We start from the raw sequence: 124194 nt of genomic DNA, 5'->3' as shown, positions 1-124194 counted from the left end.
AAAAGAGCTGATGGGGGAGTTAATGTGAGCTGCCTGGCGGCTGGAGCATGTTTGCTATGAGTCCACATGCAGGTGAGGATTTTACAGGATGCTTATCAAAACTTTGCAAAACACGGGGCAGGCATTACATAGGCAGATACTTAAGTGTCTGCTCTTTTCTACTGTGAAAGTCAAAATGGCCATACTGCACAGAGGGAAGTTATGAGCAACTGAAGAAGACAGTGCATCCTAACAACAGCGAAAAGTAGCCCCTGCCTTGTCATCACCATTACTGGGGTGCTTCAAGCTATGTGCTGAGAAAATATGCATAACAGTGGGGAAGTGGGTTCCCGTGTATGTTTGTCTGAATTGCCGAATGGTTCATTAGAAATCTGTGTTGTGTTACATTTCTGAATTGAGGAGTCATTTGTTTGGATGAAGGTTAAGTTACCATTTTCCTCTGGGTTTGCAATTCCGTTTATGTATGTTTGTTTCTTTAGCTTATTAGAAAACTGTCATGCCTCTCTTATCTCATCATTTTAAGTTCACAATTTAATACTACTTATGTCTTCTTAAAAGGAACCTGAGTCCATTGAGATTTAGTACTACCGTAGGAGGGTAGATAAAAGTTGTTTCATTTTTGTGATCTTGTCTTTTTCCCCTCCTCCCCACCAGAGGATAAGCGTGTCCATTCTTGGCACCTGTCAAACTCCCTGACCCATTTATCTCTTAAAGATTCTTCTAACAGAAAAATGAGTAGCCTCAAGTATAACATGTATGTCTCAACAAAGCACAGAAGCCTTCTTATAAAAGCAAATGGTGGGCAGCTACACCACCCAGCACTTCCCTTCTGGTCAATGGATATTTGGCGATGAAGATGGAAGATTTGCCATGGAAGATGTGATCGGTTTAGATCGCTCATAACATACCCTTAAAGTTCCAAATAGGCCATTGACCCAAAGCACTTGAAACCTGTGGTTAAAATAAAAAGCCAGTGTTTTGTAATGTCAGCAATGTAGAATGTATATAACCAATGTAAGATTTGGTGAGTTATCCCATTGTCCTACTTATCTTTCACATTTTTATTTTAAAAAATCTAATCTGTCAGGAATCAGTTTGGGCTTGGAGGCAAAGAAATACTTACATTCAATACAATACAGATTTTCAATAATGGTTGAAAATTGTATATATTCCTATATTATCACTTACATTTTAGCTGCATCATGTCCCTGGGATATGAAATCTTGTTTACCTAACTACATGACTTAATTCTGGTAACCTTACAGTTGCCACATGAAAATAAAAAAAACCCCTCCTTGTATTTCCTATTGGTTGATTCATGGATCTTTAACAACTTGCTTGGTAGCTCTATTGTTTAGTACAGTTGCAGCGTAAAAGATTTATTATTTCAAGCCTATGCACAAGAATCTATTCAACTAAAGTTCAAATCTGAATTGGCCAAATAAGAGTGAATGGAATTTAAGGGTGTCTGGACAGAAAACGTTTGTGGCAACATAAGGACTCTAAGCTGATGACACATTTAACTCCGTCCCTCAGCTCTGCCTGTTCTTCTTCTACAATTACACACATAAAGAAAATGGATTTTGCACCTAAGAGAGAAATATACATAAATGTTTACACAGGCCATAAATAAGGGACTAATACAGTTAGCTAATGATAACCAATAAAAAGATTTATCTGGGTATATTTTGTTTAGGTTTTGAGAAGAATGGAATAAATACAAAAAGGATGGAGTATTGTAAGATACTGAAAATTTCTGCATTTTTATGTTGCTCATTAGAGTAACAACTGTTTCTTCTGTAGTTTCATTTAACTGCACTTCATGTGGACCCTTAATTTAGGTCTCTTATAGCTTTCAGGACATGTCAGACTGCACTGGGTCTAACCCCACAACTGAGGGACCCAGATTGGTTTTAGAGGAAGTTGGGAGTCCAGGGTCATAGTTGTGTGCACCAGTAGGCTCTGGCTCATTCACATGCTTGTGCGGACAGCAGGCTGAAGACCACTATTTGTGGAGTGCTCCAAAGTCTCTTCAAAATGGATTAATAGATTTCAAAATAAAAAATATAATTCACTATTAAAATAAAAGGAACCGAGATAATAATAATAATAATAATAATAATAATAATAATAATAATAATAATAATAATAATAATTTTATTTATATACCGCCCTTCTCCCCAGTGGAGAAACACTGCACACAAAAATTAGACCTACTCAATAATGACAAACTAGGAAAAGGAATTATAGTGTATGATTTGATGGAAATGTGAATCTAGTGTGCAACTGCTATAAAAAAGCAAATTCCATGCTTGGAATAAGTAAGAAGGAAACAGAAAACAGAACACACTAATATACAAATATGGTAAGACCATTTGGAAGTTTATGTTGCCATTGCACCTTAGAAGAATATTACCAAATTGGAAAAGGTGAAAAACCAGGGGAACCAAAATTATTAAAAGCCTGGAGCAGGTCACATTTGAGGTGAAACTATAACTGGGGCTCTTCACATTAAAATGAAGGAGCATAAGGAAAAAATATGAGAGGTATGAAAATCAACATGAATACACATAATTTTTTAAAATCTCTCACAAATACTATGTTAAGACAGTCTACTCTGCTAAATAATCAAAGATTCAGAGCCAACAGAAGGGCATACATTTTCACATAGTGCAGTAACAATGGATATTTAATGTCATTTCAATCATAAGCAGCATGCCTGTTTATACATTGGTTGTTGGGAAGTGACAGTTGAAAGGTGCTTTTTCCATCCATCCAAGATCACAATGTTCCCAAATTCATCCAGTTGATCAAAGAATGCCAATATGGTGCAGTGATTAAAGCATTGGATTGGGAGACCACAGGTTCTAGTCGTCCATTAGACATGAACATTAGCTGGATGTTTTTGGACAGTCAGGCTCTCAGCTCAACCTACTTCACAGGGTTGTTGTTGTGGGAGAGAGAGGAAATGGGTGCACTGTACATGCCATCTTGAGAGGCACAAAATAAAAGCAGGATATAAATTTAATAATAATTTTAAAAACACTATGGGACTCAGAATGTTTCATTATATGGGAATATACCACGTCTAGCAGGGATCTTATTGTTGTCCCTTTTATCTCCACAGGATATCACAACTAACTTACCTTTTTTCTAGAGACGGATGTATGGACTGAAATGTTTGATCGTTTAAAAACATATCAATGGTGTCCATCATTTGTAAATAATGATGGTAATAATTATTGCTATATTTGTAATAATGGTACTAATAATGGCACTTTGCTTTGCAGCATGTTAGCTTATATTCAAGTGATGCAGAAAGCCTGGTCTTGCTGGTGTCTGCTGTCCATAGGCATCATGAATATTTCTCAACTTCTTTTGTTCCTTCATTTACCGTTTCTATCTTTTCCATATTACTAAAACTCTTGTTCCTGTAACCTTTAACCGGATGAAACAGTGCATCATATGACAACAGTCTTTGAACCAAGGTACGTCAAATGGGCTAACTTATAGAATGCATCCAAAATCCAAAATCCAAAATCCATGACTCCCATGGAATTGAAATTTGGCAAATGTATATAAAAATTGGCATAAAATTATCATAAAACATTTTATGACCTAATATAAAATGTCATAAAAACAATTCCTTTGGCCAACACCTGATGTTTGACTGTGCGACAGAGTTGAACATGGCTTATTTTCAAAGCAGATACATCCTGACTGTATCCCAACTTTTCCAGTGAAGACAGTACCTAAGAATCTCTGCCATTGTTAAAGGCATGGAAGGCATAGATAAATTGATCTGGTACAAACATGATTGAGGACTCTGGTAAGGAAATATCTCTGGCATGATGATCCAATGGGTCATAGGTTATCTAGTATATTTTCAACAATGGTACTCAAAGAAGCTAATAATAGTTAAACTGGAGACAGGGTACAAACATAATTATTTGTGATACTTAAAATTCTTATTAGTAAAGTATTTTTCAGTATGAATATAGGTACATCATTGTTTATTTCCCTTAGAAGATTAGGAGACAGATGATACCACAGACAATGCTGAAAAATAAAAATAAGGGTCAAAAACAGGACTCCTGGCACTACACAGTGAGTTCACATTTTTATCACATCTTCTTTAAAATCTGATGGGCTTGAATGCCAGTTGGCTAAAATGGTGGTATTGTTTATTTTGCAAACAAAACTGAGAATTCATCAAATTTTGCAGGGAGCAATAAAATCCCACACTCCAGCGTAGCATTTTCAAAGGTTGCTCAGGAAATTGTGCCTAGAAAAATAATGGACAAAAGTCAGTCTAAAAACAGTTATAGTTAGTCTCACTTGCCTGATGCAGGGTAGCCCTGCAGTATGAGGAAGTGCCACGAGACAGCTGATTTTACAAAAAAGCCAGATAGACATTTTAAAGTGCTGTTGCACACAGTTAAAGTCAGCTCCTTCCTCAGAAGAAGGAATCTTTATCAACCAAGAAATAATATTGTTTTCACAGCCTTCTGGGGAGTTAATAGAGGGAGGATTCTTGTGCACAGGGATGGTAAGATGTCTAAAAACTGATGGTTAAGGCAGAAAAAGTCCATCTTCAGGTTTATTATTACTCTTTTATCTCTCTTCAGGTTGGGAGTGGGTGGAGGGATTCAGTTTGAAGAAAACAGCTTCAAAAGTATCCAGAAGTCAAGCCATAAAGCAGACATGTCAAACACAAGGCCCGGGGGCTGGATCCGGCCCGCGAAGTGGTTTCATGTGGCCCGCGAAGCCATCCTGGAAACAGTGAGGGAATGGCCCCCACTGCCTTCGCCCTGGCCCAGAGACCCTCCTTCTGCCAGAGACCCTCAGATCTGTCCCACTCCTGCCCAGGCTCCCATAGGCACCCTTGATGCGAATGATGTAGAGCTGGCCACGCCCACCCAGTAGGCCATACCCACCTGGCCCCTTGAGGGCAACCGCCATGCTGATGCGGCCCTCAATGAAATTGAGTTTGACATCCCTGCCATAAAGTGTTTTACCACACTTTAAATTGGATTCAAAAACCTATTATCAGCCAATGCAGCAACTACAGTTCTATTGTATTGCTGTTAATATAGTTACACCGATCTGAATTACTGCATTTAGGACCAACTGTAATTCCTGTGTCATCTTCAAAGGCAGCCAACCAATACATTAGGACACATGTATGTCTACAGAGGTTCTCAATCATTCAGTTTGTCCCAAGTCCAGTTGCCTTTGGGACAATACATTAAGAGTAAAAAGAGTGTGTTGAGAGTGAGTCACGCTATCAGAGGCTTCTGTTCTAGAAAGGACTGCAACTGGCTTAAGAACCAAAACCTAGCAAGTGGTCTTTTGGCCAGGACCTTAAATCTGCTGCTAGAAACAGCTATGAGTTACAGCTACAGCAACTCACCTCCTGTAAAATTCAGTCATATCCAGAGCCAATACTGAAGGCAAAAAGAAAGTTGTTCCAGATACATCTATATGAATTGTAATCCATCCTGCTAAAATAATTTAAGCTTGTTGTGTCCCATCAGTTCCTTACAGCTTCCAGGAAAAGATAACAATCTTTGCTACATCTACTGCCAGGTCTAGGTAGGTGGCAATATACAACTGGATATCAGTGACAAACTGATACTTCACCTCACACTGTTGGATAACCTATTCCAGGGATTTCACATAGATGTTAAAACAACATAAGGAAGAGAACTGGGTGGTTAGACTGCTTTTCTCTCCTGCCAATGAACATGCTCGGGACAAGAAGAATAGCGCTTCACATTCCCACAGAGAGTTCAGCGCTCATACTACAGGAGCAATTTTTCCCCCGGACTCAACAAGGTAAAAAAATCATGGATAATGTCACAAGATCCTGCTGTAGTGTTCTTGCTAAGCTTTGAAAAGTGACATTCGATACTGGGCAAGCGTGAACAAGACAGGATTTCATGGTCGCATCTTAATGAACAGAAGGGAAGATCTCCCACTTATTCTTGCCCTATTTGCTGACCCACAAAAAGCAGACTTATGAATCATCACAGAAAGCTTACCAACTCACTCATTTCACGCTTACCAACTGGTCAGGTTGTAAGTTGCATAGCAGGGAACATACTGCTAATATTTACCATTACTGATTATGTAAAGCCAGAGATTTAACACAGAACCACTGGGAAGAAATAGTGTACAGCTTTCTATTACCTCTCAAAATACTTCTCAAGATCATCAGAAGGAAAAAAAGATTAAATTTTGCCCCATTTGATTGACCTTGCTTGAAATTATCAGTTTCATGCTCCTGAAAAACAATTATTTCAAGCAACATTGCTCTGAAGGAAGTCATTGCTTTTCTATCTCTCCCAATGTTTTGTTCAAGCTAAGCACATTTTATATAAATCTTTTTATTTGAGGGTATAATTTTGCTTTCCTAACAAATCAATGCAGAATCCTTCTAGAGTGTAGATTTATGCTTTGCTTGCACTGTTTACCACAAATCTATAGCACTTTTCCTAATCAGTTACTAGCAGCTCAGTTTTCATCTGTAAATATGAAAAATAATTAGTAATCACAGGTGTAAGGGCCTTTATAATTATCATGGGCCCTTGATGGAGGGGAAGAGTCTAATTCTTTCCTTCTGTGTTCATAGTGAAACCCTTTCTTGAAATCATTCCTTGTACTGGTAAAAAGTACACTTACACTAATAAAGGGTTTTAGTCTCATTGATTCTTTTTCAAATCCCATAATCATCAGCCTGTTCCTCTGTCCATTCCCTAAAACTTTACATTTTTGAAAGGTGTCTATTAAATACAAAATGCCATTCTTAGTTTGGCTATAGTAGAACAGGTGTAGACATTTATAAGTTTCCAAACATGGCACTGTTACCCCTACAATCACTAGGAAATAAAATTCCCATTGCCATCATCTGTCTTCATTTATTCCTCAGAATACTAGCCAGGTATGAGAAAGTATCTTCTCACTTCTTCCTATTTACCACTAAAATGGCTTGTTTTAGCTATATCTACTCCCTGCTGTGACTTAAATATTTTTTTTTTGCTGGAGAAAATTATTGCCAGTGCGTAGATGTATTTGTGTATATTGGTTAGGGGAGGCCACAATAAGGTTTACTTTTTCCCCTTGAAATGGTAGTAATTGATTCAGTTTAACAGCTTCTTCTTGAAATACTCAAAAAATTGTGAATGTTTGAAAACTTTTATTTTAAAATATACTAACATAAAACAGAGTTCACTAAAAGCATAATGAAAATGTAGAATCAAAGTTTCTATTTTGAAATCCAAGACTATCTTCCAGACAGAAGTCATAATACCACACTAATGTCCACATAGGAACATTTTTGTTCAGAATCACTTTCATGTGAGATGGGCAACTGTACAAATATAATAAATAAAACACTTTACAGGTAGTTCCTGACTTATGACTATTTATTCAGTGACCATTCAAAATTACAACAGTGTTGAATGAAGGGACTTATAACCTGTGCCTAAATTTACAGTTCTTGCAGTGTCCCGTCATGAGATGAAAATTTATGTGCTCAACCTGCTTGCACTCACAATTGAAGGGATATTGCAACTCTCCTCTAACGTATCTCCACCCTGACTATGCTCTTTTGATTATCCTGCAAAGTGGTACTTGTTAGCTGTGGTATAAAAAAGTTAATTAGGCAGATGGCAGTGGGCTCTAGACTGCAGTTCAGAAACCAGGAGCAGAGAATGCATTAAAAAAGGGTAATGCAGGTCCATGCTGTTTGATTTTGTACAGTCAGAAAAGGGGCGATGTAGTTAGGATCTAGGGACGCAGTGGCTCAGTGGGTTAGGACGCTGAGCTTGTCGATCAGAAGATCGGCAGTTTGGCAGGTCGAATCCTGAGTGCTGCATAGCAGTGAGCGCCTGTTACTCGTCCCAGCTTCTGCCAACCTAGCAGTTCGAAAGCACGTAAAAAATGCAAGTAGAAAAATAGGGACCACTACGGTGGGAAGGTAACAGCGTTCCGTGCGCCTTTGGCATCTAATCATGCTGGCCACATGACCATGGAGATGTCCTCAGACAAGCGCTGGCTCTTCGGCTTTGAAACGGAGATGAGCACCGGCCCCTAGAGTTGGAAACGACTAGCACGCATGTGCAGGGGAACCTTTACCTTTACCTAGTTATGATCAAATGAGAAACCTAATGGGTTCTATCAAAGTGAGGAACAAAAAAGTAACCCCTATAATTAATATAATCCAAAGTATTCAACACAGGCAGCAGTTATTCCCAATGGATTCCACACAAGAGAAACAAGCAGCGATAGGAATGAGATAATGACATAAGGTAATGCTAGGTATTACCTTCATTGCCTTTCGTGCCTGGAAGAAAGATGGGATGTAAATACAAATCTATAAATAAGACTAATTGTACTCTTTGTTGCTATATTACATTTTTACAGTTGCTTTATGAAAGCCCTGCAATGGCCTTTATTACACCTTATCAAGTTGTCCTATACCAGGGGTAGGCAACCTCGGCTCTTTTATGACTCATGGACTTCAACTCCCAGAATTCCTGAGTCAGCTATGCTGACTCAGGAATTCTGGGAGTTGAAGTCCATGAATCATAAAAGAGCTGAGGTTGCCTACCCCTGTCCTATACAGTAACATTTCTTTTCACCAGTCCTCCCTCCACACTCAGCCTCTTCCTCTGGAAAAAAAGGCCACTCTAGACACAGAAAAAGAGAATGGCCCAGAACTGAATACCTAACCCCCTACCTTCTATCCATTTCTCCCATCCTATCATCATTGCACAAAATTACCAATTTCATATCCATTTTTTTAAAGCAAACAGAACACCCTTCCTTAAAAAAAACACCATCTCGTTTAGTCCAAGAGGTTCCATCTTTGACTATAGGAGGAGAGATGTTACCTCCCATTGATAGAGCACGCAATCTGGGCATCCTCCTAGATTCACGACTCAGTTTTGAAGATCATATTGGAGTCGTGGCTAGGGGGGCATTTGCCCTGATTCGCCTAATATACCAATTGCGCCCCTTTCTGGACCGAGATGCCCTACGTACAGTCACCCACGCACTCGTTACCTCCCGTATAGACTACTGTAATGCTCTCTACATGGGGCTGCCCCTGAAGACCACCCGGAGGCTTCAGCTAATGCAGAGTGCAGCTGCGCGGGTAGTGATGGGAGCACCCCGATACTCCCATATTACACCCCTCCTGCGTGAGCTGCATTGGCTACCGGTTGCCCTCCGGGTGAGATTTAAGGTGCTGGTACTTACCTTTAAAGCCCTACATGGCTTAGGTCCGGGATACTTGCAGGACCATCTGCTGCCGGGAACAAATTCCCATCGCCCAATACGCTCACACAGAGAAGGCCTCCTCAGGGTACCGTCGGCTAGGCAATGTCGGCTGGCGACCCCCAGGGGAAGGGCCTTCTCTGTGGGAGCGCCAGTCCTATGGAATCAGCTCCCCCCTGAGCTTCGGATGGCCCAAAATCTCCAGTCCTTTCGCCGCGGCCTCAAAACACTCCTTTTCCACCAGGCTGACCTGGACTGACAGGCATTTTAATTAATTATATTTACAATTTTTAATTTATTTTTAGTTTTTAATTTTAATTTATTGCACAGATGATTTTAATTTTATTTTTATCTTAATTTCTGTACTTATTATATGTTTTGTTGTTAGCCGCCCTGAGTCCTTCGGGAGATAGGGCGGGATATAAATCCCATCAATAAATAAATAAATAATAGCTGGGACTTCTGGGAGAATCTTATGCACAAAAGTTAATTTATTTTGGCCAGTGAAAACTTAACTGTACTTAAGGTACAGCGTGCGGCACTTTTGAGATGGCACAAGATATTGTCTTTCCCCCCCCCACCCCGCCCTAGAAATAGCGTTTTAAAACTGCACTCAATATTTTTTTGTTTCCGACATGACGGGCGTCTTTATGCAGATACTTTCCGGAAGAGAGCCAGCATGGCTCTTTAGTTATTAAGCAAACGACCTTCCCTGCCCACTTCGCTTCTCCCACAGGAACACGGAGTAGGAAGAGAAGGGGTGGGAAGGGACGTGACACTGACTCAGCCAACAAGAGGGACTTACCCAAGAGCTGCGCTGGGACACGCTGCCGGTTTCTGTACACGCAGGAATGACTCCCTCTCCACGCTGCCGGGCAGCCGCTGATCACGCGTGACTCCCGCTCGCCGATTGGCCCGAGCTTCACACACCTTTGAAGGCGATTGGCCGGGTCCGCGCCCGCCTTCGTCGACGCTAAGCTGGGGAGAAGCTACCTGAATGGGGAGCTGCCCGCGAACAAAAAGAGAAAAATAAAGGCAAGCGCCAAGCAGAGCGCCTGAGGCGGGGAGGGGGGACGGGGCTTGTCAACAACGGCAGCCCGCTCTTTTAGCATCCGTCCACCGCCTAACGCTGCAGGCTTGCCATCACGAGTCATGCTAAATTTTGGAGAGTCTGCTTTCCAGCACACCGTAAGTACAGATCTGGACAGCTCTGGGGGAGGAAAAAAATCGCTTATCGAGGCGGGATAAATAAGCCCCGATGGGAAAAATCTTGTCCTGGGTGCGGAGAGATGGAAAAAGCTAAATCTGTTCAGGAAAGCAGTTCAGAAAAAAGGCTATGTATACTTCCGTGCGAGGCGCGTAAAAGGAAACGGGGTCTCGCGGGGGGGGTGGTGGAGAAGGGAGCGTGAGCTGCCCCTCGAAGGGGAGAGGGAGGCGGCATGCATGCCAGATCCCTGGGGGAGAGTCTTGCAGGGTCAAGAGCTCCCAGGATGAACGCTTGGCTATTAAAAAGTGATCGATTTTGGACGAAGGGCGAGCGGGCCGCAAAACGGGGTGCAAGGGAAAGGAGCACAAGCGTTGCTAGGTAACCTATTGGAATCGGCAACGGACTGACAAGCAAACTTTGCTAGAAATTGGAGGTTGGGGAAAAAAAGAGGGAGCCTCTAAGGGCTCCAATGAGGAGCCCTTGGAGAAGGCGTGAGGGAAAATGGGTATCTTGCGCTGGAGGGCAGTTAGGCTTCGGCGGGGCGGGACACTCTTGAGGGACGAGGATGGGGAGAAGGGGAAGGCCCTTAGCTGAGAGGTTAGCTAATTTAAGGAACTGGGCGGAGGGGGGGGGGCGGAAAAGACACGATGGTAGCTGGAAGGGCTACACCGGGGAAGCGAAGGCGGGCAGAGACGGCGCTGGGCAAGGGTGTGCAGTCGCTGGAAAGAGCCTCGCTGAAGGGGGAGGAAAGGGCCGTGAAGTCAGTGCGGGTGCCGAGTCCAAGCGGGAAACCGGAAAGCAAGAGGGGAAAGCCGGGGGCGGCTCTGGCTCTAGACGGGGAGGTCGAAACGGGTCAGGAAGCGCCACTCCTGGCGGGGGCGGCGTGATGGGGGGAGGGCGGGAGGCAGGGAACTCAACGCCTGGCCAGGAGCTTCCCCTCGCTCGCATTTCCGCCTCTTCTTCTGACCGGCCTTGGCGGGAATGTTCGCTCCCAGAGCGGCTCCTTTCCCCCCCCCCATCCCCAGTATTTATTTATTTATTTATTTAAATTCCATTTATATCCCGCCCTTCTCCGAAGACTCAGGGCGGCTTACAAGCTTAGCAGTAGCCTTCATTCTATGTATATGCCTGCTTATTAGGGCTTTTTCACACACACCCCAAGCGGCATTATTACAAAGTCAGCTTAATTGCCCCCAACCCTGGAGCCCTGCGCTCGTGCAGCGAGGCGAGCGGGCGGCTTCCACCGTCCGCGGCCTCTCGAAGCGCCTTCCCCGCGCTGTACGGGGGGGGACGGGACCCTGCGGCTGTGGAGCCAATCGGGCTGGCGCGGGAAGAAGGTGGGCGGCGGGGCCTCAAAGAGGCCAAGGTCTGCCCGTCGCGCCGCGCCCTGGTATTGGAGCCTTTCTCGGAAGGCGGGATGCCGCCCTGCTCCGGCGAGCCTGCCAACCCGCCCACCCGGCTTTGCCTCCAGGCGTGGGAGCGACCTGCGGATAGCAGGCGTGGGGGGGAGGGGGGAGGGGAAGAGGAGAGAAGAGGCCGCACAGAAGTGGGTGAAAGGTCGGCGCGCGGCAAAGCCCAGTTCACGTTCCCCGACGCCGAAGAGCAGCCCCCGATCACGCTTTCTTCACATGTCTCCACCCACTTTTTCGGGCGGGGCCAGCCAATCCCAGCCCGCGCGGTCTGCCCCGAGGAGCCAATGTGAGAAGGAGGGGGGCCGCCCTGGAAGGAGGGGGGCGAGCTGTTTGGAGGGACGGGTGAGTCACGTCGGAGGCGCTCTGAGGTGAACGTGGCTCGCTTCCAAGATCCGGCTGCCAGTGAGGAACTCCCTGGCCTCGATTTCTCCCACCCCACCCCACAAGCCTGACTTGCTCAGCGGCCTCTGCTGGCAAGCTGGTTCCCTCCGGAGTTTCCAATGTGAAAATAACTTTTCTGTCGCGTAGGCGCTGAAAAATTGCAGAAGCCGGGTGGTCAGAGTCGCTCAGTCTAGGTCAGGGCTAGGCAACCTCGGCTCTTTTATGACTCATGGACTTCAACTCCCAGAATTCCTGAGCCAGCTATGCTGAGCTATGCTGGCTATGCTATGCTATGCTATGCTATGCTGGCTATGCTATGCTGGCTCAGGAATTCTGGGAGTTGAAGTCCATGAGTCATAAAAGAGCCGAGGTTGCCTAGCCCTGGTCTAGGGCACAGGTCTGCAACCCGCGGCTCCAGAGCCGCATGCGGCTCTTTCAGCTGTCTCCTGCGGCTCCCGGTCCTCTGCCATGTGCAGTCCAAAAAAGTGGGCCTACAAAAGTTTAACCAATCAATTCAAATATGCAGGGTAGGTGCATATCTCGCCTTGGCTCCACACTTCAGTCAAACCCTGTTCTGCGCATGCGCGCATATTTTTTGTGGCTCCCAGTTTTTCCTTTTGTGAGGGAACCGGTTCCGAGTGGCTCTTTCACTGTTTCAGGTTGCTGACCCCTGGTCTAGGGGAAACAAAACCACTTTCGGAAGTATTCTGATGATGTACGTCTTTTCACTTTCTGGAAAGGAAAGCGTCGACAGATACTACGAATGAAATCCTGGTTGTGTTTATTTTTTATTTATTTATTTTAATTCCATTTATATCCCGCCCTTCTCCGAAGACTCAGGGCGGCTTACAAACTTAGCAGTAGCCTTCATTCTATGTATATGCCTGCTTATTAGGGCTTTTCACACACACCCCAAGCGGCATTATTGCAAAGTCAGCTTAATTGCCCCAACAATCTGGGTCCTCGTTTTACCTACCTCGGAAGGATGGAAGGCTGAGTCAACCTTGAGCCTGGTGGGATGCGAACCTGCACTAATTGCAGGCAGCTGGTGTTACTTAAGGAGGCATTAGCCCACTGCTCCACCAATAATAAACATTATTTATCAACTGCAGCAACTTTTAAGATGTGTGGACTTCAATTCCTAGATTTGCCAATGTTGAGATACACTGATTTAAGGCAAACCAAACACAAAACGTGGCCACTTTTGCACGTTAGAAAAATGTGAGGTGAATAAGCCACAATTGATATCCTACAGCATAAACAGTAGAAATACAGTGTGGGACTGCAAACATTTAAACCACCACTTGAGGGTAGCAAAAAATTGAACGTTGTTGCGTTTATTTAAGCAATTTGTATGGCTGCTTATCTGACAGCACTGCTTCTAGGTAGCACATAGAAAAATAAGACCAAATCACGATGGAATACAATTTGTTAAAGTAACTGAAAATGTTACAAATACCCAGGGTCTCAAAACATTCATATTCACACACAGTAACAAAACTAGAAACCATGATCAAACAAGTCAGCCAGTGTGGTTCACTTAGCATTGTGGTCCAAGGGTACAACCAAGTCTTCAATTGCTTGTGAAAAGTCTAGGGCTCTTCCATAGGGCAGGTGTTCACATGGAGAAGAAAGCAAGACTCTTAGGGACATACTAGGACCCGGAGCAAAAAACAACCAAGATGCGCCCTAAACAGTGCAGGATTCTCATAATAAGCTAAGCTGAAGCTAAATTAGCCATGTTCCATTTTGGCCAGGGCATATGAACTTAAACTAAGTTGCATATGTTGTAGAAATAGAATAACGTGGTTGGCTAAATTTGGCACTGTCACATGAATCTAATCGGTTAGTGACTAACCAATTAGTGGTTGTATGAGGTGCTTGTCCAATGGTTAACTAAATCATTTAGTAAATTAATTTGACTGCGAGGGTTGCCACTGTACACTGGCTGTATTTAGAGAATATACTGAATAACCAAAGTAATCAACCACTAAGATATTATGGAAAGCCAACCTGTGTGTTTAGTTTATGTTTTTATGTACAGTCTTTCTCATCTATGAATTGAACCTTGCTGAAGTATCTGGTAAAATGGAGAAGCATTCATATTTTGACATGTACATCATAGCTGAAAAACACAACAAAACCTGGGGCCAACACTGATGTGTTTAAACATAGGATTTTTGGTCTAGTAGCCTACATGGTTGAACTTTAACTTAACAGCCTTGCTAATTGAGCTTCTAAATATTTTGCAATCAAAGGGATTTATTTGAGTTCCTGATTGTGTTGGTTTTAAAGAAAGTAGAGACACAATTGTTACGTTGTGATTACTATGTTTGTACATCCTAAAATAAATCTTAAGGATAGAAAAAATAAATTTGGACTGGAACTTACTGTTGTTCTTTATATACTTCATTTTTGTGACTTTTTGGCAGGTTTTGCATTTTTAATCAGTTTAGTTGATCAATACCTTTGTGTTACTTAATAACTGAAAACTGTTCCATTCTCTCCCCCCCTTAGGAAGAAGGAATGGAGATGATAGCTAAAAAGCAGTGCCTCAGGAAGTGTTATTGGAACTATACCAATGAAAAGAGTGCTTTTGAAGCAGTGGAAGCTCTCATGTCCATGAGCTGCAGTTGGAAATCAGACTTCAAAAAGTATGCTGAATGTAGGCCAATGACACCAGCTTCAGATACATCTGAGGAATTTGAAGACAACTTGCTACCTCCTGCTGATTTTCGTACAATACCGGCTTTTGTAAGTTTTATTCTGTTATAAATTACTAATTTACAGCTTACTGCTGTGCTCTGCGTAGTTTATTGGCACTTATTCTAAGATAAGCATCTCTCAGTTAAAAGCTAAAATCTGCAGAAATCCAAGTCCTCATAAATAGCTCACTCACTACTCTTTGCTTTCTTTTGTTCAGTGTTTAACTCCACCCTACAGCCCTTCTGCTGACCTTGAAATGTCTCAGGCAGTTCATCCAGCAACATCAGCGCCACCTTGTGTACAGAACAAGCCATGTCCGGATCTTTCTGACCAAGTCTTTACAGCATCTCCTAAAGAGACCCAAAATGTTCCAGTGCCAAGAATATTGAGAGCTCAGGCAACCAGTGTCATTCGCCATACAGCAGATGCTCAGCTTTGCAGTAGCATAACCTGTCCAGCAAGAACAGACCATGTTAGGAAGTATGATGATAACATGGGGGAAGCAAACCAGAATGGCAATACAAAATCACATTCAGAAGGCAATACAGAAGAAAAACAAAATTTATCTTGTAAAAGCATATTGCTGAATACTGCATTTTCTGAAGATAAGCCGTCAACCATACAAGAATCCAAAAGTCCATTACAGGCCATGAGCCCAGTGCCTTTCCAGCACACTGTACTTGATACCTCTCTTGTTCCTTTGTCTTCACAAGTAGCCCCTCCATCTTCTGTGCAAATAGGAGGTGTCTCTTCTATGCCATTGGTTTGCCAGATGGTTCCATTGTCTGCTAACAACTCGGTTGTGACAGCAATAGTATCTAACACTCCTTGTGGTCGGTTGCCATCAAACGTTTGTCATCCAATGGTCCTCATGGGAACTCAACTTCCCAAACCAGCAGTTATGTTTGTAGTGCCACAGACTGTTGTGCAGAATGCCAAGGCTCCGGTGACCAGTCCTCACAGCACCAGACTATCCCCTATTGCTCCTGCTCCAGGTTTGGCCCCTCCTGCCACAAAGATCACTCCGTCTGTTGACTCTCTCAGAACAAGAAGCCATGTTTGTAATTACCTGGGCTGTGGAAAAACATATTTCAAAAGCTCCCATTTAAAGGCACATGTTAGAACACATACAGGTAAGCTATGGAGTTGTGTGAAAAAAATTAAATTAACATGATGGGGAGATTTGCTGTTATTCACCTATGCAACTGTTTCCAAATGTTTTGGTTTATATGTTTTTATGAGAAACTGGTAACAAGGAAGGAAAGTATCACTTGAAGATAAGGAACGTGTCAGATTTATAATTTGAAAGTTAGATTTCTTCTGCTCAGAATAAAATCGCTAATGTCAACCTTTACAGTTACTAAAATATGATTTAACTTAAAAGAAGATCTGCAAGGTCTAACTTGGAAACATGAATTATAATTTATATTTTGATTATATGGAACTATAAGAATACAGTAGATGGCACATAATATTTTGCTTGGGTTGTGATATGACTACCATTATTACTTTTCAAATGTTTTTTCTATTTTACTTGTTCTCTGGTATTAATAAAAGTTTGTTAATGCTAATAATAAAAAACCCACGTGTGCCATTAATTCTTCGTTTTGTATTTTAGGAGAAAAGCCATTCAGCTGCAGTTGGAAAGGCTGTGAGAGGAGATTTGCCCGTTCTGACGAATTATCTCGCCATCGCAGAACACATACAGGAGAGAAAAAATTTGCCTGCCCGATGTGCAGTCGACGATTCATGAGGAGTGACCATTTAACAAAACATGCACGTCGCCATTTGTCAGCCAAAAAATTACCAAACTGGCAGATGGAAGTGAGCAAACTAAATGATATTGTTACACCACATACTTCTGGGGCTGATCAATGAAATAACTTTGTCTAAAGAGGCTGTTCAGCTTTTTTTTCCCCACTGTACAACTAGGTACCAATGGTAATGTGAAAAAATATTGCAGAATAAGTTGGTGTTTCTACAATATCAGATTGGCATAGCATTGAAACAGAGGCAGTGGCTACCTGTATACCTTGGGTGTAGTGTATAGGATAGCAGGCATTTTTGTGCTTGGAGTGCTTGGAGAAAGATGACACGGAAATGTCAATGCCAGTTCTGCAAAGAGTTATTCTTGTGTCCTCTGCAGCTGGGTATGAACTAGAGAGAGATGCAGACATTAGGATGTGGGAATGTTTTCAACACTGTTGCAAACAAAATATAGAATCTCAGTTTATGGTACAGAATCAGGGATAAATTTCAGTAATACTAGAATGCTGAAACTTTTAAGTAGATATACTTGCTCTTTTCTCAGTTATGAATGATGATGGAAATATGGTTATCAACTTCCTGAGATTAAGTGTATGTATTTCATTTCCTGGTATATAAAGTGTGGCTAATTTAGCTATTCTGTATAAGTTAAGTATATCATTGAGAAAAGTATCTTATGGCTGGATTATTCTAAAGGCAAATTTTTACTACTTTGAAAGCATCACAGTTAGTACTGTTAGCTGTACTTCAGCATATTTTGTTACTTGTGTGTTTAAATTGTGTGTTTCTTTTATACATTTAAATTTCTATATCATTAAAACCTTGATACAGTGCACTTTGTTTAAAGGATAATTTAAGAGTTACAAAAGCTTTATTCTCCAGGAAGAACAAAAGCAGTGTGCTATGTTACTTCCTGAAATTTCTCTACAATAGGTTACAATAGAAGTATGATTGACCTTTATATGTTATAGATATAATTTAAAATGACATAAAATTGGAAAATGATGGATTGCTTATGAAGCAAAGTCAAGTCATCAGTCCTAGATGTGTATACAATGATTTTGCCATCATTTTTTCAATTATCTTACTATACTGAATAAATATAAAATTATAGAGAGTATTGTAATATCTATTTTGTGACTAAAGATTTTGCACAAGATTTCTTATGTACTTTATACTTGTTTACAATAAATGTAATTTTCTTTAATATACCATGTGCTCTGTTTTTTATATTTTATTTAAAAATTGATATTGAAATTCAGTGTGACACTATTTGAAGTGTTCTGAACTTATTGAACTTTTGTAAATTGCTAAGAAGATATTATATATAAAGATTTTTTGCATGATTGCTTCTAACAATGACCTTTAAATTTTCCTTTGAGTCTTGAGCACTTAAAATAATGATATAAATAAGCTATAAATAAGTTATAATAAGCTGCCCATGGTTACCTTGAGGTAAGATGGGTGTCCTATAAATTTTATAAATAAATAATAAAAATATCTAGCAACAAATAACATGGTGTAAGATGATAGAATGACAAAAATAGTGGTATGGTGCAAGCTCCTCTTTTGTACCCATGACATATGTCCCAAAAGGGCAAGGTTGTGATCTCCCAAAGAAGTGGGGTCACCTAGGTTTATCAGGACAAACCCATTAATGTCCTGGTTGCCATGTTTTATAGTAGTTGTAGCTTCCAAATATTGTTCAAGGGCAGCTCCATGTATTGTATGTTTAGGTAGTCAAAATGAGAAGTAGTTTGGGCATAAGTGGCTATAAGCGTGGCTTCCCAAACCACAAATGGTCACAATTGGCATACAAGATTTAACAGTACTGTCCTAGCCACAGCTGTCCCCTGCTCCTCAAATAAGAGCTGTAAGTCTAGAAAAAGTCCCAGACTGTGGACCACCTGTCAGAAGAGTCAGAGATGGAATTTCCCTGGAATTGGTGGGCCCAGAAACCCAACACCACTTTGTCTTGGAGTGATCCAGTCACAGTCTTTCCCTCCCCCATCCAGATCCTGATAGCTCTAAGAACCTTATTGCCTGTTCAGCCTGGGGAATGAGATGTAGAACTGGGATCAGCATATAGGTTATGCTGAATCCTGTGCTGACCAGATGATTTCCCCCAGTGGTTTCATGTAGATGTTAAAAACGAGAGAAAAGCAATCGACTGAGTAGAAGTCTCTGGTTAGATTTCTCCCACCATCACTTCCTGGAACCATTTCTTCAGAAAGGAGAACCATAAATCAACAGCAAATGTTTTTTGCTTTGGGTCAAAAGCTCTTGAACAGGACCATTGTGATGCTTCTGAATCAGAAATCACATATTTTAAATATTCTAAATACTTGAACTTTGGAAATCTGAGTCATATATCAAATGCATCCTTAGCAAGCTTGTAGGGTTATTTTTAAAATGTTCAGACATGTTGACACATGACAAATATAAATATCTTACAAGGGCAGTCCTGCATTTGGTGTCCCATGAGGCTTATAAGTAACAGGGAATTGGCAAGCATCACAGTTGACCCAGCCAATTACAAATTCTTCTGAAACTTTTTATTTTCCAAAATGAATCCTTGGCTTTCATAGCCAAATATTTAGCTTGTGGGTGATATCTGTCCTTTTCATCCTGCAATATATGATTTTGAAAATATTTTCAGTTCTCTATTAATTATAGTGTAATTAAAGCAGAAATGATAGGTTTCCATATACGCTACCAAATTCCATGTATTCACAATTTGTTCTAAGTCATGGCTTATGACTGGTGTATAAACATATAATTGTTCAATAAATCATAGGTCAGTGCAATTCTATCTTATGCAAATCCATCAGTGCAATTCTATCTTGTGCAAGTCACAGTTTGTCAACAAAGCTTAGTGAAATAGTCTGTTATATCACCCCTCCCCAAATTGTGGCTTATATAATTCAATAAAACTGCCAGGAAATAATATTTGTTATCTAGGTGATTTTTCTTTGTTGTTTTGCTGATTAATGAAGACTAGTATATTGTTCAGTTCATTATCACTTTCTGGCTAGATTTCTATTAACATATAATAGAGAAAATTATTGTGACATTAAGTAGAAAAACGTAGCATGCCATCTAAATCCATTTTAATATAGCTATTCAAGTCTAAACTATAACAACTATTTTTAATAAAAATGCCAATAATCACAATGCTCATATTATTCTCAGTAATGGCATTACAATACATTATAAATGGAGAAATGAAAGTTGAGTCTAGCTAAAGAATATTCTTAAATGATCGTAAGCAATTTATAAACATTATCAACAATGCTTCAATTGCTCTGATATTGGCCAACGTAGAAAGTTTTGCTAGTATAGGAAAATTGAGAATTTAACAAGAAATCAAGAGAACAATTAACTGCAAATTCACTAAGGATATAGGCTTAATTTACCTTTACATTTTTAATGTCTAACATTTTCGGGTTATAATTATTTCTCCTACCTAATTCCAGTTAACAATCTTATTGAATCTGGCAATCTCAAACAATTAGTGTTCCAACTTTCAGTTTTGATTCAGGTTATAATTTTTTTCCAATCTTACCATTTGTTTATGATACATTTACTCTGCAAGTTAAAAAGGTGCGGACAATATGCATTTTTTTCACTTTTTTCTCCATTCTGGACTAGTCTGTTTCACTAAATTAAGTTCTTACCATTGTTAATTGCAAATATACATTAGAAGAATAAGCATACTTTCTGGCACACTGTTCGTCCTTTTAGGTATGTCATATCAGGAAGCAGACACAAGAGGGGTTCCAGGAATGGTACTTTTTTCTTGTAGGGTATATTATCAGAGTTTTGAAAATCTGACAAAGTTTCCTTCTACCCTGTATATTACACCAAAGATGATCAAGGAGGGATATCTTGTGTTTCTTTCTAATCCTCTCTTCCTTCCCAGAGCAGAGCCAATTTTTAACGAGTGTTCTTGCATTCCTTTTTCAAGATTAGCTCTGTACTTTTCTGCACATATCCATTATACTTAATATATTCCTCATTTTGGAATAATCTACATTGCCAAAGTGATGTCGTATTTAATGAATTTCTCTCTTAGCTCTCATGTTTGCTTTGAGTTCCTCTCCCCTTTCTAAAACCTCTCTGTCTCTTTGGCATTGGCCTCTTCACTAAGGCGGTATTTTTCTTTGTAAGCCAAGACTATGGAACAGGTTTTTGACATGTGTCCAGCGGTGCATCATTATAATATTGCTAGACAAATATTAAAGAATAAAAACATTGCTTAATTGTCCATAGAGTGGAGGAAGTTGTGGTGCATAAAAGGTAGAAAAGAATGCAAGGCAGCTGGAGAGTTCCTCACATTTATATTTACTGAAAGATGAATGTAATACTTGTAGTTTTTGTCTGCTCTGTTGTGAGGTTATTGTTTCTTTAAATTATTACACATCAATAGTAATAGTCAAAACAATGTAATGAACTGCAACTGGATCAAAACAAGTTTTTTTCTTGGATCAAAAACAAGTTTTTTTAAAAGAAAGAATCTAATTACTAGCTCCCTGTAGGTGGAAAGGACATTTATCTGCAAAACAGAGGTGTTAATCTGAGAGATCACTGGCAAGACAAAATCTATGGAGCTATAAGCTATAAGTCTGGGGGGAAAACTAAGATGGAAGTAATAATACAAAGAGGTTCATAAACTTTAACTAGTTTCTTAGATTACAAATATCAGAACTGATTTGGATAGATGTTAATAGCCAATGAAGTGGTTACCCAATGTATGTTATTGCTGAACCTGACATTAAGTTCAAATCAAATTCAAACAATTCTTGTCTATGAATAACTGCCCAAAGTCCTCAAAGGGCATCAGAGTATTGATTGGAACCACAGGACACTGGGTCATCTACCAGCCACTCTGTCATGTTCTTTCTTGTTCCATGCCTCAACGAGGTCATTGACAGAGTGGTCAGCCTTTCTCTCAACTATCCCCTAGAATAGACTTTGTTAGAACCAAATAGGATCCACCAACCTAAGCCAGCACTACTTCCTCAAAAGGCAATCCAGATCTACTACCTCAAAAGCAAGTTTAAATAAGATGGCAGCAAAATGATTAAATTTCAGATGACTCACTGTCCATAGTTGCATCTAGACTCTTACTCCAATTCCTGTCTCCATTCTACTATTTCCCACTCAGGATCTTCTTTCTTAGAATATTTCATACTTTCTTCCCTAGACTCCAACCCCTACTGCACTTGTTAGGTTTGTCTGAGTCTGAGAAGACTCAACACTCATCAAGCTGTTTGGAAATCCCCTTTTCATTTTTCAATCCTGTGTTTATCCCTGGAGAATCCTGTTGCAACATCTTCCATTTTGTTTGGATGGTGCTGTTTTGGTTACGAAAGGTTCCAAAAAATCTCTATTTGCCATGAGTGCACATTTTATTTATTTTTTGCAGCTCTATGCTGCCCTTTCTCCAAGACTCGAGTAGGTCTAACATTGGCATTTCCCCCTCATTTTTGTCTGTCCTCACTTTGCCCAAAAAAAGAGCCCATTAAAGCAGCCACACAGTAGTTGGATTGGAATGGGAGAACATCCACACAATTGCAACTATACATACATGCAAACCTATGTATATGGTTTGGAGGGGGGGATGTTTGTACATGGCTCAATCTCAATAAGTCCCTGCTGTTTTCTTCAGAAGATTTTTCAGAAGTGACTTGCTTTCTTAGGACTAAGAGAGAGTGAAAGCTTAAGGTCACCCAGTAGGATCAGAACTGATGCTTTCTTGATTCTCGTTTAATGCTTTAACCAGTACACCAAAATGACTCATGTATATGAAGGTAAAATTTTCACATGTCTGAAAATATAGAGTGGTGCTTAATCTATCCAGGGGTAGGCAACCTGGGCTCTTTTATGACTCATGGACTTCAACTCCCAGAATTCCTGAGTCAGCTGACTCAGGAATTCTGGGAGTTGAAGTCCATGAGTCATAAAAGAGCCCAGGTTGCCTACCCGATTATACAAATACATGCCACCTAGTGGTAATGTTATCAAATATCCCTCAAAGTCTTTTATTTTTGTGAAAACTGGAAGATCAGCTGAAGTTTGATGAGGGTATCTATAAACCACAATTATCTATGCTGAAACATTTGCTAGTACTGAACAAAGCATCTGTGCACCTTAAGATACTGAAGCTGATTTAGGATAGTTCACAATGAATTACCACCTGTGTACATAAAAATAGTGTAAACATCTCTCACGACATAGGGCAGGGATCATCAAACTTGGCCCTTTTATGACATGTGGACTTCAACTCCCAGAATTCCTCAGCCAGTGTGCTGGCTCAGGAATTCTGAGAATTGAAGTCCACGAGTCATAAAAGAGCCAAGGTTGCCTACCCCTGCTCTAGTCTCAGCTTTTATCTATTTAACATTCATCCCTAGAACAACCACATACCACCCACTACCTTTTGACCAGCATTTGGCACAGGCTTTAAGTTGCTCAATCAATTTCCCATTTTCATCTATTTGGCCTGTGTTTGTTACCATTTATGTATGTGATTTCATCTATTTGATCTGTTTGTTACCATTTATGTATTGTTTGCAGCTGATCTACTTCCCTTGTCAGACACAATTATATTAATTTCTGTTGTAAACAAGAATAACAATTTGGCAAAAAAATTTAGAGGCCCCTAAGGGTCACTTAAGGCTTTGGTCTAGCTCTGAGTCTTCAGGATGTATATTTCTGATCTCCGTGATAAGAGGTGACAAGATTGGAGAAATCAGAAGTGTGGGATACTATATAGAGGGGAAAAAATACACCACTAAAAACATATGATGAAAATATCAGAAAATCAATACCATGGACGAGTGATGGAAATTGGGCAGGTTTTTTTTTTAAAAAAACCTAAATTTATCTTGTATAAAATTGCAGAACAAGGCTGCCTTGTTATTATATTTAGCAAACTATGTGATACACTGTATATGGACATCCTATAAGTTAAATATTATCTGGAAATAAGATAAATTATTTCTATAGAAGTGCTCTTTGCATAAGCAGTGATTCTGCCAGATAGATCAATCCTATTTTATGTGGATTGCAGGGGGGGGTGTATTTTAGCACCAAATTTAAACATGCTTCAAGTGAGATTTTTTTAAAAAACATAAAATGTTACTATAAAATACTTTACTGGAATTCTGCATTCTAATTCCATGGCAATGTGTGTAGGCCCCAATTCTCATTCTCCAACTGGTAATGATGGCTGGGGAATTTTTTTTTAATTCCATTTATATCCCGCCCTTCTCCAAAGACTCAGGGCGGCTTACAAGCTTAGCAGTAGCCTTCATTCTATGTATATGCCTGCTTATTAGGGCTTTTACACACACCCCAAGCGGCATTATTACAAAGTCAGCTTAATTGCCCCCAACAATCTGGGTCCTCATTTTACCTACCTCGGAAGGATGGAAGGCTGAGTCAACCTTGAGCCTGGTGGGATGCGAACCTGCACTAATTGCAGGCAGCTGGTGTTACTTAAGGAGGCATTAGCCCACTGCTCCACCAAGGCTTTTTAATTTTGGGAATTAAACTCTAATTTATATGGACTATGACAGCTGCTGGAGTAAGATTCCCTCCAATGTATGCTCTTCATTTGTTGTCATTCAACAATGTGCTAATTTTGGATTCAAAAGTGTGTTTTTTTCTTTTGCTGTCCTGCCTTTTCCCCTGGCTATAAGGCAAAACAGCCTGGAATCTGAACTACTTACCTGAATTCTTCCATTGATCTCAATGGGATTGACTTCTATATGTAGAACTGTGCTACATGCGATACTTTACCAGAAGGCCACATACCCCTGGAATGAGGCAAAGGACTCTAAGAAGATTGAGACCAAATCAAATGCAGAAGGGCAAAGTCAGCCCAGGCATTTTGTGACTTGAGACAAAAGACATGATGCTGGGGGAAGTTTTAGTGGGAAGCCCATAGAGGAACTGCAGATCAGCTGCTAAATTTTACTTTCACACTAGAGATAGATTATCCCTTCTACCACTTTTAAAACAGCAGGATACCTTGTGGAGGGTACAAGGCAAGTCAGGGGATGTACAGAGCTTCCTCCCTCACCATCATGTCAACCATCAGTGTGCACTTTCTGAGGTTGTTTCACTCTGTCTGGCCCTGCATGGGAGGTAGCCAGAGGACTAGAACCCCAAATTTCTTTTCAAACCTAATAAATGTCGAAAGGCATATCATCATGAAAGGCTGTAAGGTTCTAATACTAGGTTGGAATACCTAGTATCCATATTTCATTGAAAGCTGCTTTGGCACCAGTTTCTTTGTATTATACTACAAGTTTAAAAATTAAGAAGTTAAGTTGCCTTCAGTCAGACTATTTGCCATTAAGTCCAGTTCCTTCTGTTCTAACCAGCAGCAACTGTCCAGCGGCTTTGGCATACAGTCTTATCTGCCCCATTATTTAATCCCTTTCTAAATGGAAGTGCCAAAGTATGTGTCTGGTTATTGAGTTACTTCCCTTCTCTAAAGCTTTCTTAAGAGAAATAAAAAAATACTATTTTCTATCCCTGTTTCAACTGCCAACTAAGCATACATTCTTCAAGGAACAAATAACATACCCCCCTAAAAAAATGTAGTCAAACCAATTGATGTGCAACACAGTCATTGTTGGAAGAAGTTTACACATTTCCTAACACACGATCAAAGGGCAATGCTGAAAAAATGCCGTTTCCATGAGGTCCCAGTGTGTCCCATCCTTACACTGTACAGCTACCAGAGCTGGTTAGCCAGTGTTTAAAGAAGACCAAGGAGACAACAAGGAGGCGGACAGCAAGGTGATTCTATCCTCACAAGACTGGTCGGTCCTATGGTGTATGTTACTTCATTCTCACAAATTCCAGGTGGTAAACAGATCTCCTTGGTGACAGTTGAATAGTTGTATTCCTTCCCCCTACAAGTCTTAACTTCTTCTTCATGTTCAGCACAAACTTTAACCTTCCCATCTTGCACTTTCACTGTAATATCTTCTGGGTCAAAACCTTTAACATCCATTAAAGCTAAAAGCTTTGGGCGACTACATGCTGCCATCATCTTACAAACCCTTCTTCGAATCCTGCAATTATAACAAAGAAGAGGATAAGAGTGCAACATACCAATTTAAATATTAGAATATCCTATTCAAATCTGATGATATACATAGTTCACTACTTAGCAGCAGAAGTTAATACATCTTAAATGTTGCTGGAAACTAAGCTGTAGAGATTAAAATAAATGTTTCAGAGTTGAACTCATCTATATTCTGCTTAGGTTAGTAATGACAGATTAGTGAAATTTCTATTAGTGTTGGCATTACTGACATGATTATACACAAGAAACATCCACACAAATTTTGTTAGGGGGAAAATTGGGACGCACTAGCTTAGGAAATGCTGAAAGATTATCAAAGGATGCTAAAAAAGAATTGGAAAAATGTATGATGCAAATCATGTTTCAGAATACTCTTTTGCTAAGCTGTTATTTGCACAATGCTAAGTGTGATGTGAACCTATCTACTGGCGTTTGTTAATGCTAAAGAAATAGTATTATAAGGTAAAAAACAAACAATATATGTAGCTCAGGTTGACCTCCTTAGTATTCCCTAGCTTGGTTGTTTGTCAGTTAATGAAACATCAGCAACCAAACAATCAAGTTTAGAAAGCACCAAGGACTCCACAGAGTTAGTATGATTTGTGGAACAGGATAAACTGGCCCTTAATTCAGATAAGGTGAGACCTTGTTCAGAAGTATCAGAACAATTTAGGCTAAGAGGTAAAACATTTTTTAAAAAGCACCCTATCAATAACTATATACATATCTTGGAAAAGGCACTAATAAACTATTTTGGAATTTTGTCAAGATAATTGCATGGAACTGTCCATGAAGTTTCCAGGAGATGAAGAAAACTTGAAGACTTTTAAAATATTTATTCAATCACGTTTCTCATTTTTCAAATGAGTATTACACATGTCACAATGAAACTTTTATATCTATATCTATTTTCCATTGGGCTTTCCAATTATATAGTCATGTATGACCTCAAACTAACAATTTCCATCTGGTTGGTATGTGGATGTCAAGTGCCTAATTGGAATGGCTTGTTAAATATACAATTGTCCGGGCTCACTGGGCCATACTCACTACAACACTCTTGCCATACCAGTTGGCTTAATGCAATATGTAAATTTGGACAAAATGGTGGTATCAGAATAGAAGGATCTACCTTTAAAATGTACCAGTAAATTCTGCCTTTTTTTCCCATGGACTCAGAATGTAAATCTATTTTGAATCAAACAGCAAGCAAATCTTTGTAATAAATAAAATATAGTCATAAATATAAGAAAAGAACTTTGGCTATTGAAGACTGCTCAGCCAAAATGTATTCAGTATGAGTCTGCCTTTAAACAAATCAGATTTCAGCTGCTAGAAGGCAGCCACTGGAATCCTTGTTGTAGACAAATGGTTGCATCGTGTTACACCGTTTAACCAGGAGCCATATTTGCCATGGTTTTCCCAAGCTGATTCAACTTTCTGCAACCTGATGCTCTTCGCAATGGTTGGAAAATCACTCTTGTCCTTCAGCAGGTATTCTTGAAGAATTTTTCTTCATACTAGCTCAAAATCCCATAAAATACATAAAATACTCACCATGAATTCAGAGATTAGGAAAAGTGTGCACCGAACCTCAATTATCCACAATATTATTTAAAGGCGTTCATATTAGGACAAGCTATTTTTTATTATGATGTAGAGGTTGTAGAAGCATTTATAAGATTCTATTAGGCCTTAGCAGGGCTTTTTTTTCTCATAGAACGCTCAGAATGGAGTTCCGGCACCTTTTTTGGATGGAACCTTGTAGGGTAGGCAAGGCAGGTTGTGTGACATGTGGGAGTTCCGGCACCTTTTTCTTTTACAAAAAAAGCACTGGGCCTTAGTATGGATCAGAACTACATAATCTTATACCTCCACTCTGTGGTTCTGATCAACATTTCTCTTCATCTGAAGGCACCATTTCCCTCCCCACTGGTGACAAATTTCCCATTGATAAGCACTGTAGGGCCTCTTTCTAGTAGAATCACCTTATCCTGAACTGTAGCTAACTATATTTTAGTTAGTTGTACAAATCCAGTCATATGGCTAATTTATAGTTCAGTGTCTCTTGCATAATATGGGTTAAAAGGCACCTAGCAGTGCACTAAAGATAGAAACATGAATATCAAGGAATACATCAATTGAGAAATGCAAAGACCTTGAGAAGGAAAACAAAGAAATATATTCCTCATCATTAAATCTCTAGTAACATCTCTATTTGTGAAATTGGGAAAGCTAACAGTTATACATAGTTGGGTAGTTTACATTAACTTGCAACATGACATGCAATAGTTCTTTGCTACCTTGGTCAAATAGTTGTGAGAAACTTTGAAAACCCAATGACCTATTATGTCTAGAGAGTCATGGCATGATGAAGTCAACTGACCCTTTGGGACTCAATGTGATGTCATGACACATACAAAGAGAGGGCAGGGCTTGTGTTGTGATGCCATGATGCTATGCCATTCTGACCCTCCTCGCCCCCACCAACAGCCACTGCCACTTTCACTGAACTGGCAGCCTTTTTCTTGAGAACAGGCTATACCTCATCCCAAATAAAAATATGAGGCACGTAGAACAAATATGAGGCATGTAGGACAAATGCCTAGCCCGTTTCAATGACCAATGGAACTAGTACCATTAATTCTCATTTCATTCCCCACTGGTTCTTGATCTAGTAAATGAAGAAAGAAAAAACAGACTTACCTGGCCAGTTCTTGCTCAGCTTCTATTTTAGCTCTAATAGCTTTCCGCTCCAAGGTTGAGAGACAGAGCGGCCGACAGGGACGGCAACAAAGTATGTCACACAGGCAATGGGGATAAGGATGGAGAAGGCAGCAGCAGTGAGGATGGAGATTTATATCACAGAGGCAGTGGGTCTGCACATCGCAGACCTTAGGGCAGCAACTCATGTCTAAAAGTCTTAAACGCCTTTTTATTTCTCTATCACTTCGTCTTAAATCTCGCCTCACAGTTTCCAAAGCGTGACAGAGAGTTGCCATTAGTAAGCATTAAACCATATTCACTTACGAGTACAGCCTTTGAAAAAGGGCACCCGTCAGGAAAAAAAATTGGTCTTGCAAGCCCTGGCCAGAAGATTGCATTAAGGAGCCAGCTCCTGATGCTTTAGTTGTACTTCAGCATGCCGTTTATGACATCATTCCTGTGTAAGGATGTCACAATCTCACCATTTCCATGGAAATGGCAAACAGTATATCCCAGAGTACCAAATACAAACTCATTAACAGAAAGTGTCAAGTGTGTGGTTTTTATTGAATGCTATGGTTTAGTAGCCTACATTACACACAATTTTTATGCCGAGTCTCTCTTAATAAGGACTGCACTTTGTGTTTGTGTTAATAGTTGGGATATGATAATTCAAAGCTTTTTAAGGCACAACAAGGCATCATCTAGCCTCAGGAAAAAAATATTTATAGAAAGGAAGCAAGTGTATCCCGAAAACTGAAATGGATTGACAATATACGGTCATAAAGTTAATAGTCTGGGACTAAAAATAATGTTGCATTATTGATAACCTTCAGTTTCAAATTAGCCCTTATACCTTTTGATCAAAATCACATAACAAAAAGCTTTTTCAAAAGAAGAATCATTTATTTGAAAGCATTTGGGGTTCAAAGATTGCTGTTAAGGAGGGGTCCCTGTGGGTTTTACTCCACTTGTCACTGCTGACTATAGGGGGAGGTGCTCATCTCTGTTTCAAGGCCATTAAGCCGCTGCTGTCTGAAAGATATTTCTGTGATTGCTATTTAGCCCAGTCGTTTTTACTGTCTATAACTTTCTTGCTAAGGTCAGAGGGACCTTGAGTTATAAGCCTGGATGAGAAAGAAGAGTCAAAAGAAGAGTCAGATAAAGGGGAACAGAGTTCAGGGCAGGGATGTTGCTTGAGTAAGCATCTTAGACAAGACCTTCCTGAGTTCTCATGAATGATAAAAGGAAACATAAAAAATAAAATCTTCCATTTAGACTTGGAAGATTCTTTTACTATAGCTTTACAATAAAAGTAGTATTGGCCTTTATGACATTGGATTCGTAGTCTGATCTACCTTGCAGGGCTAACAAAAGATTGAGTTTTCACTCTTTCGCAGTGGTCAGGAGGCTGAGAGCTACTGAAGTATCAAATTCTGATGAGGTAAAGGTTTTGGTGATTGAAGCTATGATAGAATTGTAGGCATAATAATATTGCATAATAAAATAGTTATAAAGCATTAGCCAAGATTGCCCAGTTATCTCTTCATTATCAATATAATACTGAGCTATTATTAGTAAATGGTTAGAACACTAATATCATTAACTGAAGTACATATTCAAAAAACTAGAGTTCCTAATTTGGTGACTACATACAGCATATCCAACAACTGATAGAATTTTACATGCCACCACAATTATTAATGAAATGTTAATTTCTGTTACGGCCAGTTTGGTTTGGTAAAGACATAAGGCTAGAAATAGGGAGGGTATGAGTTCTAGTCCTGTCTTGAACATGAAGCCAAGTGAGTGATCTTAGATCAGTCACCCTCTCTCAGCCCCTAGCAAGGAGGCAATGACAATCCACTTCTGAAAAACTTTGCCAAAAAACAAGTCTAGGCAGTCTCTGAGAACTGGACATGATTGAATGGAATAAACAAAATATTCTGTTAAATGCCTGTCTGTAAGCAGCATCTACTTACAGATGGAACTGATTTTATTGGAGTATAAATAAAACTAATACTTTTAAATGTGCAAGTAGAGTCTACTTTGCATTATTTTAACATCCTCCTATTTCCCAAAGGGAAAGCAATCCATTATGGACAGTTCCAGAATGTCTTATAATTTACTCTGTAAAACTATTAAAATCAGTAATATTGTTTTACTGATAACTTATAAAATGTATATTATCAGTGAATAAGCATCATGCCGATGCAATTGACTGATCCGTGTTGATTTAGCTACTTTTGCTAGAAGCAATTTATCAATACCCGTTTAGTGTTTTCCAACGAATAAAGGCTTAGTGTTTTTCAACAAATTTAGAAAAATCTGAAGGAAAAAAAAAGGTTGTTGAAATGGGAATTCAAAAAGAGGACTATGCCAGGATTCCTGATTTGCAGGTAATAAATAACAAAGCTTTACAGTCTGCATCTGATTTAAAACTGGCTCGCGGTGACTTTTTACAGTAGTGGCTGATTTCTATGTGTGAATCTCGCCATTAACTATATTATTCCCTCTATTTTTCAATTTGAGACACAGCAATAGGTGGTTTTCTTTCGCTGCATCCTGATGCATGATACTCAAATAAACCAAGTTATTTTATAGCAAAACTAATAGCAAGACAATAGTCACCCTAATCATTATTGTCAACAGAATTTTTTTCTACTTAGACATACGTAGGGTTGTATTGTTAAATACAGATAGTCCTCTACTTATGACCACAACTGAGCCCAAAATTTCCACTGCTAAGCAAGGCAGTTGTTAAGTGAGTCGCACCCCATTTTATGACCTTTTGTGCCATAGTTGTTAAGTGAATCTGACTTCACCCATTGACTTTGCTTGTTGGAAGCCAGCTATGATCACATGACACTGGAACAGACCAACTGTCAGAAATACAAGCCATTTGCCAAGCCCCTAAATTTTAATCATATGACTATGAGAATGCTGTTTGAGGTTTTAAGTGTGAAAACCAGCCATAAGTCACTTTTTTCAGTGCCGTTTGAACTTTGAAGGGTCACTAAAATAAATGGTTATAAGTCAAGGATTACCTGTGTGGATAAGGACCACACTGATAAGGAAAGCTAAAAATTAGTACTGGAAATTGTTGCCAAAACCCAAAATATTACCAGTACTGTTGTGCAGCAAGAAATACATAAAATCTAAAAAATAGTGAAAAGAACTAGTTCTTCCTAATACATGAAATTAAATTAAATGATACATCCTGAATATGCTTGGAGATGTTATAGGACTGTAATAACAAATCTTATATGCATGCTCATATTCTTTTTTTGGCTGCAGACAAGTATCAATCGACAGCATGCAGTAGTGTCTTTCCAATGTAGGAATGTCGTTTTTCACAAGTGGCTGCTCAGAATCCCTCTTCATGGATTTTTTAAAAATCCTCTGTATTTTCTTGTTTGGAAACTATGATGGTAAACTGAAGAATTATATTTTGCCATTGTTTAATATCTAAGAGAGTAAGCATGTGTCCAAGAAGCAAAAACAATACTGTGGGCCATATTGTTTTTATCAGAAAATTGTATTAATTTGCTCCCTACTATAACGCCAGGCTCAGCTATAAAACATTTAGACACAAGAATGCAGATTAGCACACTAAAAGTTGGCAATAACATTGGGAAGCAAAACTGCTCAATAACAACTAAAGAAAATAGCTTTCGGACAGTATCTCCTCCTCAAAAAAGGAAGCCTTCAATCAGCCACTGTTTTGTAATATCACTAAACTTACCTCATCTCCAATGCGCTTACTGTCTGTCTATCCATCCATCCACACACACACATTGTAATTAGCATAAACCTATTGAATAGCGTTGCAGACTTGGCCTAAATCAGACTAGGAAATCAAGTCCACAGGAAGACAAGACTATCATTATTGAAATTGGCAATAAGAATAGAATCTTTCAAGTCTGATTGGTCAAACTGGTAGGATGACCTGGCAGCCCTCACCCACGTTTTGGCAACTTGACTTTGGAATGTTTATTAATTGACCAAAAGATGGCAGCAGAGACACAATTTGAATTACCGGTATGCACATTTTGCCTAAGTTTCCAAGTTAACAACTGAAGTGTGCATTTTTAAAAATGGAGGGATCTGCCATTATGTTTATTCTAACAGGTTTAGTTGCCACTTGAAAACAACATGGCACCTCAACCTAGTTTATTCATGTTTCTGCTACCTCTTTTATTTAATCATTTCTTGATTTGGTCCATGAATAAGTCCATGTTCTTTAAAATCCTTTCTGCTCCATTTTTTTGCTTTAAATAATATTGCTGGAAGAAAGGTCTTCATCGTGGTTCATCCAAGCTGGGAATAAACATGGCAACTGCTTTGGGAAGAAGGTTGTAGTTTATTGGAGAGGAGAACCAGACAGGAAGATGGCTGGCAGAAAAGAAGGAACCGACCACATGTAGGGAGTAGGTTTTTATACCCTCTGGATCCTTTTGTTTGGAGTTGCTTCCTGTTCCTGTTTGAGGCTATTTCCTGTGTCATGAACTTTTGACCTCAGTCTGAGTGTGCCTTTTCTGGTATTTTGATGAGTTAAACCTATTGTGTCCTGTCTTTGGGTGGGGTATGTAGATTTTAGATCTTTGTCTTCCTAAGCTTCTAGCTCCAACCTTCCTGATGGTTTACATTTGCAGGTCTGTAGAACTGGTTTTCTGCTTGGGGGAAGGAGACCTGGGACTAGTAAGAAAACTGGGCAGGCTTTCCTGGTTCTTCAGTATCTTTTTAGGAAATACATTTTTCTGCCCTTATAATATTTCCTTCTCTGGGGAGCTGACTTCCCACAGTATGTTGTCTGATGAAAATTCCAGTACTTGGAAAGTGTGCCTCAGGTTTTTTGCGTTTGGGCTGATCCTTTATATAAGATCATTATATAGAACTGCAATACCTTTTAAGATATGTATTTATAATAAGACTGTAGCCTGATTATTTTAAAAATAGTTTTGATGATTACTTTGAGATTCCTGTTAGAAATACAGAGATGGGATATCAACTGAAATGAGGATGCCACCTCAGAGGCCTTTTATAGTACAAGTTTTCCTGGTGGATGAGCTGCTTTGTTTCTCCTTGGAAAGGGATTCTTACTCTTCCACATGCCTTTCTTGCTGATAAGAGCTGCCTCTTTTCCAATGTTAGTTGGGACTATGTTTTTTTTAGTTTTACCAAAAGAGTTTGGTTCAGAGCTAACTGGGGTAGTATGTCAATACTACCGGTAGGAATTTTAGCACAGCAGCATAATTCATAGCACCAAAACCAAGTACTGTAGTTGGATTCTCAAATGCAGTATGAAAATCAAGAATTTTAGGCTTTTATAGCACTGTCCCTCCTAGCCTGATGCATTTTAGATACATTGGATTTCAGTTCTCATAATCTGGACCATCATAGCAATTTGAGGATTATCATGGGTGAGGAAAGTCAGCTCCCCAGAAAAGGAAATATTAAAAGGGCAGGGAAATATTTTAAACATTTTAAAGAAAAATTTACACAATGACTGAAGGAGTCCCAACTGAATTTTAGGATAATTTGACAACATATGAAGAACCAGGTTGGGAACACATCTTCCTGGATTAAATCTATGAGATCATTAAGAGCCAATACCAACTTGATGGCATATAGTCAGTCAATTTTAACATATGAAAAGGAACTGAATTGCTGCTTAAGAGAAGCATAGATGGCTCATTTAAAAGCTGCTTTAAAGGAAGAAAACATTCTTATAGAAGCAGAAAGGATTTAAGGTAAGTTGACCCTCTCAGAACATCAGGCAATAAGTTTCATTCTATTCCATTAAGGAACTTCTAAACCTGACAGATGAAGTATACAATATCATTCATATATTTGTGGTAAAAAATAATTACTGCTTCTTATGTGTTCTTCCAAATCACAAAATGTTGTTTTCCAAATATAAACCAGAGTCTGTATTTGGTATTCTTTTCAACACAAAAATAAATTAGCTATTTTAAATTTTCAAATACTTTTTGCAAATTTCTTAAGACTTTTAAGCTTAAGGCTCCTTCTTGTGATCTAACCATAGCATAAAACATGCTACATATTTTTAAAGAGTTTCTATTTAAAGTTAGTATTCCATCTTTTGCCTTGATACAAATCTTGCAGAATGGATTAAGATGCCAAAAATGCCACAGGAGACATCAATTCCTGGCAGTTTTCTACAGATATTCTGCCTTGGCAGTGAGGTAGCTTTTTTTTCAAAATGGGTCGTCCCCCCCCCCCCCCGCAAGCATCTCAATGTATTTAAATGCCATAGGCCATCTAATTGTTTGCCACATCTCCAATTGTATAGATTTGATCCATGGGATTGGAGACCAAGTGGGAAACTCCCCTCTGCCCAAACAGCTGAAATGATAGCTGACAGGGCTAGGCAAGGTAGTAGGAGAAACAGTGGCAAGCCTCTTTAAATGCAAGGTGTCCAATCTCATGGATCAGCTTTGTACAATTAGATTTAGCAGTTATCTCTAAATCTGCACTCCTCCCACTTTTCCTCTCACCTCATCCAACCCTGGTAACTGAGCCTTAGGCTGTTAACGTTGCAAAAGAACTGGAAGGATTTTTAATTCAAGTTCACCCTCAAGCACAGACCCCAGAATAACATCTGGGGTGGCACATTGCTGAGCCAGACCCCACTTTACCAATATAATCTCCCAGCACTTGCCATTTTTGTTGATCCTAATTGACATGCGTTCAATGTAATTTAAGTGATTTTCTTCAGCAAAGTATCAGATTTTGCTACCATGAACTCGATCAACCTCTCAATAAATCTGGTCAGAATTCTGTCCATCACATTCAAAAACAAAAATTTCACGTTTACTTGTGCTTTTTTTCATCATTTCAGGTTAGGCCTCTTGAGTTTGGGAAGGACTGGACTGCAACCAGATCCTTACAGCATCCATTACCTTCAAGTAGCACAGCTATTAATATTTGGGAGGATGGGAGCTGCTGTTGAACTTATCTACATACCACCAATATGAAGAAAGATAACTCAGCAGCAATTTGTTTTTTTTAATCCAGCCTTTATTATTTTTATAAATAACTCGAGGCAGCAAGTATATGTAATGCTCATTCCTATTTTCCCCACAACAGCAACAACAGAAAAATGGATTGCCCAAAGTCACTCAGCTGGCTTCAATGTCTATGGGGAGCCCTGGAACTCAGTCTCCGGATTTCTAAACCAGCACGTTAGCCACTCGCAAACAGGCTCCCTTGTATGGTCGCATATCTGGATGCTCCCCATTCCTGAAATACACCGCAAACTCCACAGAGAAAGCAACTAAGCGAAGCCCTTTTTTTCAGACGAAAGACTTTCCTGCATGCAGCTACCAAGTGCAGTCTTCTTCTCCCCCCTCCGTCCCATCATGGAACTGCCCAGATAAGCCCTTCCTCTGGGTTTCACACAACAGACTTCAACACCATCGTCTCGGCGCGAAGATAGCGAAGAAGCAACCGCCTCTCCTCCCCTCCCCCCCTCCCTCCCTCCCCCACGCGGACTCCGAGCAGTCAAAGCTCCGCCCATCTCCGGAGGCTGCACGTACCCTCCCTAACGCCTCTTCTCTAGAAAGAAAGCAGCACTGCCCCCGCCTAGCCCTTCCTCCTCTTAAAGCTCTTACGTCTGACGTAAGCACGCCGATCCCACTCCCATCAGCCAATCTTTGCCGACTTTACAAGGATACTGCCGGTTCGCTAGTTAGCGAGGACTTTCTATTTGCTGTTGCTCAGGTGACGTCCCACCTTCCTCTCTGTTCCCGGCGCAGCGGAGGGAGGGAGGGAGGGAAGCGAGGGGCAGCTTGGAAGTTAAGATGGCGGCTCGTGTGAGAGCGGGGTGCTGACCGAACCTTTCCCTGCCGTTCTTGCGTCCCGCGCTGCCCGGTCCTTTCTCACTTCCCTCGTGCGGAGCGAAGGCTCCCGAGTGTGACCGCGACACGCTGAAGGAGACGCCAAGTTCCCCCTCGCCCGTCCTTCCTCCCGCCCCCCCTCCATTTCCTCCTTGTGCGCCTGGCCCCTGCCTGCCTCCCTCCAGGGAGGGGGAGCAAAACATGACATCGATCCACTTCGTGGTGCACCCGCTGCCGGGCACCGAGGACCAGCTCAATGACAGGTGAGGCGGGAGGGGACCCCGGTCAGTGCCCCCCCCCCGGGGGAGGAGGAGGAGGAGGAGAAGAAGAGGGAGGAGCCCCCCGTGCGTGAGGGGAGGAGCCCCGGTATTTGGGTAGCGAGCGCGGCGGGATGGAGTTGAAACGCCGGGAGGGGGCCTGGGAGAGGGAGCCCTTTTCCCCGCGGATTTTAACCCCGTCTCGTTTCGTCTCGCCCTCTGGAAGCGTTGAAAGTGAGGGCCGCGTGGATGGAGTAGCTGCCCGGTGCCGCCCTCCCGGGTACGTCGCTTCTTTACGGCGGCTGTTGAGCGAAAAGTTGCAGGGCCGGGCTTGCTGATTTGGGGCTGAATTCAGCACATCCAGTGGGTTGCGGTTTGGGATCCAAGCGGGAAACGCGGTCGACTAGTTTTGGTTTGGGGCAGGGGTAGGCAACCTTGGCTCTTTTATGACTCGTGGACTTCAACTCCCAGAATTCCTGAGCCAGCTATGCTGGCTCAGGAATTCTGGGAGTTGAAGTCTACGAGTCATAAAAGAGCCGAGGTTGCCGACCCCTGGTTTGGGGGGATCTGGAAAAGATGGGCTGGATTATAGGTCCTTCCAGATCCTCTCGGCAGTGCTTAAATGGGGCTCGGACAACTTCACATTTTGTATAGGTGTGATTGTGAGTACTCTCCTGTTGCCTTGGTTGTCGTGAACATATATGCATTTGCAGTCGGATCCCGTAGTGCTTTAGGATCATAATGGATCTTTTATTTCTTGCAGTGTTGCAGATAAGGATCAAAAATCTGTAGCGTCAGGATTTTCTTGACCTTGTTTAGAATGTTCTGGGATGTTTTTTGTCTCCGGTTTAATTTTTAATTTTCCATAATACAGTTTGCAAAGGGTTATATTTTGTATCATAATTTATAGTCAATCTCTGAATGTAATTCAAGTCTATGTTGGTATCATACAAATACATTTCTACACCTACTGATTTAGGATAGTATAAAAAAGGATACCTGCTATGAGTAACCTGAGATTATGACTGAAACAAATGACTGAAACAAAATGAAATGCTGAATGCTGAACGAGAAGCATAGATTAATGGGGGGGGATTGCATCTCATCCATACAGTATGATTGACCATAAACCAGAAAGAGGGTCTATAGTTTAATATGTCTTGATGGGTGTGGTTTCTTTTTGAATGACCTACTGACACATTTTGTACTGCAGTGCCATTTATTGAGAAGAAGGATGCTTCAGGGATTGGCTACAGCTTCAATATTATTTTGATTGGCATGTTGTTTCTAACATAGACTTGCTGAGTAGTAGAGATAAGAATTTGACAGTGTGAGACCTTTATGAAGCTATTTGATTCTAAAACTCTTCATACTTAAAAAGGACCCTTTGGGTTCTGTGAGAATTTCTGCATAGTTTTTCTTGATTGCCTTTCTAAGGTTCAATTTGTTTTCTAACAGGCTTTTTAATAAAATACAGAAAAATGTAAAGGTTTTTCTTCAGTATATTGTATATTATATCTTTGTAGCACATTCTCCATTTGAGATGAAGCCCGTCTTACAATAACTAATACAGTAGATAGGGAGGTAGAGAGAACCCATTCAAATACTAGTATTTCAAACATGGTGTCATTATTTTTTTTTCCATTTCTCCACATCTACAAATGTTTAAAAATAATTTAATTCTTAAGCAGATAATCTTCGCTTTTAAACCAAAGCAATTTTTGTATTTTGTCAGTAGGTAATAAGTAAATTACCTGTGATTTACATTGATGTAACTGACTAGATTGTATAAATGTAAAGAATATGTAATAAAAGTTACTTGCTATTGTAATATTAAAACTTTGTAAGATTGTTCTGTTTTTTCAGAGGTAATTGATAATGACATACAGCAGATGTAGTAAAATACATTGTCATGATGTCACAAGAAATGACAAGTGATACAACACTTCATGTATGGAGAGTATTCATTAGTATGGGATGCTTTGCAGCAATATCCTTGAGTTTTCTCTGATTTCTAATTCTAGCTATACTCTTAATAACTATTGACACTGCCTTAATTTGATGATACATGGAGCCCCAAATTAGTGGACTGCATTTTACTCTAAAATGTCATGTGAACTTGGTCTGGGTGATTTAGTTTATAGATCAGGGAATCATGAACCCAATAAATTGTAGAAACTATGATATGTGAACAAAACGTCTTGTGCTTGTTTGCAATATTCCATTGATATTTAGACACACTGGATTAAATCCAGATTAATTAAATTTAATTTCCACTGACATTAGTGAAAATCGAAGTCATATTTAGTGTTACATTGACTTTAATGAAATCTAATCTTGAGTTACTTTTACAAAACTTGAAATATAAAAATTTGAATGTCATAGACTTTTTTAAAAAAATACAACATATTAAATGAAAACAATATTTCCTGTCAATGGGCTTTAAGAATGGGAATTATAGGATTATAGAAAGGTTTTTTTTAGGTTTATGGAAAATGTATATTCTGAACATTAAAATACGTGTAACAAACAATCTAAAATATCAACTTTTTCTGTTTTGGTTTTCTGGTTTTTTATTTTTATATATAAAATTGGTTTTAAGATATACAGTATAGAAATGTTTAAAATAAACAAATAATGTCCATATTGAATGTTTATGTTACTATTTGCAATCTTTGCAGGATTGCTGCTGTAGTTCCCCTGAAATATATGGAGAATATATTATATTGTTATATGTCTTTTCCTCTCTCTTCAAAAAATAGATACATTGGTCCAGATTTAAATATAATTACCCCATTTACCTCAAGAAACTCTGAATTCAATATATAGACATAAATCACACTTTTAATAATAGTCATCTAACAAATATTATAACTTTGAAATTATCCAGTTTGACTGGTATGGCTCAGTTTATTATATCAGAATGTCCATTGTTTTTAAAATGTAATAAAAGTGCTGAAGATATAGTGAAAATCTTTTGTATAAAATTTTCTTCTGTGTCTATATTCTTAACTGATATTCATGTTTTTTAAGCAGTGTATGGATATGGCTTGAGAGTGTGCATTTAACTTGGCATAATGAGTAGATAAGTAAGTGAACGGGAATCACATTGACCTGGGAAATTTCTAGTCTTGTTTATTATATGATTAATCTTCAATCTTCATGTAGTTATCTTCGGAACTTTTATATTTTGCTGACATTTTTATTTCATTGTGACATCCAAAATTAAAAAACATAGACACATGGTTGAGTTAACACATAATGCTAAGTGATGATGTGGTTGGTTTATTTTATACCTTAGTGTGTTATGTGACCCTGCTCAGTATTTTAAAATAGGTCTTGTAGTATTGTATTATTGTTTTCAAAGCTTTATATATGACTATGATCCATTAATTTTCAATGGCCTTGTAGGCATTAAAATATACAATTTCTTTCCCCCAACTCAAAAATCAGGGAATCAGGATTTATTACTGCCCTCTGTATTACAGGCATCATTCTGTAATGCAATTCTCTATTTGGTAATAAAGGCTATACATTGTTATTTTGATGTATTTTGGAAAAGCATGGAATATTTCAGAAATGCAGTGAAAAAAGAATCTGGATTTCTACCCATGTGCAGGGTAGTTGGGAATTTTCTCCACAGACTAAATGTCATGAATATCCCTTCTGAATGGGAAGGAAATTAGAGCAAAATATTTAATATAGCATGACAAATTGTAAACTTGTATATAAGATATTTTGGTTAAAGCTGCGTATAACAACAACAGCAACAACAACAACAACAGAGTTGGAAGGGACCTTGGAGGTCATCTAGTCCAACCCCCTGCTCAGGCAGGCAAACTTACACCATTTCAGACAAATGGTTGTCCAGTCTCTTCTTAAAAACTTCCAATATTGGAGCATTCACAAATTCTGGAGGCAGGTTGTTCCATTGATTACTTGTTCTGTCAGGAAATTTCTCCTTAGTTAAAATAAAATAATAAAATAATTAGCTTTTGTAAGGAGTTTAATATGCATTATTGCTTAAAAATAGTGAATTCCTTAAAAAAATTATGAAGCGAGAAATCTTGGTTTCTTCTACTTGTCTTCTTAGGCTCTTAGGTGTGGCTAATATGAGTAAATGAAATTGTAATATTTTCCCCTAAATAGTGCTAATCCCATGATAACAGAAGGCAGGGTTGTTGTAGTTTCCTGACCCTCACCTTAGCTGTAGCCAGGATAACCATTGGTGGGGATTATGAGGGACATAATTGCTTACATTGCCCTAAAAGGTATTCTAAATAAAAACATAATTCCCATAAAAATAAAGAAAATGTAGCTGTTAAAGACAAGGATTTTAAAAAAAGATGTAACTCACATCTGACTTAGTAGTAAAACTGCTCAAAAACAAACAGCAAAAGTGGGTAATTAAAAGGTGTAAGAAAATAAAACTGGTTCTTGCACAGTGCTGAAAATAACCAGGTAAGCACCAAGTGGACTTTCTTAAAGGTGTTTCCAGTTGAAGCTACCCTGAATGGGTAACTTGCTGAACTTTGGAACAGATCTTGGGAATTGTTCAAGTTACCGGATTTATCAGGTTATTCATCAGCATGGCCTAAGTCAGTGATGGCGAACCTTTTAGAGACCGAGTGCTCAAACTGCAACCCACTTATGTGTTGTCGGGTGCCGGATGGGTGTGGCCAATTGTATGGGCATGGCGCATTGCATGGGCGTGGCTGCGGTGGTAATGGCAGACTGGGTGGGACTAAAAACTTCAATCATTTCTAACTTTGCGAGATCTTTTTTTTCCCCACAAGAAGTTGAAATTGATTGATTGAACCTTTTTTTTTTGGCACATGGCGGAGGCCTAAAGCGAAAAGGTTTTATAAAACCCAGCTGAAGGCCTAGGACTGGAGTGACACCGCCCGTGCCCACAGAGAAGGCTCTGCGTGCCATCTGTGGCACGCGTGCCATAGGTTTGCCACCACGGGCTTAAGTGCTTCTGGATTTGTGCTTAGCCTTCATACAGTAGGTTTCTAGAAGCTAGAGAAATTCTGAATCATTTTTGAAGCTCAGTACTGTTTCTCTTCTCCCCCCCATCCTTTTAAGTAGCTATGTGGTGATATTTGAATATTAAAAATAGGAGACTGTCTTGGTAACGTATTTATCATGTCAGAGTGTACTGGAAGCGAATAATAAAAGGAGCATTTCTGTTTGAATCTTCAGTACAGCAATAGACACACATATTTTGTTTCATCAAAGTCATATTCTTGTGAATTGGTTTTACTTATTTTAAGTCCAAGGAATTAAAATATCTTCAAAACAGGCATTTTCAAAACATATCCTTTTTTGTGACAAGTCTGAGTGGTTAAGTAATACTGAAAGAGTTACTTAACAGGAATCCTGAAATAATATTTTGTTCTGAGTAAATTTGCCCTAACATTTATATTTCTAATTTCTTTAGTCCTTTTTCTTTTAAAAACTATAGATGTTTATACAGGTAGCTCTCAGTTTATGACATCACTTATGACCGGAATTGCTATACATCGGTGATAGGTGTATGTTATACTCCAGGAGATGGTGTTAATTGATATCTTAGAGATAAATTTGGGAAAATGTGGTCAATGCTCAGAATGAATGCAATCTAGAGAAAAAAATTCTTGTAGTAAATGACATGATTGGTTGGGTGGAAAGAAGATAAGAGAGTCCGGAAAAGGGGATAGATCATTCACAAAGATTGGGAATTGTGGCTTGGAAAGTGTTTAGCAAAAGGTTTGTTTCTACTACATAGTTTAAGAATAAGTCAATTTACTTGTACTTAAGGCAAAAGAATCAGCATAACATCTAATAGCATGCTCCATATAATGTTAATGGTGAAATAATGACATTAGGGACGTGGTGGCTTAGTGGTTTAGGACACTGAGCTTGTCGATCAGATGGTCGGCAGTTTGGCGGGTCGAATCCTGAGTGCCGCGTAACAGTAAGTGCCTGTTACTCGTCCCAGCTTCTGCCCACCTAGCAGTTTGAAAGCACGTAAAAATGCAAGTAGAAAAATAGGGACCACTACGGTGGGAAGGTAACAGCATTCCGTGCGCCTTTGGCGTCTAGTCTAGTCCTTGGACAAGCGCTGGCTCTTCGGCTTTGAAACGGAGATGAGCACCGGCCCCTAGAGGTGGAAACGACTAGCACGCATGTGCGTGGGAACCTTTACCTTTACCTAATGAGACATTTGGTGAAGGATGCAAGAGGGATGATAGATTTTGTCTGGAATGGTATACTATATAGTAGGGGTCCCCAACCTGTGCGGTGCAGTCCACTACCGGGCCGTGGCCTGCTGACCACTAGGCCGCAGGCAGACTGGCCAGTGTGCGCACGTGTGCATACACACACCCCCAGTCACAATAGCGCTTCAGGGAGTGAAAACGGGACACCGCCGCACCCCGGGGCACAAAAATGGGACACTGCTGCATCTCAGGGCGTGAAAATGGGATTCTGCTGCGCCTCAGACTGTGAAAACAGGATGCTGCTGCACCTTGGGCAGTGAAAATGATGCCGCTGTGCCACGGGGCACAAAAATGGCACCACACTGGTGCAGGCTGGTGAGTATCACATGGGCGCTAGGACTGCCCCATTTGTATCACGTGCGTGCTCGTGGCCCCATTCACGCACCATGTAAAATGCTGCCCCCTTCCTTTCCCTCGGATCCGCCAACCGAGAAATGTTGATGACCTCTGCTATAGAGTCTTCTGTTTGAGCAGGGGTTTGGACTATAAGATCTCCACAGACCCTTCCAACTATGTTGTTCTGTATTTTGAAAGTGAGATGTACCATTTTTTGATAGCATCAAAATTGGCTCTTGGGTTGGAGAAAAGTTAGAACAAAGACTGAAAGTAGAAATATGGAAGAAAGAGGAAGAACAAATACTGAATGAAAGAGTTCATTTTCCATCAGAATAAATGGAAATGGAATGGAAAGGAAAATGGATAGGCAGTGAATATATGACCTTCTTCTTCATGCCCAGCCACCGTGGCTGAAGCAGAAAAGTGCCTGGCTCCCTTTGCTGTCTTCCTTTTCAGACCCAGCTTCAGTGGGGAATATTCTACATGTGGTCCCTGAGCCTTTTGTTAAGCAATGCTGCTTTCATAAAAGTTGTGCTAACTTCAGTACATCTTCGAAAGGGTGCTACAGCTTGCTGTGGAGAGCTTTGGAAAACTCTTGATGATGGCCTGTGATTTTCGGTTAACGACTGCAGTAGAGAGTGATGGAATTGTGGTTGCTTAAGTAAAGCAGTCACGTGATGTCTTGCTGTATAACCACACCACTTAGAGATTGAAATTCTGGTCTCAATTGTGGTCATCAGTTGAGGACTGCTTGTAAGGTTTCAGAAAGCACATAAAATGTGTTTTGATTAATATATGCTTACATTTGCTAAAATATGTATTGTTTCCTCTTACAGGTTAAGAGAAGTTTCAGAAAAGCTCAACAAGTACAACTTAAATAGGTGAGAAATCTTCACTGTTGCAATTCTGAATTTGTAAATTTGGTATCTTAAAGATCTTCCAACTTATTTTTCTACTCAGCTACCTAATTTGGGTGGGCACTGGGGGATGAAGGAGAAACAGGTGTGCGTACCCAAGTAGCTGTATGTTTGTGTTAAACTCTTCATTGGATTCTAGGCTGATTACAACTTGGAAAGCAAAGGTTTGCTTTGATTGGTTTCAGAAGATCTAAAAATGGACTGTCATAATATGATCTGTAGCCACTGTATCTCACAACCTTTTTCGTTCTGTATATGGATATATAGATATCTGTGATACATTGAATTCTGTTTTTTAAATGTAACAATTGGAAATAAATTTTGAGATAGCAATTCATGTCATATTACAAGCCACTTATCTTCTTTCATTTTTTAAAGCAAGAGGAGTGTCTTACTCATGGGATTTTTCTTTTTTCTTTTTCAGTCATCCTCCTTTGAATGTATTGGAACAGGCAACAATTAAACAGTGTGTAGTGGGACCAAATCATGCTGCATTTCTTCTTGAGGTAAATTGTACACATTAGGCTACAATTAAAATATTCTGGTTGTATAGTTAAATTTAGATGTCCTAGGTTAGACCAACTTAATAATTGCTAAAAATGTTAATAATGCAATTTAAGTATAATGTTTAATGGACAGTTTTTTTTTTCAATTTTAGGATGGTAGAGTTTGCAGAATTGGCTTTTTAGTTCAACCAGACAGATTAGAATTGGGTAAACCTGATAACAATGATGGGTAAGAGCTACTTTTGTTCTGATTTGTAACTAGTATCAAATACTTTAATCCACTTTGTTTTTAAATGTTACTCATTTGGATTGTTAACGGAATTGAAAATAAACCTAGGAAATGAGTGAAATTTTTTAAAAATATTTTTAAATGTACTTTTTTGATGATGTTTATAGATGCTAAAATTAGTTCTAACCTATTTGTATATAAATAATAAGAGATGAATCATAAATACTAAAAACAATTTAGATGTCCTACCCAACATTGACTGCTGAATTGAATAGTCTTAATAGAACTGAATTGGCATTATATTTTCATTTACGATGTTACCACTTGCCAGGATATGTTTTCTGGATCCACATTTTTATCTGACTTAATAGAGTTTTTAAAAGGATATAGGAGTATTATATTAATTCAAGTTTGGGTTTAAAAGCAGGGGTTTGAAATTTGATTGTATTAATTAACGCATAGTAATTCATTTGAACATATACACAATAGTTTCACCATGAGAGTTAATATTACTTTTGCAATAAAACAGTTTCTAATAAAAGAGCTGCATTGGCATGCTTTGCATGCTTTTCCTTTTCCCCTGTTAGATTGCCATATCCTTTAGCTAAGTTTGGAAGATTCCCCAAGGGTGTTGCTTAAGCTGGTGTGTTACCAGACTGAGTCCCTGAGAATTTAAACCTGGGATTCCAGGGCTTGTTTTTAACCCATTTGGGATTGTATTGTGACTGATCTACCATCTTTTACTTTCAGTTCAAAGTTGAGCAGTGGCTCAGGGGCAGGAAGGACATCCAGGCCAGGCAGGACTAGTGATTCCCCATGGTTTTTGTCTGGTTCTGAAACTCTGGGCAGATTGGCAGGCAACACCCTTGGGTAAGTTTTGATAGGATTGAGGCTGCAACCTGTTTGTATACTATACTTGGTTAACATCATCTCTATATGCATGAAGATCATTCGAATGCAGAGGTGGTTTAGGATATATTTTTTTAAAATGCCATTAAGCAAGTTTTTATATTTCATCAATTAAACTTAAATTTTGAAGAAATATTTAATCTACAGGTAATCCTTGACTTACATCCATTCCTTTAACCACCGTACAAAGTTATAACGATATGAAAACAGTGACTTACAATTGGTCCTTAAACGTATGAACATTGCAGGATCCCCATGGTCACATGATCAGAATTCCGGCTCTTGGCAACCAGCATGTATTTATGGGGATTTCAGAGTCCCAGGGTCATGTGATCACCATTTGCACCCTCCCTGCCAGCTTCAAAGACAAAGACAATGGGAGATAATGGATTTGTTTAACATCTGTGTTATTTGCTGCAGTAATTCACTTAACAACCGTGCTAAAAAAGCTTATAAAATGGAGCATGATTTATGTAACAGCCTTACTTAACAGCAGAAATTCTGCTCCCAATTATAGTCATAATTTGAGGACCATCTGTGCTTTAATCTTCAGACTAGATAATGCTATTACAGGTAGTTTAGATTTTCTTCTTCAATAGTGATAAGTATTTTAGGTGAATTTATATCCTGCATATTTTTCCATGCAAAACTACTGTTAAAAATACACTTAGAAAGCTTTTGGGGAGAAATATTTGAAGATACATGTTGTTTTGTGTTCTATTTCATTGTTGCTCTTTCTTGTTGAATAAAGCTAGCATGATTTATAAATGATCCATGATGGCATTTCTAGTTAACTATGAATTGTAACTGGAATCATTTGAAACACTTATTTTTAACTTCAGTTGTTGTGTTGCTCTAGAGAAGTTCACTCAGTTTTAAAGATAGTGGTTATGAACAGCTGCTAGAATAGATTTATCTTGCATGTGTTCTGCCAATAAAAACAATTTAAAATGAGTCTTGGCTAACATCAATGTTTTTTTTTACATTTTACTCATAAACATTTTAAAACAATCACTGATTTTCTAGAAGGAAAAGAATATTCCTGAGATAATGTGAGATTTCTTAATATCTTTGCCTAAAAAGATACTTAATGTGGTAACAGCATAAGCATATGTTATATATAAAGTAATTGTTTTTAAATTATTTGTAGATTGATATTCGGATTGTAAAAATCAGTGTCACATCTGCATGTGAAAGTTTAAGCATATTGTCCGATAGATGGATGATGAATTTTGTATAGTGTTGCTTTGAATAAATTATAGAACTGGTTGAAACAGGATATTCCCCACTAAAGGGAACCCATGATGCTCAGAGAAGATATAGGAGATAGAAAAGGAAAAAGATTCTATTCCAGTAGTAAATATTGTTCTGCAACCAGAATCATATGCAAAATGTACCTTTCTATTAACTATATTGGGGTGGTTAATAGTTTTGAAAAGTTAATATTTCTAAGTGCATAGCTTCCAATTTAGTAGGCTAGCTTCTAGAATATTGTCACACTATGCTTGGAATAGAAAATGGAACATTCCGGAATCCCCTGAAAAATATGTATTTTCAAGATCACCCAGCTCTAAAAAAGATCTGAGGGGCTTACAATTTAAAAGGACTATTGGTATTAATATATTTTGTTTCTGGCATGGTATGTTTTGTATAAGTCTTAACACAGACTGAAGTTTCAGAAGTGTTTCTAATCTTTTGCAGAATTAACACTAATTAACCGACAGTATCTCGTGGAACAGATCAGTTCAGATATATGATAACTTTAAAAATAATTCAGAAACATTGATCCTTTGTTTCTGATTTTTTCTCTCAGAAGTCGATGGAGCTCAGGTGTGGGAGGAAGTGGGGGAGGATCATCAGGTAGATCATCAGCTGGAGCTAGAGATTCACGAAGGCAAACACGAGTTATTCGAACTGGACGTGACAGAGGATCTGGTCTACTGGGTAGTCAACCACAACCGGTGATTCCAGCATCTGTTATCCCAGAAGAACTCATTTCACAGGTAAGAATCTCGCTTAGGATGAGTTTTTTAAAAAAAATTTCTATAACAAAGAGATTGGTTGTGTCAGTGAATAGATTTTAAACTTCTCCCATTATCTCTCTGTCTCTTTCTCTCTCTGTGTTTCTCTGTCTGTCTCTGTCTCTGTCTCTGTCTCTGTCTCTCTGTCTCTGTCTCTGTCTCTCTCTCTCTCTCTCTCTCTCTCTCTCTCTCTCACACACACACACACACACACACACAGACACACAGAGAGAGAGAGAGAGAGAGAGAGAGAGAGAGAGAAACAAACAGTTCAATCTCTTTTGCCTGCCTGCCATTTTCCTTTAGCTTGATAAGCAGCATATGCTTATCAGCTGTTCTCCCTCAGTCTGACATTTAATATTACTGGGTTTGTAAGTTCAAGAACTGATATCTAAGTATGAATTGAAATCAGTTTAGTTACTTGACAGACAACAAAACAGTACATTACCTGGAAGTCATTCTGTCTAAATAACTATGAGGTAAATTAAAACTGCAATAGATAATAATCTAAACTTAGATATCTGAACTTTAAACGTTTTTAAAGAACAAAATGTACACATTTGAAAAAAGGAAATTTCCATTGACAGAAATGGAAATGATTGAAAAATAGGCTAGTTGCTGAATATTTTTCAAGGAATGTCTACTAGTTTTACTTGACAATAACAGAATTTATCACTCAGGCTTTTGAAAATATCTTCTTACTGTATCTTACTGGATTCCCAGAAATCATTGCTATTGTAATCGTACACTATTGTCATAGAGAATATATGGCAAATCTTGTAGGACAAAGAGGTTTATCTCCAGGATTCAGAATGGGGCAAGCATTCACATGTTTCCCAACTACTTTTACCTCTGAGTCGGATGAATTATTTTTTAAATTTATGTTATTAACCATTATATATCCCCCATCTCACTGTATAAGTGACCCTGGGCTATTTACAGTAAAAGAGACCATAAAAACCATATATAACATACCAAGTTAAAAAGATGGAGAGACCATCCTTAAGGTCACAGGAATCCTATATGTGCATACCACTCTTGGATCCACATTTCAGTTGGCAGAACCTGGACTTAACCTTCTTCTGGAAAGTCAATAGAGTGGTGGTAGTGGTGGGCAGCCTCACATCTAATGATAAGATGTTCCAAGGGCAGGGACATGGCAGAGAAGGCTCCCCTCCAGTCAGGAAGGGCATGTTGCCAGTCGACCCTGCCAGTCGAAATTCTGATTCAACGGGCTCAGTAACATGCCCTTCTTGATGAACCAGGTAGGACATGTCAAACACAAGGCCCGGGGGCCAGATCCGGCCCGCGAAGTGGTTTTATGTGGCCCACGAAGCCATCCTGGAAACAGTGAGGGAATGGCCCCCACTGCCTTGGCCCTGGCCCAGAGACCCTCCTTCTGCCAGAGACTCTCAGTTCTGTCCCACTCCTGCCCAGGCCCCCATAGGCACCCTTGATGCGAATGATGTAGAGCTGGCCATGCCCACCCAGTAGGCCATACACACTCTAGCCACGCCCACCCAGTAGGCCACACCCACCCAGTCCATACCCACCCAGCCCCCTGAGGGCAACTGCAATGCTGATGCGGCCCTCAATGAAATTGAGTTTGACACCCCTGGATTAGGTGCTTAGGTATGAAAAAGAGGCAGGGTTTATGGTAGGTAACAGTTTTGAGCTAACTTTCAACATTTGATAAAGTTAATTGGCCCAAAAGGAAAATGTTTTCTTGAAATTTTGGTGTATTCCTGCTGTTGGAGATGATGTAGAGGTAATCTAACAATATTGCCTTATTGTTGTCAGTTCCTTGGATAGGAATCCTCAGCTCACATAATTGTCTATTTTGACTCCTCTTAATGAACTGGAACTTTATCTTTCCAAAAGCTGGTTGATTTTCAGCAGTCAGCATCCTTAACTTGCCGTTGTAATTCCTCTTGAGAAGAATAGTTGCCATAAAAATGAACTAATGGAAAAGTTGGCAATATTTTTATAAAATATATTATAAAATATATAAAATATTTTATAAAATAAAATACAGTAGAGAGTAGAAAAATAAATAGAAGTTGAATTGCAAATGATAATAGAAAAGGCAATTATAATTTTAATGCTATGTGTTTAAGATTAAAAGCTTAGATAGCTTTGTAAGGAATACTTTATTTCTTTTTAATGCTACTTTATGTAGTGTGTAGGTCTATATCTGCTCCCATTCTCTGACCACTTTATCTCTTTGTTTGCTGTATGCTTACAAGTTAATGATTTCTAGTTTTGATATGTAGATTTCATCCTATTGTCTTTTAGTGCAACTAAATATTTTCTGTTACTTTGATGCCTTTATTAAAATAAAAATTATTTTATTTGTTCCTCTAATATTGGGTTTATACTATCACCATACATTCCAAACTTGCTTGTTGGCAACTCAAATAAAACTGAAAGTTAAGTATGAGATTAAAAAAAAACCAACTGCAGCATTCCCTAGAATTAGACCAAGGAAGAGTGATTTTTTCCCCCCTGATGACTTGTCCAGATTCTATATGAAAAGGAGTAGGGGAATCTTCTCATCTGAATCTTCTCCATATCCATTCTGCTAGCAGCATAACTACGTGGTTGGGTAGAACTCATTCCTTTGGAGAATAACCACAACCAGCCATGTTGGAATTTAAATAGAGGGGGCAGGGACGGGTGGAACTCTCAGGAAGGGATCCGGCAGATTTAAGATCGTCTTTGCCACAGTTCACTTGCATTTTCTGCTGCACAATTTTAATTGCACTAACAACTTCTATCTACTTTTTAACCTATTTGTAGTAATCAGTTTAATTTCTCAGGAATGTTTTATTTTTGTAAATCAGAATTGTCTTTAGAATCATTATTCAGTTTAATGTGTGCATGCCTTCTGTTTTGCATAGGCACAAGTTGTTTTACAAGGAAAATCTAGAAGTGTAATTATCAGAGAACTTCAACGGACAAATCTTGATGTTAATCTTGCGGTGAACAACTTGTTGAGTCGTGATGATGAGGATGGTGATGATGGTGACGATACAGCAAGTGAATCCTACCTTCCTGGAGGTTTGTGTGGGAAATGTTTTCTTATTCCTTAAAAAAAATCATTTTAAGCTCTTACAGAGTTCAGTAGGTATTCATTCTGCAATATTTATAAATAATTAACATTCTCTTCTAAAAAAGTATTGGTGTTTTGGAAGAAAGAAAAAAAGAATAGGTAAGGCAAAATCAGGCCAGGTTTTTACTATTGGAGTGAATATGTAAAATATGAGGGTTGAAACCTTAGGAATCCTGTAGTCCCAACATACTGCCTAGTGCAGGAAGATGCCACACTGAATCATGAAACGTAAGGGACTCTGGAGGTCATCTGTATTATTGTTCAGTTTTCTGATTTGAAGTTCTGTATTATAAGAATGTACATATTTTGGGCATCTTAATTGATCCACTTACAGTATCCGTTGAAAGCTTTCTGTTAAACAATTCATACTTGAAACAAGTTTCTGATGTTTAAAAATAAAAGTCAAAGAGGGAGCCTGAGTAACCTGGTTCAGAAACATGTAACTATTGCAGAAAATAATGTTTGGGAGTCAGGCAGCATTGAGATGTAGTAAATAAACCCACAATTAGTGTTTTTTTGTGTGCCACAGATGATGTATGACTTAGAAATAAATAATTTAACAAGGCACACTGCATGCAAGAATGGATCTTTATATCCTGTTTATTTCTTCACAATTACTTTCTAAAGCAGACCCCTATTAAAATAGAAATTGTTGAAGAAAAAAAGATTATACTAAAAGAAGAAGCTGGAAGGCATTTGTATATTACTTAATGTTAATATTTTTAGAATAAATCTATTGCAGTTTAAATACTGTGTTTTTGGAAACACAGTGGAATAACAATGGGGAAGAAGTTAATGTGATTATAATTAGACAAAGGCTTATTTTCTGTGGTGAAATATTTAGCCACGTGAGGCTTGCTTTCAGATTCCCATTGATTAAATAAAATAAAAAATGCACACCTAAATGTACGAATTGCCATGTGAGGTTTAGAATGTTGCTATTCTACTACTGATTCTATTAAGTAGTGGTTTTCCAGTTGATTAATATATTACTTTTTGATCAGTCATTATGCAGGTAGTCCTTAACTTACAGCTGTTTACTGTAAGTAAGTTACAGCAGCACTGAAAAACGTAACTTATGACTGCTTTTCACACTTGTAACCTTTGCAGCATTCCCACGGACACGTGATCAAAATTCAAACGCTTGGCAACTGACTCATATTTATGATGGTTGCTGTGTCCTGGGGTCATGATCATCTTTTGCATCCGTCTGACAAGCAAAGTCGGTGGGGAAGCCAGATTCACTTAATAACCGTGTTACTAATTTAAGAACTGCAGTGATTCACTTAACAACTGTGTCAAGAAAAGTTGTAAAATGGAATAAAATTCATTTAACAACTGTCTTGCTTAGCAACAGAAATTTTGGGCTCAATTGTGGTCGTAAGTCAAGGACTACCTGTCATTCATTTCTTATGTTTCCAACTTTACGTTTGTTGAAATTCCCCTTTTCTTAGTTTATTAAAATCATAATAAGGAATTTAGCTTCCAGATTTATTTATTTATCACTCCAGGTAGCATATAGGATTAAAAAATCAACAATATAAAACCCCGAGAACCCTCCTCCCCATGGTGGTGACAAACACAATCATACAATCATCAATTCATTCTAGAGATGACTTATTGGTGCTGCTAATAATCTGTATTTTAAGACTAGTTAATTTGATTTGTGTGGTATCTTGCAGTTCGGCAAGTTGAATGGTAGAACAGATCTTAATTTAAGTCAGTTTATTGTTTCTCATGCTAGACATAATGCCTTGGTTGCACATAATTTATTTATGGAATTTTGTATAATGCTGGTTTTAAAAAGGAAGTATTAAAAAGCACTTCATAGTTTATATTTCTTTTTCAGTCTATTGTTCATTTTAATAAAAAAATCAAAGTGATTTACAATGTCACCTCACATATTCTTCTAAGCTGGGGTAGGCAACTATGGCCCCTTTATGACTTGTGGACTTCAAATCCCATAATTCCTGAGCCAATCATGCTGGCTCGGGAATCATGGGAGTTGAAGTCCACAGGTGGTAAAAGGGCCATAGTTGCTCACTCCTGTTCTAAGCTATAAGTGTGTAAAATTAGAAGATTGGAATAAAAATCTTTATAGAAATAAATATAGCTGCCGTAATGATAAACACTTCCTTGAGTACATGCTGATAACATCTGGAAAGATGTGGGGAAAGAATTATCTGTTAGTGATGACATTCTGGTTTTGGGAGAAGCCAGAGAATGAAGCTATTAACAAACTAATATCAGCCCATATTTTCTTTCTGTAATTTCTTCTTTGTAGATGAAAACATACATTTACATATCTCACTAAACTTGGCTAAGCAAGTCACAGAAATATTTTGGAGATGCTCATAGATGTATCTGCGGCTAAGTCAGCCTAACTGACAAGATGCTGTCAGTGAAAATGATGATGATTAAATTTATACCCTACCTTTCCGTTTAATATATGATACCTTATAGTATAAAACAAAATACGAAATTTAAAATGGAGCATTACAATCAGTATAATGAGAATGAGAAATTAAAATAACTTTTATAGTTAAGAGCTTTCCTGCTATAAGAGAATTGCCAAAGCTTTTGTCAATCTCAGGAAATATTTATGTGAAAAAAATATAAAGCTATATGAAATAAATTGCTCTTGTAAAAGCAAATGTTAAAAGCCTTGCTGGTTGACTGCTAAGGTTTTCCTGGTTCTTATAAGCATTTCCACAATTCTGCTTGATGGTTATGCCAGGTTGTAATTTTGTTTGGCTTATACAAAACTTTTGAATTCTGATTGCAGTATTCAGTAGCAAATGTGTATAGCATTTGTATAGGCAGAGGTAATTTAAGAAAAAACTTTGGAGTAGCTATTTTATTATCATTTAAAAATGCTTTTAAATTGTAAGGCAGTAGTTATTTCACTGTTGAATGCTTGTGTTTGACCCCCTCTCATGGGTCAAATTAATGGGCAATTTAAGTCTAATCTATCATTAGTCTTATATAGTATTATAATTCTGTTCCTGCTGAATTGACCAATTTTCCAGAACATTTTATATTTACAGTCAATATTACAGTAGCTCTATTTGGTTCCAATATGGCTTTCAAAATCATATCACTAACAATAATGGAGAGGTATTAATATGATTTTCATTTGAATAGTATATGTTAAATAATGCATAAGGCAGAGGTAATAGGCTTATCTACAGAACTTTTTTCTTTAGTTTTCTCTAAGTAGAATTCAGAAGAGATACCTCTCAGATAGGTCACTAGGAAATATTCATTTTCAGTTTGTTTTATTAGATTTAGAATAGCTCCTAGTTACAGATCTGGAAGAGAAAATTACTTGTCTGAGTTCCTTTGTCAGTGACACTCTCCTTCAATCTGAATGTAATAAAAACAACCCTTTTTGAAATCTTAAAAACACAGGGGTAGCTGAGCAGCTATGCTATCATACAGTTCTGTACATTGTAATTTTTTTTAATGGTAATGCCATATATAAATGAGGAATGAATGAACACACACACACACACACACACACACACACACACACACAGACGGAAATCATTTTGGAAGAAGAAAAATGGAGGGCAACAGTTATCCAGAGAATTCCAAGTAAAAGTATGAACTCATTCTAAGTTAGTTTATTGCATATTTCCTTCTTAACAGTGTCTTGGATTTCTGAACATGGACAGAATTTATTGTAAAAAAAGAAATCTTGGTCTCATTTTGATGTTGAAAGGAAGACTAATAATGTCTCACATTTTCATAGTGGTTGAGATCAGGGAAAACTAACCTTTTAAAGATTATTGTTGTTTTTTCCAATAGGACAATATTTTCATTTTTTGAGTTGTGAGAAAATTTAACAAAATTAATTAAGATTTTTTTTTAAAAAATAAAGAGATCAGAACACACCATCTCCTTCAGCAAGAACCTAGATTAACATCAAACAAACAAGCAGAAAGCAATATCCTGGTCAAGGAATTACCAAGGAGAAAACCATACCTCCACCAACATTGCTAGGAGTAACAACAACAACAACAACAACGATAACAATATAGCTGGAAAGGACCTTGGAGATCTTCTAGTCCAGAGGTCCCCAAACCTTTTGGGCACCAGGGACCAATTATGTGGAGAGAGGTTTTTCCATGGACCGGAGGGGATGTGGTTTTGTGTACTGCCTGCATCCCGCAGATGGGGTTCTGCTTGTTTGTGTGGCCCAGTTGCTGGCATGCTGCAGCCCGGTACTGGTCCACGGACCAGGGATTGAGGACCCCTGTTCTAGTCTAATCTCATGCTCAGGCAGGAAACCCTATACCATTTCAGACAAGTGGTTGTCCTGTCTCTGCTTAAAAAGTTCCAGTTTTGGAGCATTCACAACTTCTGGAGGCACGTTGTTCCACTGATTAATTGTTCTAACTGTCAGGAAATTTCTCCTTAGTTATAGGTTGCTTCTCTCCTTGATTGATTTCCATCCATTGCTTCTTGTCCTGCCTTCAGGTGTTCTGGAGAATAGCTTGACTCCCTCTTCTTTGTGGCAGCCCCTGAGATATTGGAACACTGCTATCATGTGCCCCCTCGTCCTCTTCATTAAACAAGACATACCCAATTCCAGCAACCGTTCTTTATATGTTTTAGCCTCCAGTCCTCTGATCATCTTTGTTGCTCTTTTCTGTATTCTTTCTAGAGAGTCTCAACATCTTATATACTGTACAGGTGAAACTCGAAAAATTAGAATATCATGCAAAAGTTCATTTATTTCAGTAATGCAACTTAAAAGGGGAAACTAATATATGAGATAGACTCATTACATGCAAAGCAAGATAGTTCAAGCCATGATTTGTCATAATTGTGATGATTATGGCGTACAGCTCATGAAAACCCCAAATCCACAATCTCAGATAATTAGAATATTACATGCAATCAATAAAACAAGGAGTGTACATAGAACAGTATCGGACCTCTGAAAAGTATAAGCATGCATATGTACTCAGTACTTGGTTTGGGCCCCTTTTGCAGCAATTACTGCCTCAATGCGGTGTGGCATGGAAACTATCAGCCTGTGGCACTGCTGAGGTGTAATGGAAGACCAGGATGCTTCAGTAGCGGCCTTCAGCTCTTCTGCATTGTTCGGTCTCATGTCTCTCATCTTTCTCTTGGCAATGCCCCATAGATTATGGGGTTCAGGTCAGGCGAGTTTGCTGGCCAATCAAGCACAGTAATCCCACAGTCATTGAACCAGGTTTTGGTGCTTTTGGCAGTGTGGGCAGGTGCCAAGTCCTGCTGGAAAATGAAGTCAGCATCCCCATACAGATCGTCTGCGGAAGGAAGCATGAAGTGCTCCAAAATCTGGTAGACGGCTGCGTTGACCCTGGATTTAATGAAGCACAGTGGACCAACACCAGCAGATGACATGGCTCCCCAAATCAACACAGACTGGAAACTTCACACTGGACTTCAAGCATCTTGCAGTGTGTGCCTCTCCATTCTTCCTCCAGGCTCTGGGTCCTTGGTTTCCAAATGAGATGCAAAAGTTGCTCTCATCAGAAAAGAGGACTTTGGACCACTGAGCAACAGACCAGGTCTGTTTTTCTTTAGCCCAGGTAAGACGCTTCTGACGTTGTTTGTTGTTCAGAAGCGGCTTGACAAGAGGAATACGACATTTGAAGCCCATGTCCAGGATCCGTCTGTGTGTGGTGGCTCTTGATGCACTGACTCCAGCCTTAGGCCACTCCTTGTGGAAGTCCCCAACACTTTTGAATGGCCTTTTCCTGACAATCCTCTCCAGGCTGTGGTCATCCCTGCTGCTTGTGCACCTTTTTCTTCCACACTTTTCCCTTCCACATAACTTTCTATTAATGTGCTTTGATACAGCACTTTGGGAACATCCAACTTCTTTTGCAATTACGTTTTGAGGCTTTCCCTCCTTATGGAGGGTGTCAATGATGGTTTTCTGCACAACTGTCAGGTCAGCAGTTTTCCCCATGATTGTGATTCCTACTGAACCAGACTGAGAGACCATTTAAAGGCTCAGGAACCCTTTGCAGGTGTTATGGCTTAATTAGCTGATTAGAGTGGGACACTTTGAGCCTAGAATATTGCACCTTTTCACAATATTCTAATTTTCTGAGATTGTGGATTTGGGGTTTTCATGAGCTGTACGCCATAATCATCACAATTATGACAAATCACGGCTTGAACTATCTTGCTTTTCATGTAATGAGTCTATCTCATATATTAGTTTCCCCTTTTAAGTTGCATTACTGAAATAAATGAACTTTTCCACGATATTCTAATTTTTCGAGTTTCACCTGTATATAAACAGTAGGGAGCAATCCCCATACTCACTAGCACTGAAGATGTTGCCTAGTCAGGAAATGAAATTTCTACAAATAATCAAGATCAGAGAACACCAAGGATTCCACAGCTACATATTTCTCTTCTATTGAAATGAGAAAATGATCTGGCAGCTGAAACTGCATTCTTAACAATCTTGTATTTGAATGGTAGATCTATATTTATAATGTGAAAAAGCTTAAAAATTGGATGAATGTAAAGAAAGAATACAGTATATGACTTATTCAGGTTCTTGGTGAGGATCCAGTTTGCCAGCTGTTCAAGGGAACTGTATAAAAATACATTTTTTAAAAAATTGTATAAGACTATAGCATCATAATTAGTTCTCAACATAAATTTGTACAACATATTTATAGAGTGAAATGTCTTGCCCAGATATGTAAGATTACAAAGGAAAGCAGTAAAAGGTTGAGTTTATTTGTTAAATTGTAATAAACCTGTTTAGATTACAGTGAATTAATATATATTATATGAATGATATAGTTTTCGATCAAAGTGAATAATATGAATTCCATTTGCTTATTTAAAAAACTTATATGCTACCAATTTCTTATTAGCTCTGGGCACAAACAGACAGTAAATACATACATTGCAACGATATTAAAAACATTAATATAGAGAGATGTCTAAGTACATTTTAAAAATCACCCTAAAATGTAATAATGTGACAGAATACCTAACAAATAGAGGAGGCAGCACGATGGTTAAGGGAGGAAACAAGGCCATTAGAGAAATGTTTATTGAATTCAGGGGAATGGGGAAGTATGAGAAAGAGACTAGTAGTAACTTTGCTTAATTACACTATGTATAAATTGTGTGAGAGAATCACTTTGTTTAGTTTTCAAATTTCTTTTATATTAGCCTACTAGCATTACATTTTTTTCAGAAATCCACATGCAACTTGTTTCCTGAACTTGTCAGTCTTGTGGAGCATGACATGACCAAAGAATGCACACATGACCCTGGGGTAATAGGCATTCTAAGTTATGTACCCCAAAGCAATTACTAAATAGTAAAGCAGTTTCAGTGGAATGTGGAATCATAAATAGGTAACCTTTAGCATATTTGATTCTATATTCCAGGCTAGCTGAAATTTTTGCAGCACCCCAAAAATTCTAGAATGTACTATTATCCTGCTTTAAGCTTATCATCCTGCAAATAACCAAAACTAGGTTTGCTTCTTCAAGATTTATCAGCTGAAATTAATGAAAAACCTAATTGCCACAATTGTTAAATGGCTGTCCAGCATCAGTGCTGGATTTAAAAGCACCCTACAGTATCAATGTTACACCATCTTGTTACCACCTTATTCTGTTGTACTATATCCAGTACTATATCCATCCTGGAGACCCACAACAGCTCTGAAGATATTTAGTACTCAGTTCATAAGAAAGTAGAATTATACATTATAATTATAACTCATAAATATTATTAACAATATTGAGAGCAGGCAACTTGTTGACATTTTGTGGGTTGCCTTTCGGTATGCATGTAAAAGTAAAAGGTCCAACTCACATTTGATTCCTGGTGACTGCATGGAAATGACCATATAAATTGTCTTGGCAACAATGCAAAATGGTTTGTTATTGCTGCCTTGTAGGATTTTTCTGCCCCAACCTCTTAGTCTAGCTTATAACTTGATATTTCCTGAATGCTCATTCATTCAGCAAATTAAATCTGATCCTGCTTAGCAGTTAAGATGATAGTTACTGTAATGCTGCAATATTTTGCTTTGCAGTTTCAAAATGGATAAATCAGACTCAGAGCATGAATGTATATGAAAACTAATAGCTGTGAAATACAATGCTCTTAAGTTGATTCACTGAGCATTTTAAATAGTTACTTGAAAGCAAGAACTAATGCTTCTTTAGAGGGTCAGTCTGAAGGGGGATTGATTATTATTCAGTACTCAGATTTTCTCAGACCAGAAGTTTAAATTAGGAAGAAAGGAACTAAGGTGCTGGAAATTATCCCATTTTTTCCCCATTTAGTTTATATGTGGGGAAAAAATTTGAATCAAATGCTAATGGTTGGAACTTCTTCTTTTGTGAAACTTCACACACCTCTAGCCTGTTTTAAAAAGTAACTGATTCTTTCATTAATAAGATGTGTAAAAGTAGCTAAGATGCATTTAAAAGCAAATCTTCCCACTCTTAGTTTTTAATTGTAGTTTGTAATTCAGAAACGTAATACATTTCTTATAGGATACCATAGGTGGAGAAGTGGAAAGTTATTGAGGTACTGCTCCATTGTAGTGTAATTCTTGGATGGACGCTGAAAGGATTGCATAAACCAGGGTTTTCTTAAAATAGGGCAATAGGACATGGATTCTGGGAAGAAATAACAGTAATGATGGACATGGGAAAATAGGGGATATAAATATTTATATTGTATATTGATCTGTAAAAATCAAGGTCAGGTTATTTGAATTGAATTATGATCTCACTAGGATTATTTGTAGCAGGAATCAGACAGATAGTACTTGATAGCTAAGAATTCAGTTATGTTAGAAAAGAAATGGGAAATAAAAGAATTGTACATGACATCATAGTGAGGTCATGGAATTAAAGCGACAGGTTTAATTAAGGATTAAATAGTGTCTGTTGTAGCTGGATTACATGCAGCACGTTGTTGGTTAGGAGTCTATTAAAATGCAAGGTGTTGAATTTATAAAGCTGAGATTTACTGGATAAACTTAACTGTATCTGCTGACAGTTTAGGCAGCATTTCTTATTCTGCTGGAAATTAAATTTAATAGAAAGTGATAGAAAAAAGCCAATACCAGAAGAGCATTTGTTTGTGCTATTAACAGCTGAGATTTTATGCCAAGATTGTGATTCAAAAGTGAGGCACTCTCCTGCCCTATCAACAGTTCAGTTAATTTGATACCATAAATGTAGTCTCATAAAATATTTTCTTCAGGAGATACGTGTATGTTTTTTTTGCATAGTTAAACTCCATTAAAATGACATTTTTCAGTTTAGGTAACAATTGTCTTAGTTTCAGATAAAATTAGAGGTTCTTTCTTTTTTCTTTTCTTTTGAAGGAAGCATTTTCACATGCTGTTTTGTGGAACGATTTAGTTTCTTTTTATATTGCTTAACTGTTCATAGCTTTGTCTAACATTTGAGTTCTTAGGATGAGATTAGACTTAATGGCTTGAAACAGCAAGCAGGCAGTTGATATACAGTAGATAACATTGGATTAGCATTCTAGGATATTTTGCTTGATTGAAATGTGAGCAGTAGGCAAAATATTTATATGTTAGGGAATTGGAAGAAAAGTTCAGTTTTGTTAGTGGATTTGTGTTGTTTGGTGATGGTCTTTCTAGATTATTTTCAAGTAGCTGATAATTTACCTCAGATCCTTGTCTCCTCTTATAGAGGATCTTATGTCTCTTCTGGATGCTGACATACATTCTGCTCACCCAAGTGTCATTATTGATGCTGATGCTATGTTTTCAGAAGATATTAGTTACTTTGGTTATCCATCCTTTCGGCGCTCATCACTTTCCAGGCTAAGCTCGTCCCGAGGTAATTTTGCACCTTTTTTTCTTTGTAAATAAGTAGTATTGCTGTGCAGTACTAGATATAGCACATGCTGCTGATTTCTGTCTTAGATTTGTGTGTGCAATTTCTATTCTAAATATAGACAATTAAAAACTTTCTGCTAAGTTGTAACATTTCAAAAAATATTCTAGTAAGTTACAGAATAATTACTAGTAGTATGTTTGAAATGTCTTGACAGCTGAAATGTGCATGAGGCTTTTAAAATTGTCTGCCCGAAGCCAGTGTTTTTTTAAAAAAAGATTTATGAAGATTGATCTAAAAACTTATTCTCTTCTGAAACATCCCAGAAGAGAGTTTGTTTACTTTAGAATAAGTTAAAATTGGTTGGTACATAGGGAATTTTCAGCCTTCTCTGATATGGATGCATAATTTTATAGCAAGTGTAGAAATCCTACCTGTGTTCAGATAGGTAGCAGTGAAAGTTCCTTCACAGCCCATAATGTATCATTTAGTTAATAATTCCTTTGCAAAATATGTCAGTGACACTTTAAAATATATTTAATCAGCTTTAAGCCTAGTCATTACTTTTTTTTGCATTTAGATTTAGAAATAGCAGCTAAAGAATATTTTGTATAAAAACAATTATAAGTAAGATTTGAAAATGTATGAAATCCAACACTGGATCTGGATCTTTCTTCAAAAAAACTAGTACTTTGTCCAGAGCATTTTATCAGTTGTTAATCCAACTACTGCTAACAAATTCTTCTTGAATTTCACTCTACTCATTTAATATTTCTCTTAGTATTCAGATACAGAATTCACTATTCTTAGTGCAGTATGTAAGTTAGTTAAAAGATTTTATTATACTTGCTATACATTGTGAATATAAAGTGATTTTCCAAATTATCATATATGGCTTCATTGTGCTATTTATGAAGCTTCTAAAATGGTAGACATCTTGAAGTCTGTTTACTTTGTTTTGAATTAATTCCCATGAAATCTAGCCAGTAGGGCTAATAGTAAAAAATTATGAAAATCACAATTGAAGGGGAATGGGTTGCTTACTCATGCTAGTGGAGATTAAAACCAAAGGCCTTATCTATCTATATGAAACTATGCATAGGTCTTGAGGACAAGCTTAGAATTATATACATGCCACTACCTCTTAATGTACATACTCCTAACCCCCCTCGTTATAGTCTCATTAGAAGTCAACTAAACTATGAGGTCTGAATAGGAGGAAAAATAAAAAATTGACAAAACATTGGTTTTAGAGGAGTTATCAGAAAGCTAGATGGATATTCATTTTTAAACTAATGGTTGAAGGAAGTGGAGAATAAGATGACAGTGACAGAAGACCAAGTAAAGAAAGCAAAAGAAAGCATGCTTGTTTTGATTAAGAATGTTATTAAATGAAGAATAATATAGTTTAAATGCATTATTCATCCTCTGATTTATATATATATATGTAGTCTTGGATATTTAGTTTGATTACCTGACTTAACATTTTAATTGTATGAGACAACTGGCGTACTGGCTTTAGACAATTTGTAGGCCAATTGAAGGGAAAGCATTTTGGTAAGGAACATTTTCCTTAAAAAAATCTTTCTAGAACTTTTCTGACTTAAAAATTTTCTTTTAAACAACTTTACTCTTAAACTTAAAAATAAATTACATCAAGTGCTAGATACTTTGTTTGAGGGGTTGGACTAGCAAATTTACAACACTGTAAGGTTGTGTGTTAACCTTTTCAAGTGGTGATGGGGGAACTGCTGAGACTCTCTAATAAACACTCCTTTTTTGCTAGATTAAAAGTCTCTTCAAATCCTTGTTAATTGAAACTAGGTTTTGTTTTGTTTATACCGTTTGATACATCACCCATAATATACTCTTTGCATATGGTACTACAAATTTTTAAAAACACTTTTTATCTTGTTCTATATATCTAGTGATATAACTTTAAAACACGAATTCATTTTAAGTAGCTTGAAGTTTCCTGGGTCTGAAATAGATTTTGAGTATCATTCTTATATTTTAAATGATTTTGGCAATAATAGTACATATGCTTGAAAGGGTTAATATTTTGAGTGCTGCATGCCATTTTGATGTTTATATTTTATAATAGTTTACAATTGCTGTTAGTTGCATCCTGAAGGGTCTTTACTAGAGAGTGGCTTACTTTTATCCCACTGGTGTGACCCAATTGCATACCAGTTCTCCTTCTTCCCTTAGAGAGAGACTCTGAGCTGTTGCGTGAACGTGAGTCCGTTTTACGTTTGCGTGAACGAAGGTGGCTTGATGGAGCCTCATTTGATAATGAAAGAGGCTCTACAAGCAAAGAAGGAGAGCCAAACCTTGACAAGAAGAATACACCTGTCCAAAGCCCTGTCTCATTAGGAGAAGATTTGCAGTGGTGGCCAGATAAGGTACTGATTATTTTTTTAAAAAAATTAATATATAAGATGTGTTAACTATATATTTATATTTCTTCTCTTTCTAACAGTCTGAAAATACATTATGTTATATGTATGTGGTTGGTATTGCTTAATCTTAAATTTATGGTACATACATACATACATACATACATACAAAGTTTAAATAATCATTGACCTTAATAACAGGACAATTTACATAGAGGTAGTCCTCAACTTATGATCAATTGTTTAACAGCTGTTTAAAGTTCCAGCTGCCATGGATAGGGTGCTTTATAGCCTATAAAGCACTTCCAACTGTTATAAAACATCCCTCCAGTAAGGTGACCACAATCTACTGCTTTGCAACCTGTTTGTGCTTACAGCCAGTTGCCAAGCACCCATGATCACGTATATAAACACATTTACAATCTTCTCTGTCACTTTCCCTAAACAATCAGTGCAGAAACCGGCAGGGAAGGTTGCAAACTGCCATGGAGCTGAGATTCTCTCCCCACTTTTTGAGAGTGAAAGGGCTGCTAGCTGGGAGAGAATCTCATTTATGTACTGACTATATCTTTGGCCATTGGGTAGTACTGGCTAGCTCTATCAGAATGGGGAAATTTAACAAAATGAGTTTCTAAAGTACAGTTGATGTTTGACAATTATCAGAATATTTTTTTTGGATGATCAATAGACTAGTGATACCACTTAATCACATCAGAACAAGGATGATAGAAAATATAGTAATTTATGTTTTCAAATGTACTCTTTGCTATCTTTCCTTTTCTATGTAATTATTTACTATTAGCACAAACCCTGCGTTTTTATATTATAAGTGCTACTTATAATCTAAACGCTGTGACTTTAGATCAGGCATGTCAAACTGCTGGCCCGTGGGCTGAAACCGCGCCCACTGCATTGCTGGCAATGGGGAAAACGTCCCAATACGTCATGTGACATCATGTGACGTCGCAAGTTTGATATGCCTGCTTTAGATTATAAAGCTGTGGTGGTGCAGTGGTTAGAATGCAGTATTGCAGGCTAATTCTGCTGACTGCCAACTGCCAGCATTGTGGCAGTTCAAGTCTCACTGACTCAAGGTTGACTCAACCTTCCATCCTTTCAAGGTCGGTAAAATGAGGACCCAGATTGTTGGGGGTAATACGTTAACTTGTAAATCGCTTAGGGCTGTAAGGCACTGTGAAGTGGTGTATAAGTCTAAGTGCTACTGCTATAAGCGCTACTACATTTTTTTGATGGTGCAGATGTTAGTGTAATTAATGTTCACGATAAGAAATGCTGGCTTCTTTAGCCATTAAGAAAATGAAAATACAAATAACCCAGGGCTTCTGCATCAGTCCCTCCCTTTTTTTTCTTTTCAATTTGCTAAAAGTTACATTATTTTTTTTAATTAAACACATTTGTTCAAAACCCAGAACCTATAGTTTGGAAGAAGTCAGTACCAGAAATAACAACTTGAAATTTCTATAATATCTGGGTTGTTTTGAATCCGGAAATAATAGATTCCTGGTTTGGATGAAATGCAAAGCTGCAATTAATTAAGGACTTCCTGGATTAATTATAAAAACTAAAAAATGGAAGACCAGTATCTTGTCATAGCAAAATGCCTATCTACTTTGTCATAAAGTTTCAACTGATGTTTTTTTAAAAAATGTATTAATTTTGAATGGAAATTCAGTTATGTTAGGAAGTAAAAATGTGAATGTAGTTCAGCTGCAGAGTACAGTGATTCAATAACTGAAGTCAGGTGATGTAAAATGTATAGTAATAAGTAATTTATTTTGTATAAATTTAGTGCATATTTTTGTTTTGTTGTTGTGCATATTAGCGGGATCATTAAAATGAGAACAGTTTTTTCTTGGTAAAGCCAGGGGTCCTCTTGTCTATCGATTAAGTCATTTTGAAGAATCACAAACAATTTTGGAGAATCAATTTTGTTTTAAAATGAACAGATAAGGGAAACCAAGTGAGAGCACAGTCAAAAGCTTCTGTCTTATTTTGCTAAGCCCATAGATAATCCTTGTAGTACCCCAAAGTATGAAAATCTCTATGGTAATGATTAAAACATAATCATTAAAAATAAACAGTGATTTTCTTCCTGCACAAATAATCCCAATGAAATTATTAGTTGTATTTATTGCGGAAAGGGTACGGCACAATTTCAGTTATCATTTTAGATGGTTGCAGTTCTGCAGTTTGAGAATCCATACTGTAAAAAAAAACAACCAATAGTACATTAAATATATAATTCTTACAGTGTTGAACATTTAAACTTATCTGATTTTGTAGGATGGAATGAAATTTATTTCTATTGGTGCTCTGTATTCTGAATTGGTGGCAGTGAGCAGTAAAGGGGAACTCTATCAATGGAAGTGGAGTGAATCTGAACCATACAGAAATACACAGGTAGATACAATTATATTTGTTTGTTTGATTGATTATTTGCCATCAAGTTAGTATTGACTTTTAGCGATCACATAGATTTTCTCTATGAAGATCTGTCTCAGGTTGATATTTCAGATGCTCCAGTGGTGTACCCATTGCCACTGTAATTCATTCCATCCATCTTCCTGTTGGTTGATCTCTTCTTTCATTCCTCTTACCAGTTCCAGCTTTATAGTCTCCAGAAAGTTAGATCCTGTTATAATGTGTCCCTAGCATAATAATATTAGTCTGGCCATTTGTGCCTTGAGTAATTTGTTCAGCGATCCATTTGTCTATTTTCTTGGCTAACAATTCTGTATAATGCTATACAATATATATTTAATAAAAACTAATGTGCTGTAATTACATCAGAGTGTGACCAAAATCTGGCTAGTGCTGTGCAATACGTGGAGTGATTTTGGCACCCAGCATAGATAGAAGGAGCAGTGATAGCAATGAATTTCTAACAAGAGCTATGTTGCTTGGCTTTTTCTGGCTTGTAATTCTCTGTCTTACTTGAATAAAAGAAAATCACTTTCATGGCAAAAAGTGTGCTGCTGTTCTTGAATATGAAATTGGGGTGGGACAAAATCTGCTTTTTAGTTGATCCTTGGCAGGAAAGTAATGGCAGGAAACACCCACCATTATAGTGGATGTTTCATTGATGATTTTATAACATACTATCTGATGATTTTGTTTCCAAAGAATCCATCAATACATCATCCACGTGCAGGATCATTGGGATTGACAAATGAGAAGATAATTCTTCTTTCTGCAAATAGCATTAGAGCAACTGTTGCTACTGAAAACAATAAGGTATGAAACATTTGAGAAAACATTTTCTAGTTTGTATTAGTATTTTATCATTCTAATAATAATTTTTTATAAAATTTAAAAAAATCAATTATATTAATTTTACCACTTTATTGCAAGATAAGTTTAATTGTTGTCAGCTACCCAAACTACAGAAATAGTTAAGTAAAAGAGAAACTATCTTAACAACAACAACAACAAAAAGAGGAAAACCAGCTATAGAAAGTTAATAAAAAACACATTGGGCTTTTTCTGCCTTGAATATGGCTCCCCAAACTCTGTTTTGATCTTGCTTCTTAAAATTATTCAGAAAAAAAAAAGAATTTGTTAAAATTTCATCTCAAACTTGATGGTAACTGATTGTTCATGTTGTGTAATAAAGAGTTGTCAGTAATGATTGACTAAATAAGATTCTGAAATGAAAATATCTGATCACTAAATATTTTTTTCCTTTTAGGTGGCTACCTGGGTAGATGAAACTTTGAGTTCTGTAGCTTCTAAATTAGAACATACTGCACAGACCTACTCAGAACTTCAAGGAGAACGGATAGTTTCACTGCATTGTTGTGCCCTTTATACCTGTGCTCAGTTGGAGAATAATTTATATTGGTGGTAAGTGTATATTTCTGTTCAAAGCTTTAAATATATATTTGCAAAGAACAAAAACCTCCCCTGACCAGGTTATGTATTTTATGTTTGAAGAGGTTTTTTGTTCGAAAATCAGTAGGTGAAAACATGATGAAAAAAGATGCCAAAAACCTTGTTCAGCTTTAATTTAATTTATAACATTTGAAAAGCTGCCCAATTCAAAATAACCTACTCCCCATTTATTTTAACCAAATAGAAGAAAATTATCTTCTATTCATATGGGCCATACAGCTTGAGAGCAAGGCTGTCTTGAGAAAGAGAGAGAAAAGATGCTTTTGTGATTAAGACACTTTAATTTGAATACATGATTTTTTTCCCAAGTATTTCTGGCTGAATGTTTAAAATGATATATGATACTACAACCTGTATTTTTGCTTGATTGAGTTTATATTATTCTGCCTTTTAGTCCTTCAATCTAAAAATGAAAAGTTTGTATTTATTAATGAAATAAAAATGTTTGTAACAAAGATTAAGAAAAGATCAGGGCTGCCTTCCGTTTAGGAGCCACATTTTTTTCCCCACAGCACATTTCCAATTCTTATTGGTCAAGAAGATGGAATGTTAGGAGTTATAGTCTCAGCGTATCTGAAAGACAGTAGATTTTGTGTGTGTGTGTGTGTGAGAGAGAGAGAGAGAGAGAGAGAGAGAGAGAGAGAGAGAGAGAGCTCACTGAAGATCAGACCATCTGCTGCTAACCATAGAAATTTCACATCAGTCTAAAAAAATTCTAGAAAAGATCCAGTGCCAATGAGATAAAATCTCAAAAACATTCCTGAAAACTATGAGGTCATAAACAGATTCAAAGACAGAGCCTTGGTGGAGCAGTGGGCTAATGCCTCCTTAAGTAACACCAGCTGCCTGCAATTAGTGCAGGTTCGCATCCCACCAGGCTCAAGGTTGACTCAGCCTTCCATCCTTCCGAGGTAGGTAAAATGAGGACCCAGATTGTTGGGGGCAATAAGCTGACTTTGTAATAATGCCGCTTGGTGTGTGTGTGAAAGCCCTAATAAGCAGGCATATACATAGAATGAAGGCTACTGCTAAGCTTGTGTAAGCCGCCCTGAGTCTTCGGAGAAGGGCGGGATATAAATGGAATTAAAATTAAAAAAAATAAAAATAAATTAACTTTGTGGAGAGAGAGCCTGAGAAAGGTAGAAATAAATAAAAATGATTGCAAAAGAGAAAGGCAGAAAGAAACGAAGGGCAGACTGGCTATTAAACCAAGCCATAGAAATAGTTAAGGGAAATAGACTATGAAAGCCAGAGAGGATCTTGGGAAAACTAAAGACCTTAATGGAAGCTTTCAGTGGTTAGGCAAGAAGATATATATATATATATATATGAACTGGGAGTATAGTCAGATAGAAAAAGACTGGAGAAAATAGAAAGCTATTTAAGCAATACTATTATGAGTACACACTACAGCAGAGGTGTCAAACTCAATTTCATTGAGGGCCGCATCAGCATTGCGGTTGCCCTCAAGGGGCCGGGTGGGTATGGCCAGGGTGGGCGTGGCCTACTGGGTGGGTGTGGCTAGAGTGCGTATGGCCTACTGGGTGGGCATGGCCAGCTCTACATTGTTCGCATCGAGGGTGCCTATGGGGACCTGGGCAGGAGTGGGACATATCTGAGGGTCTCTGGCAGAAAGAGGGTCTCTGGGCCAGAGCCAAGGCAGTGGGGGCCGTTCCCTCACTGTTTCCAGGATGGCTTCGTGGGCCACATGAAACCACTTCGCGGCCTTGTGCTTGACATGTCTGCACTACAGAGTGGTGGATGAAGCTGGCTGGGAAAACATTCTGTCTGCCTTCTTTTTTATATATGAAATGTCTAATTTTCTACTCTTGGCCTCCAACTGACATACTTTCCATAGATTTCAAAATACACATTCTTAACTCAGTGTGAACAGTTAACTATTAGAACCACAATTTTAGGAACTGCCTAATATAATCTTACCTTCTCAAATCTTAAAATTCTTTCATTGGCTAGATGCATTGTCATTAATTGTCTCTTGTTTTAAATTTCTGACTAGTTTATTACATCCATTTCATATTAACGTTAGTATTTTTCTTCCTAGGGGTGTCGTTCCTTTTAGTCAAAGGAAGAAAATGCTGGAAAAGGCTAGAGCCAAAAATAAAAAGCCCAAGTCTAGTGCTGGTATATCTTCAATGCCAAATATCACTGTTGGTACTCAGGTATGTACAAGCCTATTTTTTAAAAATGTTGGAACAAATTGAACTACAAATGAGTTGTAGAATGGCACAGTATCTGTATATGGAATTCTTAGGTTGAAGAACCTTGTTTTCTGAACTGACAGAATTTCAGGTATCCTAAATATGTGCTATGCCTGGTAAATATTATATTTGTCTCCCTACCTTTGTTTTCTACTTTATCACTGATTGAGCTGTAGTTTTAAGTATGCTGATGGTCTTACTGTTAGGAAACGGTGTCCTGAATATTTTGCATTTAAACATTTATGTGTATTTCAGTATCACATTTTTATCTACATAATACTGTTTTTCCTTCTGATCTTTTGAAGTTTAATTTACTATAATTAATTCATTATCTCTCTATTTCAGGTGTGTTTGAGGAATAATCCTCTCTATCATGCTGGTGCAGTGGCCTTTTCAATTAGTGCTGGAATTCCTAAAGTTGGTGTTTTAATGGAGTCTGTTTGGAATATGAATGATAGCTGTAGATTTCAGCTTCGGTCACCAGAAAGTTTAAAGAACATGGAGAAAGCTAATAAAACTACAGAGGCAAAGTAAGTGCTCTAAAATATTGTGAGGAACTTCTTTAATACACTTAGTCATGAATGAAAATCTTTGAGAAGCACTGAATTATGGATCTCAGTCTCTTTAACATTTTTGACTTTAATGGAATTCTGTTTGATTATAATACAGAACTGTAATTTTAAACTGTTAAATATTTCTCCGAGGGCTGCAGCAAATAATGGAGAGAAGCAATTAGCTAGGCAGCCTTGAGTAATGCATAAATTTCAGGGTTTTTGAGTTTTTATTTTAATTCCAATTTTCACTAAGGATAATCCTTTAATTTGTACATTTTAAACAGTTTTTTAAATGTTATATTAACATCGCTTGCTTACTTAAAGATACCGGAAAAATGAATAGGTATATGTGAAGCATTCACCAATCTTGAATTTGTGAGAAAGCAGACTTACTTATAACTTTTATGTGCTGTCCCAAAAGAGAGAGATTTCTTACAATAAATTAACTTGAAAGCAATTTAGATATAAATTATGTATAAATGGGATAAGAAACATTCCAGAATAAAAATATGAATTCTAAGCTTGACTGACTCAAAATATATGAATTACTTTTTGAAATCTTAGGCCTGAAAGTAAGCAGGAACCAGTGAAAACTGAAATGGGCCCACCACCTTCTCCAGCCTCTACCTGTAGTGATGCGTCTTCAATAGCAAGCAGTGCATCAATGCCATACAGTAAGTTATACGAAAAGAAATAGTTCATAATTGCATTGTCACTAATTTTGCTGTTGTAGTAATTTATCTGTAATTAACTTCTAAATATTTAATAACTTAATACAGTTATTTGGAAAATACCAATTTTTTGATCAATTTATATATTTTTATTCCGTTTAATCAGTGGTGTTTTCATATTTTCCTCATTATATTTACTATATTTGAATATAATATCAAGATGCAATTGCTCTGAATTCTGCCTGTTGCTTAGTAGCACATGGCCCAATTGCTCCTGTTGCATTCTCCAGCCAGTGGGAGTCACCAGTTAATTCCTCCCAGCAGTGTGAATTCCAGATCAGACATGTAGAATACATTATTAGGATAGTGTCAGATTGATTTAGTTCTACAGGAAACTTTCCTTCTTCAGCTGTTTCTGATTACATTAATTGTTGCCACTGGTGGGAAAATTTGAACAGCGGCAATTGAGTAACACATATACAAATAGCCTTGTTACTTGTTCTTCCATTACTAATGGCTTTGCAGATCTGTGGTTGGTTAAATATAGACAAGATCTCTTTATCTGCAATAAATGTTGTTGCCACACTGTTCGATTTAGAAGACATTGTGGAGGGGGAAGTATTTCACACTGCAGAATTGTGTGTGGGCTTTTACACATGTATAAAACACTTTTTTCATCTGTGGTTTCTTTATCTGTGGTTATTAACTTGAAGTGGAACTCCTGTAAATATTAAGATCCAGTTTATGCCGCTTTTAAAAAATAAGCTAGAATTCTCAGCAGTTCTGCTTTATTATTATGTCCAAATGTAGTCAACCTTTTCAGATTAGATTTGAAGATCAATAAAATATTAATTTAATAGATAAAAGTGTTTTAATGCGAAAGTTTATTTTTATTTATATTTCATATTTCTTAATCACCCATCTCACGGTTATAATATAATTATATTGTATATAAACAATATATACTGCTATATTGTAGCCATATGCAGACTTTCTATAATCAAACTTATTTTAATTTTTCCCCCCATTCTTTGTGCTTATCTAAGAACGCCGAAGATCTACCCCAGCTCCTAAAGAAGAAGAGAAGGTGAATGAGGAACAGTGGTCTCTTAGAGAAGTGGTATTTGTGGAAGATGTTAAAAATGTTCCTGTTGGGAAGGTTTGTATAAAACAAATCCCATTTTTGTTTACCTTTGGGTATTGATTTTCTACTTTTTAAAATTACCTCACAGGTGGCTCAGTGGGTTAGGACGCTGAGCTTGTCGATCAGAAGGTTGGCAGTTTGGCGGGTCGAATCCCGAGTGCCACGTAACAGAGTGAGCGCCTGTTACTCGTCCCAGCTTCTGCCAACCTAGCAGTTCGAAAGCACGTAAAAAGGTAACAGTGTTCCGTGCACCTTTGGCGTCTAGTCATGCCGGCCACATGACCACGGAGACGTCCTCGGACAAGCGCTGGCTCTTCGGCTTTGAAACGGAGATGAGCACTGGCCCCTAGAGTTGGAAACGACTAGCACGCATGTGCGGGGGAACCTTTACCTTTACCTAATTATTTTACTCTGAAATAGAGATTTCTACAAATGATTATGAACTTGATGCTGCTTATTTTGTATTGGCTTAATCAAAACAAGATACATTACAAGCTGTTTCTCTGTGGCAGATTGTCTTAAATAGAGTTTTTCCCCTCTAGTTACTCTGCTAAACTAGAACTGTTTGTTAGTTTTGAATAGATATAATTTCAGTCTGCATATAATAAGTGATTTAACTATCATAAGCCACTTAATTAGAATATATCACTTCAAAATTGCTGATGCATTTCGAGCATATAATATTTTCAACATGACAGTTTTAGTTAGGTAACTGCAGTTTTAATGTGCTGGGATTGGGGAATACCTTTCGGTTTTTACTTCTTTAAAGGCAGCATAAAAATAAAATACATTTAAAATAAAGCTTCTAGGCAATTATTTGTCAACTTTCAAAGCTCTTTAGTATTCTGTAAGTGATATATTGGATAACATGCTATGTTACAAATTAAGAAAGCTTCTTTGTGTGAAGTCAGATTTTTCATTCTGTTCTGATAAAATACAAAAATGGGGGCCGAGAGCAACCCTGGGAGCATAGAAGCTTTTAGTGAGGCTGGAAGATTTGTTTAAATTGAACATAGCCCGCTTCAGGAAAAATACCATATTTTTCCATGTATAAGACGCTTCCCCCCCGCAAACACCCTGTTCAAAAATCAGGTGCGTCTTATACAAGTGCAGTGTCTTATACACGGAAAAATAATGGTAACCTCCGCAGCCCAGGGCATGCCTGTGTGGGTTGCCATGCCGCCTGGTGCAGATGTCAAGCCCCTGTGGGCTTGCCACTAACGCGAGGGGGGACGCGAGGGGGGACGGGGCAAGATTGTCGTCTATCCGAACTTCCGGATTTGCTGGCTCAGCTGATCGGCGTGGAGAAACTCACATGCCAGAGCATCTTATGCAAGGGTGCATCTTATAGACAGAAAAATACGGTAGATTATGATACCACTGTGCTGTGTTGCTGTCTTGAGTGCATCCTCTTTAGCAAAGAAAATTATGTATTCTAATATTGTGGCATGCTTATGGTAAATTTAATAAATTTAATAAATCTAATCTAATGTAAAAGAACTGTGTCTCTAAAAAAGGTAGGCAGCAACTGTGATGTTGAAGATATTGAATTAGGTTTTATTTATATTTCTTAAAACATTAATATCTAGTATTTTTTGAAACTTAAGTCTTCAACTTCATTATGTCTTTCATTTAATTCTATATGTGTATTTTTGTTTTAGGTATTAAAAGTGGATGGTGCTTATGTTGCTGTAAAATTTCCAGGAACATCTACTACTGCAAATTGTGCAAGCAGCACTGGGTTAGATCCTGATCCCTCTTCTCTTCTTCAAGATTGCCGATTACTCCGAATAGATGAACTACAAGTATGTATAGTAAAGAGAAAATATGACAGTTTAAATGGTTAGCAGTTTGCTGCTGAGGGCTACAAGTTACCATTTATATACGAATCTATTAATCACCTTTAAAGCTATAGAACAGACATGTCAAACTCGCAATGTCACATGACGTTGCGCAACATATCGGAGCTTTTTCTCCATTGCCAGCAATGGGGTGGGCGCGGTTTTGGGATGATGCGTCCGGCCCATGGGCCGGCAGTTTGACACCCCTGCTATAGAAGATACAGAAATGAACAGATAATAGAAGAACTGGAGAACTGATAATGTAAAGCCTTATAGTTCATGAATCCTGATTATTTTGTTAAAAATCAGCTGAATATGATGTAAATGAGATTTTAGAATTACTCAAAATCTATCTGTTAAACGAAAACCTGGGACCATTTATAAAATTGCTGTAAATTCAGAATAAGCAAAAAAGTATAAGGTAAAGGTAAAGGTAAAGGTTCCCCCGCACATGTGTGCTAGTCATTTCCGACTGTAGGGGCCAGTGCTCATCTCTGCTTCAAAGCCGAAGAGCCAGCGTTTGTCCGAGGACGTCTCCGTGGTCATGTGGCCGGCATGACTAGACGCCAAAGGCGCACGGAGCACTGTTACCTTCCCACCGTAGTGGTCCCTATTTTTCTACTTGCATTTTTACATGCTTTCGAACTGCTAGGTGGGCAGAAGCTGGGACGAGTAACAGGCGCTCACTCTGTTATGCGGCACTCGGGATTCGGCCCGCCAAACTGCCAACCTTCTGATCGACAAGCTCAGCATCCTAACCCACTGAGCCACCACGTCCCTCATAAAAAAAAAAGTATAACTTGTTTTTAATTACTAAATATAGGATACAATTATGGACATTTTGTAAAATTAGATTAAAAAGAATATAACTAATGATGAATGATAAAAGTCATTATTTTTAGCCACAACAACTTCAAACAATCCCCATTTTGTTGAGTAAATGTCAGGGACAATGAATGGAGGAAAGGAATTGATCTTTAGCATCATGATGCCCTATTTGTCACCATGCAAGACAAATTAACTTGGCTGGGACTGCAGAAGAATCTCTAGTTCTTTCTAGTAAATTTTATGCTTTTAATAAGAGGAGTGATTAGATACAGCAAGGTAATTGTATTAAAGTTAAAAAAAATTATTTGTTCCAGGTGGTAAAAACTGGTGGGACACCAAAAGTTCCAGATTGTTTTCAGAGAACCCCTAAAAAACTATGTATTCCAGAAAAAACAGAAATTCTGGCGGTTAATGTAGATTCGAAAGGTAGGTGTGAACTTTTTTCTTCCTCACTGTATAGCACAGTCAAACATCAACACAGGAAATGCTTTATGACATTTTATATTATGTCATAAACTGTTTTATGATAGTTTTATGTTATAAAATTTGCCAAGTTTCAATTCCATAGGAGTTATGGATTCTTGATTTTGAATGCATTCTGTAAATTAGGCCATTTGAAGTACCTTGGTTAAAAAATTGTTGCCTATGATGGATTTTTTTGCCCAGGAACAAGACTTTTAGAAACATATTGACATCTTAAACTAGCAATCGTCTTTTTCACTTTTTAGGAGTCCATGCTGTCCTCAAAACTGGAAATTGGGTTAGATACTGCATTTTTGATCTAGCAACTGGAAAAGCAGAACAGGAAAATAATTTCCCCACTAGCAGCCTTGCTTTCCTTGGGCAGAATGAGAGAAGTGTTGCTATTTTCACTGCTGGACAGGTTTGTTATTCTAAATATTTAGAAAGGGGCTTTAATGCAAACTTGAATTATTTTGAACCTTATCTTTATAGGAAAGCTGTCAGTATTCTTGTTCCAAATACAGGGTGCATAATTTTTCTCCATATTTGGGGTGCAAGGAATGGGAAAAGAAAGAAAGTTACAAATATTTAATACTCTAGAGAGGGTTTATCTAAGCCTATGACACAGTTCAGTGGTTGAGGAGGGAAAATGTTGGGAAGGTCTCCTCCCTTTCTGTAACATTTGGAATGATTTCATTGGTGAATATATAATCCCTACACAAAATAGGAATGATCAGTTCCCATCATCCTTGACATAAAACTTGTGATATTGGAATAGATGTTGTGATATCTATGTTAAATGGTAAAATGTGCATATAATCTTTTATTTTTTTTAAATCCCATTTATATCCCGCCCTTCTCCGAAGACTCAGGGCGGCTTACAATTTAAGCACAAACCAATGTGCTTAGCAATAGCCTTCATTCTATGTACAGTATATGCCTGCTTATTAGGGCTTTCGCCCCCCCCCCCCCCAGCGGCATTATTACAAAGTCAGCTTATTGCCCCCAACAATCTGGGTGGGATGGGATTATTCGCAGATGGGATTATTCACATAAGTTGGAATGACATATTTCAAACTCAGTATTGCAAGCTCAAAACATTTTTAATTTGAAACATTTTGCATATTTATAACTATTGCCCTTAGTTTGTGATTGCTTTGAAGACGAGGTTATGTCTAAGATGAGTTGAGCTGAGTTGCTGCTGCTGGAAGCTACATTTGTCCTGTGGTTAAAATAGGCAAGATGGCAGAAAGAGTGTTTAACCAAGAAGAACAACAGCTGGTAGATGAGGAAAGTAAACTTTGTAAAGTATTAACTGAAACAGTGAGAAAAATAACTAGAATTTTGTATTGCATGACATTTTGCTTCCTACATAGGAATCACCAATCATTCTTAGAGATGGAAATGGTACCATATATCCAATGGCAAAAGATTGTATGGGTGGAATAAGAGATCCTGATTGGCTTGATCTTCCTCCTATTAGCAGTCTGGGAATGGGAGTACATTCCTTAACAAATATTCCTGCTAATTCAACCATTAAAAAGAAAGCTGCTATCATCATAATGGCTGTTGAGGTAATTAAATATATTGAACATGCCAAATGCTAAATAAATAATTAAATATATCAAACAAAAGTTAGAGGCATTGTATCTTTTACTCTCTTGGTCTGTATTTTAATCTTTTGTAGATATTCCTAAATAGTGATTTTAATCTGAGAGTTCTAGGCTTTATATAGATTTCTGATGTACTACAAATATTTCAATAAAACCAAAGCTCTTTTTCAAAGTTACATAGTTGATTTCTAAAGAGTTGTGCAATTTAAGTGACCATTACCTTATAAAGTTAGAGCTAGAATCTTCAAAAGTGTAATCCTATAATTGCAGATTGTTCTGCTATGGTGTTAAATGTACTGAAAATTAAAACAGACATTTTATTTCCTTGTCAGCAAGCATTTGGATACAGTCAGATTTTAAATGTATATTGCTTACCATTTTAGGCAGGTAGATTTTAAAGGGCAAATTTTTTCTAGTTTTCACATTACTTTATAGATCATGCACTTTTGACTGAAATCATTACTGGTAAAATTAGTTAATTTATAAACTGCAACATTAATTCTTTATTATCACAATTTTATTGATTGTATTTCTGGCTCACCCCTTTTCACGGAGTTCAGAGCAGTAAAATAGTTTTAAAAAATGAACTGTATACAGTGGCATACACTGGGTAATTGTGCCTGTTTAATTTTCTGGGTGCAGAAGCAGACTTTAATGCAACATATTCTGCGATGCGACTATGAGTCCTGCAGACAGTATCTTATGAACCTCGAACAAGCTGTTGTCTTGGATCAGAATCCACAAATGCTGCAGACATTCCTTGGCCATCGATGTGACGGAAATAGAAATATTCTGCATGCTTGTGTGTCTGTGTGCTTTCCAACCAGTAATAAAGAAACTAAAGAGGAAGAGGGTAAGCTTAACAATCTGATGCAAATTCTTTTGCACATTGTCGAAAGATAGGTCCACTGTTATTCAGAAATCAGTTTTGAAGTAGCTTTGTACATATATAGACAAATTAGCCACTTTGAGATTCTTTGAGATTCAAATGTTATACCCATGGCTAGCACGGCTACCTTGGGAAGTAAAACTGGACACAGATATAACAGTGATAATGCAGCACTTTAATTTTAAAGCCAAAAATATGTTTCAGATTAGCATGGACATACGTACCACAATTGTTGGTGCCTGCTTAAACTGCATTTTTTTTTCTTGACCAACAGAGTCCTTTAGAGGAGGCATGGGAATTCTGTCAGCACCTCCTTAATATAAGCATGTAATTTCCTGGAAATACAGAGGATAACTGTTGCTTAGAAAAAGACAGCTTTATTTTAGAGAGGTACCAGCTGGGCTAGATGAATCAAAAGTTGGAATTAAGATTGCCGGAAGAAACATCAACAACCTAAGATATGCAGATGATACCACTCTAATGGCAGAAAGTGAAGAGGAACTAAAGAGCCTCTTGTTGCGAGTGAAGAAGGAGAGTGCAAAACTTGGGTTGAAACTAAACATTAAGAAAACCAAGATCATGGCATCCGGCCCTCTCAATTCCTGGCAAATAGATGGGGAAGAAATGGAGGTAGTGACAGATTTTATTTTCCTGGGCTCCAAGATCACTGCAGATGGGGACTGTAGCCAAGAAATTAAAAGACTCTTGCTCCTTGGGAGGAAAGCCATGGCAAATCTAGACAGCACACTAAAAAGCAGAGACATCACCCTGTCAACAAAAGTGCGTATAGTCAAGGCTATGGTCTTCCCAGTTGCAATGTATGGCAGTGAAAGCTGGACCATAAGAAAGGCTGAGCGCCAAAGAATTGAAGCCTTTGAACTATGGTGCTGGAGAAGACTCCTGCGAGTTCCTTGGACTGCAAGGCGATCAAACCGGTCAGTCCTAGAGGAGATCAACCCTGACTGCTCTTTAGAAGGCCAGATCCTGAAGCTAAAACTCAAATACTTTGGCCACCTAATGAGAAGGAAGGACTCACTGGAGAAGAGCCTAATGCTGGGAAAGATTGAGGGCAATAGAAGAAGGGGACGACAGAGAATGAGGTGGCTGGATGGAGTCACTGAAGCAGTAGGCGTGAGCTTAAATGGACTCCAGAAGATGGTAGAGGACAGGAAGGCCTGGAGGAACATTGTCCATAGGGTCGCGATGGGTCGGACACGACTTCGCAACTAACAACAACAACAACAACAACCAGCTGATACATTCTGTGCACCCATATCCACTCTGAAGCACCTTCTCTGATTGGATCTAAAAATCTTTTAATAGTCCCAGAACACAGAATATACCTATTTACAGAGATTTTAGATTCTCTTTGAAATAAGACTGGACTTGGAAGAAGGCTGCTTCTTAATATTTGATTAAGTTGTACAGAAAATCCTTGTTGAATGGTGCTAATTGGGATTAGACACTTCATTATTAAGCAGTGCAGCTGTAAATAGAAAAACCACATGACCATGCTGCTTAGCGATGGCAGTTCAGCATGAGTGCTGTCATTAAATGAGGACTGAGTGGGTTGTTAAATGAGCACCTCTTGTGACTATGACTTCTGGCATTCTGCTGGCTTCTTTGTTGATTTTGTTTATGGGAAGCTGGAAATGAAGGTCACAAATTGCAATTACACGATTGCAGGATGGTGCGAAGACTATATATATGAACTCTGGTTGTAACTACCACTTGTTCAGTACTATTGTAAATTTGAACAGTCACTGAATGAGAGGTCATTAAACGAGGGACCCCTTGTACACTAAACCAAAACCAAAACAATATAAAAACTGGGTCACTGAGAATGAGCTCTTGTAGAAGATGACCAGGCTGAGCCCGAGGAAGGGGCCAACACATCATCAGTCATGAATCTCTTCGTGCCCACCTTGAATTCATTCTACTCTTATCTTCCGCTAATTTCCGGTGGCTATTAGTAGCTCAGATTCTTGTAGAGAGCTCAAGTTTATAATAAATCTTTATATCCATTTGAATTCTCTTAATCTCCTTATTTTCCTAGTGCTTGATAGCTGTAGAATAAAAGGGAAAGAAAGCTAATTTAGGTCCTCATTCTGTAAATCGTTATATCATCTGTGAGGTGTTTTTTTTTGTTGAAAAAACAAAATGGCTGCCTTAGGCTACTGGAAGATTATTTGCACTTTCATTCCTTAAACTTTCATGCAAAAATAGATATAAATATAGATACAAATATATTTGTTTCCATCCATTCTGGTAACATTACTTGAAGGCAAAATAATAATAATAAATTAAAAAGTCAGCTACTTGCTGTGAAAGTAACCCAGCACTACTTTAAATGCCCTGTAAGCTATTTTTGACCCTCTGAACATTATGTCCTCCAAATGCATTATTACATTGCTAAGAGATTGACATCCACATTTACTAAATGTTATAGTAAAGAGCTTAAATTGCCTTGCTGGCCATTAGTTGACTATCAATTATGTAGAGTAGAGTAGAGTAGAGTAGAGTAGAGTAGAATAGAATAGAATAGAATAGAATAGAATAGAATAGGAATCTTTATTGTTACTTTAAATGTAAACAAATCAGCATACATTAAAATGAAATTTTGTTGCCTTCAGCTCTCAAAAAAAATACCCACATATGCATATACCCACATACACACACATATATGACACAGAAACATCACAGTCTAGTTCGAATGTATACATATACATACGGGGTGGGGGGGGGAAGAATCCTGCGAATTTACAATACGGAAGGCATAAGGAACAAAGCTGTTACAGAATCCAGTGGTTCTGCTATACATACGTCAAAACTTCCTCCCTGAGCAGCAGAAACAGACCGTGAAGTGGGTGTGTGGGGTCATGCAGATACCTTCTGTGATTTAAATTACCCTAACCTTCTGATCCCTTGAAATTTTATTAAATAATTTTTTATTCCTGTCATTGTTTTGCATTCGAGTAAATATTTGATATATGCTATTGATTTCATACTAGGACATTTGTATAAAAATGACAAATGTATGTGAAAGAAATGTTTTAGCCATGATAGCAACAGTTTTGTCAAGGTTCTTATTTATGTTTCAGAAGCAGAGCGCTCGGAAAGGAATACGTTTGCTGAAAGGTTATCTGCCGTTGAAGCTATTGCAAATGCTATTTCAGTGGTATCAAGTAATGGACCAGGAAATCGTGCAGGTTCCTCCAGCAGTAGAAGGTAGGTTAGCAATGATGATGATGATGTTATCCATTCAGTCGAGTCTGATTTTTGGCAATTCTATTGGTCCGGTCTCTCCATATCTTCTAGTACTTATTTGAATTTTGCTGCTGTCCAGCCACCGTGTTCTTTGATGGCATAGTTTCCTTTTACCACTAATTCTTCCAAACATAATTGCTTTCTCCACTGAAGAAGCTTGTTGGATGAGAAGCGAAATGTTTTCAAAGAAGACACCAAGAAAGTCTGGTTGCCTTTTGGGAAAAACACATTTGGGACCTTTGAATTGTGGTGCTGGAGAAAAAATGTTGTTTTTAATAATTAACATTATTATCAAGTAATAGAATATGGATTACAAGAAAACCACATCATCTCCGATTAGGTGAAATCTGGTTTGATTGCTTACCAGAAGCCATAATGAAAATAACACTTACATATTCTGGACATGTAATATAAAGGGAGGTTTAACTGGGAAAAGCCTTTAATTTGGCAAAATCAAAAGCAATTGAAGGAGAGGCTAATGAAAGGCAAGATGGCTAGATACCTTTACTTGATGATAAAAGTGTGAATTTAACGAGTTTACCAGTTTAGCAGACCACTTTGGTAAAATTATTTTTTTTCTGAAAATGTATAATTATTTATGACTTTATTGTTAGTTTGCGACTGAGAGAAATGATGAGACGATCTTTGAGAGCAGCGGGATTGGGCAGACATGAAGCTGGAGCTTCATCAAGTGATCATCAGGATCCTGTTTCTCCTCCCATAGCTCCTCCAAGCTGGGTTCCTGATCCTCCAGCGATGGATCCCGGTAAGATCCTGAGATGTTCCTCTGCATAATTGCAGATTCCAAACAAATGTTAATGATATGTCAGATGAACCCTATAGCAAGAGTCATGTAAATATGAAAGACATGTATTCCTACCTCAAATACCTATAATAGGTACATAATATAAGCTATTTGATTGCATGCAGTATTTAATGAAGTGTTAAATTACCACATGGATTTTATTTTTAGCAATTGTTGCTCATTTTGCTAGTTACTCTTAGACTTATTGGTTAGAAGAAAATTTAAGCAATTTTTTTAGTTAATGGGTTTTTCCCCCATGTGAGGATGTATTTTATTTATTGATGTACATCCTGCTATTCTGTTTGCTAAAGATGGTGACATTGATTTTATCCTGGCTCCTGCTGTGGGATCTCTTACCACAGCAACAACTGGCACTGGCCAAGGACCAAGCACTTCTACCATACCAGGTGAGAGAACATTATTTGATATCCTTAAATTTATATCTTTGCAAACAGATTGTGTAGATGCATTTACCTAAAGAGCTCCACTGTTATACTAGCTACTCTTATTTGCCAGTATTTCTGTAAGTCTTACAAGTATAGTCCATAATAATTTGCATGCATTAAAATATGTTGTCAGTTAAAATGTTGCTCCAGGATATAAAATGCCCAGTCCTTCTATTTCCACTAATATTGATAATTTTTTCATATCACATTTCAAATATAGTTGCAATATCAGTCGTAATTGTCACAGAAACAAAGCAGCTTTTAAATTTTGTTTTTCATCCAAGTTTTCTGATTTGTAGGTCCTTCTACAGAACCTTCTGTAGTGGAATCAAAAGACAGGAAGGCCAATGCTCATTTCATACTGAAATTGTTGTGTGACAGTGTTGTTTTACAGCCATATCTCCGGGAACTGCTGTCAGCCAAGTAAGAATCCTCTTGTTAAATTTCACGCGTTGGCTTCATACTCCTGAGAAGTAGGTAGAATAACTTGCCACTTCCAGAGAATCAGTATTTGGTTTTATTCCTGCTTTTCAATCAAGCCGTTACCTGTCCTCATATTCTTACGGATTTTTGAAAATCAGAACTCAAGTAAAATATATGCTGTTTTTTAATTTCTTTACATTGATTTTTTTTAAAAAAAAATCTTTCCTGAAGGTATTTCAATTGGAAAATGATATGGATATATTTTTGCTTGTAGGGATGCAAGGGGCATGACACCATTTATGTCTGCAGTCAGTGGCAGAGCATATCCTGCTGCAATTACTATTTTAGAAACTGCACAGAAAGTTGCCAAAGGTATGGACATTTTTTTTTAAAAAAAATATTGCTAATGATTTAGGATTTTTTTCTTTGAGAGTTTGACACATTTTATAATATAGAATAAATAGAAAATTGCAGTTTCTTTGCTACTTGTCTGTATTATTTGGATTATTCCCTTATTGAGTTGGATTAATTCAGTTGAAGGAATTTTCTTAGAAAATTTATTTCTTTACCATCTCTATGTAGTGAATTGTATTTTCATTGAGACATGGGTTGTGGAGTAGTTAAGGCGTCAGGCTAGAAACTGGTAGACTGTGAGTTCTAGCCCTGCCTTGGGCAGGAAGTCAAGTAGGTGACCTTGTGCCAATCACTTTCTCTCAGCCCTAAGAAGAAAGTAATGACACACCATTTCCAAAAGAACTTGCCAAGAAAACTTCAGAGATTTGTCCAGACAGCCTCTGAGAACCGGACATAATTGAATAAAGAACAAAAAAACACCTCTTTTCATTACTTACATTTTATTTTGTTGACTTTTAAAAGAGTTTCAGATAGTTAATAAAGGAGGGTGCATAGCAGTTACTCTCAATAAAGACAAAATAGTCACAGGACAACCTGCGTTGTCCTGTATAAGTATAGCATAATATATAATTGAAGTAAAGCAGTGCTTCCTTTTCACTTTTGCAGAGCTTCTGAGGGTTTTTAAACTCCCTAGTTTTGATGTTTAATTTGGAACCTTCTCTCCTTCTTTTTAAAGCAGAGGCAATGTCAAGTGAAAAAGAGGAAGATGTCTTTATGGGAATGGTTTGTCCAACTGGCACAAATCCAGATGACTCTCCTTTGTATGTTTTGTGTTGCAACGATACTTGTAGTTTCACATGGACTGGTGCGGAACATATAAATCAGGTAAATTTAGGGAGTCTTGGCATTTTTGTCATTTGTTTATTTCCCCAACTTTACAGTTTATTTTTTTTAAAATCCACATTTGTTTTACTATTGCTATTTTTCTTTCAGCCTTTTTGATTTTCCATGCAGACTAAAATAGTTGAACTTGGTTCCTTTTGAAATCTCAGCGGTTAAATCCAGATGTAATTATTCTCGCAATAAACTCATTAACTTATTTTTAATTTTTTTTTGTTAAGTTAAAACTATGACTAATTCAGTATTCAGCTATTGATAAGCAGCAGTTGTGTACTTAGATGTTACCCTGCCTTAATGCTTGTATGCTAAATTAAAAATCTAATCTTGGGTAATATTGGGAAAGGAAACCAGTGCTCAGTTGATGTTTAATAATGAAAAGACACATACAGATAATAAACCAGAAGAGTGACTCGAGTAACATTCCTATATGGATTTACAAAAGAGAAACTATTAAGGTTTTGAAAAGATTTGAGAAGAGACAAAAAAAAGAAGAAAACCTAGTTCTAGGATATATTTAAACAGATTAAAGATCAAGGCTGTTAAAAGTAAAGGTGAGTTACTTTACTTCAAGGTTAAAATAGATAGGGCGCTATCTCTGGTAACTTTAATGGAATTTTGCTGACCAGAATGACAAGGCTTTAAAGTTTTATTTATCAATAATAAGACACGGGAAGAAGAATTCTTTTGTTCTATTTTATGTGCAATTTAAGTGATAAGTTACTAAAATTGTTTTATACTTGCTGCGATGAAGGGGGAAGTTACTTCTTTATGTTTTTCTTTTTCTTTGCTATATTATTTTTTCCTTGTTTTCTATTTTTCTGTTTTTTTTCTATTCTGTTTTTCTATTCTTTTCTATAGTTTTTTTATTTTTTAGATTGTATTAACTTTTACTCTTTTAATTCTAATGCTTAATAAAATTATTGAAAAGAAAAAGAAAGTGAACAGGGCTGAAAATTAGCACAATTTTAGAAGTGTCTGGAAGTCTTAATATCCTTAAGATAGTCACTGATGCAAATGCACTTTTTCCAGTGGTTGGCTATTCTACAGAATGAGAAAAGGAAGTCATAATTTTGTGCCAAACATCCAGTACACTTTCAATATCTATATGTAGAGATAGGGGAGGGAGAAGGGTGTTAATTTGACTTTTTCTAAAATGTGGTTTTCCTCCCATTTCAGGATATATTTGAATGCCGAACATGTGGTTTACTGGAATCTCTGTGCTGTTGCACAGAATGTGCGCGAGTGTGCCATAAAGGCCATGATTGCAAGTATGTTTATGTTTACTGCAATAAATAATCACAGATTCTTTTAACTATACCTATTTTACTGGGCTCTAAATGCAAAAGAGCCAACACGACACAGGTATTCATAAGCTATTACCTACCACTATTCCACTCTTCCCCATTGCCATTCCTACTCCTACTCCTGCTATTTCAACTGCTACTTCTAGTGAGTTTTGCTAGAGAAAATTACCTCTTTCTAGGTGCTTTAGGCCAGTGGTACACCCATTGTACCACTTTTAGGATAAGGCACTCTCCGAGTAGCACCAGTCGGCGAGCAAGGTGTCAAAAACATGACGACAAAAAAAGAAAAGAAAAACATGATAAAGTACAGATAGTCCTCGACTTACAACATTTCGCTTAATGACTGTTTGAAGTTACAACGGCACTGAAAAAAGTGACTTATGACCATTTTTCACACTTATGACTGTTGCAGCATCCCCAGGGTTATGTTATTTACATTCGGATGCTTGGCAACTAAATCATACTTATGACGGTCAGTGTCCCAGAGTCATGTGATCACCTTTTGCAACTTTTTGACAAGCGAAGTCAATGGCGGCGGGGGGGGGGGGGACAGCTCATCACTCAGGTTGCAGGGTGCCTGTGTGGGGGGAATCCATGGGTCTCTGGTGGAGGGGGGTAATTCCTCCCATTGTCTCTTCCTTTTTTCCTTCCTTTCTTACCTCCTTCTTTGTCCCTTCCTCCTTCCCTTCCTCCCTTCCATTGTCCCTCCCTCCCTCCCTCAGGTTACAGGGTGCCTGTGTGTGTGTGGGGGAATCCATGGGTCTGTGGTGGAGGGGGGTGGGACTGGGGTGGGTGCCCTCCTTCCCTCCCTCTCTCCCATTGTCCTTTCCTTCCTTCCTTACCTCCTTCTTTGTCCCTTCCTTCCTTCCCTCCCATCTCCCCCTCCCTCCTCCCCTTTCCTCCTCCCTCCCTCCCTTCTCTGGGAGCTTGACATTGCTAAGTGAGGCCAGTAAATACTTGCTGCAAGGAAAGTAATTGGGACGGCGTAGCACGTGCGGAGAAACGCTGGATCTCGAGTCTTCATCCCAACTACTTGCCTTGCTGCAAGGAAAGCAATTGGGACAGGGCAGTGTGCGCGGAGAAACTCCGGATCTCGAGTCCTCGTCCCAACTGCTTGCCTTGCTGCAAGGAAAGCAATTGGGACGCGCAGCAGAGGCAGTCTGGATTTCTGAGCAGTGCTGAGCAACACACAGAAAGCAAACTGAAACAAAAACACAGGGACTATCAGGAATGCAAGATCAGCGTGTGCTCAGAAACACTGAATCTCGAGTTCATCGTCCCAAATGCTTGCCTTGCTGCAAGGATAGAATTGGGACGCGCAGCAGAGGGAATCTGCGTTTCTGATCAGCTGATGACTCTGTACCCCCGGCCCCAACCTCCACTGATGGGCTTCAGTCGGTGGAGGTCGGGGCCAGCTGTACACAGTCGCCAACAGTGGGGGGGGGGAGGGAGTCAGGTCAGCACGTTTTTCCCTCCACATTCTGATGGCTTCACCTAGCTTGGCGCGGATCAGAAAAAAAACATGGGCCTTGATTCCCACCTGCTGCTGCGGGATGAGTCCTGGGGACTCATTGCCGCTTTGCTCTCCCCTCCATAAAGAACATCGGGAAGAGGAGAGGGAGGAGGAAAAGAAAATGGACAACCTACCTGTCGAGGCTGTCTCTGTCCCCTTCAGGCTCAGGCTTGCTTCTGGGTGAAGGTTGCTAACAAGGAGTCCAAGGGGAGGGGGGGCCTCACTCTGCGCCTACAGGCTGCCGGCAAGCAGCATGTTTTCTGGCAGCAAGTGAGCTGGTAAAGAGCGTGGGAGCGGTAGGCGGGGGGAGAGGCGGGGGAGCAAGGCAACACCGCGTACCACCAGCCATGTGCTCGCGTACCACCGGTGGTACGCGTACCACCAGTTGAAAAGCCCTGCTTTAGGCTACTTCAAGCTGCTTTATTTCCATATAGGAACACAGACCCTTCACAACCAGCTGTGTCTCAGCAAGCTTTTATAGCCAGTGATGTTGTGCTGGCTGGGCAGAGAGTTGAAAGAGACAGGACAATAGTACTACAAGTAATGGCCATTTTCAGGGCAGCCTGCTCTCTCACAATGAGGTTTAGTGATTTATTGTTCAAAATTGTTCTTATGTATTTTTATTGTTAACGTATGGAAACATACGGCACAAAAGTTGAAATCGAAGACGTGGATCCCATTTCTGTTGGGGTGAGAAGGTGAAGATTCACTCAAGTCAAGTTTAACTCTAAATGACTACATGGCCGTTGCCGTTTTCTTTCTTTGGCAACAGCTTCTGTCCAAATGTCAACCGATCCTGCTTTCTCTCTCTGTCTTGTCTGTCTCCTTTCTGTTTAGACACAGGGGTTTGAGTGTTCCTTCTCGGCAACATTTGCTATGCATTCACAAGTACATAGACAAGGGACAATTTACTCTTTTTCATAATTGTTATTCTTAAATTAGTGCATTGCTTTATACATGACCATAAAGCTCACATTTTTAGATCTGTATTTCATATTGATGTGGAAATTGATCATATGTAATTAAAATTTCCTCTCTTTCAGGCTTAAACGCACATCACCTACAGCATACTGTGATTGTTGGGAGAAATGCAAATGTAAAACATTAATTGCAGGACAGAAATCTGCCCGTCTTGATTTGCTTTTCCGGCTGCTTACTACTACAAATCTTGTCACCATGCCAAATAGTAGGCAAGTGTCTGTTTATTCCAAATGGGAGAAAGTAATCTGAGAAATTCAGAGCAGACTTTTTTTTACATCTCTCTCTATGTTCTAGGGGGGAACATCTTCTGTTGTTCTTAGTACAGACAGTTGCGCGACAAACAGTAGAGCACTGCCAATACCGGCCTCCAAGAATTAGAGAAGATCGTAATCGTAAAACTGCAAACCCTGAAGGTAGGCCATCTAGCAATTTAAAAAAATTCCTGTTAGTCTTCCCTTCAAAAATCTCCCAGGACACGTAAGAGGAGGAATAATATATAATATAAATACTATTATATTAGCTATCCCAGGCTTCTTTTTCCATTCTTTTCCTGCCTTACTTAGGATGAACTTAGCTATTTATATGTTGTATTTCCACATCTTCCTTTCTTATCTTAATATTTCCTTCTCCCATCATCTTGCTAGTTTAGGAATATACAACTTCTGTAAACTGAATCAATTTTTTTGAAGGTCCACTCCAAATTGATAAGATCACCCTCTGATTTGGAGAGATTGAAAAAAAATTTAAGATGTGAAATGGGAAGCCTAAGCATCTGCAATACTTAAGGCATCCAGCAACTGTGAGAGGGACCTTGGACGATCACTTGACTATGAGCCAGCAGTGTGCAGCAGCAACCAAAAAAGCTAATACAATCCTGGGTTGTATACACAGGCATGGAATCAATTATGCAAAGTACTAGTACCGCTTTATTAAACCCTAGTAAGACCACACCTGGAATATTGCAACCAATTTTGGTCACCATACTACAAAAAAGTTGAGACCTTGGTAAAAGTTCAGAGAAGAGCAACTAAAATGATCAAAGGCCTGGAGACTAAAACATATGAAGAATGGCTGCAGGACTTGAGTTTGGCTAGTCCAGGGGTAGGCAACCTCGGCTCTTTTATGACTCATGGACTTCAACTCCCAGAATTCATGAGTCAGCTAAGCTATGCTATGCTGACTCAGGAATTCTGGGAGTTGAAGTCCATGAGTCATAAAAGAGCCGAGGTTGCCTACCCCTGGGCTAGTCTAAAGAAAAGAAGAAACGGGTAACATGATAGCAGTCTTCCAGTATTTGAGGGGCTGCCACAGAGAAGAGGGCATCAAACTATCCTCCAAAGCACCAGAGGTCAAGACAATAAACAATGGTTGGAAACTGACCAAAGAGAGAAGCAACCTGGAATTGAGAAACTTCCTGATAGTGAGGACAATTCACCAGTGGAACAGCTTGCCCCCAGAAATCGTGGGCGCTCCATCACTGGAGATTTTTAAGAAGAGACTAAATAGTCACTTGTCTGAAATGGTATAGGTTCTCCTGCTTAAGCAGGGGACTGGACTGAAGACCTCCAAGGTCCCTTCCAGCTTTATTCTATTCTATTCTAAAAATGGAAGGGAAGTTTGTAGCAGCAGATTTAACCATGTAACTTTCCTGATCTCCTGAGCAGTTCAATTTCATACTTGCAAGCTTACCAAACTGGAAGGACTTTTATTTCTCACATTTATTTAGCTGACCATCTCACAAAGCGACTCTGGGTGGCTTAACGATAAAAAGTAAGCCATTTTTAAAAAGACATAATAAAAGTAGCAATATTTAACAGTGTAGCCATCTCAACAAGTTTCCATTTCCCTAAGATCCGCAAACCTGTTGACATAGCCATATCTGATTATGGCAAAGAATATTCCATTTTGGAAAAACTATTGAAATGTTCTTTTATTTGTATTTTAGATTCAGATATGCCTGATCATGATTTAGAACCTCCGCGATTTGCACAGCTTGCCTTGGAACGGGTTTTACAAGACTGGAATGCATTGAAATCTATGATCATGTTTGGCTCACAGGAGAACAAAGACCCGTGTGTATAGATAGCATGTTTCAGTTTATTTGAAAATTTGCTTTGTATCAAAGACATGCAACTACATTTTATTCTCTTTTTCCTCTTTTTCCTTTTTTCCAAGTCTTAGTGCAAGCAGTAGAATTGGTCACCTTTTGCCTGAAGAACAAGTTTATCTTAATCAGCAAAGTGGTACTATTCGGCTGGATTGTTTTACGCATTGTCTCATTGTGAAATGTACAGCAGATATTTTGGTAAGGCGTGTGTTTTTTGGTAAACATAGTGCCAGTTTTCTTTTCCAATTAGAAGTTCATATAAAAATTTGCAAATCTAAACTGTGATGTGACAGTTGTTTTCTTTAGCTTTTAGATACTTTGCTGGGGACACTTGTTAAAGAGTTGCAAAACAAGTACACTCCAGGTCGCAGAGAAGAAGCAATTTCTGTTACAATGCGGTTTCTGCGTTCTGTAGCTAGAGTTTTTGTAATTCTTAGTGTGGAAATGGCTTCCTCAAAAAAGAAAAAGTAAGTTCTTTTTTTAAAAAAAAATCTTTACTTAAATTAACATTAGGGTGAATACTCTTACTGTATTTTTATATTATGCATTCATGTATTTTTTTAAATATGAACTTCAAGCTTCAGTTCAGTATAAAAGAACAGAGAATAGCCATCTGTGTTTTGTGAATAAATGTCCCTTTCACATGGAAAACCTGTGACTCACTAGCTGTTCTCAAAATGGGAACAATTAAGGGAATATAATCATAATTTCCACTAGCTTTAAGCTGTCTGCCTTACAGCTAGTTTGGCTGTATAAATTAGATGGAAATGTAGCATATTATCCCTCTGATCCTTACTATTTTAAAGACAGTGTATTAAAGTGTTTATTGATGGAAATAATTTGGCATCAGGTCTAGTGACATATGTTGCCATGGTTTGTACTCACTCACTCACTCACTCACTCACTCACTCACTCACTCACTCCATCCATCCGTATGTATGTATGTATGTATGTATGTATGTATGTATGTATCTATCTATCTATCTATCTATCTATCATCTATCTATCTATCTATCTATCTATCTATCTATCTATCTATCTATCTATCTATCTATCTATCTATCTAACAGTACAGTAGTACTTTTAATACTTGTCAGATCTGTAAGTACGGGTATTGGAGAAATTATCTGCTCCATGGGGTGAATTAAGACAGAAAGGCATATTCTATTTAAATATTTTGCTATTCTTACTGTTTTTCATTTTGCATGGTGTTTACATAGTAGGATACGTAGGTTCCTGGGATCAAGTTTACTATTGAAGGAAAATAGACAAAGATATAGCAATACAGAAGAGGAAATGGAGCAAAATCATAGAGGGATTTAAATAAGGATGAGTATCACACTGGAGTAAGCAGGAAGCCAGAATTTAAGGAGGGAGACGTTTATTTAATTAGAGAAGTGACTAATTTGGGAAACAGAATGCTAGATACTAAATAATTCTGGATAATGTGAGAACAATACAGTACTCGTTGTGAGACCTGATCAGGACTTTGACACATTTTTTTTTTCAAAAGGATTTTTTTTTTGCAGCATTGTGGGAGGAGATACGGATTGACTATGGACTAAATGTAAGGAGAAATTGCTGTAATTACATGGATAGCAAAAGCATTAAATAAGAATAGTCTTGATTTATATCCTTTGTATATTTTGGTCCCTTTTGAATTAATAGATGATTTCCTTTTCCCTTTCCCAACTCTTTTCCAGCAACTTTATTCCGCAGCCGATTGGAAAATGTAAGCGTGTATTCCAAGCTTTATTACCTTATGCTGTAGAGGAATTATGCAATGTAGCAGAGTCCCTCATTATCCCAGTTAGGATGGGTATTGCACGTCCTACAGCACCTTTTACATTGGCAAGCACAAGTATAGATGCCATGCAAGGCAGTGAAGAGCTGTTCTCTGTAGAACCTCTTCCTCCACGGCCATCTTCTGACCAGTCAAGCAGGTAATGTCCAACATGTAGTTTATTATGATTACATTCTTCTAAATGCAATGCCATATGCTCTTTGTCAGGTTGTCTTTGGTGCAGGTGAGTTTACTTCAAAGTAACAAATCACCCCCCCCCCCAAAAAAAAAACCCACCACCACCACCACAACAAAAAACCTTGTATAAACACATACAAGCAAACAGTAAAAGGCTTGGTTCACCAGTGTGATATAAAGAGTCCAAAACAATAGTTTCTATATATTTTAAAAGGACAGCATAACTGAGGATCCCACAGGTAATTCCTCGACTTTTGATTAGTACTTAGTGACTGCTTGAAATTACGATGGGCTTCCCTGGGGTGCTTAAGACTCAGTTCCAGTGCTTCCCCCGGTCACATGAATACATGTTGGACACTTAGCAACTGGCCCACATTGATGGCCGCAGTCACGTACCTGCATTTTGCAATGGTTTTGCTGAAAGCTGCCTTTTTAATACAGTTTTTGGCAAAAACTATTGGCAAAAACCATTGGTTTGCTTAATGACTGCTGCAAAAAAGGAACCCCAGCCGTGGTTGTTGCTGCCCACTTTGTGCTGCTTCCTTAGCTCCAAAACTGGACCCTAAAAAGGCTTTTCAGAACTTGCCTGGTAGAACAACCTGGCAACCTAATTGACTTCTTCCAAGCTACCTTGGCATTCATTTCACCAAGATAAGGTGTATACCTTATCCAAAGACCCACTGCTTGGAAAAGTGCCACAGGTTTTCTTCTCTATTTGTTCTTTTTTATTGTCTTTTGAGAAAGAAGAACATGGCTGTTTTCCTACTGTCCAAGTGTGCAAAGGAGAGAAAACCAAAGAGCAGTATTTGTTCTGCTTCCTGGTTCTTGTTTGAGAAGGATGGCCAAATGGGAACATGGGTGACATGTTTAACATATGCTGGAATGCTCAACTTCCATCCCAGGACTGGGACAGTGCTTCAGCCCTAGCTTTCTTATTGTGGCTTCATAATGAGACCACTGTAGGGAGGACTCAGCAGGCACTAGTTGTTGGAAATAATGGCATAATCAGATTGAACTTAACTGGAACTCTGCCCAATTATCAAAAATAATTTGCAACTCTGTCACCATCAAAGTTGCTCACAGTCCCCAGCCCAGTTTGAGAACCAGTGAATTTTTGTAATCTAAACAGAAGAAGCATATTATTTGGAGATTAAATGATTATACCCCTCTTTGATTTGGATGACTCCGACTTTCTGGGTTCCCTTGGACATTAAGTGAAGTTGTGGGGTGAACCCATCTTGTTTTTGATTAGAACTTTGCTAAGTGACTCCAACAGTGCATTATCGGTTTTAATTTTCTAAAATTTGTTTTCCAGTTTGTTTCATTTTTAATATTAAAATTATTTTTTTTATTGCTTTATGTTTGTATTTTTAAAAGGCATTCTTCTCCCTTCTCTTTTCAGTTCCAGTCAGTCACAGTCCTCCTATATCATTAGGAATCCACAACAACGACGGATCAGTCAGTCTCAGCCAGTTCGTGGCAGAGACGAAGAACAAGATGATATTGTGTCAGCAGATGTGGAAGAGGTTATTATTGTAATTGTTTTCAATACACGGTGTATTATGTATTTCAAAATAAATACTGGTTTAGAGTAATGTAAATTTTGTAAGCATGCACACTTTTGCCTGTAAAGTTAGAACTGTGCTGCATAAACACATCTAAATTTGTAGATATGGAAATACTAGAATACTTCTAAGTATTCTGGGCTCTTAAAAGAACAGTATGACCTATTGTCTGCATTTCTTTTCTCTTTGCTTTGGGAATTCTGTTTGGCAGTTCTTGAACATAATAAAAAACATGTATAAATTATCCATAAAGGTCAGATTTATATATACAATAAGTTTATTTATTTATTTATTTATTCGGTTTATATACCGCCCTATTCCCAAAGGACTCAGGGCGGTTTACAAGGCAAAATTTAAAAACAATCCAATATAAAATTAAAATAAAATAAATTAAATTAAGTCTAGCCACAAAAATTAAATCACAATTTAAAAACATTAAACCCCTCAGTCCAGACCAGATAGCTCAAAGAGCCAGGTTTTTAGGTCCCGGCGAAATGAACGAAGGTCGGGGGCAGTCCGGAGTTCCGTTGGCAGTTGATTCCATAGGGCAGGCGCGCCCACAGAGAACGCCCTCCCCCTGTGGATTGCTAAGTTGTAGGTCATAATATGTGTGACTTGATATAATACTCTTTCATGCCAGGTTGAAGTAGTTGAAGGAGTTGCAGGAGAAGAAGATCACCATGATGAACAAGAAGAACATGGTGAGGAAAATGCGGAAGCAGAAGGCCAGCATGATGAACATGATGAAGATGGTATGCTTTATCTCTGCCTTTGGTTGAGACTAGGCATAGATATGGCCTTGTTCACGGTTACTCAAAGGATGCCCTAACATTTTCATTGAGGTTTACTTTCTAGCAAGTGTGTTAAAGTGCAGCATAAATTATCCTTGTGTTAGTCCTATTATAAATTAATAAGAACTGACCTTTCATATTTATTTCAGTTCTTCAATAAAAGATTGCAAAATGTTTATCTTTTATTTTAAGGCAGTAAAGTCCACAATTCATCTTACTTCATCACAAAAGTGGTACAAATAATAATGCAACTTGTATATCTATCAAAAGCATTGAAAAGGTCATATTTACCATACAGCACATCCCCAGCCTGTTCAGCTAAGGTTAAGAGAACTCCTTTTATTACAAGCAAGCACGGTGAAACACAGTGGAAGAAATATACAAATTTCCAGTGTGATGGTAAATAGTGGGTGTGATTTAAACTAGGTTTGTTTTGAAGAATCTAAATTATTTTGTAATCTAAAATACAGTGTTAAAATAGTTACACACATTTCATTATACTTACCATTAGGAAGTGATATGGAGTTGGACCTCCTGGCAGCAGCAGAAACTGAGAGTGACAGTGAGAGTAACCATAGCAACCAGGATAATGCTAGTGGGCGCAGAAGTGTTGTCACCGCAGCTACAGCAGGATCAGAAGCAGGTAATGTGCTTTGTGTCGGCTTCATTTTCCTGGGATATGCCAATACCGTACATTTAAAAAATTGGGGTAAGTGTTGCTTTAAGTTTGAGAGATTGTTTAAAAAGTGGAGAGATATTTTGTCTGCATATTATCTAGGGTAAAAAGATGCCCCACAGATTCCAAATAAGAGTTGCTTTAAATTAGATAATTTGAAAAGTGGAAAGATATTTTGTCTGCATATTATCTAGAATAAAAAGATGTCCTGAAGACTCTTGAATAAAGAATTGCTTTAAGTTAGATAGTTTGAAAAGTGGAGAGATATTTTGTCTGAATATTATCTAGGGTATAAGGATACCCTGAAGACTGTGAATAAGAATTGCTTTAAATTAGATTGTTTGAAAAGTGGAGAGATATTTTGTCTGCATATTATCTATATGCCTCTTAGTATATTCCTTATACTAGAAAATTGAATATAAAAGCAAAAATAAATCTTGTGAATGATGTACATTGTAAGGTATGCAAAAACAGAGTGTTTTCTTTTGTTACAATTTTTAAAATAAAAGACCTCATCATACATGCTGGAAATAGGAATTTCCGGTTTTCCAAACAAGGTCAATCTAATTGAAGCAGATGAGGCTAGATCAGTTGAAATTGGGCAGCATGTATTCTCCTGATGTTGGACTACAGTGATTTCATATCACTAAAAATACTCACTAAAGCTAGTGGGATTGAGGTTCAATTGTTCAATTGAGTTGCTTGTCTTTTCTTTAAAAACCCATTAAATTGCCCTTAGAAGATTTGCTCCTTCCTAAAAATGGGAAATAATCAACTTTTGGGTATATGCTTTTTTCATAGGAGCTAGTAGCGTACCAGCTTTTTTTTCTGAGGATGACTCTCAGTCAAATGATACCAGTGATTCAGACAGCAGCAGCAGCCAGAGCGATGATATAGAGCAAGAAACCTTTATGCTGGATGAGCCCCTAGAGCGAACAACAAGCAGCTCTCATGCTAATGGGGCAGCCCAGGCCCCCCGGTCCATGCAGTGGGCTGTACGCAACACCCAGAATCAGAGGACCACTAGCACTGCGCCATCTAGTACCTCTGCTCCAGCAGGTATCTCAAAACTTTTTTTTAAAAAAAATTCCTCTTTGACATTTTTCTGATTCACTAGTTTTTTGATGTTAATGTGGATGCAACTTTTTACATGGTGTCATCCTGCAGAATTATCTTTTACCTGTCATGTGGTATTTTCTATTGTTTAAGAGCCACTTACAAGCAGGTTGTGCTTTGGTATAAATACTTGGGTTTGCTTTTGTCTATTTCTTCCTCCCAGAATGCTCTTTATTTTCCCTCCCTTTAGCTAGTTCAGCAGGTTTAATCTATATTGATCCATCCAACCTGCGTCGGAGCGGAACCATCAGTACCAGTGCAGCAGCAGCCGCCGCAGCTCTTGAAGCGAGCAATGCTAGCAGCTACCTAACATCCGCAAGCAGTTTGGCAAGGGCGTACAGTATCGTGATACGGCAAATATCAGATCTTATGGGACTAATTCCCAAATACAATCATTTGGTATACTCCCAGATCCCAGCTGCAGTGAAGCTGACATACCAAGATGCTGTGAATTTACAGGTACATTGTAGTGTAGTGTGCTGATTTCTAGTGCTCTCTCTCTCTCTGTCTCTCTGACTCTCTCTCTCTGTCTCTCTGTCTCTCTCTCTCCCTCCCTCCCTCTCTCTACACACACACACACACACACACACACACACACACACACACACACACACATATATACACACACACACACACACATATATACACACACACATGCATACACACACACACACACACACACACACACACACACACACACACACACACACATATAATTCTGCCCTTTTCTCATTCCAACTCATAACTCCTTTTCTCAGTAAATAGTTACCCATTTGGACAATATCTATTTACTTGCCTATTATTATTATTTTTCTGATTTGCTCTATATGCATCTTGCCTTGTTTTGAAATAGTGGGAGGAATTTCCTCACTGCATTATAGCTGAGAAATTCCTAAAGTTCTGCCAAAATAGGTTGGATCCATATACCAATAATAGGTATGCCCAAATACAAGCATGCACACAATGCATGATCCTAAGCCTTGCCACATACCTATTCATTTGGCTCACACCTCATAGAACAGGCATGTCAAACTGCTGGCCCACGGGCCGGACACGTCCTGAAACCGCGCCCACCCCATTGCCGGCAATGGGGAAAAAGTCGCGATACGTCGTGCGACGTCACGTGACATCACGAGTTTGACATGCCTGTCATAGAAGGTGTCGCTGTCTTCTACTTTTCAGCTCTGCAAAATGGCAAAGGATGACAGAAATCAAAGGCAAACTGGTGTAGATAATTGTAGGACTCCATGGTCTGTAATTGTGCAGTGGAAAATACAGTACATGTGCCCATCAGCAATCAGGCAGCTTGCTAAAGATGCTACTCATTATTAACAAGGGACATTCCTTGCACCAGGCTGTGCTCTCTAGCACCTGCAATTTACTTAGTTTGTTTCAGTCACCCCCATTCTGCAGACAGTTTTGCAAACCTATTTTGAAAACTTTTGGAAGCTTAAGCCCTAAGGTCTTTCAGTCAGAATGATTGAATAACAAAGAATGCTTGACAAATATTCCCAGTCATTGTTCTTCTTTTGCTACTTTGCACTCACTGTTGCATTTCAAAGGGTAAAATCCTAGCAGGAGGCTTACATTTGTGTGTGTCTGGGGTGGAAGAGGGGAATTGAAAACCTGGCATGGGATTTCAGACTGGATCTGTGGTTCAGTTTTAAACTGCAGTTAGAGATTCCTTATACTTCTTTCTAATCTCTGGCTTCTTGGTTGGCCAAAAATATGATAAAATGGCTGCTTGTAAATCGGGAAGTTAATCAAAGGAAAATTTGAGAAGTGATCCAGAAATGTAAAAAAGAAATATTATTTAGGAAAATTATTATTTATCTGTATTATTTGTGTGTAACAAATGGGTAATAATATTGTTTTTAGAATTACGTTGAAGACAAACTTATTCCCACTTGGAATTGGATGGTGAGCATTATGGACTCCACTGAAGCTCAGCTGCGTTATGGATCTGCACTTGCCTCTGCTGGAGATCCTGGCCATCCAAACCATCCTCTTCATGCATCACAAAATTCATCCCGGAGAGAGAGGATGACAGCACGTGAAGAAGCTAGCCTAAGGACTTTGGAGGGTAGACGGTACGTTAACAATTGTATGTTAAAAACAACAACAACAACCCTATAAGTAATATGCTTGTGCCAAAAAACTCAGAGCAGCAATTTATATGCAGAAGTATAACACTTATTGTAGTATGGTCATATTATGCTAACCTACCAGTAAGTGATAATATTTTGGACTTAACCATGATTTTTCTAAATAAATTCAGCAATTGTAGAATGTGTGATACTTCTTATAATTGCAGGCGTGCTACACTGCTCAGTGCTCGACAGGGGATGATGTCTGCAAGGGGAGATTTCTTGAATTATGCCCTCTCCTTGATGCGTTCCCATAATGATGAGCATTCTGATGTTCTTCCAGTTTTGGATGTCTGCTCACTGAAACATGTAGCATATGTCTTTCAAGCTCTCATTTATTGGATTAAAGCAATGAACCAACAAACAACTTTGGATACGCCTCAGCTGGAACGGAAGAGGTAGAAACCAGATCAATAATAGACAACTAGCTAGTTGAGCAGCAAGTTGTATTTCTTCCCTTTATCTTTCCTTAAGGTTAAATACATATTTTAGGACATATCATGCATTTGTGGCAGACATACATAATTACATAATTATATTTTTTATAAGATTAGCAGATGCACTTAATTCACAAATAAGGCAAGTGTCTTTCCCTTCATACTTCAGATTTTCATAAACTATCATAACTGTATCATCTTAAATTTTTTATACATAGGTTTTCATTTGAAAGTAGAATACTTCCTGGGATTCTTAGGTTACAGTTGTAATCCATTTCCTGATGACTATGGCTAATCACAGCTTGGAAATACTGATTTCTGGATTTATTGTTCTGACAGAGATTTGACAAGGCTTGCTGAATTTTACTTTTGGCTAGCTAAAATGGAACTTTTTTTGTTGTTTGTTTGTTTGTTTAGGACTCGAGAGCTTTTGGAACTTGGCCTGGACAATGAGGATTCAGAACATGAAAATGATGATGATACAAATCAAAGTTAGTATTAATATGGGTTGGGGAGCAAAGTAAATGAATGGAGACTTACTTATACCTTGCATGCCTTAAGGACTTGTTTTGAGGGTTAAGAATCTTATTATTAAGAGTAATAAATTATTTTTAGAAATAAATTAACAAATTAGAAATAAACTCTTTTTAGAAATAATTTGATTATTCCATTTAGCATACTAGAATTACAGTTCAAAAATAAAAACAGTCATCTCATAATGTATTGTCTTTTTTGTATAAGTATTGAGACATATTAATATAGTGAATGAAATTATGTTGTTGCACTAAAGGAAAAAACATTTTTAGTGATATTTTACGCAAATACAGACTGACACATTATCATTTAGCAACCATATCTAGCTTTACAGTAGTAATGAAAGATTGTTATCTCCTACATCCACATTTACTGGTTTGGATTTTTTTCCCCTTTTGGAAAGAATAATATTAATATGCATAGATGCACATCTTACTATGCTCCTTCACTCTTTCAGAAACATTAATTTTTCAGAGCATGATGAGAATAACTACAGGCTTAAGTCCTGGTTGTTCATGCAGAGTGTTTCTTCACTTAAAATATGGGGAAATGGAATCTGATGGATTAAGCCAGAACTTTGGAAATTCATTTTCCTAGATTCCAATGTTCACTTTTATCTGTATCCCAAGGTCTTCCTGCGTGATCAACCTACATATTCTTAATCAAACCTCCCACCTTTTAGGAGCATAGAATTTGAAGAGCTCAGTTGGCTGAGTTAGAAGTAATAATATACTAATAATACTAATAACAACAATAGCAGCAGCAACAACAATAATTTGTCATCTTGGAGATATGTGTTCAGTATGAAAAGAAATAAGATCTTGATAGCTGTGCCTACTGGTGTTCAAACCATCCTTGAGCTGAAGAAGCTTCTTGGATGAGAAGTGAAACGTCCAGTTGCCTTGTGAAAAAGCACCTTTGGGATAACTATGACATGGATGGCTGAGAATCTCCATAGAGATTTAATCAACTTTGGTGTATGAAAAAGGGAAGGAAATTATCTAGAAAGAAATTTTATCGCTAATAGAACATATTTTGGTGTGGGGGGGGGATAGTAAAGAAATGCAAGAAGAAAAAACTGTATCAAAATAGTAATGTACATTGATAGATGATTACAAAATGTCAATAATTAGTTATAATTAGCTATTTCCAAGTATTCCAAAATTGAATGGTTTCCCTCCTTCACATTTCTGCTTTCCAGGTACTACACTTAATGACAAGGATGAGGACTCCCTTCCAGCTGAAACAGGCCAGAATCATCCATTCTTCCGGCGATCAGATTCCATGACATTCCTGGGCTGTATTCCACCTAATCCTTTTGAAGTTCCTCTAGCGGAGGCCATCCCTCTGGCAGACCAGCCCCATCTGTTACAGGTAAGCTTGGCTAAGAACATTTACTTGATGTGTTATGTTACTGTTGGTGGCCTTTACAGGTTGAGAGATCAGAAGCATATTGGGTGACATAGGATGTCTTTTCCCTCCCCAAGATCTATCACTTCAATAGTTGAAATGTGGAAGACCATTGTGGCATTCTTAATAGCAACAGAAATCAGGCATGCACAGATGCCTCAACAGCAGGCCAGACAAACCAACCAACCTATATTAGTGGGTTTTAATATTTACATCACTTTTGTATGAACTTTTAATTATGTGTGTACACAATCACATTTTTGAGGCTATCTCCAACATTCTGTCTGCTTTTGTTTTGTAGCCCATACATATTCACCCATCTGCACAAAGGCAAACCTCTTTACAAAATTCTTTAAAAGAAACACTAGCAGCTTATCTTCCAGGCAGTTAGGCAGTGACCTGAATGGAAAAGATTGATCATTTTTTCCTTGCATCTGGGCTTTGTGATGTGTATCTCACCTGAGGATAAATTCAACACAAAATGTTCATGTGCAGTGTGTGCCTGCAGTTTCATAGCTACACACATCCTGTTTGATTCAGATGGGTTAAGGCCTGGGGAACCCAGCAACCTCATAGCCGGGTGTTTTTTTTTTTTATTTATTTATTTATTTATTTATTTATTTATTTATTTATTTATTTATTTATTTATTTATTTATTTTTTTTATTGGATTTATATACCGCCCTTTCCCGAAGGACTCAGGGCGGTTTACAGGGTATTTAAAACAAAGATCGATACAAAAGTTAAAAACAATTAAAAAAGATTAAATCAAAACCCTAAAAAATAAAAACCCCAATTAAAATTCTCAGCCTCGGCCGGAAAGCTCAAAGAGCCAGGTCTTCAGGTCCCGGCGGAATGAACGAAGGTCGGGGGCAGTCCTAAGCTCCACGGGCAGCTGGTTCCAGAGGGCAGGCGCACCCACAGAGAAGGCCCTCTCCCTGGGTGTTATCCACCGGCAATCTTTTACTGGCGGCACCCTGAGAAGACCTTCCCTGTGGGAACGCACTGGACAAAGGGAACTTGATGCTGGCAGCAGGTGTTCCCTTAGATATTCCGGACCCAAGCCATTTAGGGCTTTATAGGTCATCACCAGCACCTTGAATCTCACCCGGAGGGCAACCGGAAGCCAGTGCAGCTCGCGGAGTAGAGATGTTGCATGGGAGTGTCAGGAAACCCCCATCACAACTTGCGCGGCCGCATTCTGCACCAGCTGAAGCCTCCGAGTGGTCCTCAAGGGCAGCCCCATGTAGAGAGCGTTGCAGTAGTCTAAACGGGAGGTCACGAGCGCATGAGTGACTGTGCGTAGGGCATCTCGGTCCAGGTAGGGTTGCAACTGGCGCACTAGGCGAACCTGGGCAAAAGCCCCCCTGGTCACGGCTCCTATATGGTCTTCAAAATTGAGCCGTGAATCCAGGAGGACGCTCAAGTTGCGAGCCCTATCAATGGGGTGTAACACCTCACCCCCCATCGTTAAAGGTGGAATAGTTTGGTTAGCCCGAGATGCCGATACGCACAGCCACTCAGTCTTGGCAGGATTGAGACGAAGCCTGTTTCTCCCCATCCAGACCTGGACCGCCTCCAGGCAACGGGACATCACGGCGAGGGCATCGCTGGGTTGGTTCGGGGTGGAGAAAAAAAGTTGGGTATCATCAGCGTACTGATGATACCCCACCCCGAAACCATGAATGACCTCGCCCAGCGGCTTCATATAGATGTTGAACAGGAGGGGCGAGAGAACCGACCCCTGAGGAACTCCACAAACGAGAGGCCTCGGGGTAGATCTCTGCCCTCCCGTCAACACCGACTGCAAGCGGCCCAGGAGATAGGAGAACCACCGTAAAACCCACTCCCAGCCCCCTGAGACGCCGCAGTAGGATACCATGGTTGATGGTATCGAAAGCCGCTGAGAGATCTAATAGGACTAGGACAGAGGAGCAACCCCTGTCCCGAGCCCGCCAGAGATCATTCACCAGTGCGACCAATACCGTCTCCGTGCTGTGCCTGGGCCTGAAACCCGATTGGTATGGGTCCAGATAATTAGTTTCCTCCAGGAACAGAGGAAGCTGATGCGCTACCACACTCTCAACAACATTCGCCAAAAAGCGAAGGTTGGAGACTGGACGATAGTTATTTAAAACAGCCGGGTCCAGGACAGGCTTTTTGAGAAGGGGTCTCACCACCGCCTCCTTCAAGGCGACGGGGAAGACACCCTCCTTTAAAGAAGCAGTTATTACTGCCTGGAACCAGCCTCGTGTCTCCTCCTGGGCCGCATAAACCAGCCAGGAGGGGCACGGATCCAACAAACAGGTGGTGGAGCTCAGCCTCCCCATGATCCTATCCACATCATCAGGGGAAACAGGATCGAACTCAGTCCAGATAACATGCTCAAGACCGTCTGATTCCTCCACGTCAGACTCCGCCCAGTCAGAGTCCAAGCCGGCCCGGATCTGAGCGATTTTGTCCGTCAGATGATGACTAAACTCCTCAGCCCGTCCCTGCAAGGGATCCTCCCTCACCTCCTGGTTAAGAAGGGAGCGAGTAACCCTAAACAGGGCGGCCGGGCGATTATCTGCAGACACGATTATTTGAAGATAATGAGGTGGTGGTATGACTGGGGGAGAGTGGTGGCGGGGAGTGCCATAAGAGAATCCTGTTTCTACTCAGAGGATACTGGATTGGGCAAACCCATGTGGAATATCTTCCAGAATGAGTTTTATTGAGTGGTTGTTCCATCTTCCATCTAATTTATTCCCCTACTTTCTGGGAAGCATGCAGATGTAGGGAAACCAGACTACAATTGTATGCTTCACCTTACTTGTGGCTCATTACCTACAACCAGAATATATTATTAACTAGGGCTGCGAAGCTGACTTCAAACTGTAATTTGAAATGCAGCTTGAATTTATCCTTAATATCGATTCTGATTTATGGCTCAACAATGGAATGAAGCGGAATAGCACAGGAGAAATTTTTAATAGAAGTAAGATAGATATGTCAGTATCACCACCCCACCCTCTGGTTAAATGATCGAAATGTTACGTTTATTTCACCATTAGCACTAATATTGTTATTCACGGATAAATTGTTTTTCAGCCAAATGCTAGAAAAGAAGATTTGTTTGGTCGGCCAAGTCAAGGTCTCTATTCATCATCTGCCAATAGTGGGAAGTGTTTATTAGAAGTGACCGTGGATAGAAACTGTCTCGAGGTATGAATTTGTTATGTGTATTATATAATTCATATAGCCTTTTCCACTTCCCTTTCTTCTTTTTCCTCTTGCCTTTGCTATTGTGTCAGAAAGATCAGTGCAGCATTGTGTGTGCTTTCCTCTATTCTGCGCACTCTGTTAACTTCCTGACCTCGTGAGAACCTTGCCTTGATGTAGAAGATTAGAAGACAATTTTTTTTGTCCTTTATTCTTATGGAGGTACTACCATGTTGTTTTTACCTTATTGATTTTGATTTCTTTTTTAAAAATAATTTTATTGAAGAGTATAATTGCAATAGTAAAAACTAATACAAAGTAAAAGAAAGAAGATTTTAAAAACGGAAAAATGGAAAGGAAAAATTTAGAGAATAGAAAGAGAGGAAAAGAATATATAAAGAATCTATAAAGCTGTGACTTCCAACCTTCATCACAACAGTTTTACTATATTTTCACCTCTTAATTTACAACCTACGATTGCTTCACTCCATGTCCCATCATTTTATAAACATATCCATAATTTGAGCCCTGGTGTCATAAAAAGTCCGTTAAGATTTACCAGAAATAATAACACATATTTTAAATCTAAAATTTAATTGTTTTTTTTAAAAACTGTTCTTTCCTTGTTGATCCAAAGGATTCTAATAATTGTAAATTACTTAATAAGCAATTTCTGAATATGATTAGAAAAGAATATGCAAACTTAGTGTCCTTTTAAACCACTGATGGCGGTTCGTGAACATAGCTATTTCCTCATCTCCCATTTTCAAAATCTGCCAAAGACTATTCTGTCTTGCAGTCTCCTTGTGATCAGCAACTTCTGCAACACTTGTGAGTAGAAAAAAAGTACTTTCTTTCACACATAGGTTTTGATAGGTTTCAAAATGCTATTTTGAAATATGCCATTGTGATTAACTCTTAGCAAGCACATAGATTTCTTCATGATGATTTGCTGCCAACCTGGTCTTTCAGGTTTTATTATTGCAATTGTAACTGAGTACACCCATCTTTTGGTCACCTGGTCATCCTCTTCTTTTTATTCCTTCCACATTTCCCAGAGCTAGGTATCCACATAACTCTGGCTAAATTGGACTTTTCAGAACCATATTCAAGAATATGTCCCAAAAGTGTATGGTGTTATTTCAAAGGCACTTTAATGTCCTTTTCATTTAGATTCTTCCAACCAAGATGTCCTATGCAGCCAATTTAAAAAACGTGATGAGCATGCAGTATCGGCAGAAGAAAGAAGAAGAACAAAATGTGCCATCAGAAGAATCAGAAGGTTCAAAGCCCGGGCCGTCAGCACACGATCTTGCAGCACAATTGAAAAGCAGTTTACTGGCAGAGATTGGGCTAACTGAAAGTGAAGGACCTCCTCTAACATCCTTCAGGTAGCATTGTTTAAAGAAGATGTAAAGATGTGACTCACAATGAGGTTACGGAGGTTCTCTGGCTGAGGAATTCTGGGAGTTGAAGTCTGAGTTAGATAACAAAAAGAGAGAGAAAGAACAAGTGGCATCTACTGCTCCTGGGCATTCCTATGCAGTCCAGTGTGTAGTTTCAGAATGTTAACAGAGACTTATCTCTGTGCCTGTTGGAAAGTTGTAGATCCTACTGTCTTTCCAGTGTAGAAAGAAGGTCTGCAATTTCTTGCAGCAACACACAGACTGGGCTTGGGAGGAATTGAAAAAGGTAAGCTGAAGTGAGGCATTTCTAAAGAAAAGTAGACTTATCCCAGCATCATGGAATTCAAGACTTATGGCAGAGAAAAACAAGTATGAGGATAAAGAAATATTGAGATTATGAGAAGCACGGGATGCATAGTCATATTGTATAACTGTGAGAATATGAAAAGGAAGGGAAAGATTGTTTTTGAAAAAGAGAGGCAAATGCTTTATTATTAGCTACCAGCAGATGATCATTAATATAAAACAAGCTCCCTGCTCAGTTTGTTCTTTTTCCTGTCTACATGATTAATTGGTTCTCTTCCTTCTTCAGTGATAGTGCTAAGAACGCAATTATTAGAATGGGCTTTGGAAGCAAAGGTTAAAAGAACTGGTTGAATTTTCAACAAGAGATTCTCTACTGTTTGGGTTTGATTTGGCAAACAATTTTGAACTGCAGCTTAGTTTGCCATTGAATTGGGTGGCAGGAATAGTAATTTCTTAAATATTATTCATTGTCTTGCTTGGGCTAAAACACTCCTTGATCTGGCTTGTAGGAAAATGTTTCATCAATCTAGTCAAAAAGATTTTGGGGGTATATAAAAGTGATTGCCTTCTTGATTTGTTGTTTGTATATTTGTTTACAGGCCACAATGTAGCTTCATGGGAATGGTAATTTCTCATGATATGCTGCTTGGACGTTGGCGTCTTTCTCTAGAGTTATTTGGGAGAGTATTCATGGAAGATGTAGGAGCAGAACCTGGATCGGTATGTTTTTGTTTTGTTAATTGAAGGGCCGCTTGGTTGTATTGTGGGATTTTTCTTCTATTAATGCATACATTATCTTTATAGATCTTGACTGAATTAGGTGGTTTTGAAGTGAAGGAATCAAAATTCCGCAGAGAAATGGAAAAGCTGAGAAATCAGCAGTCTAGGGATTTAACATTAGAGGTAATGAAATTGATCTTTCTTATTTTAGTTTGATTTAAAAGATGGCATGTAGTGGAATATCCTGTTTTTCATTTCAGCATTTAGGCCCTTATAAAATTGATCTAACCATCCAAAATCATCTGAGACAGTGACAGAATAGATTTCAGAATAGGCAGACTCTAGGGAGGTAAAAGAAATTTGTCAGATTTCTGTGTGGGTTAATTAGCAAAATCCACCATAATGGATTCCACCACATTATGGAAAGTAGTATTGAATGGAGTCCACAAACATCTGGTTTTTTTTTGTTGAAGTAAGTAATCTGCATATGCACACACATTGTCAGCATTAAAACAAGTTAGCCAAAGAAAAAATGTGCTAGAAAAAGAATTTGGGGGGGATTTGTATCACAGACTACACATGTATACAAAGGTTCTCTATGTCAAAAAAATAACCAATAAAAGTTGTAAAATTATCTTTTAAATAAAAACTTGATAGAATAAAATACTGTTCTATACTAAAGGACAGTAAAACTGTTATCTAGGCATCAGAAACATAGCTGAAAGCCAATTTAAGTCAGTGAGATGATGCTGATGGTAATGCCACTGAGACTAGCTGAATTCTGGTTTTATAGGGTGTGTGTGTGTGTGTGTGTATTTTTCACTTTACTAACAGGATGTTAATTAAATTAGAAACTGAGGAAGCTGTACAATGAATAAAACAACTCAGCACAAACTTATCAAGCCATATTCTGCATTTCACCAAGAAATACCAGTCAACAATATCAAAACACCATTAAGCTACTATCAGGAAACCCAAAGATTGGCTAAGTTGCCAGGGGGTATAACAACCAGTATTAGGATTATTGAGAACTGTATAACTATCAGTAGTCCTGAACTTTCTAGAAGAAGGATGCTGTAGTCAAGAAGTCCATTTCTCCCATTTCCATATAATGCATATAACTCTCAATAGTGACAGGCAAAGGAAAACTTACTTGGCCAGCTACTGAGTCAGGTATATATAGAGAGAATTGCTCTCTTGAATATTAAAATTTATTTAGAGGGTTAAATTTCATTGCTAACACCTTGGAATGGACCAGTATTCTGTTGGAAACCAGAACAGTTTAGTTAGAAACTCTGTAATGTGGTTCCTGTTTGGTATTCTCTATAGTAACTGGGCCACTTTATTCTAAATGCTACTTCCAGATTTCAGATCTGCTGAGAATAGAGAACCAATTTGGTTTAGCAGTTAAAGCACCAGGCTAGAAAGGGGGAGACTATGAGTTTTAGTCCTTCCTTAGCCATGAAAGCCTGCTGGATGACTTTGGACTAGTCACTCTCTCAGCCCAACTCACCTCACAGGGTTGTTTTGTGAGTAAAATAGGAGGAAGGTGTGTTGGATATATTTGCTGCCTTGAGTTAGTTGTAAAAATAATAAAGGAGGATAGAAATAAATAAAATTATAATTGATCTTCAGCTATAAATTCTGGAAGGACCAAGCAAACCCAAAAGTTAAAACTACATGTACGTAAGTTTACTCAGAGTAATTGAATCAATATGTGACAGTCAATTGAGAATAAGTTAGATGGATTTGGGGTATTTTCAAAATGGAGTTTTTATTATATTTCCTTTATTGATTTTGCTAAATGGTATCTCGGGAGATACTAAGCTATGGAAATTTGTTGTTCAGCCTTAATAGCACTGATTTTTAATCTTTTCAAAATATTTCTTGACATGATGACGTTTATTATTACACTGCATGACTTTTTACGTTAAGGAAAAATACTGAAATGGTGCTAATGATACAGTTTTAATATCTTGAATCTGATATCACCTTAGTGTTCTTCTAGCCCATATTCCTCTGATCCTTTTACTGAAACAGCTCATGGACAGTTGGTCACTCTTACTACAGTCATATTAACCTTCTGAATAATTGGTTAAATGCTGCTAAGAGATACTATTGGGCAGACTTTGAGAGGAAGTGTAGCCGTATAACACTAGTGTTTGTCTTGCCTTTTTCTTCAGAGTTTAAGTTCTTCTTCTGATATGTCTGTTAGGTTGATCGGGATAGAGACCTTCTAATTCAGCAAACAATGAGACAGCTCAACAATCACTTTGGTCGAAGATGTGCTACCACTCCAATGGCCGTCCACAGGGTAAAGGTTACATTTAAGGATGAACCAGGAGAAGGCAGTGGTGTGGCACGAAGCTTTTATACTGCTATTGCACAAGCCTTTTTGTCAAATGAGAAACTGCCAAATCTAGATTGTATTCAAAATGCCAACAAGGGGACACATACAAGTAGGTATCCCAAAGAATATGTTTTGCACACCATTTAAGATTTATGCATATTTGGCAAAGAGAAGGACAGAAGCTTATGCTGTAGTCTAAAAAGATGGTTTTAATGGTCAAATTAAGGGTCTAAATTATGTAGCAATATTGTTTTGCACACTTGATACAGTTGTCCTGTGTGTTCAGACAAAAACAAAACCTTACTAATCTGGAATGCAGATTTCTGCACAATCAGTTATAGAAGAAGATTACTAAATAAGGAAAATAGGAAGAAGTTGTCAGAATTTTTCCCATATTTCATCTGTATTGTTTTGAAATAAAAGGGGCACACACCTCTGCTGCTAAGAGATTTATTAGTAACATTAATGTAGAAGAAGTATCAAAGGAAGAATAAGAAAAAAGAAACAACTTATGTGGGGAAATATATCTATTCTATTTCAGCTACATGTATTTGGGCCTACCATTCGTTTAGAAATTGTTTGAAGTTAGAATGGCATTGGAAAAAGTGACATATGGCCAGTCCTCACATTTAACTGTCACAGCATTACCACACACCTAATAAAAATTTGGGTGCTTGGCAACTGGCATGTAGTTGTGACAGTTGCAGCATCCCAGGGTTGTGTGTGATTGCTATTTGTGACCTTCCCAGCTGGCTTCCGACAAGCAAAGTTAATGGGGAAAGCCAGATTTGTATAACAATCACATGATTTACTTAACAACTGCAGTGATTGGTTAACAACTATGGTGAAAAGGTTGTAAAATTGGACATCATTAACTTAACTACCTTGCTTAGCAACAGTAATTGTGGTCCCAGTTGTGATCATAAGTTGAGGACTAACTATATTGTAAAGGCCTTGAAAATAAACAAAGCAAGGAAGGATTCACAAATAGCATACCTTCACATTTTCTCCTTCAGTAATTATATTTTTGAACTAGGGTAAAAGTCTTCTAAAATGTTTTTTAGAATTTGATAAAATAGTGTTATTGCATCAGTTCTTAAATATTTTGTAAAAAGATTCCAAACTTAAAATTTTGTATTTTGCTTCATTAGTTATGATTCTTATAGGAAAAATCCTGTACAAATTTGACTCTCTCTTCAGGTCTAATGCAGAGATTACGGAACAGAGGGGAGAGAGATCGAGAAAGGGAGCGGGAGAGAGAAATGAGGAGAAACAGCAGTGGGTTGCGAACCGGTTCTCGAAGAGACAGAGACAGGTAAGTTGTCCCCCTAACGTAAATTTTGCTCATGAATTTTCTGGTGCAAATTTCTAGTAACGGAGCAGAGTAGCACTTCAGAGCAGGGTATATATACCTTTCTAAAACATCTTACAGAATCAAGGATTCAAAATGATTTAAAAAAAACCATAAACAAGAGGTTCTTCCTTGTATTGAAGCACAGACAAAAGGTGGAGCAGAGACTGATGTCGTATCCTTTTAACAGAACAGAAACCCCATTTTTATTCTCTAACACAGACCCGCAATGCAATGTCTTGGTTGTACGTAGAACAATAATAATTTCTGATGAAGAATGTTTGTGTGTGTTTTTAAAGAATGTTTGTTTGTGTGTGTTTTTAAAGGGATTTTAGGAGGCAGCTATCCATTGACACCAGACCTTTTCGACCTGCATCTGAAGGAAATCCTAGTGATGACCCTGATCCTCTTCCAGCACATCGACAAGCCTTGGGTGAAAGACTTTATCCCCGTGTACAAGCAATGCAACCTGTGAGCCTGGGCTTCTTTACTTGGGGAGGGGGTGGGGAGGGCATTGTTCTTTTGTTTTTACAAAATATTCTAACCTGTTTTATTGGGGGGTTTTATAGTCTCTGCCTTAATATCTCCTTGGGCATTTCATAATCTATTTACTGACATTGGTGTCGAACATGCTACGATAACAAGACTTACCTTAATATGCCACAATCTAGCATATGTACACTATGTTATCTTATGAGTCAGATGAGAGGGTTACTTGCCTCCTCTGGGCAAGACCGAAGATAGCAATAGCAATAGCTATAATAGCACTTAGACTTATATACCGCTTCACAGAGCTTTACAGCCCTTTCTAAGTGGTTTACAGAGTCAGCATATTGCCCCAAGAGTCTGGGTCCTCATTTTACTGACCTTGTAAAGATGGAAGGCTGAGTCAACCTTGAGCCAATGAGAATCGAACTGCCAAACTGTTGGCAGCTAGCAGTCAGCAGACGTAGCCTGCAGTACTGCATTCTAACCACTGCGACACCATGGCTCTTGATCAATCCTGTACCTGCCATCCTTTCTTCTGAATGTCAGATTAATGGCTTTTAAGTCTGAAAAAGCCTCCCATTAAAATAAATTTCTGGGTTAGCATGGATCTTGTGAATATTGCTATATCTAAGAACAGAATAGACTGCCATTAGCAGATATTTAACTAGCATTGTCATTATTTGTGGCATGCATCCTTGGAAAAGGCCTCGGTTGGAAATCTGAAGGGAATTGTTTAATTATTGCTGCACAAAAAATCAGAAGGGCTGAGAAGGATGGCTGTAAGCTGAAATTGGAAACAGGCGAGCCTAAATACAGAAGCATTGATAGATAACTAAAAAAAAAATCCAAGGTTAGAACAGAATTTGTTCTGTGTTTGAATCTATTAGTTTAATTTGCTTATTGGACTGTTCTTTGTGATTGGGATAAACCCCAAAAAAAGAATCTTTCCACATTTTTAATATTATTTGAATTCAGAATATATTATATTTTATTATCTGGATTTGTCCTTTCTATGTTTGGAGTAGAGATTTCCTGGAGCCAGATCCCATCCCATTTATCCTGTGGTTCTCTACCCATAATTTTAACATATTGGGAAACAGACAGCAGATTTTTTTCTGCCTATCTAGTATAATAATCAGGTAGAGGGAAGCGTGTAAACATAGGAAAATAAATATAAATCTATATCTTTTCAGGCTTTTGCAAGCAAAATTACAGGTATGCTATTGGAATTGTCACCTGCACAGCTGCTTTTACTATTAGCAAGTGAAGATTCTCTTCGAGCAAGAGTGGATGAAGCTATGGAGCTTATTATTGCACATGGAAGGTGATTTAATATTAATGAGAATTAAAGTATGTATATGAATTTCAACTATGGTAATGATTGGCTTTTGAGTTCCTATAGAAGCCAAGGTATCTACCTTACCTCCTCCATATTTATAAACAAATGGCTGAAAACTCACCCCAAATTTTGGACACAGCATCTGCTATTACAAGGTCTGTGGAGATTCTCAGTCATCCAGGTCATGGTTGTCCCAAAGGTGCTTTTTCAGGAGGCAACTGGACTTTCTTCTTTTTCTTTGAAGACGTTTCGCTTCTCATCCAAGAAGCTTCTTCAGCTCTGACTGGATGGTGGGGAATGGAAGGATTTATATTCCTTGCAGACAGTTGATCATTTTCATTCTTTTAGAGAGTTGTTGAAACCATTTGAAGGTTTACCCATGTCCTCAGAGTCACCTGGGTAATGCAAATGTGTATGGAGCCAGGGCAGAAAACATCCTGTAGCCAAGAAGGCTCCACACACATTTGCACTACTTAGGTGACCCAGAGGACACAGGTACACCTCCAAATGGTTCCAACAGCTCTCTAAAAGAATGAAAATGACCAGCTGTCTGCAAGGAATATAAATCCTTCCATTCCCCACCACCCAGTCAGAGCTGAAGAAGCTTCTTGGATGAGAATCCAAGGTTCTGATTTTAAGGTGAGCATTCTGAGCTATGGAGGCCTTTGATCTTCTTAAATTCATAATAATAAAATAATGAGAACTAAAGGCTCAAAGAGAAAGCGGTTTAGAAAGAACAAGAGCTTTTGGGGTCTTCAATTCCCTTCCTGTTAAGAGTTCCTTAATAAGGTTTGCTCTTCCTTCCTAACAACAATAAAGGTGGTTTTTCCAAAAAAATATGTGAAGAGCTGTAATTAGTGATTTAACTATGTTTTCTTTTTGGCTGTGCTTTAATTTATATATATAATGTATGTTTAATTGAGGAGGGCTTGGAGAGGTAGAAGTGGCCAATATGGAGGTTGCACCTTGCCCTCCAGATCTCTGTCTCCCCTCCAGATCTCTGGAGAGGAGGAAGGGGTGGCAGGGGAGGTGTGTAAGGAAAGGCTGCCCAACAAACCAGCATTTTTACCACGCACAATTGGAAATGGGAATTCCCTTTCCTAGAAGAGCCAGCCTCCCTTGTGCAGGGCTCGAGAGCGCTGCTCCCCTGCTGCCGCCTCTTGCTCTCCAGAGATGTGTCAAGATAGAAGTTGGACTCGGAAGAAACTGCTTCCTGCAAATGTCCTCCACCTCCTGCTTTGCCAGGAGGGGGCACCGGACAGGGAAACACCAATGATGTCTGAGATTTGGAAAAGAACCCCCCCCCCTCTCTCTCTCTCCTCTCCTCTCCTCTCCTCTCCTCTCCTCTCCTCTCCTCTCCTCTCCTCTCCCTCCCTCCCTCCCTCCCTCTCCCTCTCCCTCTCCCTCTCCCTCTCCCTCTCTCTCTCTCTCTCTCACACACACACCATTCCAAGCTTGGAGACTTGTATCCACATCTGAGCTAGCAAATTGCCAATCATGCCTGGGCTTGGAGAGAAGGCCCTTTCCTTCCTCTGTGGATAAAAGTCCCCAAACCTGGAATGCGGTGTGTGTGTGCGAGCGCATACACTTGGCTCTAGCAGTTTGGGGAGGCGAGGAGTTTGTGTGGCACTGACTTTTGCACCCACATAGAGTTAGCCAGTGCAACTTGTTCCATTGTGACCCAGCTGTCTCGAGTCAGCTGTGTCCAGTGAATGGTGTTGAGCAAGCCACGTCCACCTGCTAGGCAACTGGTGGTACTCAAATATTGCCATATCCTAAAAGTGGTACAATCTCTATCTTAAACATTATATTGGCTCAGTATAATTGGTTTTTATTCTTTTCAAAGGGAAAATGGAGCTGACAGCATTCTAGACCTTGGCTTGTTGGATTCTTCTGATAAAGTACAAGTAAGAAACATCTGTAGACAATGTGTTTTTAAATTTACTGTTTAAAGATGAAGGTTCTGTCAACGCTGCTAACATCGGATGTTCTTGCTTTGAGAACAGATGGAAATGCAGCAATTTTCTCTATTGCTTTTAGAATTAGTTGCTGCTGGGAGGAGGAACAGGGATGAAAGTCCAGCTAGTCATAACAATAACTTAATCATGGGAACCCAACAACATTGGGCTCAGAGCTGATAGTGTTTTGGCGGGCTGGAGAGCTGGAGAGAAAGCCTGCGCTTCAAGCTAATTGGGGAATGTGATTTATGACTTGTTTATTGGAGGATGGAATTGCACTTTGTTACTTTGTATCCAGGGAAGGGGAATTTAGTTTCTGGTTTCAACTATGTAGTGCTGATACTTTGTTTCTCGAATAAAAGATTCTTTAAGGTAAACAATGCCTGGGACAGATTCTTTTAATCACATACATAAGACCAGAAATCATATGTATTCCCAGAGTCATCAAATTAAATAACAACTATAAAAGAATCCCTCAAATTCCATGAAGTCATGGCAGTTGGAGTTCTGAACAAGAGACTGTACATTGCAGCATATTATTGCAACTGGCTCTTGTAACTTACAGTCTCAATTTTGTCTTGGAAATTGATCATGCAGCTGGTCCTCATTTAGTGATTGCCTCATTTGGGAACCATTCACATTTTGGACAGTGATGAAAGAGTAACTTTTATGATCAATTTACAACCTTTGTAGATTTGTAAAACAAAGGAAAACTGAAATAAAATTATAAGCACAGTTGAAATTTCACTTAGTCATTACTTAATGTTCAAGTTACTTGTCCCATTCTTGATCGCTAAATGAAGAGTATCTGTAACAGGGTTTTTATGCCTAGAAATGGTCTCATTTACTCATCTTAGTCTTATACCTAGGAAAGCAGATGGCATAAGATTAGCTGTATTCTGTGGTAAGAGGAAAAATTATCTCTGGGTTGATATGTAGTAAACTCATTAAGACAACATTTTTCTTCTTAGTTTCATTTCAGAGTATTTTGCATGCTACGTCTTTACAAATTACTGTTAGTTCTTTTGTTCTTTCCTTCTGTTGAATTGATGAGTGTACAAGCCTTTTTTCATACCTAAAATTTATTTATTAGAAAGAAATTAGACTAGTCTAGTATTTATTTGCTTGAAGAGATGACACACAGAAAACTAAAGCAGAGTCCATATTTTAGAAACTGTTAGATAAGTACATAGATGTATATTATTAAATTAGCATTAGCATTTGTTGAAATCATCTTTTTGAATGGTATGTTTTGAATACACAGTTCAGTACTAAAGTTGGTTGTTAACAGAAACAAGCACTTTTTATTTCTACTGTGTGTTTCTTTTAAAAAAGGAAAACAGAAAACGACATGGTTCTAGTCGTAGCGTTGTGGACATGGAATTAGATGATACAGATGATGGTGATGATAACGCACCACTGTTTTATCAACCTGGAAAACGTGGTTTTTATACACCGAGGCCAGGCAAAAATACAGAAGCCAGATTGAATTGCTTCAGAAATATTGGCAGGTAAAATGCCCTCTAGATGAGTGCATTGCTTTCTGAGAGAAAAATAATATGAAATGTTATATAACATTAAATGTAATAAGATTGGGATTTTCAACCAAAATTTGAAAATAATGATTGTTTCTTAATACTTCTATTTTGATATTGTTAGCAATTTTCTGTTAAAATATTAACTGCTTTCTAATGATTTTCAGAATTCTAGGGTTATGCTTGCTGCAAAATGAACTGTGTCCAATTACATTAAATCGACATGTAATAAAAGTTCTTCTTGGCAGAAAGGTAAGACCTCTTAGTGATGTAGCATAGGGATGCTGCATTAATTGATGAAATTTGTCTTCAGCTAAAAATGTAGGGCATTGCTCCATGACCTCCATCCTTCTGTTTAAAATGTTTGTTCCTTTCCTTACTATCAGATACTTTATCCAAAAAAGGAAAGAATATTTCAAAAGGCTCCATTCTGGGTATAATGGTGATCTACAAATAAGATATCAACTGATTATTTTTTTTGTGTGTGAGATCATTATAGCCTTTCTCCTAAGCCCTTCATTCATAATCCTCTAAGCAGAAATTTCATCAAACAACTAAAATAAGCCATTATTTTCAAAACAAACTAGAATTTCAATTATAGTCTGCTGGAGGTCACAAACCCAAATAGTTATAAGCCCAAATCAGATTTAACAATCAGTCTGAGAACTAACCCATGCTCTTTAACTTTTGTGCTTATATTGTGATTTATTTAACTTCTTGATCAGATGGTGGAAATGTCTATACACTATTGTTCTTAAAATAGATATGAGAATATTACTTGTAAAATCTTATAAATTTCCCAACAATAGCTTAACTGCACTACTTATACAGTGAAACACAAGTAAATGTTTAATGATTACTTTTTTATTTTCAGGTTAACTGGCATGATTTTGCCTTTTTTGATCCGGTTATGTATGAGAGTTTACGGCAACTCATCCTCGCTTCCCAAAGTACAGATGCTGATGCAGTTTTTGCAGCAATGGACTTAGCTTTTGCGATAGACCTGTGCAAAGAGGAAGGTGGAGGACAGGTAGGCACAAATTACTGTGTTTAATGTCACTGTCTCAGCACGTGTTTGTTGGACCCGTGTCCCTCCTGGCTGATTTATGCGGCCCGGGATGGGACACGAGGCTGGCTCCAGGCAGTGATCACTGCCTCTTTGAGTGAGGGTAGCTTTCCCGCTGCCTTGAAGGAGGCGGTGGTGAGACCCCTCCTCAAGAAGCCTGCCTTGGACCCAGCAATATTAAACAACTTTCGTCCGGTCTCCAACCTTCGCTTTCTGGCGAAGGTTGTTGAGAGCGTGGTGGCGCAGCAGCTCCCTTTGTTCTTGGATGAAGCTGATTATCTAGACCCGTACCAATCGGGCTTCAGGCCCGGGTACAGCACGGAGACGGCATTGGTCGCGCTGGTGAATGATCTCTGGCGGGCTCGGGACAGGGGTTGCTCCTCTGTCCTAGTCCTTTTAGACCTCTCAGCGGCTTTTGATACCATCAACCATGGTATCTTGCTGCGACGTCTCAGGGGGTTGGGAGTGGGAGGCACAGTTTTTCAGTGGTTCTCCTCCTACCTTCTGGGACGTTTGCAGTCGGTGTTGGCGGGGGGCAGAGGTCGACCTTGAGGCCTCTCATTTGTGGAGTCCCTCAGGGATCGGTCCTCTCGCCTCTCCTGTTCAACATCTATATGAAGCCGCTGGGTGAGATCATTCGTGGTTTTGGAGTTTTTATTTTGACCCCAAACTACCCCAGTGATGCCCTCGACGTGATGTCCCGTTGCCTGGAGGCGGTCCGGGTCTGGATGGGGAGGAACAGGCTTCGGCTCAACCCTGACAAGACTGAGTGGCTGTTCGTGCCGGCATCCCGGGAAATTCCGATTATTCCATCTCTTGCCATGGGGGGTGAGCTATTACCCCCCGTAGATAGGGTGCGCAACTTGGGGGTCCTTCTAGACTCACAGCTCTCTTTAGAAGAGCATATTGGAGCTGTGACTAGGGGGGCCTTTGCCCAGGTTCGCCTGGTGCGCCAGTTGCGACCCTATCTGGACCGGGATGCCTTGCGTACAGTCACTCATGCGCTTGTGACCTCTCGTCTAGACTACTGTAATGCTCTCTACATGGGGCTGCCCTTGAAGTCCACTCGGAGGCTCCAACTGGTGCAGAATGCAGCCGCGCGAGTTGTGCTGGGAGTCTCCCGATACTCCCATGTTACACCTTTGCTCCGCGAGCTGCATTGGCTGCCGGTTGTCCTCCGGGTGAGATTCAAGGTGTTGGTAATGACTTACAAAGCCCTACATGGCATGGGTCCGGATTACCTACGGCAACACCTGCGGCCGGCGTCAACTTCCCTCCGTCCAGTGCGCTCCCACAGAGAGGGCCTCCTCAGGGTGCCTCCGATCAAAGAATGTCGATTGGTGGCCCCCAGGGGGAGGGCGTTCTCTGTGGGCGCGCCAGACCTGTGGAACCGCTTGCCGGTTGAGCTCCGGATGGCCCCCGACCTTCGCTCCTTCCGGCGCGATCTAAAAACTTATTTATTTGAGCAATCTGACCTGGTTTGATGGGTTAGGGTTGGGGTTTTAATATGTTTTTAATTACTATTTTAAACTTGGACATAATATTTAATCGTTTTTTAACTTTTGTATTCTGTTTTTATATTTATTGCCCTGTACACCGCCCTGAGTCCTTCGGGAGAAGGGCGGTATAAAAATATAATAAATATATAAATATATCTCTTAATGTTAACATCTATAGCTACTTCAGTAATTTTAGTGACAAATGTAATAAAAAGCAAGATTAAGAGGAGTTGTGAATAACTGATGGTTGTGAAGGCTTTAATAAGATTTTAAAAAATAATTCTGTGTTGCATTGTTTTTCTAGGTTGAACTTATTTCCAATGGTGTAAATATACCAGTCACTCCTCAAAATGTGTATGAATATGTTCGTAAATATGCAGAACATAGAATGTTAGTAGTTGCAGAACAACCTCTACATGTAAGTGATGTGAAGTCTTCTTGGAATTTGATGCACTTTTTCTTACTACTGTTCTGTAATCTTTAAATAAATATCATGTTGAATGGATAGATAACAAACTTTTAAGCTGTCCATGAAATACTACATTTCATAAAACATTCAAAAATCTGTCACAAAAATACATTTCTCAGTATCAGCAATATATCTGAATGAAATTTAGAATTAGCATAGAAAACACTGTTCTTCCTCCTCCTGATCCAGTTATGAATATTTGATTCCAGAATATAAAATAGTAACCATGTAAATACAGAGAGGTTATCAACCCCACCCCCCACTTCCTCTATTTTATCTCTGGGTGTGGATGATGTGAAGCAAAGGATTATTCTGGAAAGGTATTGCTTCAGCTCATGATGAGAACATAGCAAGGCTTGTGTATTATTATTTATTTATTAAATTTATTATTATTATGTATTAAATTTATGTGCCGCCCTTCTCCCTAAGGACTCAGGGCAGCAAGGAATCTTGAGTTGTATTGTAACCCAGCAGGGTGCATTTGAGTGTTAAAATTCTATTTCTGGTGGCTTTTTCAGGCAATGAGGAAGGGTCTGTTGGATGTACTCCCAAAGAATTCATTAGAAGACTTGACAGCAGAAGATTTCAGGCTTCTAGTCAATGGATGTGGTGAAGTTAATGTGCAGATGCTAATCAGCTTTACTTCTTTCAATGATGAGTCAGGTATAATATATTTTGATTATACGTTGCACCATAATAAAATTGCGATCAGTGTCTTTGCATACTGATTAAAAAATAAAATGTTTTGTAAGTTATATAAGGTTATCCAATATTGTATAAGCTGGCCTATTTCATTCCTCTAGAGAAGATGTGAAAGGGACCTAGTGGGAATATGATCTCTTACCAGTGTCCAAGTTCTTCTGGGGGATAGAAACAGTTGGGTGTAATCCTTACATACTAGTGCTTCTTGGTTGTGTTTATCCTGTGCCTACTGGGGAGCTTCTTCACAAATTAAAAATGATAGTTCAGTTTATTCTTTCAAATGTGATTTTTGGATTTTTTTTTGAAAAATTGAAACTTGATCACTTACGTAATGCAAAATGTAATTTACAATGAACATTGTATTACTGACCAGCTAAAGAGTAGTGGTGTAGCATTTAGTACAAGGTTAGCATATTTCAAGTATTTCCATGAATTCACTTTTGAAAGTAATACTATGGGGTATCTGCTTTTAATATTCTTTTACTTCATTTCTAATAGGAGAAAATGCTGAAAAACTTCTGCAGTTTAAACGATGGTTTTGGTCCATAGTAGAGAAGATGAGCATGACTGAAAGGCAAGATTTAGTAAGTACTATTTCTTTTCCTTGGAGCTAATTCTTACCTTTTGAGTATATAATTGTTAAATTCCTTTGCTTTGACAAGTTAAAAAAAATTATTCTCACTTATATATTGTTATCCAGGTTTTTTTCTCATGGTGGCTTAATTAATATGGAATAATTAATATCAAAACTGGGTATGAATTTGTTTAGTGAAGAATTAACAGTTTTTTTTTTAATGGTCCTCAGGTTTACTTTTGGACATCTAGCCCATCATTACCTGCTAGTGAAGAAGGATTTCAGCCTATGCCATCCATCACAATAAGACCACCAGATGATCAACACCTTCCTACAGCAAACACATGTATATCACGCCTTTATGTTCCACTTTATTCTTCTAAACAGATTCTAAAACAGAAGTTACTACTCGCCATTAAGACCAAAAATTTTGGTTTTGTGTAGACAATTAAAAAAAAGTGTGTATTGCTGTATAATTATTACTAGCTAGATTTTTTTGTAGAGTTTCCATTTGTCCATAAAAGTTTATGAAAGTTAAAGCTGTCATGCCCCCTCCCATTGCTGGTACTGCAATGATAAAATGCAATATTCCCAAGCAAAGTTTGCAACCTAAGGGCTGAAGAAGCACTGGCGATGTTAAGATTGTGATCAATTTGCTAGTCATTAACGTCTTGGCCAAATCCAGCCTAAGATGACAGCAGAACAATATAAATTACACTGTGATTTAACTTTTTCAAAAGGGGTGGAAATATTGTCAAATGTTCTTCAAAAAAAAATTCACTGCTGCCTTTCTGGAAAGTGTTTCAGCAAAGGTGCTTGTATAGAGGGAATAGGAAATTTCAAAATAAAAGATGAAGTATGTCCTGTGGTTTATTTTAATTTTTTTAAAAAAATGGTGTTTAAGTTTGTGGTTGGCTGCAGTTGTGCATCATGTATATTGAACTTGTAAAAAGTTCTTGCCAGTTAGAGCTAAGAGTTGAAATCATTCACGTTTGCTTACAAAAACCACTGCCATTGCAATTTTGTCTGCTTGCACTGGACTCTGGCACAATAAATACCACCATTAATGTTTGCATGTAGTCTGTATAACCTTAGTGAGATTCTTTTTGTATGTAAGAAGGAAGCCAATGCACAGTATTTAATCGTTTACAATCAACATTTTGTATCCCTCTTTCTTTGAGCAGTCGGTTAGGAGGCTTACACCTCCAGCTCAAATCCAGACACTTGTTCTGCTGTGTCTCAAGCTGGTTAAAATTTCAGCCTGGGCACTACCTGGTAACTGTAAAATGTTTATAAGATCATGATTATTTGAAGGTACATTTTGAAAAAAAAATTTAATGTTCGTGAGCAGCTTAACTACTTTTGTATCTAGCCTTTTTTAAGTATCTTGTTACAGTTTTTAATAAATTACAAAGTCATACTGAAAAAATAGTTTTTATTTATGTGACCTGTATATTTTAGTTGCAACTGCACATCACATCTATTAAGTTGTTTGTAGGTGAATAAAACTACTCTTTCTCTTCAGTTAAAATAGAAGCAGTTCAATCTGCATTTTACAGTTAGCAGAAAAATTTAAGATGGCCTGATCCAACAAAGTATAATCTTTTCATCAGATACTTACCCAGCACACAAATGTTTGCCAACTGCATTGTGATGCACATACAAAATGCTATTTTTATTAAAGCATTTTAGTGCATAATATTTCAGTATATTAAGATCCTATTTAGTTGAGCACTAACATATTGTAGGAAAGGGGAAGATTCTTTGTTATTTTATGCTTACTATCTCATGGTATAATTTGTTACGTCTATTTTCTGTGGGGTTTTGGCAGGGGGGAAATTGCACATCAAGAACTTGCCTGAATTTCTGCCAAAAGGACCAGCTCTTCTCTTTCCTCTATGCCAACAACTTTCACGCCTCTTTCTGCCTTGAGCATCCTGCTTCTGTAGACTATCGATTGTTTTGGCAGGCACTCTAGCAGTGTAAACCCTAACTGTAACCTCTTTTAAATAAAGACTGAAGACTGTTCTCTTAAAAGCTGTGCCAGGCTTACTCAGTTTTTAAAAAATTAAATAGGTGCTTTATTTTTTCCCCCTTACACATTTTGATGAAATCATTCTTTCTGAATGTCAGCCCTTTTAAGGAAAAGGATGGAGTTTTTCATGTTTGGCATAGCATTCAGGTTCTGTTTTTGAATTTGCTACTTGGCTTATAGCAAGTTTCATAATGTCTGAGCCTCTTGCATTCTGTAATTTAAAAAATGCTACCTACCTCACAGAAGAGTTGAGGCATAATAAAGTTAATATTCTCTGAAGCCCTTTTAGGAAAGGCTGTGTATATTGTAAAATATTGTTATATATAACCTGTGTATATCTAGCCTATCCCTATGTTATATGTATAGCTCTGTATATAATACAATTGTCTTACAACAGTCACAGCAAAATACATTACAAAAATTCATAAGGCCTATACAGTAGCGTGTGTGTATACACAAACACACATGTACACAAACAATACTTTGTTGTTACTCTAATGGCAAGGGGAAAGCTAGAATGATTAATGTTGTAGTCATTGACTCAAAATGTGTATGTAGCTATATAAATAGCTTTTCTCTGTATATTTGAACATTATCAAGCTTTTAATAAGAAATGCTTATTAAAATTGTACACCGCATTACTGTGTGGCTTAAATTAGTTTCTTTTAACTATATGGCAAGAAAAGTCATAGGAAAGTTTTCCAATAGTGTCTTGAATTTTACCAGACTTTTGATAATCATATTCTTTTAAAAGCTGGATTTTGGTTACTTTTTTCCCTCAAGCCACAGAGCTGAATGGGCTTGAAATTATGACAATTGAGTTGCTATGGTAACCCTCTAAAGTCCTTTGGGACTTTCTTGATCCATGGAACCTCGGTTTTGTAACAAGATGTATTTTGGCAACTGGTAGCCACCAACTGTGAAATCAATACAAATAAGCACAAGAAATGATTACTATGGCTTATGTGTCCCAAAAAATTATGGTACCTTCAGAATTTCCTTTATGTTGCCCACAATTTAGCCTTTTGGACTAATATTGCAACAAAGCAAGGTTATTCTGTACATCTGTTAATTAGCACCACTGTCTATTGACCAGGCCAGCTTTTTGTTTTTGCAAGAAACAGATAAAATATGAAATTGTGAAATATGCAGATTTATGAACAATTAAAAAGCCTCATTTAATCTGTTTGCTAGCACTGTATATGTTTAACACAGCATACATGTCAATATTACTACCTGCCAGAGATAGCATGAGTGCTGCCACTTGATTCCTGTTAACATTTCAGAAGATGGAGGAAGCTGAAGATCAGCCATCAAGCTAGTTTGTGGGTAAACCTTTAGACACTATATACTAAGTTAAACCAGCACTTGAATTGTTCGAACAGCAGGCTAGGCACTAATAAAACATTATTGCTGATAAAATTTGTGTTAGGGTTTCCAATTCCTAGTTAGTTTAGTGGTGGTATCCTAATTAAACTTTATTAAATAGTCTTGAAAAGTAGCCCCAATTACTTCATGTCATCATTAGCCTATCTAATTTACTTAGTTCAAATAGTTCTTTTAAGTCTGTTGTAATTCTCTTACCATTTTCCCTAAGTGATATCAATACTAGAAAAAGTTGACCGATAAATTGATAATAAATCAATTAAATGAAAACTGATTAAAAACAAATGCTTTACTCCGTTTTCTAAATCCAAATAGAAATAGACTGACCAAATAAGCAAAATAAGATATTGAAGCCTCTGAAAGCCCTTAATTGTAGCAATAGATTTATATATTTTACAGTTAAGTTTTTTGCACTCTGTTTCATTACAATAACAAAAGGGTTTTGTCTGTAAAGATACAAGTGTTTTTACCAAGCTGACTTTTCTTCTGGATAATAGGGAAAGCCCTTTTTTCCCTCTTTTAAGTATGCCAAGATGTTGTTTGAAGATGTCTGGGCTTTCATTTAGTGTGATGTAGAGATTGAAGCTGTTTGGACTATGATTGGAGACATCTAGGTTTAAATCCCTCATGGAAATTTACTGGATATCTAGGAGAGGCACTCTTGCTCAACCTAACCACTCTTACAGAATGGTTTCAATTGGGATAAAATGGAGATAATCATGCAAACTGCCTTGAGTCCCAGAAAGGCGAAGATATACATTTAACAATAAAAATGAATTGTTAAAAATCATGTAGAATGTCTATTCAGAGGCAGAGAAGATAAAGATGAAATGGATTTGGGAGATGCAAATTGTACATTGAAGGCTTTACATTTAACCTTTTTTTGTACCTACTCACAGCTGAGAAGTATTTTAATATTGTAACACTTTCATGGCATATCCTAAAATGTAGCTATCTTCCAATTAAAAAATTTCTTACAATTCTTAATTTCTAACAAAATTATTTAATCTGTTCAGATATTCTTTTGCGAAACCAGTGAAACTCAATAATGTGCATTTAAAGTGCATTTTTATACCTTTGTAAAAAAAAGCTAAGAAAAACCATTAGGGGTCAGTATTGTATCCTTGGAGATGTTCTTCATACAAGTCACACAAGGTTGAATTAAGTCAAATTTGACTTCTGGTGAACTTTATGGACAAATGCAACAAAATTGTTGTTTCTTAACAATTCAGAAGTATCTTTCCATTTTTTTTAACCTCCCAATCTAACCTACAGTAGGTCTCCAATTCACAGGGTCTTTCAGGCAAGTTATCACTTGCTGAGTGCTAGTGCACTAATAACTATTTAGCACTGTAAAAGCTTTTGCAAACCATTATCTTCAAATATTTAGGATAAGCCCATGTGAGCCCCTGTGGTGCAATGAGGAAGATATTGGACTTGGGCAGAGAGATTGAGTTCTATTCCACCCTCAATCATGGAGGCCCTGATTGACTTTGAACCAGGGATCAATACATTTTATAGATGAACATTATCTTACTATTAAATTCAATCTGCAATTACTCAATACTAATTTTTAATGTAGTCTCAAACTCTTTTTGGGGGGGGAAGAGAAATCTCCAAGGTGAGTTGAGTCTCTAAATTATGGAAGCCACAGGACAATTGCACAGGA

At 38.2% G+C, this 124194-nt stretch overlaps 3 protein-coding genes and 1 long non-coding RNA gene across 7 annotated transcripts; 2 read left to right on the top strand and 2 right to left on the bottom strand.

Moving 5' to 3' along the window:
* Positions 1 to 2670: 2670 nt before the first annotated feature.
* Positions 2671 to 10155, bottom strand: LOC308664882. The gene is made up of 2 exons (XR_014025774.1): positions 10088 to 10155; positions 2671 to 4285 (listed from the first exon to the last, which is right to left on the bottom strand). It is a non-coding gene; the product is annotated as an uncharacterized lncRNA (long non-coding RNA).
* A 137-nt stretch (positions 10156 to 10292) lies between these two features.
* KLF10 (KLF transcription factor 10) lies at positions 10293 to 17966 on the top strand. Its single transcript, XM_081326014.1, has 4 exons — positions 10293 to 10470; positions 14800 to 15036; positions 15206 to 16121; positions 16607 to 17966. The coding sequence occupies exons 1-4, from the start codon at positions 10435 to 10437 to the stop codon at positions 16864 to 16866; spliced, it is 1449 nt and encodes a 482-aa protein (XP_081182140.1). The 5' UTR covers positions 10293 to 10434; the 3' UTR covers positions 16867 to 17966.
* Positions 17967 to 19360: 1394 nt separating this feature from the next.
* ODF1 (outer dense fiber of sperm tails 1) lies at positions 19361 to 28863 on the bottom strand (the record flags this gene model as incomplete). 2 transcript variants are annotated; one of them, XM_081323711.1, is made up of 3 exons in its annotated part: positions 19361 to 19383; positions 25496 to 25847; positions 28568 to 28863. In XM_081323711.1, 2 exons carry the CDS (start codon positions 28861 to 28863, stop codon positions 25529 to 25531), a joined length of 615 nt encoding a protein of 204 aa, XP_081179837.1. In that variant the 3' UTR covers positions 19361 to 19383; positions 25496 to 25528. The 2 variants fall into 2 exon arrangements, with proteins under 2 accessions (XP_081179837.1, XP_081179836.1); XM_081323710.1 differs by lacking the exon at positions 19361 to 19383 and having other exon boundaries at positions 25412 to 25847.
* A 7340-nt stretch (positions 28864 to 36203) lies between these two features.
* Positions 36204 to 122325, top strand: UBR5 (ubiquitin protein ligase E3 component n-recognin 5). 3 transcript variants are annotated; one of them, XM_081325002.1, is made up of 59 exons: positions 36204 to 36692; positions 44122 to 44166; positions 44627 to 44708; positions 44861 to 44937; positions 45688 to 45807; positions 47660 to 47849; positions 50768 to 50927; positions 60702 to 60851; positions 63042 to 63253; positions 65552 to 65668; positions 66392 to 66502; positions 66957 to 67111; positions 69222 to 69339; positions 69724 to 69908; positions 70497 to 70606; positions 71650 to 71762; positions 73409 to 73552; positions 74731 to 74842; positions 75145 to 75299; positions 76255 to 76452; positions 77134 to 77344; positions 80485 to 80608; positions 81262 to 81413; positions 81764 to 81859; positions 82198 to 82321; positions 82596 to 82693; positions 83412 to 83560; positions 84752 to 84843; positions 87436 to 87582; positions 87668 to 87786; positions 89319 to 89445; positions 89549 to 89678; positions 89787 to 89947; positions 91184 to 91423; positions 92864 to 92987; positions 93667 to 93778; positions 94329 to 94460; positions 95295 to 95552; positions 95800 to 96068; positions 97488 to 97699; positions 97924 to 98154; positions 98611 to 98684; positions 99929 to 100101; positions 103230 to 103343; positions 104514 to 104731; positions 105652 to 105772; positions 105857 to 105955; positions 107988 to 108231; positions 109323 to 109437; positions 109800 to 109944; positions 111156 to 111286; positions 113148 to 113208; positions 114595 to 114770; positions 114962 to 115046; positions 115669 to 115824; positions 117664 to 117777; positions 118347 to 118491; positions 119029 to 119114; positions 119336 to 122325. In XM_081325002.1, exons 1-59 carry the CDS (start codon positions 36631 to 36633, stop codon positions 119546 to 119548), a joined length of 8394 nt encoding a protein of 2797 aa, XP_081181128.1. In that variant the 5' UTR covers positions 36204 to 36630; the 3' UTR covers positions 119549 to 122325. The 3 variants fall into 3 exon arrangements, with proteins under 3 accessions (XP_081181128.1, XP_081181129.1, XP_081181127.1); XM_081325003.1 differs by having other exon boundaries at positions 80482 to 80608; positions 89555 to 89678; XM_081325001.1 differs by having other exon boundaries at positions 80482 to 80608.
* The last annotated feature ends 1869 nt before the right edge of the window (positions 122326 to 124194 follow it).

The sequence above is a fragment of the Vipera berus genome (genome assembly GCF_964194415.1).
Source record: "Vipera berus genome assembly, chromosome: 3".
Taxonomy (NCBI): domain Eukaryota; kingdom Metazoa; phylum Chordata; class Lepidosauria; order Squamata; family Viperidae; genus Vipera; species Vipera berus.
This window is presented reverse-complemented; position numbering and strand designations above follow the sequence as displayed.

Excerpts from the sequence above, each read along its gene's own strand:
- KLF10 (XM_081326014.1), top strand. The coding sequence starts at position 10,435 with ATGCTAAATTTTGGAGAGTCTGCTTTCCAGCACACC. Across the intron at positions 10,471-14,799 it reads AGTCTGCTTTCCAGCACACC|GAAGAAGGAATGGAGATGAT; the intron begins GTAAGTACAGAT and ends TCCCCCCCTTAG. Across the intron at positions 16,122-16,606 it reads ACATGTTAGAACACATACAG|GAGAAAAGCCATTCAGCTGC; the intron begins GTAAGCTATGGA and ends TTTGTATTTTAG.
- UBR5 (XM_081325001.1), top strand. The coding sequence starts at position 36,631 with ATGACATCGATCCACTTCGTGGTGCACCCGCTGCCGGGCACCGAGGAC. Across the intron at positions 114,771-114,961 it reads TGCTTCAGAAATATTGGCAG|AATTCTAGGGTTATGCTTGC; the intron begins GTAAAATGCCCT and ends AATGATTTTCAG. Across the intron at positions 115,825-117,663 it reads AAGAGGAAGGTGGAGGACAG|GTTGAACTTATTTCCAATGG; the intron begins GTAGGCACAAAT and ends TTGTTTTTCTAG.